The sequence below is a fragment of the Cataglyphis hispanica genome, chromosome 19, assembly GCF_021464435.1.
Source record: "Cataglyphis hispanica isolate Lineage 1 chromosome 19, ULB_Chis1_1.0, whole genome shotgun sequence".
NCBI classification, from domain to species: Eukaryota; Metazoa; Arthropoda; class Insecta; order Hymenoptera; family Formicidae; genus Cataglyphis; species Cataglyphis hispanica.
In genome coordinates, this window is record NC_065972.1 from 4,895,655 (window position 1) to 5,007,500 (window position 111,846).

Here is a 111,846-nt window from a genome sequence, read left to right on the forward strand (position 1 = left end):
AATTTCTTCAAAAAATAATTTCTCAAATAATTCTTATTTTTAGCCTGTCCAAATGTATATTTTTCCTTACTGGTCAAGTGATTACAGAGAATATTTTATTTTTTTACGTTTAAGATTTTAGGTTCTTGGAATTTAAGATTTGATACGTTTTCGTTCTGCTAGCTAAGAGCTAGTATTTCATGGGCAGAGAACGTGAGAGATGAAAATTAATACAACTCAGGCAATACAAAAATTTCAAAAACTTAATTTTTCAAACGTCTTAAATTTTTATATTGTTTGATAATAATTAATAAGAGAGGAATGATTATGCTTTTACGAAAGCATATTAATGTAGGGCATTATAACATATGCGTTAATTGTTATATTATTTAGAGTAAAATAGAAGATCAAATAGAAGATTTATATTTTAATTTGATGTTTTAATCATAACAGACTTGCATCAATGATTATCGCCTCACATTGAGCCGACCAACTTTTATTTCTTTGATTACATTTATGAAATCGCCTCGCTTTTTCATCGATTCTTATTTCCCAATTGGAAATAAATTTGTGAAGAGTTAAATTTTCCTACTCTTAGCACCTCTGTATTTTTAGCATTTTTAACCTTCATATTTATAGGATGATCTTTTTCAATGTTACTTATTTGACCATGCATATATAAAATAAAAATAGCATTATGATAATAACGACATTCTGTATATATGCTATTGAAATATAAATAAGACTGAGAGAAAGTGTTATGAATAAAAAATTTGTTTTTGATTGAGATGTGCTAAGAATATGCAGAAGTTCGAATATATTGTAATACTGTGATTATATAATAATTAACTCCCAAATCTGTTTGAACAAGTGCCTGCTATAAATTGTTATCAAGAAAAAAACTACAAATTTTATACAATTGTTATTATCAATTAAATCGGCAGATTAACGGGCGAAATCGAACAGGATCCTCATTCCTAGTCATTTAAATGGAATAGTGAGTTACTGCGACATACTTTCCCGTATTTAAATTTTATCTGTTAGAAATGGATATAAAGTGTGTACAAGATAGCTATTAATATAAGATCAAAAGTGTAGCAGCTGTTTCTATCAGTTTAATGTCTGATATCTAATACAAATCCAAGAGAGATTAAAAATATTATAAAATATAAATATTTTTTTATAATAGATTTATAAAATAAAAACTGATGTGGCAGGATAAATAAAAAATTCTTTTTATCTTTTTACTGTTTGATTGAAGCACAAAGTAGAGGTTTAATTCCAACATAAATTACATCTCGAGTTTAAAAATTAAATTTATTTCAGCAATATACATATATTATTATTATTATTATTATTATTATTATTATTATTATTATTATTATTATTATTATTATTATTATTATTATTATTATTATTATTATTATTTTATTATTAAAAACATAAACAAAAGACTCTTAAGAATAAAATAAAAAATGTTTAACTATATGGCAGTTAGAGCCAAGCGTCGTTGTTAGTAAGGCATAAAAGTTTATTAAAAAGCGAACTTTACAATAAAGAATCTAAAAAGGCCGATGTTTTGACCCTTTTTATTGGCCATTATCAGCGCATAATAAAATTATCTAATAAAAGCATAGAAAATGGTTCATATTAATTCCGCAAATGCAAAAATATTTAAAAACTCAATTTTATTATTATTATTATTATTTATTAATTAATTAATTTAATTGAGTTGAACCAATCGTTTGCTATATGGGCTATAATATACAGTATAATATTGTTGCATCTATGAGTCATCCCAAAAACTAGAGACGAAACATAAGGGACGCACGCAACACTATATTACATTTATGTTTATGAGGAAAATTACAACCTAATTTAATCATCGACGACACTTATGTAATATTCAGTTTTATTGCACTTATATAACTTTAATATAACTGTATTTACTAAAATATTGCGAATCAAATCGAATATTGTGAATAATCATAAATACTTCAAGACTCTATTGATAATAATATATGCGAAAATGAGAATGATTGGTGAGATATAACTTTTTTCGTAATAATTATTTAAAATAGCTAGGAGCTGTAGATCCTGCTCGATTTCTGCTGTCAATCTGCTATCAGATTCTATGAGCAAGCTCTGCTGACAGAGATCACTATACCGATAACGGACAGTTAATGTCAATTTGCAAACAATTTTTGAATAAATTTGTTCACAATCTGAGCGCATTTTGCTTACTAAATAATATACATCTAACGATATTTGATTTGTGAAAACAAAAAAATTATAATAGATGAGTTGTTAATTTTTATTTCATCTTACAAGATACATAATCTGTCATTTTTGTGTCATCTGTAGTTTATTTTGAGAAGAGACGAGACTTTAAAAATTCTAAATACTATTGTATATACAATAATATTATATATACAATAATAACAGCAATAGGTTTAGCTCAGGGTAAGAACAATTAGTGGGGAAAACGGGCAGATAAGAGCCAAGACGAGATGCGAACTTATTATTGTTAAATTTTATTAATTAATGTGCAAAATGTTTTGGATCTTTCTTCCGTCTTTAACATGGATTAAATATATAAAGATTAAATTGGAATTTTTAAACTTAACATATACAACATTTGTAGTTACAGTCAAATATAAAATTAAATTAATAAAGAAGGCTCGCTAAAACTCGCGTGTAATCTATATAAATAAATGAGCAACATTCAAACGCCACGCGTATATCGTTGTGACGATAAATAATAAATAATAAAATTTTACAATAACAGATTCGCGCACCAATACTCGCGCTTTGGTGCTTATCTGCCAATTTTTTATATACATATATACGCACACATACACGCATGTACCCGTCCAATTTTTATTGTGATAGAGTATAGTCTGGTCTAAGGATTTAAAACATTGTCATTGTTTGCATATCAGAGTGGAATAATTGGAAATAATATACAAAATATTCTAAAGAAAGTTACTGAAACTAATCAACTGTTTATATTTAAACGCATATAGGGAGCAGGGAAAGTAAAATATTTTCTAATAGAAAACATTTGGCAGTTTTATTGAAGACAATTGGATATTTTTATCATTTAATAAATATTTATTAAAAAATGGCAAATATCGACGAATTTAATTAAATAATATTTTCGAAATATGCACTGTCAGATTAAAAACAGAAATTAAAACCTTAACCTCTTTTGAAAACCGTAAAGAATTTTATGTAACATTTGTTTTAAGATGCCATTCATCACAAAATAAATTTTTGTTTATTTTCTGACGGTATACTTCAAAAATATATCTCAATAAGCAAAAAATCATATCATGTTATTACAATATTTTAGAACATGTGTAATATTTTTAAATATGTATTATACATATATTTTAATATTGTATACAACATCATATAGTGAATATAGTATTTGACAATCATCATATAGTGAGTATAGAATTTGAGTCACATCTAGAGATTTCGATAACATTGAAATAGAAGTAATATATCGTTGTAAATAATGATGCATTAACATTTTTCCAACAATCTATAGTGTTATAATGATAATTTTTAGTTTAATAATTTTTCTATGGTATAAATAACATTAATAATTGAGACAATAGAAGTATAGATTTTTTTGAAAATGAAAACATAAATATAATTAAATAGTAATTTAGCGTCAGCGCGAGAGTTAATGCGCATATATTATTGGAAATTTATTCAATTATTAATAATATTCGATTATCGACAATTTATATTTATGACAATACTTAATGAACGTTTTGGATCCTTTTTTTGAGCTTTCCTCAGCGTGACATACAAAAAATTGTTGAATTATAAAAAATTAAACACAATCATGATAAATACAGCGCAACGGTTGCAAATAATCGATGTCAAAAGCGCAATAATCATATTGGTCAAAAACTTCAAAAGAACTACATTAACAAAAATTTTAATCACTATTGGATAATACCGAAATTTTGTAGATATCCTCCATGTAGAAGCTCGAAGAGTCAGTATTCTCTCCCATCCTCAGTTGACAGGCCAAGAAGTATATGAGAATCTATATCCGGATTTTTTAGATATTTAAAATATGCTTTAGGGACATTTTTGAGTGTACTTTCTAAATTAGCAAGGATAGAGTGAATTCTCTAACATGGATCGCGAAAATGACTTATTAAATTAATAACGTCAATTGATTGAATTAATTAGATGTTATAATCATTAGAAATTCTCAATCACTAATCTTCAACAGATAAATCTTAAACAATGAGTTTGGACAATTAGAATTAAATAAATAGAAGTAAATAAAGTGGACATGGTTTAAAAAGCATATAATAAATAAAATTCAGATAAGCTAGATTCTCATATATTTCCTGGTCTATCGAGAATGGGGGAGAATAGTCAAATACTGGAAGAATATGACTTCTCGAACTTCTACATGGAGAACATGCCTACGGGTCCTCGTTATTATCCAGCAGCGAGTTTTTGTTAATGTATAGTTTTTTTTAAGTTCCCGACTATGACCATTGCGCTTTGACATCGACTATCTGTAATCGTATTTATCATGACTACGTTTAATTTTTTATAATTTTATAATTTTTTATATATCACGCTGAGAAAGGTAAAAAAAGGATCAAAATGTTCGTTACGTATTGTCGTAAATTGATATAGTTAAATAAATTTCCAATAATGTATCCACTAACTTCCGCGCTGACTCCAAATTGCCATTTAATTATATTATGATTTTTTTTTATAATTGATCTAAAGTATGTTTAAGTAAAAAATTATAAAATTATATTAAAAAAATTATAATAAAAAATAATTATTAATAAGTAAAAAATAAGTATAAAATATAATAAAATTAAAATTAAATTTTATTTACTATAAATAGCGATAAAAAATAAAAAAACTGTTTAAAGAATTCAAAAGAATTTTTTATTTTAAATGTTTTGGTTCTATTCAGGCCATTTTCAAATTATTAACATAAACATTGAAAAAACCAAGCATAATATGTATTATATATTACATATGTATGAAGTAGAAGATAAAATACATAGAAAAAAAATAAAAATTAAATAAAATACCTATTTTAAACAACTATAATTTCTATCTTAAGTTTCAATATGATAACTATGTTCAAGAATGCAAGGATGCAAGCACGGCGAGTAAAGTTTTCCCACATAGTCACATAGAAGACTCATATATATAAGATTTTAACGATATTGCATTGACGATTTCCTCCTCCCTTCCTCCATGTTTGAAACAGTATTAAATACATTTTAATGCCTTCCATCTGAGGTTGCAATTCACGATGTAGGGAGAAATTCCAACAATCAATTGAACTTTTTTGATGTTATTATTATTATTATTATCATTTATATTATATTATATCATTGGTTCTATTTATTTGTTAAATTTTATTTATATAGAAATTTTTTTGCCTCAAATAAGCAATAAACAAACGATTTTCTATTTATCAATTTAGTGTCAAACAATTAGTCTAATATTCTGAATTTTCGAGTTTGTATCAGAAATTAAGCTAATGAAAGCAATTACTAAATTTTTTTATTTTAATAGCTATGCTTTGCAGGCTTTATATTCGTTAACGATAAAAACTTGGAATATGTGAAAGCTTGAAAAATAATACACTACATAACGGTAAGTGAATTAATATATCCAATGTTAAAAAAATAATTATACTATATTACGCATAAATAATATTCGAAAATATTTGGAATAATATTTCTTATTATAAACTATAAAATTTTATAAGTAATGAATAGTTTCATGTTGTTAAGTAATATATTGACAACATTTATAAAACATTATGAATGCATTACGGTTATAAAATGCACATACAATCAGTATTTCAAATTTTATGTTTCTTATTAGAAGTCTTAGGTTTCTTATAGAGAAATTAACATTCAAAAAATATTTAGAATCATATTTCCCAAATGTTTTGTTAAATATTTGAAAGTATTATATTATTATTAGGTAACATTTTAAAAATATTTGTGAAACATTATATAAAAAAATGCACATAAAATCAATATTACAAAATATTCATTTTGTTTCTTGCTTACTAGGTTGTGATATATGAATAACGATTTTTTTCTTTTAGACCCTTGCCAAAACGTATTCCAAAAGTTAGCATGTACTTTAAATGGAAATCGTTTTGTGATCCACTTGTCGTTTGATAATCAGATCATGCAGTCATTCATTTTTCGACATTTAGTATGTGACAGCAACTTCTCATCCAAACTAAAATAGTGCAAACACTTGTAAAATCCACAATGATTTTTTCATTTTTGCTTAAAGATACAATATATTTTATTAAATATACGTATGTCGCAGATGTTTTCTATGATCTTTTTTGTTTAATTGCGAGTTTACAAGTCGGAATAACTTCTTTATCGAGATATTCTATTTTGTTGCCTTGTAGATTTGGCATAAGCAACTCGACATGCTTATTTTTCTTTTGTTAAGGAAGACGTATCTATCTTGTTTTCTTACACTATGTATATAGGATGATCCCAGATTATTTAAGACAATACTTGTATGCAGATAAAGCGGACCAAACTGACAAGGGATGTTTCACAACTGTCCGGAACCGATTTGGTTCTCCTTGAAATATGTTGTTAAACACAAAAATCTAAGAGACACGTTTTTTAATATGTGTTTTCACATTTAACCCATTTGCATCACACAGAAAAATGAAAAATTCGTTCTTATCACCAAAAATTTTTTTGATTGCATTTAAATGAAAATGTTTTTAAATGTTAAAAACAAAAGCAATATTACATAAATAAAGAATTTTTACTTCATATTATCACAAGATATAATCATATTCATACAACATATATACGTTTTCTAGATCTAATCACCTCTTCACTGCTGTCGGAAACATAACCATCCATTTTGTTTTTTATTTTTCTAAGTTATTTTACCCTGAAACTATTCGCGATCACCTCTTTTCATTGACTGAGAGCCAAATACGCATGGGTATAATATACGCTCTGTTGATAAATGCGCACGTGCAATGAGCGCATATATGCGCGCTCCGGTGATAGTGGCCAGGCAAAATGCGCGCATATATGCGCTTATGATGCAAATGGGTTAAGGAGTGAAACCCTCTTTTAAAGAAAAACGGTGTTTTCTTTTGAAATTAAATATTGACAAAACTATGAGGTAAAAAAAAAATTATTGAACTATTTAAAGTTTAACGATTTAAAGAATTCTTTAAAGTTATAAAAAAAAGAATTTTTATTTTTATTCAAAAAATTTTTACCACCCAAAATTTTTTTTCAAAATTTAATTTTTTTTTACTGAATTAATGGATTATATTTTCTAAATTCAACTATGTATAATAAAGTTATGTTACAAAATATCATTTCCGAGAATTAATTATAAAATCTTTCGTATATATGCTATCTGTACTCGTTTGTGCTATGTGCTCAAATAGGGATCATCCCGTTTGCGCACATTACAGATCGACAATATTTTCCGATCGGATACAGGCCCGATCGGACACAGGCCGATGATTAAATTCAAACCTATGTATCTAGTTTTCTGATAGTGGAGCCCCCCTCCCCCTCCTTGCAGGCAGAAACGGAACACACTGCCTCCACGCAAACACTTTAACGCGAAATGAGGTTTTAATATAGGTTTTACAACTTTCCACGCAATGTGATTTCACATGGGTTTACAATTTTCCATGCAAAGCGAGGTTCAAGGCAAACCTATGTGTCTAATTTTAATGGTAGTAAAGCCCCTCCGTAGGGAGGAAAGGAACATACTACCTCTACGGATATACTTTTCAATGCAAAATGAGGTTCCACAGGGGTTTACAACAAGGTTTTCATGCGAAGCAAAGTTTCACATGGGTTTACAACTTTTTACATGAGGTTTAACTCATATCTATGTATTGATAAGTGCTGTTTTATATGAACTTTTTTTTATTTCTCGAAATTGGGTTTACTTTAAATTTATTTCTCATCGAAAACAACTGGGCCAGTGTCTAATCGGGAGCGGCGCATTTGGACACACTACAACTGGACACGGTGCAAATGGACACGTTACAAATGGACACGAGATTTTGCACACCGTTCAATTGAACACAGTGCATTTGAACACAGTAATTTTGGACACAGTAGTTTTTGGACACCGTATGCATGCACGCGCGCGCGCACACACATACACACACGGAGGAGGGAGGGGGATTCAAGGGGGGCCTTTGACTCTTCTCCTGCACCCAACTCGCCGGTAGGCAAGGTGAATCCCTTAACAATTTACAAAGTACATGCTACATTGTGTGTGTCAAATGAACGATGTCCAAATGAACGGTGAGCAAATGAATGGTGTCCAAACGAACGGTGAGCAAATGAACAGTGTCCAAATGAACGATGGGCAAATGAACAATGTCCAAACGAACGGTGGGCAAATGAACGGTATCCAAATGAACGGTGGGCAATAACGGTGTCCAAACGAACGGTGAGCAAATGAACGGTGTTCAAATAAACAGTGCGCGTCTTTCTGTGTCCAAACAAACGATGTCCAAATGAACAGTGTCCAAGTGAGCGGTGTCCAAGTAAACGATGCGTATTTTCTTACGTGTCCAAAAGCTACTGTATTCAAAATTACTGTGTCCAAATGTACTTTGTCCAATTGAATAGTGTCCAAAATCTCGTGTCCATTTGAGACATATCCATTTGCACCGTGTCCAATTGTACTGTGTCCAAGTGAAGGCCACTCATCCGATCAAGCTTGTGTCCGACCGGGACTGTGTCCAATCGAGTCTGTGTCCGATCGGGTAATATTGTCGTGTTCGATCTGTAATGTGTGCAATCGAGGCTCAATCCTCAAATAATTACCGTCAAAATAATAAGATATTTAAAAAAAAAATATTTTCAGTAAAATTTTTATAATTATCTATACCCTTTATATATATATATATATATATATATATATATATATATATATATATGTATATATAATAGATATATATTTTTAAAGTATTTTCCGAGTTATATATATAAATATATATCAAAGTTGCAATATTTATACATAAAATACAAAATATCTTGTATGTTGTCATGTTATGGGGTCAAGTTGACCTTTTTAGAGATCATTCCAAGATCAAATCAACTTTTCATCCACATGTCTACCACATATATACAAAAATGTATATATACAAAATATATACAATAAATATATATATATATATATATATATATATATATACATATACATACATACATACATACATATAATATATATTCATATATATATATATATATATATATATATATATAATATGCATATATGTATGTATATATTTTTTTTATATTTATAATTAGATTTCCTAAAAATGTAATAATTTTAAAAATATTTCCAGCCATGTCATTATTTCTTTGGCATTTAATTTCTTCTATAAATAAAGGTTAAAATAATTTTATTTCAAATTTATCAACTTATAATAAAATTATTTCTTAAAATTGAATCTTTGAAAAATGAGCGCTGAAAAATCACTATATATGTTGCAGCGCTTGCGACTCTTTGCTCCACGTTTGCACCACAATTAATATTTCCAGCATTACAAATTATAAAAAATATTAAGAGTTATGATAGTTTTTATTATTTTTTTCATTTTAATGATTTTTCTTATTATTTCTTTAGTTATTACTTCTTAAGCTTATTATTTCTCCTTAAAATTTTTATTTTTTATTCATCTTTGTACAATATTTCTTGATAATATACTAAGATTAGTCTCTATTTCTTGTCTTACTTTTTTGTAGAGTCACCTCTTATATTCTTATGTTTATATCTTAATGCTCTAAAAATTTGCGATGGGTATATAAACTTATATTTTATTTTGTAATAATTTATTTTAAAAATATATACTATATTATCTCAAAAGTTCATTGGATTGCCCAATAATGCCACCTTTGAAAAATTTGTATTATGTCACAATTGTAATACGAAATACATGACTTTGATTTTAAAAGATGATATCTCATATCAGGATTGTGACAAATTTTAGAACAATTTAATGTTTTTTTTTTGAGATAAGTATAGTATTTTTAAAATATAACATAAAATAAAATATAAGTTTACGTATATATAAAATTTCAAAGAATTAAGACGTAAATATAAGAATATAAGAAGTGACTACAAAAAAGTAAGATGTAAAAACGAAAATAGTCGTAGAGAATAAATTTTATTAAAAGAATAAATTTTATAAAAAAAATTATTAAAATATTATAAAGAAATATTATAGAGATGAATAAAAAACAGAAGTTTTAAGAAATAATAAACTTAAGAAGTAATAATCAAAAAATAATAACTTTAAGAAGAAATAATAAAAATCATCATAATTTTTAATATTCTTTATAATCAATAATGTTAGAAATATTAATTAATCGCAAACTATAATGCAAAGTCACAAGCGCTGCGACATATATATAGTAATTGTTTTGCTCACGTCTTAAAGATTCAATTTTAAGAAATAATTTTATTATAAGTTGATAAATTTGAAATAAAATTATTTTTTATCTTTATTTAGAAGAAATTAAATGCCAAAGAAATAATAACATGGCTGGAAGTATTTTAAAAATTATTACATTTTTAGGAAATCTAATTATAAATATAAAAAAATATATACATACATTGTATATACATATAGAGGGTGTCCCAGAGCACCTGCGACAACGCTCGTGAGCAGGTAGAGCACAGTAAACTGAACAGAAAAGTCCTCTATCATTTTGTTCTATAACGCTTAATAAAAGAGTTATTATTGAATAAAGTCTGATCAATCGTCGCCGATTTTTAGCCAGGCACATGTCGGTGAACCACACGCCTGGTAGTGTGCGTGAGCGCTCAGTTGTTACATCGCCGCTCACCGATGTGTACCTGGCTAAAGATCGGCGATAATTGACCAAATTTTACTCAATAATAACTTTTTTATTAAGCGTTATAGGATAAAATGGTAAAGGACTTTACTGTTCAATTCCCCGTGGATTGAGCGCCTATTGGGCTCGTCTCCGGACGGCGGATAGAAGGACGCCCAGGAAACCTCCGGGTTTCTAACCATCCGAGTAGGCTGGGTAGTGATGGCTATAACTGGCCTCGTGGGCATAAAACCCAGTCGGAGGCTGGGAAGGCTACTGCCGCGGATTGATTCCCCAAGCCAAGCTGGAAGCCATCGTGATGAGGGCTGCATGGCACTGAAGATGTACTGTCATGAACGATGCCTCTGGGGCACTGGGCAAAACCTCAGAGTATCTAGCCTTACCCAGGCATGCGGGGCTCCGCCCCCGAACGGACTTCCGTTCCCTAGCTTCTCGTGGGACCAAGATATCTCAAATTTAAAAATCAATGATGGTCTTGGGGGATGCCGGACTGAGGGTGAGGGCTCGCAAGAGCTCCCACTCTCAGGAGTAGCGGTCTCGACTCCCGAACGGGCTCTTCAGGGCCCGGGAAGGACGGGGCCGCTGTCGGTGAAGCAGCGGCTTCTCGCAAGAGGAACCGCTGTAGAGCCGAAAAAAGGAGAGCGAAGAGAGACAGGAAGCTGGCTTTAGCAGGGTCAGATCCTTCTTCCTCCGAGACTCTCGGGGCGACATCTAAGGAAATGAAAAAGAGGTCCATCGGGCTCTGGAGATACTCCCCTTTCGAAGTAGAGGATAACTAAGAGGCCTAGGACTCAGACAACTGGGTACTATGTTTCTGCTCCCGATCTTCTGGCGAGGGCAATTATTCAGGAGGGCTACCCCGAACAGGCAGTGACTCCGAAGCAGTTGACCTTCCTACAGGGAATGATGGTCGCGGAGATGGCGGGGAGAGGGCTCGTTTCCGCGCTTCACGGAGATTGCGATGTTCGCAACGGTCGTTATCAGGGGGGAGAATGAGATGGTGTTCAATTGGCTCTCTGAACGAATTGGGCACATCTCTCCTTGGAAGGGCGCCAAGCTTAGGGTAATGGGCTTGGACGCGCTTCAAAGGCGGCACAGGGCGGCTGTTTGAGTTCCGAGTCCTCCGGTGCCTGCGGCGGTGGTCCTGGGGCTGCTGGAGAGGCAGAATTCGGGCATCGCCACGACCTGGCAGATTTTTGCCGAGAATGCAGGGACTTTCCCTGAGGGGAGGAACCTCATTCTCGGCATCCCGGAGTCCAGCGTCCTCAAGTTGAGGACGCGGGACTTTAGGCTTAGCTATGGGCTTGAGCAGATCACTGTGGATCTGCCCGGAGCTCGTAACGGGGCAGGGAGAATCCCAGCCAGCGTCGGGCCTTCAATAAAGTGGATATGGCAACGGTGGGATTCATCCAGATTAACTGCAGCAAGAGCGCCTCGGCTGTTCTGGCCAGAAGCATGACTGTGGTGCATACATGTTTCATAATACAGAATGTTTCCTAATACAGAAATCCTGGCTTTACAAAGACTGCATTAAGGGCCTGTGGTAGACTCTTCAAATCTCCCACAGAGCCCAATCCCAGGGCCGCAATTGCGGTCAAGAGATTGGAAGCGCAGCTCATGTCAGAGTTCTATTCCAGGGATGTTGCGACGATCGTGGTGGATCTTTGCAGATCCAACACAGATGTAGTTTCTCAACAGAGTTGAGAACATTCTTCGAGGAAGGGCTTCGCCAGCTGTATCAAAAAGGTAAGCAGATGAGAAGCCGGATTGGTGACTCGTATTCTCACGAGGCACGGCACTCTCAACTACCATTCGCATAAATTGGGCATGAGTATGAGACCCAACTGCAAGAAATGTGACGTACTGGAGGAAACCAGCTTCCGTGTGCTATGTGACTGCCTGGCTTATGCCAGGATTAAACGGGAACTGCTGGGGTCTGTTTTTCCAAGGCCTCAGCAGATAGGAGACCTCTCGGTTAAAGCTCTCCTTCTCTTCTGGAGAAGAATGGGCCTGAACTGAGGGGCCGCTTATTAGAGAGGCACAATGGACTTGGTCTGCATGCCGTAGATGGAGCTTCTCACTCCGAGGACCGCCCTCCGCACTTCACTTCTATTCTATTACTGTTCAGTTTACTGTGCTCAACCTACTCAAGCGCACAGATGCTCTAGGATACCCTGTATACGTATTATATGTATATATATGTATATGTACGTATATATATATATACATATATATATATATATATATATATATATATATATATATATCTGTTTGTTACAAAATGACATTATAAAAAAGCAACATCTGTCGATTAAATAAATTTTTCAAAAGTTTGTCAAAGAGTGTTGAAGAAAAAAAAAATTGTAGCACAATTTCGTTAACTGAGTTTTGAAGAGCGAAGTTTTATCTTTAATTTGCTTTTTTAATGAATGTTCCATGATTTTTTTCACCGAGTTATTTACTATTTAAGTAAAATTGGTCTATTGACTTTGAACGTTGATAAATTGAAAAAATGATTGCACAATAATCATTAAAAAAGCATTTTAAAGAGAAAAGTCGACAAATGCACTTAAAATGCACTTATTGCTTTTTCAATCAATATCCATCATTATTAGAATGTAATCGTTACGTTAAAATCAATCTTCAAAATTACATTTTTAAACTTTTACTTAAATTAATGTAACTTAATAAAAAAAAACGCTAACATTTTTATGAACTCTACAATATTTACAAGTAAAAAGTATCTCAATTACTTACGTAACCGGCCGAATCGTTCAGATTTTTTTTTTCTACATTTTTCTATATTTTGAAGACTTAAATCAAATCTTAAACAAAAAATTCAATTACCGCCGGCATTAGCGTTATCCAAAGCGGATCACGTGGAGGTTGCACAGTCGGATTTACGCTTCTTTGTGTGTGTTTGTGCGTGTAGTGTGTGAGTGATTAAATTGTTATTGTGTGCGTAATTAAATGTGTGTATGTATGCGCACATATAGAAACGAGATTCCGCGATTCGTCACTCTCGCAGTATTTTACGACTCCAAACTCTTTGATGCGCATATGTATGTGTATGTGTTTGTGTGAATAATTAAATTTTTAAGACATTAAAATCTTGTATTGCCACCTCTGTTTGGATTACTTCTTGTAAATGTTCTTGCATATGTTAATGCATCTTCGTATTTGTTCTTGCTGTAGATTACGCCATATTTGCTGGAGTGCGTGCACTAATTCTTGCAATGTTCTTAAATCTGGATATTAATTTAATCGATGATCAATCATATCCCAAACATGTTAAAAATGCTAATGATTTGTGATAACACTGTTAACATTTACGAATTTTTGTTGCAAAATATGCTACGTCTGTGATATTGGCATACTACGTACACATCCCATAATTTGGCAGTACTGCTGCCTCGGTACGCCAACTTCAGTACCGTTTTTCTTATTGCTCAAAGACATTTGAATGAGCAAGCTAAATATAAAAAAAAGACGCTAGTTTCTTTGATTTTTTTATCATTGTTAAAGCCCTTGATACGCAATTTTTTGATATTTTAATATTTTCTTAATTTCTTTGATGATTTATTCTTTTTTGCAATAAATTGCGATTTTTATTTTTAAGACTTCTGAATAATTTTTTTTTTAATTTTACGTACAATGACGCGACGACATTTAACGAAATTAGAAGTAGTGTGGTACCACGTTTAAAAAAAAATTACAATAAAAAACAGGTCGCAAATTTAATAGGAGTAAGCCATTCTGTTATTGGTCGTACTTATTCTCGCTACCAGGAAACTGGTCAATACCATCGACATGCAGGACAAGGACGAAGAAGTAGTACTACTTCCAGAGAAGATAGGGCTATTGCTCGACTAAATGCTCGTACAAATCCGTTTATTCACGCAAATGTAATTGCAAGCCGTTTCTACAATTGTAAACAATAAGTTCCGCATCCGATTACTGCACAAATTGTCAGAAAACGAATAAGAGAAACTCATCTACGTTCGTGTCGTCCTTTACGTGTGCCTATGCTTAACAATCATCATCGACGTACACGATTAGCATATGCACATTTTTACTAAAGATGGACTTACAGACAATGGAATAATGAGCTTTTTACGGATGAATCACGATTCTGTCTTTATGGAAACGATAGACGAGCACAAGTATGGCGTCGTAGAGGCGAACGAAATCATCGGAATTGCAATCTACCGGTTACGGCTTTTCACGGCGATTCTGTAATGGTTTGGGCAGGTATATCGCAACATTTACGTACAACATTAGTTGTCGTTTTATCATTTGACATCGAGACAATATATCGAAGAAATTTTGCGTCCAAATGTTTTGCCCATACATAATCGAATGGGAAATAATTTTATACTGATGCAGGATAATGCAAGTCCTCATACTGCAAATATCACGCAACGATTTTTAAGAGAAAATGATATTGCAGTATTAAATCATCCACTAATGAGCCCAGACTTAAATCCGCTAGAACATGTTTAGGATATAATTGATCGTCGATTATGAAATCAATATCCAGGTTTAAAAACACTGCAAGAATTAATGCACGCACTACAGCAAATATGGCGTAATCTACCGCAAGAACAAATACGAAGATGCATTAATATGCAAGAACATTTACAAGAAATAAACAGAGGTGGCAGTACAAAATTTTATGTCTTAAAAATCTAATTATACACACAAACACATACACATACATATATGCATCAGAGAGTTTGGAGGATTTCGTAAAATACTGCGAGAGTAACGAATCGTGGAATCACGTTTCTGTATGGGCGCGTACACACACACATTTAATTACACACACAATACAATTTAATCACTCACACACTATACGCACAAACCCACATAAAGAAGCGTAAATCCGACTGTGCAACCTCCACGTGGTACGCTTTGGATGCTAATGCCGGCGATAATTGAATTTTTTGTTTAAGATCTGATCTAAGTCTTCGAAATATAGAGAAATGTAGAAAAGAAAAATCTGAACGATTCGGCCGGTTACGTAAGTAATTGGGATACTTTTTACTTGTATATATTGTAGAGTTTATAAATATATATATATATATACATATTACGTCCAGACTCTTGGAAGGATGAGTCATAAGGAAGAGCGCAACTATTTTAAATATCCCGAAATCAAACGCCTTACGGGCGTAAGAATCGCGCGAACTCGAAGGTCTGAAAAATCGGGTAAACGACTGTACACGTCGCTGTTACGCTGTTTTCCGACATTCACTCGGTGATCCCTTTTTAGTCAAGGAATTTAATCCCTTTATTCCCTATTGATCCCCTGGATGGGACAAAGTGCGATTTTTTGTAAGGAACGAGAGAGGGGTCAAGAAATATTTAGATTAGTTAGACAAAAATATACATTTATTCATTAAATAAGTAGGAAAATTAATACATGGTTTTTATGATTTAATTAATAAAAAGAAACTTTGAGTAATAAAAAGAATCCTTGAGTATATGAATGTATGTGTGAGTGTATATGTATATGTTCATGCTTGTTGAAGTTTTGATTATTGTGTGTCTCCAGTCTTATGAGTCTCATTTTTATAGTTCTTTTCCGAAGATGTATTGTTCTAATTTTTAGAAGTAGGGATCCTCCAAAAATTTAACAAATTAGAAATTATCCCAGTGTTCTCGTTAGGCGGGGTGTTTATCCTACTTTTTATTCTTTTTATCGCGGTGATCGTCGATTGGTGAGTCTGATATTAGTTTAAAGTCCCTTGATCATTGCATTTCCTGGCGGACTCTTGCGCACGTGATTTGATTAGAAAAAATCTTAATTCTTCATGATTGCAAGAGATATTTATCAATTTTTATTCGAGAGAATCGGCGTTCATCACCAATCTTCTCGCGTCTTTCTCACGGTTTCTCATAGATATATGGTTATTGACAAGTGACTAATAGAGTTTACGAAACACGTAGCGTAAAATGCTTTATTTATTAAATGATTCATTTTTATCACCAATAGACGATTGCCGCAACTTCATGAAAGGAAGAAATCATGGAATCGCCAGGACGTAACATATATACAGGGTGTCCGATAATTCGCGGATTACCCTTTAAGGGAAGGTAGAGGGTGTTATTCTGAATAGAAAAGTCCTGTACCATTTTGTGATTTTCTCAATATTTAAGAAAATATTAATTTTAAAAGATCAGCCAACGAAGTGCCGCGAAAAGCTCGTGGCGCGAAGATGCCTCCCACTGTCAATTGATACTCGATCCGCGGCAAAGCAATGGGAGGAGCAGTTTGCGAGCATGTTTCGCTATGGCAACCGAAAGAATTATACACATAATGAAAAGATCACATACATAAAACGGAGCGCGCATTTTCTATTCAGAATAACACCCTCTACCTTCCCTTAAAGGATAATCCGCGAATTATCGGACACTCTGTATATATATATATATATATATATATATATATATATATATATATATATAATAAATAAATATATTAAATATATTTTTGTAAATATATTTTTCTATAAAAAATGCATATGTGTTACTGGTAATTTTCCTACAATTATCATGATAAATTATTTCTCATGTTGAATGTAATGATTTATTGTAATTGAAATATACTATCAAAGTACAGAAAAAACTTCACCTTTTGCTGGTCACTAATATCAATTATTCATTCCATGATTTATTTCATGCCTTGATTGTGGAAAAAGATGTGCTGATTTTTTTGTTGATAAATGGCGTTGATAAAAATAGAGATAACAATATAACATAATTTCATTTATATATTTATATATATCATTTAGAAAGTAATATTTCATTTAACATTTTACAAAAGTTTATCGTATTTTACGTGTTTGGCATCAATATTTTATTTGACATTTAAAAAAATTTATCGTATTTTACATATTTGGCATCAATTTGAGTATAGAAGAAAACAAAGCGCATTGGTTTATACCTATTTGTTTTGGGCCATGCAAATTTAGATGAAAACAAAATTCAATATTTTAGAGAATCAAATACTCTAAACCAATTCTTTGCTGATAAATCCCAGAAATTCTACGAGCGCGAAATCATGAACCACTTGAGAAAAATGGACTTATATGTATAATCATACATGTAATTAAATCTGAAAACAATTTAGTGCGATATATGATCTGATCATATATAATTAAATCTGAAATTTAGCGCAATATGATTTGTCTATATACATATAACTAATTCTTATGTTTAATTTTAAAATTTTGCCAGTAAATAAATTAATAGACAAGTGTTTATACGACCAAACTGGCAATTTATTGTTTGATTGTTCTATCACAACGTTTCGACCATATGGTTTTGGTCCTTATCAAGTGAAACTAAAATAACAATACTATAAATAATGATAGTCACGTTACAAATGAAATAAATAGAATTATGTACCTACGTTATAATTAAAAAGTAGAAAGAGAAAAATCGAAATATCAAACTGACATTGTGTCAACCACTATGTTTGGAATACTGAGAACGACTAAACGACCTTTATTAATTTATCGTATATGTTGTTTAAATTCTCTGTCTTTTTGGGAGTTAATAGTGTTATTAAATTTTTTAATAAAAAACATTTCAGCTATTTCTCTCTTTCTTACATGTTTTTCGTTATGCAGAATATCAGGCGCTGATCAATCGAAGTCATGATCAAATTCTAATTTATGTTTGCTAATTACGGATAGATTGCTTGCATTTTTATATTATTAAAATGTTCTTTGACCTGGGTGCTTAAGTGTCTTTTTGTCTGGCCAATATACGAAGCGCTACAGTTCTTACAATTTATTTTATAAACAACCTCCGTTCTGTTGCTAATAATCCATCTTTGCCACGTTTAATCAGTGAATTTAATTTTTTAGGTATATTGTAGACCACTGTAAATCCCATATTTTTAAGCAACCTACCAATATCGTCACTCAATCCTTCGACAAACGGTAGTGCAATGTAGGAGGGTTTGTCTGTACTACTTTCCCCATTATCCGGAATGCTATTATCCCGGTGTTTCAAAAAATTTAGTCTCTTATAAATATAACGATTTATAACGTGTGTCGGAAAACAAATATTAAGTAAGATCTGCTTCACGACATCAATGTTTTTCCCGTGAAACTGATCGTCAGATAGTAAAATAGCATGTCAACGAGATTAAAAATGGTGTTCAACTTATATTTAAAAGGATGGTTCAGATAAAAATTTTTATATCTATTTTTATATCTATTGGAACAAGTAGGTTTTCTAGTTTGTTAAAATTCTTCCATTGGAACGGATAACACCGGTGTTCAAAAAGTTGATATGAATCTGACTCTATTTCATGTGTGAATTTTAAACGTTGGTGATAACTATTGAAAATGAAATTAATCTCGTCAACCTTTGCACGTGGAACAATAGCAAAAATATCATCTATAATACACAGGAACCGCAAAATCAAATTCATGTATCAACTTTTTGAACACCAGTGTTATCCGTTCCAACGGAAAAATTTTAACAAACTGGTATAGAAAACCTACTTCCAATAGATATATAAATTTTTATTCAAACCTTCCTTTTAAATATAAGTTAAAAATATGGGATTTACAGTGGTCTACAATATACCTAAAAAATTAAATTCACTGATTAAACGTAGCAAAGATGGATTATTAGCAACAGAACGGAGGTTGTTTATAAAATAAATTATAAGAACTGTAGCGCTTCGTATATTGGCCAGACAAAAAGACACTTAAGCACCCAGATCAAGGAACATTTTAATAATATAAAAATGCATGCAAGCAATCTATCCGTAATTAGCAAACATAAATTAGAATTTGATCATGACTTCGATTGGTCAGCGCCTGATATTCTGCATAACGAAAAACATGTAAGAAAGAGAGAAATAGCTGAAATGTTTTTTATTAAAAAATTTGACAACACTATTAACTCCCAAAAAGATACAGAGAATTTAATCAACATATACGATAAATTAATAAAGATCGTTTAGTCGTTCTTAGTATTCCAAACATAGTGGTTGACACAATGTCAGTTTGACATTTCGATTTTTCTCTTTCTACTTTTTAATTATAACGTAGGTACAATTCTATTTATTTCATTTGTAACGTGACTATCATTATTTATAGTATTGTTATTTTAGTTTTACTTGATAAAGACCAAAACCATATGGTCGAAACGTTATGATAGAACAATCAAACAATAAATTGCCAGTTTGGTCGTATAAACACTTGTCTATTTACATATAATTAAATCTAAAATTTGGCGCAATATGGTCCTATCTTACATAATCGGTTAGATCTGATTATATGTATATCACAACAGGATGTAGCCGATAATTATATATAAAGATAAAATCATATTACACCAAATTTCGGATAATATTATATATGATTATATAAAATTTCAATATGTTATCAAATCTTTTCGTAACTAATTATTTAACTATTATTTAATCATATACCATTTTTTCTCTGCTGGAAAGATGACGAAAGATCAATAAATAAAAATTTTTTCTTTTTATTTAAAAACAGCGCAAACTTTTTCCATAACCAATAAATCGAATTATTTCGAATCTTAAAATATCTAATTTTTCATTTTCAAATTATTTTTATATAATATACAGAGTGTCCCATTTAAATTATGCACCTCAATTAACATCGCAGAAAATGGTCAGATGAAAAAATGTTTTAGACAAAAGTTAATGGGTTTTGAGGGAGATATCCGATGGTGACCTTGAGCTTATAGATGATTTTTTTCAAGATGATTTCAAGGTTAACTTTAGTTTTTCAAATGGAATAACTCATTTTTGATATCGAAAATCGATAAATGAGGAAATTTTACATTAAAAACATTTGGTAATATGTGGGCTCGAATTGACCCTTAAAGATCATATGAAAATCATCTTGTGTGTAAATCAGTTTGATGAGTAATGAACAAAAACTGACAGTTCTGATCAATCAAAATCAGAACATGATCTAGCCAGTCAAGACAAGATGTGAGCATGATCCAGTCAGTCAAGGAAAAATCCGGGCATGATCCAACTAGTCTAGGCAATATCTGAGCATGATCCAGCCAGTCAAGGCAAGATCTGAGCAAAATCCAGCCAGTCAAGTCAAGATTCAGACATGATCCAACTAGTTAAGGCCTAATCTTGCCTTGATTGATTGGATCACGTACTAATTTTGATTGACCAGAATTGTCAGTTTTTGTTCATCAAACTGATTTAAACACAAGATGACCTTCATATGACTTTTAGGGATCAATCTAATCCTACATATTATGTTTTTAATGTAAAATTTTTTCCTCTATCGATTTCCGGTCTCAAAAATGGGTCATTCCATTTGAAAAACTAAAGTTAACCTTGAAATTACCTTGAACAAGGTTATCCTTGATAAGCTCAAGATCAAATGTGCCCCTCAAAACCCAACAACTTTTGTTAAAAACATTTTTTCATTCGACCACTTTCTGCGATGTTAATCGGAGTGCACAATTAAAATGGGACATCCTGTATTTGTAACACGTAATTATATATATATATATATATATGTGTATATATATATATATATATATATATGTGTATATATATATATATACACACAGGATGTCCTAAATCACCCGTACATCCCTTTTTTTTAAAAAAACTAAGCATTTTAGAGAAAAACAAAAATTGTATAGTTTTGAGGGGAACATAAGATGGTGTCATTAGTTTGACTTTGGATGGCATCGTTAAGATCAGGATTAGATCAAGGATACCTTTAATTTCTTAAATGGAACCCCTATTTCTACTTCCCCTTACATATTCTTGTAGCTTATCTCGAGAGCTTTTCAAAACACTATAATAAAGTATTTTTTCATTAAGAATTTTTTGAATTATTTTGTATCTTAGTCTGACATATTTTAATATCAAATATAAAATATCTCGAAAATTATTTAGTTTTCGATAATTGTATCGTAATACTCTTAGCTACAGAATAGTAAGATAAATCAAATGGTATACAGAAAATAATTGTTTTTAAAAAAAGATATGCAATTATTTGCAATATATATTTTTAAAACAATTATTTATTTTTTCTTTACACGTTCTACAAGCATGTAGAACACTCTTCTCAACGCTTCACCGCGCGCCTAATATCGCATTACAGTAGGACGTCTCTTCTCGTCGGGCGCTTGTATAAGGTGCGGATTGGCCGATCTTTTTTAATGAATCTCTCAATAATTATTAGAAAAATCGTAAAATGGGAAAGGACTTTCCTATTCACTTTAACATCCTTTATATGCACACAACGGGTGATCCACGAATTATGGAACACTCTATAGTATATATATATATATATATATATATATATATATATATATATATACACATCTATTATATATTCTAAGTTTCAAATCTTGTATATTTTATAATTCAGAACTATAAAAACATAATATCGTGAATCGGAATTATTTTGTAAAGTTTATTATATAAAAGATTTATTAAATTCTCTTATTTTTATAGATTGCTCTTATAAATTTAAATTAAAAGAGATCGAAATCTGTACAACATAATTTATATAACATATATTAATTTAATAAAAAAAAAGCGAAAAAGAATAAAGAAAGCAAAATAATTTCGATTTGAGTTTTTAAAATTTATACAAAATTGGTAATTAAAAAAATCTGAAATTTCAAATTTTCATTAATTAATTTGAATTTTTACAAATGTTTGTAAAAAACGCTTTTTATGGATAATTAATATATTTATCATTAGCATCATAAGAAACAACTTAGTTTTTAATATTTCTAATAGTTTCCAGTTTTTTTTCTTGCAATGTACATACAATCAATAAAATTATTGGCATTAATTACATACTTCATATATTCAATAACATGCAGTATAATATAAAAATTATAGAATTTAAATTTTCATTAGAAGTTCGTTTTCTTTTTGCTTGAAAACCAGAAATGCGACTCCTTTGATTTTCAGGGTTGTCTTCGTTCGATTGGATCAGAGAATTCTTTCGTAGAATAAAAGATATGCTTGACTTTGTAACACTGAATTCTCATCCACTTCCGATACCCTGTAATAGAAAACTGAAAGTTAATATCGAAAAAAATTATGAAAAAATAAGCAAAATTGGGAAAATATTTTATGGTACTTTAAAAAAGTAATTTTATCGATACCTATTAAATTTTAAAAATAACTATTAATTTAAAAAAATAATTAGTCATTATTATTATAAAATATTTATATTTCTTAATATTAAAATATAACAAAAGCAATATAAATTTGATATTGTTATCGTAATATCAAAATTAATATCGTAATTATCGATATAAAGCATATAATAATTTTGTTAATAGTTTTAAATCTTAATATCTCTTAATCAGAGAAACTTTTCAAAAACATTGCATTAAACTTTTTTTCTTAAGATATTTAAATTCTGTAAATAAATAAAAGTAAATAAAAAAAAGAATTTCTTCTTTTAATATATAGTTTCTTTTTTTAATAGATTTAAAAATATAATCAAAATCGCCTTTTTTGTTGCACCCCTTTAACTTTATGCAATTTTAAAATCAAAACATGATGCGCTAATTTAAGAATTAAAATTTTAATTTGCAAAAGTTCATAGAAATGCATGATCTTAATAAAAGTTATCATAAAAGTCATTAAAGTTATTAAATGTTATCAAAATTGTTTATTAATTTTTGAAAAATTTTAATGTTGTTTATGTGTATTTGTTTACGTAAAAATCATGCGTAGATGCAAACAGTAATGTAAACGTAACTGTTAAATTCTTGTTATCGAAAAAATATAAAGGTTATTTTAATTAAAATCAATATTACTTTTTTCGTTGCAAATAAAGTTTGTAACGTTGTTATTGTTATAATTTCCGGAAAAAAGAAATTATAACAGCGTTATATGTAACGGGCATTATTTTCCAAAGTTGAATATTGTACTTATTTTCCAAAGTTGAAAATAAGTACAATATAAGTATATAATATAAGAAAAATTATACTATATATGTATATGATAAATTTGCAAAAAAAATTACACCTTATCGATTTTATTGCCACTTTATATTGTAGGGGAAGTTTTTCTGAGTAATTCTGGGCAAGAAAGAAGCCGAAGATGGCATTGATTTACGAGATACAACAAATTAAAGTTTCACAATTTTAATGCTTTCTAGGTATGTAAAGTAAGATCCCCCTGAGGTAGTGTAAATGCCAAGGGGGCCCATAATTCTGTCTGAGAGTAGGCCACCCGGAGGACTTTTAGTGGATAGTCCTCAGACTGTTTGTTTAAGCCTGAGGTGAGTTCCACATAACCCAGCTTCGAACTCCATCGAGGCGGGATATGCATTCCTCTCCGTAAAGAAAAAGTATATAAAATAACATTAAAAACAATGATGTTTGTATACGTTATATTTCCTGTAAAGTAACATGGAAAAAATTTTTGTTTATATTTACAAAATAAGTATATAATCATTTTGTCAATAATTGATTTCACCTATTTCTCGCAGTTCGCGCGCGCGTTGATAGTTTTCAACATATTATTTACTATATAAAAAAATATTATTTATTGAATGTAGGCGGAGGAGAGGTATCGTCTCTCCTCCTGCATCCCCAATTAAAAAAAATCGAATTTAACCAAATCCAACTTTATTATTAAAACTGAAAATAGGCTACGTTAGAATTTTTTCAGAGCGGAAGTGCAGGAAAGCCCTTTCTCGCCCACGCGAAAATCTCATCTTTTTTTAATCAAAAAATAACAAATTATTAATACACAATCTTTAATGTCAAACTTCAGTTTGTTATATTTTCTAAACTAATGCCGTCCTCCACTTCTTTCATGCGAAAAATTACTCAGAAAATTCTGCTCTGCAACATATTTAAATAGCAAAAATTGATGAGATGTAACCGTTTATACAGCTTTAGTTACAAAGCATTATTTATAAAGTGATCCAAATTGTCCAGAGTTTTTCGATCATGCTGAAATTTACACAAATTGTAGTCCTATTAAAAGTAGAGTCTTAAATTATCAGAGAAGCGTAAACTTGTTCCACTTTCTGATTGGTCGATTAAAATAATCGTCATGTTAGATCACAAACGTCACACGTACAGCTATTAATCAAATGTAGTTGTGTTAATTGTCATTATTATATTATTGCCAAATCTTTTGGCGACTAACGGGCTCTCTATTAACAAAAACTTGAATTTTTTCATTCGGGTCATGACGTTCAACTTCAAACGTCGGTAAGTTCCAGCAGATTACTCCAATTTTAAAAAACAAATAGCAACAAGTTACAAAAGGATTTTTACATTCTTTAACCTTATAATATTAGTTTTTTTTTTTTAATTCAGGATTTATTTCAAATTTTTGAAGAAAAAAATAAAAATTGTTTTTTCTCAAATTTAGACATTTTCGATTTTTTTGACAAAATTTTTAGAAAAAGTAAAAATTTCCTTCAAAATGAACTCAAAATCAAAATGGATAGATTTATAGTTTTCAAGATACAGTTTGTTTTAGGATCAAGTCACTCACGGTGCAGTTCGGGCGTTGTTGCAAATGCAAGATAGATGATCTGATCAGTCTTATATCTTATTGCTTATGACCCGTGATGACCTCTCTCATATATTAAATATATAAAATAAATGCTAAACAAATAAACAGAAAAATATAATTTTATCAACACAATTTAAAATCATCGACACAATTTATTTCCGACACAATTTAAAAAATTTAAAAAACAAATTTTATAACTGTAATCAGTTTTCTAGATATAGTTTCTCAATCATTCTATGATATAATAAGTTCCTACATAAATAGATGTGAGAAGATAGATTTTACGAGTAATAGGGGCAAAGTCTTTATTTTAATAAATAAGAGTACAACGAGAGTAATGTCGACCGCCCGGCGAATGAAGAAGAACTTGTCCTCTCGGACTCGTGAGACTTATTTGTGTTTTCGCAAACCGTCTCTCAAAACTTCGATTGTTTTCATACAAAGTCGAGTATAATCGTGTATCGGTTAATATTTCAAAAGACCTGTACCTCGCTCATTCCAACGGTCTCGTCTTAACCTCGCAATCATCAATAAATAAGTGCTATTTGTAAATATGTTTAAGATACGAAATCAGATATGACCAACAGCGATATAATATTGCCACATAGATGTTCCCACATAGATAAATAAAAAAATAATAAATTTATACCAAAAGATAATGCCCGGGGAATTTGCATTGCGATTTTCAGTGATTGTCGTTGTTTTAGTTACATATTTTGTTTATAAAATATAATTTACGCGATATTTTAGTTAACAACATATATGTTATGTGATACAAAAGAGATACATTTCATGTTCCTTATTTTTCTCTCCTTCTTTTTTTTATTCTGATATTTTTGTTCAACTAGAATATTGTATATAAATTATATTTTTGTAAATAAGATATATAACTAAGATAATAAAAATCAATTAAAATCACAATGTAAACTCCCCAGGCATTATTTTGGTATTATTATTATTTATTTATTTATTTATATAAAAACTTAATATGTGTACATCATAGAATGATTGAGAAACTATATCTAGAAAACTGGTTACAATTATAAAAATTGTAATTTAGATTTTTATTCCTTTGTCTGATTTGTATCGATCGGATATGACGTCGATAAAATTATATTTCTTTCAATCTTTGTATTTAGCAGTATTTTATATATTTAATAAAGAGAGATTACCACAAGCAATAGAACTGATCAAATCATCTGTTTACATTTGCAACAGCGCTCGAGCAGCGTTGCACCGTGAGTGACACATTCGGTTCTAAAGTGAACTGTATCTTGCAAACTAAAAATTTGCCCATCTTGATCTTGGACTCATTTCAAAGGGGAAAATTTATATTTTTTTAAGATTTTTTTCAAAGAAAATCAAATGTTTAAATTAAAAAAAAAAAAAAATTATTTTGTTCTTTAAAAATTTTAAATAAATTGACTTTCCTAAAAAACTGATATTATAAAATTAAAGGGCGTAAAAAGATCTTTCAAAATCACTATCTGTTTTTTAAACTCAAAATAATCTATTGGAACTTATCGACTTTTGAAATTAGACATGACGGTCCAAATGATGAAAATTCAAGTCTATGTTAATAAAAAGCTCTTTGGTCGCCGGTCAAAAAATTTAGGCAATTTTATCTTTGATAGGACTACATTTTGTGCAAATTTCAGCATGATCGGAAAACTCTAAAAATTTGGATACATCACTTCGTAAATAATGTACCTTATATAATAATTAAACACGCGTAATTATTCATATCATATAAAACATAAAAAAAAACTTAAAAACGTAAAAATTTTTTCTTATTAATTAATCTTAATTAATATTTCTTATAACGAGATATACCGAATAATTCATTTTAATCTTAATAAGCAAATATCTGAAAATCACGGAAATTAAAAAAAAATATTTCAAAAGCTTTATGACTTTGAAACGGACATACGATGGTGCCATTGATTTAGTCTTGGGTAGTTGTTTAAGATCGTTACCTTCAATTTCTTAAATGGAAACTCTTATTTTTCATTATATTTTTGTAGCTTATTTCGCTTATTAAACTTTTCACAATAATATAATGATATATTTTCAGAAAAATACTATTGCATATCTGACTTGTATTAGCACAACTTAACATTATTTTCGGATTCTTCAAAAACAATATAAGAAACGAAAAAACATAAACAATATAAAGAGCACTTTACTCTAAATGTGGCCATTCAAGTTCTATAATTCAAATTTATTTATATTTTTTAAAAAAAGATAAAAAAAGGCGCCAAGTACACGCGCTATGTAAAAAATATTAATTTAAATAAAAACATTTTAAATAAAAATATTTTTGTATAAAATAATTATTTAAATTTCCTACAAAAATAATGATATCAGAAAAGCGCCAAAAGAATAAAAATTTATGCTATAAAATTTATTTTTTTTTTATTATTATTTAAATAAAAACAATTTAATCAAACTTACACAAAAGCAAGATATAAAAACTTGGCGTGCCTGGGTCGCATAAAACGTGTACGTTTTATAAATATGTACATTATTTTGATTATTTTGATGTAATATATATAATAATAACACATGTAGATAATATATAAATGTAAATGTATTTATAAATCAAAGTTTTAGTATACTCGTAAATCATATATTTTTTGTCACATGCTTTATATAAAACTCAAAAATTTTATATAAAATATAAATAAATTAAATAAAATTTTATATATAATATTATATATATATGTATATGAGCCGTTTATTTTGAAAGTGGCCTAACTCCGTTTTTCAATTTTTTCCGGTTATCATGGTTACATGTACAACTTTGTGTTATTTATCAGTAAAGCATTTCAGGTTGCTTATAATCCGAGCAAATACGATAATTCTTGACACATAAGTTTTCAGAATTAATTCAATAATCGAACCGTGTAGTTTGAAAGTGGCCTAACTCCATTTATACTTAAATAATCAAGATATATTTACTATTGATAATGTCGGAAAGTAGTGATGAAGGTAATTTTAATTAATTAGTATTTACAAGTTAACCTCAGTTTTTGGACAATTGCGTTAATTGAATAACCAGTACGTTTAATTAATATAAAACTTAAAATTTAATATTAAATTTTAGAAATTATTTCACCCATGGGGAAGAACAGAACAAGACTATTATTTAGTTCAGATAGTGAAGAAGAAATAGTAAGTAATGATTTTAAGAAAAATCGAAAAAGAAACCGAATTATAGAACAATATTCGTCTTCAGGGGATGAAGATATGAATAACAATAGAGAAAAAATTGATGACTCATACATCCAAAAAGTGCGAAAGATTAAACGGAATTCAGGAAAAAGATATTGTACTCAAACCGGAAATATTGTACTGGAAAAAATTTTCGAAAACAAAGATTGCCGTTGTCGGAATGCATGCACAAAAAATTACGATGAAAAAGAAAGAAAGAATATTTTTGAGAAGTTTTGGGGTTTGGGAAATTTTAACAAACAAAATGTATTGCTTTACGAAGCTGTCGAGCGCAAAATTGTGGAACGAAGACGTCCAACAAACGGAGAAGGTTCGCCAAGAAATTGGAGTTTTAGATATTTGTTGCATTCTAAAAACGGAAAAGTTCCCGTCTGTAAAAAATTCTTTTTAGATACTTTTAAAATAAGTGAAGGTCGCTTAAAACGAGTATTAAACTCTGCAAATGTAGGCAATGATTTACGTGGGATGATGGTTGGATCATCAAGAAAATTATCTGAGGAAAGAAAAAAGCATGTTCAAAACCATATTAATAGTTTTCCTAAATTTGAATCCCATTATACTAGATCTCATAATCCTAATAGAAGATATCTACACCCTGATCTAACTCTTAGGAAAATGTTTAATTTATACGAGCTTTATTGCGAGGAAAATAAAATAAAAGCCGTTAATGAGTGGACTTACATAAAAATATTTAAAAAAGATTTTGATTTACATTTCCACCAACCGCGCAAAGATACATGTCAAAAATGCGACTTATTAAACATCAAAATTAAAGCATCGAATGATGATGAAGAAAAGAATAAACTTACAGAAGAACACGATGTCCATTTAAGACTAGCAGAATCAGCTAGGAATTCACTGAAACAAGATCAGGAGCAAGTATTACGTAATTCAGATTATTATTTTGCTTTCTCGTTCGACTTGCAAAAAGCATTACCGTATCCCAAGTTGACTACCTCAGTAGCATATTACAAACGCAATATGTATGTTCTAAATTTAGGCATTCACAATTTTCATAACGATAATGTTTACATGTACGTTTGGGATGAAACTATTGCATCCAGAGGTGCTCAAGAAATTGTTTCATGCATCCTAAAACATGTTAAAAATTTAAAAAGTGAAAGACACATTATAGCTTACAGTAACATGTGCACCGGGCAAAATAGAAACATTAAAATAGCTTTAATGTGGTTAAAAATTGTCCAATCTTTGGAAAATAATGTGGAAATCATAGATCACAAATTTTTAATATCAGGACATTCGTTTTTACCAAATGATAGAGATTTTGGCGTGGTAGAAATGTCATTAAAAAAAAATAATTTACTGTTCGTTCTCCAAGATTATTACAAGATTATGAAAAAGTGTCGGAAAGGTAATAATTTTATTGTAAATGAAATGAGACAAGAAGATTTTGTATCAACAAAATTATTAAAAGATGCAATTTTTAAAAGAGTAAAAAATTCTGATGGAGAATCAATAAACTGGCTAAAAATATGTTGGATGCGTTTTGTCAGAAATAAACCGTATAAAATTTTCTATAAGACATCAATGAATAAGAATGAAAATTTTAAAGTCCTGAATTTATTACCACGTCGGGGTAGACCAAGAAAGTTCGAAAATATTGTATTGACACCACTGTATAAAAATATCAGACAAATTACAACAGTAAAATTCAAGGACATAATGGACCTATTACGATATATACCACCGGAACATCATGATTACTTCAAATCCCTTTCACACGCACAAAATGTAGATGAGTAGTTAATTGTTTTGTAATAAATTTATGTTTGTAATTTTGCACGTTATGTAGTTAATTGAATCGCATAAATTATGTTCCTGAAGTGTTTTAAAGATATGTAAAATAAATTCAGTATTGTTTTTTTCAATTTGAAGCATCTTAAATTATGTTGAATGAACTTGGGCACCTTCAAATTTTATAATGAATCTGGTTGTTAATTTTGAAAGTGGCCTAACTCCATTCTTGATAAGAAAACGCATATTATTCGCTTAATAATTGCCACTATTTTAATAGGAACTATAAATTTAACACCCTTAGATACACTTAAGCAGTATGACTCATTAGTGTCCTATACGTATATTTTTAAATTCATTGAAACGCAAACCCTTAAATATCTCGATTTGAAGATAAATGGACTTAGGCCACTTTCAAAATAAACGGCTCATATATATATATATATATATATATATATATATATATATATATATATATATATATATATATATATATATATATATATATATATATATATATATATATATATATATATATATAATATTATATATAAAATTTTTATTTAATTTATTTATATTTTATATAAAATTTTTGAGTTTTATACAAAGCATGTGACAAAAAAATATATGATTTACGAGTCTACTAAAACTTTGATTTATAAATACATTTACATTTATATATTATCTACATGTGTTATTATTATATATATTACATCAAAATAATCAAAATAATGTACATATTTATAAAACGTACACGTTTTTATGCGACCCGGGCACGCCAAGTTTTTATATCTTGCTTTTGTGTAAGTTTGATTAAATTGTTTTTATTTAAATAATAATAAAAAAAAATAAATTTTATAGCATAAATAAATATTATATGTATTATATATATATATATATATATATATATATATATATATATATATATATAATAATATATATTAAAAATATATATAGTTTAAAATATTCTATGCAAATGATAATATATGTATGTAGATAATATATATGTATGTAGATAATATATATAATTAAAATTTTAGTAATTTGTATATATGCTACTTGTATAAAACTTACTAAAATTTAACATAATATATAAATATTTAATATACTAATATTTTTATTATATGATCGATGCAATTAATTTTCACATGATATGAGGTGTTGTATAACACACAAATAAATTTGAGACAATATGTTTTAATGCGATCTGGGCACGCCAAAGTTTTTATATCTTGCTTTGGTGTAAGTTTGATTAAATTGTTTTATTTAAATAATAATAAAAGAAATAAATTTTATAGCATAAATTTTTATTCTTTTGGCGCTTTTCTGATATCATTATTTTTGTAAGAAAAAGGGTAATTTTTTTAGGGATATCATTCTTTTTTTTTCATCAAAATACGACAGTTCTTTTTGCTTATCATAGATATCCAGATTTTTCAAATTTCTTATCTACTCTTAATGTAAGAATAACGGATAATTACAAATTAGTGTATCACAAATATACATTATTATTTACAATCTATATTTATAAATTTTTTGATGAATAATCGTTGTTATTCATGTAGTTTTATTAGTTATATAAATAAGGCAAAAAGATGTGAGTTCTATAATTCTATTTTGAATCGTAAGGGTATATTTTTACCGTTCACGAATAATGCAGATCGTGAAGCGTTGTTCATGAATTTGCTAATACATTACGAGACATTCTTTTATGTGGAACTGATAGAAATACAATTATTAAATGCAATTATTAAAAGTATTAATCACAAGTTTGATATTACAAAAATCTATTTCTAATAAAAATTCTTTTATATAACTATTTCTTTATTTCATAATATCCAATATATATTATATTTAAGACTTCCGTTTCCGGTGTCGAGTAGGGTGCTTCGAGGTGAATTGACGTGTGTGTTTTGGTAGCTATTGAGTAATAAAGTGAGGAGTGGAAAAGGAGTGAGTGTGATAGTGTGGCAACGTGGGTGTGAGAGAGTGTGGAGAGGTGAAAGGGGAAAGTGGAGGAAGGTGTAAGGGCAAATGTAGGGTCATAAAGGGAGGTATAGAATTGTGGCAGTTAGGCCATAGAGCATATAGATCAGAGAGCGTAGGGCCGGTTAGTGATAGAGATAGAAATTTGCATAGAGGGCGCGGAAGAACAAGATGGCACAGTTCACCATGAAGGAAGGGAAAGAAAGAAGAGGTAACTACGGAAATGTAGAGGAGCTTCTGAAAAGGAAGAGAGGACTGGAGTTGGGAAAGGAGAAGAGGAAGGATAAGAAGAGGAAAAATCTGGATAGGGAAGGATGGAGTGGACGGTGGAGGGAAGGAAGGAATATGATGAAGAGCTGGAAGGAAGTGGAAGATGGAAGGAGTGGAAGGAGAATGGAAGGAGATGGAAGGAAGGAATGGAAATGAAGGAAGGAGATGGAGGAAGAATGGAAGGAAAGAAAGATGGAATGATATGGAGGGAAAGGAATAGGGATTAGTAGGGGAAGGGAAGGAGGATAGGAATAGGTTAAAAGAGATGGAAATCAGAATGGAAAGGAGGCAAAGGAAGGAAAGAAGGAGAAACATAATGTTCAAAGGAGTGGAGGGAAGGAGGAGGAAGTGGTGGAAGAATGGAGAATGGAGATGGAAGTGGAAAGGATAGGTGGAGGAAAGGAATGGATGAAGGAAATGAAGGAAAGAAGAGGTCTGGAATGAAGAAACTTGAAAGGAAGGAAGGATGGATGGAAGGGAGGAATGGATGGAAGGATAGTGGAGGAAGAGAAGGAAGGATGGAAGGAATGGATAGGAATGGAAGGAAGAAGTGGAAGGATGGAATGGAAGGATGAGAAAGGATGGAGGAGGGATGGAATGGATAGGGATGGAATGGAAGGAAGAGAGTGGAATGGATAGTGGATGGATGGAATGGAAGGATGGATGGAAGGAAATGGATGGATGGAAGGAATGAAAGGAGGAGGGAGATGGAAGGGAATAAGTGGAAGGAATGAAGAAATGGAAGAGGAAGGAAGACGAAAAGATGGATGGATTAATAGGAAGTGGAGGAAATGGAAGTGGAATGGAAGGAAGAAGGAATGGAATGGAGGAAGGAAGAAATGGAATGATGGATGGAAGAACAGGGAGGGGGAGGAAAAGGACATGAAGAGGAGGAGGGAAGAAGGTCGAAGGACAAAAGAATTAACAAGGAGGGAAAGAAGCTGCTGAGATGGATAGAAAGGAGGTGGATAATATTCAATGGATGAATGAAGGAGATGGGGGGGAATGGACAAATGGATGGAATGGAATGGAATGGAGATGGAGGATGGATAGGATGGACAGGCATAGTCTGGAGATAAGGAAGGAGATGGAAGGATGGAAGGAATGGAAGGGGAAGGATAAGGATGGAGAGGTGGATGGAAGGATGGAGTAAGAAGGAAGAGATGGAGGATGGAAGGAATGGAAGGAGGAAAAGATATGAGAAGAGGTGGAGGATGGAGAAGGAAGGAGGAATGGAAGGAATGAAGGAAGGAATGAAAGAAGGATAGAGGGAAGGAAGGAAGAGAGGGAAGATGGAATGGAATGAAGGAATGAAGGAGGATAGGAATGGAGGAGTGGAATGGAATGAAGATCAATGGAGTGGATGGATGGAATGGAGGAGGTGGATGGATGGACAGGAATGGATGGAATGGATTGGAAGATAGAAGGATAATGAAGTGGTGGATGGAATCGGCGGAATGGAATACGGAGGGAGAATGGAAGGAATGGATGTGGAGAATATGTAACAGGGTCTGGAAGGGAGAGGATGGATAGATGAGTGGAGTGAGGGGGTGATTGTGCCAATATTAAAAAAGGGGGAGGGAGAGAGGGTAGAAGAGTATAGGGGGGTGTCGCTGACTCCGACGCTTTATAAGGTGTACGCCTCGGTGCTGGCAGGCAATTTGAGCGATGAGGTGGAGAAAAAAGGATTGGTACCGCAGAATCAGACGGGTTTCAGGAAGGGGTTAGGGACGATGGATAACATATTCGTGCTGAATTACTTAGTAAATAGGCAATTGAGCAAGAAGGATGGAAAATTAATGGCGTTTTTCAGAGATCTCAAAGCAGCTTTTGATTCGGTGGATAGGAGAAAATTGGTGGAAGTGATGAGAGGGGGGGAAAGGGCTGGTCAGGAGTGAGGATATTTTGAGGGAGTCTAGAAATAGGGTGAGAAGGGGAGAGAATTTGGGAACAGGATTTTGGACAGAAAGGGGAGTAAGGCAGGGATGTCCATTGAGCCTGCACTTGTTCAATTTGGTAACGGCGGAAATGGAAGAGGTAATGAATAGAGGAGGAAGGGGAGGAGTTAAGTTAGGGGGGATAAAGATTTATACTTTGGCATATGCGGATGATGTGGTTTTGATCGCGGAGGAGGAGGATGGAATGAGGAGTATGATTGAGAGGTTAGAGGGCTACCTGGAAAAGAAGGGGTTGGAGTTAAATGTAGGGAAGTCGAAAATATTAAGGTTTAGGAAAGGAGGAGGGAGAGAAAGGAAAGTAAGCTGGAGGTGGAAAGGGAAGGTGATAGAGGAGGTAAAAGAATTCTCTTATTTGGGTTATGTAATGCAGAGGAATGGAGGACAGGAGCACAGATAAGAGATAGGTTAAGGAAGGGTGCCGTTGTGGGTCAGGTTTGGGGATTGGGAAAAAGGAAATTTAAGAACGATTGGGGAAGAAGATTATGGCTCTTCGATAAACTGGTGTGGACGGTGATGGGGTATGGGGTGGAAATTTGGGGATGGAGAGAGAGGAAGGAGTTGGAGAAGCTACAGGAAAGGTATTTAAGATGGGTGTTAGGAGTGGAATGGGGAACACCGGGCTATATGATAAGGGAGGAATTTGCAGAGGGAGAAATTAAGAGAAAGGGCCGCGAGAAGGGCGTGGGGGTTCAAGAAAAGGTTGGAGAAAGGTAGGAAGAGTGGGATTGCGAGGAGGTGTTGGGAAGAGTTGAGGGAGAGGAGTAAGAGGAAGAAGGATCTATCGAAGTGGGAAGAAGAAATATGTGGGTTCTTTGAAGACAGGGGTATCGGTATGGTGGAGATAGAGGCGAAAAGATTGGAAGAAATGCTAGACTTCGGCTATTTCGTGAAAGAGGACATAGAGATGAATAAGAAAGAACGTTGAGAAAGGATAGTCAAAATACAACAGGTACATGGAAAAATCGGGGAAGTGGATGCCGAGAGAATGAAGAGGAATGGGGATAGTGGAAGGATAGTCGGCGGAAATGGAATGGGAACTGGCATGGAAGGATGAAGAGAGTAGAAAATGAGATTAGTGGAGTGGAGGAGGAAACATGAGAGCATGTAGGAAAGATGAAGGAACTGGAGGGATGGAGAGAGAGGAGGTAGGAGATGAGAGAAGAGTAGAGAGAATGAGAGAGAGAGAGTGGGCGAGAGAGAGAGGATTGATGTGGGAGTGTGATTGAGAGGTGTAAAAGGATTGGATACATGATATGAGCCGGAAGCGGAGATCCTAAGCTAGAATAGGGCAAATAGCGTGTGTGTGTGTGTGTGTATAGGTAGTTTAGAGATAGTTAGAGATTAAGTAATGTAAGTTAGAATTAAGTTAGTTGTAAGCTAGTGTTAAGATAGCTGTAAGTACTGTGTAAGAGTCTGTAACTCTAAGGGGATTCAGTAAATTTATATCTATCTATCTATTATATTATATTTATATATTTATTAGCTAATTTTTGTAAAAATATTATATAAACATCTTTAGCACCTCTAGGCCACTGCCTTTTTTCAATTTGTGCATCATCAGCTTTGAGCCAAATATTAGATGTTCCTTCTCTACATATACTTATATAATGACCTTCATCAATACATGAACCATAATAAAGTATAGCATTCAGCATCTTATAAAATTATCCAGCTAGTAATATTTTAGTTGTTGAAACAGATCATAAGTTAAACTTTTGTACTTTCATTAATTTATCATCCTGTGATGAAAATAGTATTAAATGAAGAATAACTTCTCTCTTGTTAACGTTATTTCATTTTTCAATATAAAATCATTTCCAGTACAATATTTACATTCATTGTGTGATTGATACCAATGTGAAAATATAACATTTAATAATTTATTAAGATTATAACTTTTGTTCTTCAAATTATTAATAGGAATAAAAATAACAATATTATTATTAATAGTAGTTTTTGTATTACCACAAGTTTTGCAGCGCCGAATAAATCGTCTCATAATTTTCAAATCTGAAATCTTGGTGACATGAATTTTTAATGAGACTTACGTAAAAAATAGTTTTTTATACAACGCAATTATAATTGCTTTGCCTTACACTCGTTACACTCTGGCCACTTAATTAATTTTGGAAAAACATAGTAACAGTGTATACATGAACGAGTGTAATGCAAAGCAATTACAATTGTGTTGTGTAAAAAAATATTTCTTATGTAAGTTATTAACAATTGTCACTAATCAGGTTTAAAAATTATGAGACAATTTATTTCATATAGAATAAAAATTGCCTATTCCAAAAGCCAAATAATCAAACCAATATACAATAGCAAAATAATGGCCATGCATTCTATGAAATCGTTCCGTTTGCGCACATTACGGATCGGACACGACAAAATTTCCCGATCGGAAACAGATTCGATCGGATACAAACTCAATCGGACACATTTTCGATCGGACACATATGATTGCAAATTAGACACCGATCTGATTGGACACAGGCCCGATCGGACACCGGTCCGATAGGACACGAGTCTTTTTTTTTAGAAAAATTCAAAATTTTATAAAAAATCACTCTTTCATCAATTTTCATTAAAATCAATACCAACCATTCTTTAATGCTGGTCTATTAATGTAAAAATATAATAATTATATAATAGTTTGATATCTAAAAATTTGTGGAACTTACAGCATGTACATACATTTATTGAAAAATTCAAAATTTCATAAAAAATAAACCCTTTTACCAATTCTCATCAAATTTAATACCAATCATCCTTTAATGATATTCTATTAATATAAAAAAATTTAAGCAAATATCTCAAAATTTGCGGAAGTTAGAACACCTTTTCTTGAAGAATTTAAAATTTTATAAAAAATAAACTCCTTTATCGATTCTAGCCAAGTACAATACCAACCAATCTTGAATGATACTTTATTTATATAAAAAAATTTAGCTCATTATCTTAAAATTTACGGCAGATAATTGAATCACGTCCTTTGGTGCACATACAAACATATATACACACATACTCGACATTTTGTAAAAATATGTTTTTTCGACGTTTTAGAATATTTTAAACACATTGGCATCAAAATTAGAAAAAAAATTTTTCCACAAAAACAAAGCTTTCTCTATAAGGAAGCAAAAAAACTAATAAACTAAATAACTATTTGTTTTGGGTGATTGTATCTATAGTAAAGAAAAATGAGAGGATGAAGGTGAAGGAATATAGATGCGGGAGAGAGGGGAGATAATAATGATTCCAACGAGTATATGTCAGCGTTGGCAAACAGCTTAAGGGAGGAGATAGAGAGGAAGAAAGTTAATTCCATAGAATCAAACGCGGAGTTTAAAAAGCGGTTAAGGGAAAAAGGTTATGAACAATAGATAGTATATACAATATATACAGGGTATTCGAAAAGAATTAGACCCCCCCCTGATCTCCAGAATTACGCACTTTCACTGAAAATGATCCAAACAAAAGTTGGGATCATAAAGAACTATCTTTTGGTGACCTTGAACATGACCTTGAGGGTCAATTGAAGATCAACTTTAATTTTTCAAATGGAAACCTTTTTTGACCCCAAATTTAAAAAGAGCGGGAAATTTTACGTTCAGATATGTTGTATCAGTGGTCAAAGTGATCCCTAAGTGTCGTTTGGAGATCAAATTATTGACAGATTATCACACAATATGCAACAGAGGCTGATATCGAGTGAAATGATTCGAACAAATCGACCTCAAAGTTAAGTTCAAGATTACCAAAAGATAGTCCTTCATGATTTCTACAACTTTTGTTCGAATCATTTCACTCGATACTATCCTCTGTTGCATATTGTGTGATAATCTGTCAATAATTTGACCTCCAAATGACACCTAAGGGTCACTTTGACCACTGATATAACAACGTATCTTAACGTAAAATTTCCTGCTCTTTTTAAATCCGGAATTAAAAAGGGCTTTCCATTAAAAAAATCAAAGTTGACCTTCAATTGACTCTCAAGGCCAAGTTCAAGGACAAGTTCAAGGTCTCCAAAAGATAGTTCTTCATGATCTCTACAACTTTTCGGGTCATTTTCAGTGAAAGTGCGTACTTCTGGAGAGGGAGGGGGGTCTAATTCTTTTCAAATAGTATAGTAAATAATATATATAATATGAATAGTACAGTAAATAATATATACATATAATATGAATATGCAATAAAGTACGATTGTGTGCTGCAGTTTAAAAAACGCATAAAATATTTCAGTGAAGCAACTATTTCAACAGCAAAATTAATTTCCAAAAATGATAACTGTCTTGAGATATTTTTGTTAATTCCAAAATCTTTTTTTTTGTACGAACTATTGATTTTAGAATTTTAAGTTTTCAGAAAACTATTCTTATATTAATGACTCTTTTTGAAAAAATATCTATTGATACTTTTTTAAACTATGTATTATAGTTCAAATTTGATGTACACGATAAGCATACAATTTGGCATCTTTCTTTGATATAACAGTAAGAACTTACCGAGAATCTGATACATAATACCACCTTCCAGGAGGTGGTTCTACAACAGATTCGGTTTTCGCCGATGCTTCCTCTTCCGAATCCAAACTAATACTATTTGATTTGTCATCTAGCTTAAGATCCTTATCCTTAGGAAGAAAATTCCATCGATGATCATCTGGTGATAATGGCAGTCTTGTCTATTCACAAAAACAATTCAAATAATTCCGAATTTAACAGCTTTCAAAAAGTTTTTAGTAAATTATACATTTAAAACTATATTTTTAATATCTTTATTCTTAACTTAAATATCTTGAGTTCCTTATTCTTTATCCTATTCCTATCATTTTTATTCTAAGTATCTTGTGTTTAACATACATGTTTTCTAACTTTTTATCAATCTATTTGTCATAGTTTTTTTTATTCATAGTTTTATTTTTGTAATTGTGAATTAGATTTTACTAAATGCCTTCTATACATACATTCAAAAAATACAACAGCAATTATATATAACTTTTTTCTAAAAGAAAATAAGAGAAAACGTAAAAAAATTTTTCGTGATCTGCCATTATACTAAATTGTATGATTTTTGTACAATCAGAACATAAATGACAGCTAAAATGTTCTCTATCCAAAATTAATGTTTTAATTCTAAGAAATTATTTTTCCGTTAAGTGCTCAAAAATTTTCTTTTTTAGCGAGCTTTTTATGAAATAAATTATCATGATTGAACAGAATATTTGCTAATCTCTAGGAAAATCAAATGCTTAGGTATCTATTATACTATCTATTTGCTGGCAAAAAAAGTATCATGTAAAATGTTTTAGTATTAGATTAAATTAATGTTAATTTTATTATACTTTAAATTCCGTATATCTTATTATTTAATATAAATAAAATCTTATTATTTAATATAAAAAATTTCCTTCTATTTTAAAGTCTATTCTAAGTTCTAAGTTTTTTTCTAAATTAAGCCAAATATTATCTACCTTGACATAAGCAACGTAATGACCACCATGAACGGTCCCACTATGCTCGACAACCCCATAAAGCGCATAGAGTCGAGGTTTTTTATGATCTGTGCAAACCGGTGCTAAATTTAATAACATCGGAAATGATACGTGTTTGAGAACTTTCCGAAAACCAACTCTCTGCGTTTGAAACCTCTTCAGATGTAATATCAATACTGGAGGTACTTGAGAGATTAGATATTGCTTGGTACTCGATGTGCATACCATTTTCGATAAGTTCTCCTGATTCTAAAACAAGAAAAAAAACAAACCAAAAAGTGAAAAATTATTGACTCTTGCTCATAAAACAAAGTATGATTACTTTGTTTTAAATTTCATTAAATTTTTTGAAAACATTACTTCTTGTTTTTTTAAGGTACCTTTTTCTCGCGAGCTGTGCATGCTTCACACACTACTTTGTTGCTCCCCGTCATTAGTTCCAGTGCAGTAAATTGATTTAAACATGATTCCACAGAACATTCGCCTTCTTTAGTTGTGTACCTGCCAGATTGATGTTCAGAAATTCCCACTCTAGACATTCCCACCATTATATCGCCAAGTTCATTACATAAATCTTGTTTTTCGGGATCATCTCTATTAGGAGTTCCGTTATTATATTTTTTTCTATTGCACTTTGATGGAGTAGTTGCCATCTTTGTCTCAATACCAACCAATCTAAAGAAATATCATGCTCATCAGTATCATACTTATGCAGTTCATTATTTAGAAATCTCAAAATTTTTGAATATATAATGTAATATATAAAAAATTAGAATCTCTTGCAAATTTGTTATGTTTCTATAATATAAAATTTTTTAATTAGAGAAATATTCAAACATTCATATTAAACGTGATAATTTACTAAGAGTTAAAATTTACAAAATTTAAATTTCACCTGTTTAAATTTGACAATAATAAATTTTCAGAATTTAAATTATATACAGGGTATCCGGCAACTTTGACACACCCAAAGGTAATCCTGTTTCCTCTACAACGCTTCATAAAGGAATTATTATTGAATAAAGTATGGCCAATCAGCACTGATTTTTAGCCAGACGATGTCAGTGAGTCGCGCGCTTGGTAAGTTTCTCGCACATTACCTCTCTCTCTCTCTCTCATATATATATATATATATATAGATATATATATATATATATATATATATATATATATATATATAGACCAGATTTCAACCAATAATAACTTCTTTATTAAGCGTTATAGAATAAAAAAAAACTTTTCTTTTCAGTTTGACTCAATCTACCTTCACATTTCGGGTGTGTCAACAGTTATCAGACACCCTCTATATATATATGTGTATATATCTGCGTGTAAAATTTTTGAAACATTTAAACATCTGAATATACAACCTTTCTGAATCATTAACGGGACTAATGGGGCTTTCTTTAGAAGCAACCGAGCTACTTAAACTTGCAGTGGGCACTTCAGGGCTCGTGACATCAGAATTAGGAATCATGGAGGTAGATAACGTCATAGCCGACGCTTCATTCTCGGAGCTAACTGAGCCGACATTCCTGTCACTTTTTTCTGACAGCATTCTGATTTGAGTTGAGTCTGTCATCGATACATCGGTTGGACTAGGACTAGTTAACATGTTAATGTTCACCAGATGTCTAATTTGTGTTATGTCCGCATTGTTACCCAGATTACCATCTTCCAGACTGGTCAGATTGTTGATATCGTTATTGAAGTCATTGCTTGGATAATGATGGTGAGGATCAGTAAGAGATATAGGACTTGTAACGGCGGATGCTTTCTCTGAACTGTATCCGGACTCTCCAATTTCTAGATGAGAATGATCCCCTTCGATGTTGTCCTCTATGTCAGCGTCACTCTCTTCTGGAAATATAATTTGTCTTCTATAAGATTTTGTTCACAAAAAAATAAGTTTTAAAGATTAAAAAATTAATGTTTTTTTTAAACATTTTATATCATGTAAAAAAAATAATTTTTTTTCATAAGTAGCTAGCTTTTTTTACAGAGTATGGTAAAACAGAAAAATTTAATTGCAACTTTCAAATTGATTTTTGTACTGTGCAAGCATTTTTGAGATTTGAGAAACGCGTCTGGCAGCTTGCTAATACGCGAATAGAATGAGAGCAGTAAGTGAGAGAATACGAAAATTGGCTTGAAAATTGCAACCTTCAGCATTGGTTTATGATATGAAAAACAACTAACCTGACTTCGGAATGTTGTCATTATTTGTTTCCGTGGGTTTGCTCGAATCTTTTAATGCATAATTGTTATGATTCTCATGTCTTTTAATCTTTCGATTTTTTCTAGCTGCCTTCTTTTCTTTTTTTAACTGCTTCCAAGACATGTCGAGAGCTTGATAATCGCGTTGCTGAGTGTTCATCACATCAGAGGTTTCGATTTCACTATTCTTCCTTCTATATACATAAATATATATAGAGCAGTGCTCAGAGTTAATTGCCCTTTTCGGGCCGATATCGGAAGCGACGCCTCTCCCTACTACCGATCGGAGGTTCGGCGGCCGAACCGCCGATCGCGGATAACGCTATGCCTCAGGAGCGTCACGACCTAAAAAAATATGCTGAGACCGCACCTTATATACAGGGTGTCCCCCAGGGTGGTTAGCCAGATCTTTAGTGTGCATGAGCGCTCAGCTGTTACAGCACGGCTCACCGACGGCGCCCGGCTAAAGATCAGCGATGATTAGCCAGACTTTACTCAATAATAATTCTCTTATTGAGCGTTATACAAAAAAATGACAAAGAACTTTTCAGTTTGGTCCGCTCTATCAGCACACGAGTTTTGACCTCATTATTCTGGGACACCCTGTATGTGTGTGTGTGTGTATAGTGTCTTAGACTACCAGTACCCCTTTTCTTTCAAAAACTAAGCATTTTACAGAAAAACGTTTTGAACAAAAATTATATGTTTTTGAGGGGAACATAAGATGATGTTATTGGTTTGACCTTAGATGGCATCGTTAAGATCAAGTCAAGGATACCTTTAATTTGTTAAACGGAAACCCTTACTTTTTATTGCATATTCTTGTAACTTATCTCGAGAGCTTTTCAAAACATTATAATAAAGTATTTTTTCATTAAGAATTTTTTGAGTTATTTTGCATCTTAGTCTGACATATTTTAATATAAAATATCTTGAAAATTATTTAGTTTTCGATAATTGTATCGTAATACTTTTATATAAGAATATGCAATACAAAATAGGGGATTCCATTTAAGAAATTAAAGATGTCCTTGACTTGACCTTAACGATGCCATCCAAGGTCAAACCAATGACACCATCTTATGTTCCCCTAAAAGCCATACAATTTTTGTTCAAAACGTTTTTCTCTAAAAATGCTTAGTTTTTGAAAGAAAAGGGGTGTACAGATGGTCTAGGACATCTTGTATATATGTATATGTATATGTATGTATGTATATATATATATATATATATATATATATATATATATATATATATATATATATATATATATATATATATATATATATATATATAGGGTGTCCGATAATTCGTGGATTACCCTTTAAGGGAAGGTAGAGGTATTATTCTGAATAGAAAGTCCTGTACCATTTTGTGATTTTCTCAATATTTAAGAAATATTAATTTTAAAGATCAGTCAACGAAGTGCCGCGAAAGCTCGCGGCGCGAAGATGCCTCCACTGTCAATTGATACTAGGTCCGCGGCGAAGCAATGGGAGGAGCGGTTTGCGAGCGTGCTTCGCTATGGCAACCAAAAATTACACACATAATGAAAAGATCACATACATAAAACGGAGCGCGCATTATGTGTGTATTTTTCGGTTGCCATAGCGAAGCATGCTCGCAAACTGCTCCTCCCATTGCTTCGCCGCGATCGAGTATCAATTGACAGTGGAGGCACCTTCGCGCCGCGAGCTTTCGCGGCACTTCGTTGGCTGATCTTTAAAATTAATATTTTCTTAAATATTGAGAAAATCACAAAATGGTACAGGACTTTTCTATTCAGAATAACACCCTCTACCTTCCCTTAAAGAGTAATCCGCGAATTATCGGACACCCTGTATGTATATATATATATATATATATATATATATATATATATATATATATATATATGTATATATAAGGTTTCAGCATATTTTTTAGATCGAGACGCTCCTGACGCATAGCGTTATGCACGCGATTGGCGGCTTGGCCGCCAAGCCTCAAACGGTAGTGGAGGGACCGTAGGCGTCGCTTCCAATATCGGTCCGAAAAGGGCAACTAACTCCGAGCACTGATATAGAATATCAGAATTATAATATATCCTATTTTATAAGTTCTATATCAATTTAAAAAACTAATTATTGTATTACAGAAAAGATAAGAAATTTTCTTCTTACTTCAAGAGCGGAGGCTGTGGTTTGTCTGCTGTGACAGGCAGGCTCAGATCTAGAAATGGCTCAGTGCGTTGCGACGAATGATGACAATCCAGACACTGTAGGGTAGACACCAACACGCCACGAAATACAGCTTCTGGTCCCAATAATCGTGTGCTAGCCTGGTTGCCATAGAATTTTATCCGAGATTTCAGATTCTTTTCCACACAATCCGGTTTTGTTTTTTCACTCAAGCCTACTTCCTTCAGAATTATGATCTGGTATCTCTACAGTATATATAAAATTAATTTATATAATATATAAGATATTTATTTATCTTTGTAGAATAACGGTATTATCTCAAAATATTTAGAGGCCATTTCCTATTTCCAAAAAAAAAAAAGAATTAACTTTGTTGCAAATTAAATTGAAATAAATTAAGATCAATAATATAAAGTTATAAAGTTTGATATACTTCGCATTTACAGAATTTCTTAATTAATTTTAATAAATTTTATTTTTTACAAAATTACATAATAGAAAACATACAATGATTCAATTAATCTTTTTAGTTATTTAATAAATGCCAAATAAAAAAAGATTTACAATTTAAAGAGATTGTAAAAAGCAGATCTTTCTCTTTAATTCATTTTTTTATGATTCTATGACTTTTTTCATTGATTTATTTTCGATTAAGGTGAAATCGACTTATTGATTTTATACTCTTGTAATTAATGAATAAATTAGAATAATTAGAATAAATTATTGTGCAACCATTAGTAAAAAAGCACATTTAAAAGTCTTTTTAAAATACATTTAATGAAATTGTATTATATTTTTTTCATTTAGTATTCATTAACTAACTTTAAAAAAGTTTGTCGAGTTGAATGTCGTTTCTCCATTATGAAACTTTGTAAAAAAAAAGAGATAATTAAAATCAATTGAAAGTCTCTGAAAGTAGAAATATCAAGCATTACAATTCTTTGCTGATCTTAACTCAATTTGACAAAATTAAAGCCATTTAAAAATTGTCTTTAAAAAAAAAGGTTTTTTAACTTTCTTGCAACAGTATAACAGACTAGATATTTATTAAATTAGCTATCACACATGATCTAACATTATTTTAAATATAAAATATTCCAAAAAGTAAAAAATCAATTCTAGTAGCATTACTAGAATTTTTCAATAAGGAAAAATTATTTAAATTAAAAGATATAATTAATAAGAAAACTTTGCGAACTCCAATTTTGATGAAATTTTATGCACATATAGAGAAGGAGAAAGAAATGAATTTAAAAATTTTTTGTTGCTGTTTAAAAACTAAGCTAATCAAATTCTAAAGGTGAAATCATCCTTCATATATACAATGGCTTCTTCGCTTTTCTCAATATATCTAAAAAGTTATTTTATATAAAAAATGTTTTGTACAAAAATTTCATGGTAAAAATACCTCTATTTAATCACATTAATAAAATATCAATTTTTTTTTATAAAGAAAATTTTTTTCGGAATTTAAAAAATTTTATTAATGTGGTCAAATAGAATATAGTCAATATTCTTGTAATAAAACTTATGCAGAAAATATTTTTTGATACCTCTAATTATTTTCAAAATATATCGAAAAAAACTAAGAACCAATCTACATATGATAGATCTCCTAAAATAGTCAAAAATAAATCATTTTTGAGTGGCAACTAAAAATTTCTAAATTTATTTATTTTTCCCTTTTAACAACATTAATATAATTTTAAAAAAAATTTTCAGAAGTTTATTTTTTGTTTCTTATATAAAAAAATTAAAGACTTCAAAAAATAAAAAAATCAAAGGTTTCCAAAAAAAAAATTTGTTTTAAATTTTATTAATATGATTAAATAGAACTGTTTTTACCATAAAACTTTTATATAAAATATTTTTTAATATCTCAAATAATTTTCGAGATGATGATCGAATGATCGAGAAAAGCGAAAAGCCATTCTATCTATTTTGATGAAATCATCCCTTGTAATATAATAGTTTTTAGGTAGCAACTGAAAATTTCTAATTTCATTTACTTACTAAATTTCATCAAAATCAGAATTTTCGGCTTCACAGTTTCTTTATAAGACAGTTTTCTTGCTTACCCGAAGATCCTCATTCCGCACTATTTCCAATAAATGTCGAAGTAATTCGTGAGAGTCATGTTGCCCTCCATCAACGCATTGCGTAGTTTTTTTCCTAAGTTTACACAAGAGATTCAGAGGCGTATATATTTGATAGCCATTAGTGTTTTGCATTTTCGATAGAGTTTCGCAAAGGACTGATGTAAAACTGCCCCATCGTTCTAAGGTCCCCTCAATCGGTGGCTATAAGTCAAATAAAATAGAAAAGAGCAATTACTCATAAAAAATAAGATAAACAAAAACGAAAATATAAATATAAATTATTTTATTGATCAAATCTGTTAATACTAGATTTTCTTCTTTTTCCTTGAGATAAAAAAAATTTCAAAACTAAACTTACAAGTTCCTCTTCTTCTTCTGCATCAAAAAGTTTGTGCTTTCCACCTGGTAAGATAAATTTTTGTCCAGGTAAACGCAGATCATCCAGTACTTTCATTAGATAAGGAGTCTGTGCTAGACACTGAAGCACAGCATTGAAGAAGCAGGTGTTTCCTAGATTTACTAAACCCTATTATTTAAGAAAATTTTTCCATTATAAATATTTTAACTATTATTGTATATTCTCTCCCTTTTTCTTTTTCTTTCTCTTGTTATTTATATATCATTGTGTATATGTATATATAAATGCGTATAATTTAGTTTTGTTTATTGTTAAATATTATTATATGTACTTTGTACACACACATTATATTATTAAATATTATATTTTATATTTTTAAAAAATTAGAAAAATTCCTTTAAAAAGATTATTTTCTCAAGAAGTAATGTGGAATTAAATGAAAATCATGTTACACATAATTTACATACCCCAACTTTAGGAAGATTGTTTAATATTTTATGCTTCTCTTTCTCCTGCTCATCGGCTATTATCTCTGTTTGACATTGAATTACTGGTGTTTTCAACTGTTGTATTTGGAATGTAGTGCCACATTTCTTGATGAACTCAATGGTTTCCAATAACTTTTTACTCCAAAAAAGAAAAAAAATGCATATTTATAAAAAAGTAAAAATATTTTTTTATATTAAGAAGCTCTCATATTACACACAGGTGCATCATTTTTCTATGAAGCTTCAATGATTTTCATTATTTATTAAATAAAAAAAACTATATAAATAGTATATAAAAGAAAATTTCATTGTAAATCAGAAAATTGAAAAATTAACAAATATTAGAATAATATATTACAAATTCGAATAATATATTATAATTCGAAATTTTTGATATATTTTGCAGTTTTCAGAATTAAATTTTAGAAGACTAGCCAATAACTTCATCAATAGCTGTTATCAATATTTCAATAACCTTTAGTTAAATGTTATCAATATTTCAATAATCTTTAGTTAAATAATATTTAGAAATAATGCAATTTTTAGTAATTTCTGCAAATTTCTGCAAATTTCAAAATTACAATATTTTGTATTAGTTTTCAAAGTCGAACTTCATTAATTTTCTCCATACTCATAGTATTTAATTATATTTTGTAAAAGAATTATTATTTATATTAAAATAAATTCAATAATTATTCAGTTTTCTTCTGTATTTTCAATAAATTTATTAGATATTCAATATTAGAGCCTTTTCTCAACTTTTGTTTAAATATATTATAATTTCAACATAATATTTCCATCAAAATATCCTCTGAATATAGCAAATGTAAAACATCTTTAAGATATTCAAAAGACATTCATATACTGTTTGGGTACGCTTCTTTTGCAATTTTTTTAAAGTTTTTTTTTAATTAAAATTAATTATTATTATCTAAATCATTACATAATTTATATCATTATCACTATCAAAATTATATCATTTTATTCTAAAATAATTTTGACATAAAATATGTCTTTTAATAACTTTACTTTAATATTTCTTATATATAATATTAAATAATAACAATCAATTTAGGCAAAAAGAAACAATAATTTTATTCTTAAAAAAAAGTTGCAGATTTAAATACTAAATATTTTTTTTGTACTTGTACCACACAAAAATTTGAATTATTAATAAATTATTCCTGTCATTATCTTATATCATATATCTTATGCATGTATACACATATACATGCATGTGTATATGTGTGTCCATATACATATTTACCTGCTATTAGGACGAACTTCAATTTCACACTGATAGCACCAAACACTCCAATGATGAGTATCCATCACTATGCAATGACAATCACTGTGGGGCTTCTTATAGTGTTCTATAGCATGCTGTTTTTGCTCTTTGCCACAACTTTGTTCTCCACACTGTAGACAAATCCACAATGGCTTCGAGATATACTACAAGTTCAAACAATTTGAAATTAGACTTTAATATTTTTTATATGTTTTAATTGCAAATAATATATCATTTACAATTTCCTCTGTCTTTTTAAATTCCACTTCTATTTTCTTACAAGTGACGCATTCGCTCATTATTCCAGTCTTCTTTATGTTTTTCTTCACTTTATTCAGATTGACAGCCTTTGCTATATGCAAACATTTTGCACCTATCGACACACAATTAATATCATTGATATTAAAATATTCACATGCATATTTGATTAAAAAGTTATTTTATGGCTTTTATAAACAAAGAAAAATGTCCAGATTGATTTTTTGAAATTTAATAAATATTTCTCTCTCTTTGGATATCACAAAATATATATAAATATTTTTGAAATTTCAAATTTCTTGAAGAATTCTTACATTTCTAAATTCATGATTTTATATATATATGTATATATATATATATATATATATATATATATATATATAAATTCCGAGTATATATATATATAAAATAACTCGAAAAATTTTGAGTGTGTGTATATATATATATTCAAAATTTTTCGAGTCGTTTTATTAATCTGAGAATTCGAAGATATATAGAATATAAAGATAAGAATCCAAATATCTAAGAAGCCAAGAGTAAAGAAAAAAATAAGATTTAAAAATCCTTGGATCTAGAAACATTGATCTATAAAATCAGGATAAATTTAGGTTAGATTACAGTGATCTATAAAAACCAGTACTATTTGTGCATATGAATATATGTGCATTTTTAACCTGCACTCGCTTCCTCGCAAGACTCGGTGGAAGCTTCGCTGTTATCAGGATCTGCATCTGGCTGTCTGTTCCGTTTTTTACTCATTTCGTTGTCTAACTAACAATAATAAGTGGACGTGAGGGAATCTTGTATGCACGTGCGCGCTCGTCGCACCAACAATTCTCCTGGCCTGCCTGGTTGATCAGCCAAATCCTTGATTCTGACCTGACTTCTGACGATCGCGTAAAAAAAACGTGAAAACTCATCAAGGCGCGCGCACATTTTCCATGGAGGTAGAATGCCATACCGGATACCGGGTGTCACAGAATTCAATATGCTGTACAGGATGTTTCAAAAGTGGAAATCAAAGGCAAGGAGATGATTGAAGATCCAAAAACAAAAAAAAAGTTGATGAACATATAGATCCGGAAATATGTTGTTTCCAAATTATCACCATTTTTTTGTTGAAATTTTAAATTGCTTTGTTTTTTATCAAAAATTTTTTATCAAAATTGAAAGAAGAAATGATTTTTATGAATTTTATAACATAATTAGGGTATATTTCCAAATGACCCCTGCTCCCGATTGATGTGTAATTTTACACATAAATTCTATTTAATGCAAGAAATAAATTGCACGTGGTCCCAACTTCGGGAAATAAAAAAAAATTATGTAAAACAGGACTTATCAACTAAATTCAACTCCATATGATATATACAACATATATATTCTCCATTTCCGGAAAATATAACCAAACCCAAACCAAATTTTAGTTTTAAATCAGAAATAGATTAACGTGGAAAGTTATAGTAACCTACATGTGAAACCTCGCTTTGCGTGGAAAATTGTAAACCTATATGGAACCTCACTTCGCATTAAAAAGTATATGCGTGATGCAGTGGGTTTTGCTCCTCCCCCTATGGTGGAACCTTACTTCCGGAAAATATAACCTAACCCAAATCAAATTTTAGTTTTAAATTAAAAATAGATTTGCGTAGAAAGTTGTAAACCCATGTGAAACCTTGCTTTGCATTAAAAAGTATATGCGTGGATGCAGTGAATTTTGTCCCCCTCCCCCCCCCTTCCGGAAAACATAACCTAACTCAAACCAAATTTTAGTTTTAAATTAGAAATAGGTGTACGTGGAAAGTTGTAAATCTACGTGAAACCTCGCTTTGCATTAAAAAATATATGCATGGATGCAATGGGTTTCGTCCCCTACTCCTATGGGGCAAGCGACAGGAGATAGACCTTATATGTCTACCCTCATCGTCCAATGCTTCAGATTTCCCACATCGAATAGAGAATTACCACATATATTATATATATTATATATGTTATATGTTGTTTATATCATATAGAATCGATTTTAGTCGATAAGTGCTCATAATTTTTTTTTTTTTTATTTCCCGAAGTTGGGTGTACGCGCGATTTATTTCTCGCATTGAATAGAATTTATGTGTAAAATTTCAGGTCAATCGGGAGCAGGGGTCATTCGGAAGTACACCCCATAATTAAAATCAAGTAAAAGTTGCAGACTGCTTTAATTGCAGTGCGAAATTTTATTTTTACGTCAAATACAGATTTTGATATCAAACATCGCTAAAAAATAAGAATAGCCTATATCTCGTTCAGTTTCAGAAATGTTAGCCTGAACCTTGAGTAATTCATCTTGTATAGTATATAAAAATACATATATAAAATACATATATAAAAATAAAAAATATCCCAAATAGAACACAAAATCATAATCACACTAAAATAAACTCACAAAGGTAAGAAAAGTACGCCAAGTACATAAAAAATATTCCTTGTACGCAACAAAAAGTTAAAAAGATGTGAAAGTTGAAAAAATATTTGCTTCTAAAAAATAACTTATAAAAAAATTGTTCCCTAAAAAATAAAAACCTCTAGAAAATAAAAACTAAATGGAAAATCAATAATTAAGCCAAGTAGAAAGAATTTAATTTGTGAAGATTTATAATTTGAAATAATATTTGTCATAAAATCAATCGCATTTATAGAAATATTATGGATTTTCTCAAAAAAATTAAAACACATTTTATTTTTATTAAAAAATTACATTTATGTTTCAAATAAATATTTTGGATAATATAGAAAATAGCATTATTATATTACGGTTTTTATTAAAGATAGTAAATCATAATATTACTTAACTCTTACTGCAATAATGTTGATCACATCGATCACCACAATTTTGAATTTAAAAGTCCATGCCAAATATAGATCGATTTGTTTTAAAATTAATCATAATTTTAGCAGAAGCCCGGAACGAGAGGATTAATATTAAAGTGACATATAAAAACTTGGCGTGCCCGAGTCGTCTTGTAAGTCATACATTTTTATTAATATTGATAATGATTTTTAATAATCTTTTGCAAATTTATATTTCAGCTACGCCAAGTCACCACTTCCAAGATCTTAATCACGTTTTCTTTCACTGTTCAATTACATACAACACTCAAATGCACTCATCACTGCGTTGCAAAAAATTACTCCCAACATCCCACTGGATATTCCGGAATTGGCTTTTACTAACAATATCAAAATATACCGACTTTTATTTAACTTCGCCAAAGAAAACAATCTACCTATATAAATCCATAATCATTTATAGCATATGAAGCTAATGGTTGTAACGTCCTGCCAATTTTAAAAACTATATTTTAGCTAGTAATCAAGTACCGCTTTTATCCCTACAAAATACCTATAGAATAATTATGTAATCCATTTGCTTTTATTTTAATTGTTAACTAATTTCATTAACCGCTTATTATTTTAGTTCCATATGGTTATTTAGCCTAAAACCTGAATATATTTTAATCCTTTTAGTAATAATAATCGATGGCGCAAGGAATTGAGAATTCCTTGGATTGACGAATCAGGAAGCATTATTTAGAACTAGCTAGTTGTACAGCAGTGACTTTCTAGAACTAACCTGCTGATTACTTTAAGAACGAACTTGCGAGCGAGTTTCATACTCGATAATATCGATACTAATATCTAACTTTTAAGATTTTAATACTTAATCATACAGACAAATATATATAATAATTACTCACTCTTAAATTGAGGAATAAATGCGCCGTACTTTATGGAATCATAAAACGTATATAATAATAATTTGTTGACTATAATTTGTTGAATATTTATAATTATTTTATCCAAAACATCACATATAAAACTTTCAATACTATATCCAATACAATTATACTTTATAAATAATTAAAATCATATTAATTAAAACAAGTTATTATATAATGCGTGAATGCTTCCATAAAGAAATGATTTTAATAAAATTAATATGCTTTATTGTAGTATCGATCAAGCGACCATAAATATAAATTTAAGAGGCTTATATTCTATGGAATCATAAATTATATATATATTACATATAATACATATAAGTTATCTAAAATATCTATATTTTTAATAAACTATAGAATGCCATAACTTTATTTAAATTGCCAAAACTGAAATAAATAGAACAAATGATTCCATAAATTAATAAGCATAAATATTAACCATATTATTAAGGATTTTATATTATAAAATATTAACTAAGCTTAAGAAGAGAATGCGCATAAGAGGCCTCATGTTAGTGAAACCTGATATTGCGAGCGATAAGTCGAACGGACATGCGACGGCTACGACCACGAGCGCCGAAACTCAATAGTCAGATAAACATATCGATCGACAATTCTCAGAAGAATTGTTGTTAAAAATCTTTCTTCTCAGAAGTCCTTCACTGAATCATTCTAAGAATCTTCCAGAGCGCGACGCGTGTGCTGCGCACGGCCCGAAGACCCTTTGTTTCGACAGTATATAAGCCGGCGATTTCGAACCTTCGGAGCAGTCAAATCGGAGCAGTCAAATCGGGCAGTAAAATCGGAACAGTCAGTTCGAGCATTCAGTTCGGGGCATTACATTCAGATCATTCAGCATTACGTTCATGGCAGTCAAATCGGGGCAGTCAAATCGGAGCAGTCAAATCGGGCAGTAAAATCGGAGCAGTCAATTCAGCATTACGTTCATTGCAGTCAATTCAGAGCTCTTCAAGCATTCGAATCATTTATTCTTAGCTAACATTATTCATTATTAATTCCTTACTATTTCGTATAAGTATTCGTTCCGTATTATTCGTTCATTGTTCGCGTACTATTCATTATTCCATTTCGATTAATATAACTGTCGATTTAGTGTTAAGCTGTGTAAAACTAAAGAAATAATAAAAAACTTTGTGCATACATCTGTGTACTTTTATCCGGCCTACTTCATCCACGACCGAGGTCTTAAAGGACGAGAGAAGGGCTTAACAAAGTACGACCAGAACTTGAACAGAAGGAAAGATTTTTCTGCCACACCACGGTAAGTACTTGCAATTACTATAAATCCCATCTTTCCATAATTATTAGAAACTTTATTTGAATTAACTGATAACCCCTAATATCAATTAATTATCTTTTCATCCTCTAAATAATAAGAAATCCTCTGTCAAGCATTAGCATGTGGCTGACAGTTTCCAGTCAATCAACTTTAATCTATTATTCTACTATTATTTAAAACACACTCTTAATATCAATACTAAGTAAGATTTATAAATTCCATGCAAAATATATACTACTGTTGTCATTTGAACTAGACTTAATCTTGCAACACCTTGCTCTTTTTCCCGAAAATCCATCGTTGCCGAGCGCTTATGGTGCCCCTGGCGACTCCCTCCTTTCTTCCTAAATTCTGAATATAATCCTTAAACCTCGTTGCCGAGCGCTTATGGTGCCCCTGGCGACTCCCCTTTTCCTAAATTTTGACCTCGTTGCCGAGCGCTGATCGAGGTGCCCTGGCGACGTTTCCTATCAATTTAAAAATCTTCCACAAGAAATGACAACAGGAGATTAAATTAAAATCAAATTTATTATCTAATTTTCTGAACACAACCCAATCCTTGAACCTAGTTGCCGAGCGCTATTACGGTGCCCTGGCGACATTCGACCTCTTTTCTAAACCTTCCCTTTCTATCAGAAATTTAGAGTCACAATATAATCAAGTATTGATATTAAATAAAAGACCTTATCCTTTAGACAATTCTCATAATAAATTAATTCGATCTAACTAACTCTTTATTATTTAATGTCCACGATTTATTAATTACTCTTAATTTCTATTATAATATTCTTTTCCGAATCTTAATTCTATAACTCTTGTACTGTTTCTAATTATTATTATATCTTAAGTAATAAGCCCCTTGCATATGGTGCACCCGCAATACAAGCGGACTTGCCGTAAAAAACGGAATCATAGATCCGGCATAAAGAAACGCGTCAAAAGCATTTCTAATCTATTTCAGTTTAAATGTTCTACTAATAAATCAAAACCTCGTATAATTTTTTGTAAAAGAGTTTTTTCCTCTCTAGCTCTTATAAATCACCCGAAATTCTCACATAGACTTCATAAAGACATTCAAAAACATTCACGAACGAAACTTCATAATGAAATCAACTTAATTAATAACGGTCTCTATTTAATAAGTGACCATACTGGCCTACTTATGTATACGCCAGAATTTATATTACTAAACCAACTATATCAAAATATAACACATGTTAAGAACAGTTATCAACATAATTTAACAATTCCTTCTCGTGATCTAAGCTCTCAATTAAAATATCAATTAACTGAAAATCATTTGAACATAGATGAATATATTAAGTATTTAGATACATAATCGATATATTTCTTTTATTATAATATTAAATTTTTATTCTTTAAACTTGATTAACCTTCGAATTACATATACCTAGTTGCATTCATATCCCTAAAATACCTAGTGAAACTTCCTAGTAACCAACTAGTTCCGCGCCTACATCATTCCCCTAGATCCACTAGATTAGTCCTAGCTCTCGGCGTCCCTGGGGTATAGCCGGTGGAAGCAGGTTGCCCTATAAAAGTAGAGAGCAATCTTTTTCTCACTAACTGAGGTATAGAGAGAGAAAGAGCGTCGCTGAGACGTAACATGGTGTATAGACTCTTTCTTTCTGGAATCTCTCTCTCAGCTAAATCAAGAAGAAGAAGAAGAAGAAAGATAAACTCTGGGAAGCTATTACGGTTCTTGAAACAAAGTAAAAAATACAAAAGTGATGAAATTAACTAGAATATCTACAATTTCATTTGTTGTAATCTAGTAACTCTGTTCATTTTTGTAATTTTCATCTCGTTTCAAGAACCGTAATAGCTCCCCTGAACTAGTGCAGTCAATTCAGCTGTAAAAAATAGACTCCTGTAACAGGATTCTCTAACGTCTTAACGACAATTATCGTTGTCGTTAGCGAGCGATAGCCTATGAGAATTGCGCTTTTCATTAGGATTGTCCTTGCCATTGGTTGTCGCTAGTTAACGATATCGAAAACAGTTGATAGTAAGTTACTGAATCCTGTCCCTATGGTATCTAGTAAGCCAAGCCTTGTCATCATTTATGACATTTGTCATCTGCTTGATTAACGAAGAGGTTATAGTGTCAAGGAATTTGGTTATTACACATATATCAAAGTATGTTAGATTGATCTTAATTATGTATGCATGTTTTTGACATTTAAAATAAAATAAATATAAGTTGAGAATTTTTTTTATAACAGAAAAAAGAAATAAAAATATAGAGAGCAAAAGAGCAACTGACAAAGGACATTGCCGAAGATGTTCTCGAGTGGGCCGAACTATACAAAGTTAAAGACGCATTTACGTCTAGCGATTAACCGATTAAAATTACTGGAGAAAAAAAAGACCGAGCTGGCACAGAAGGCACGTCGAGAGATCGCCGATTATATTGCCGCTGGCAAAACAGAGCGAGCTAAAATCCGCGTGGAGTACATCATCCGCGAGGATTACATGGTGGAAGCGATGGAACTGCTCGAGATGTATTGTGATTTGCTGCTTGCACGTTTCGGCCTCATTCAGCAAATGAAGTGAGTCACAATTATGTACAGATCATGTCATATCATTGCAAGTACATATTCTTGTAATATGACATATACAGGGTGTTAAAAAAAAGAATATCACATATTTTGAAAGCGGGAAATATTGATTATAACAAGAAAAAACATTTAATCAACATGGGTTCTGCAACTAATATCTTCAAAGATACAGGCTATCTTTCTCTTAGTCTTCTTTTTGTTCTTTTCTTATTGGTTGTGTCTAACTCTACAATGCGGTAAATAAAAAAATACTTATTAATTTTGCAGTCAGCATTATAGGAGATGCTTTATGTGATTCCCATTCATTGTTACGCATTTTTCAGTTCTATATCTTAGAAAATCTCACATTCTTTCAATCACAGCAAGCTGTTCTCGATATTGCTATGCATTGAAAACACAATCCTACAGTTTGTGTATCATTGACAGGTGTTGAATACATTAAGGTCTTTAAGTGTCCCTATAGCCAAAAAACTAAGGGATTAAGAGCCTGAAAAATACATGACAATGAATGGGAAACATATAGAGCACTTTCTATAATGCTGATTGCAAATCTAATAAGTACTTTTTTGTTTACTGCATTATAGAGATAACACAATCAATAAGAAAAAAACAAAGACTTCAAAGAAAAAGAGAGCTTGTATCTTCAAAGATATTAATTGTAGGACCTACGTTAATTAGACTTCTTTTTTTCTTGTTTTCAATACTACTTATTAAAATATGTGACCCTTTTTTTTAACACTTTATTTGTAGGGTAACAATTAACCATTCTAACAATTATTAACTATTATTAAATAATTTATTATATTTAACCATATGAAATAATTAACTACATTTAAACAATTTTAACTGAAATTATATGTAAAATTATGTAAAATTATTTTTTTTTAGGATATTATACAGGGTGTCCTGCAAAGATTGTGCCAACGCTCGTGAGCAGGTAGAGGACAGTAAACTGAACAGAAAAGTCCTTTACCATTTTGCAATTTTCGTAATAATTATTGAAATATTAATTAAAAAATATTGGCGAATGAGCACGCGCTTCGCGCGGCTATTGCACGGCTAAACCATGGAACATACGCTCTAGGCGTGCTAGCGGCGAGCTTCGGCGAGCTAGTGTCGGCAACGAAGTGTTTGGTCTCACGTGTATCCCTCTCGCGGCGAGGCCAAACTTTTCGTTGTCGTGCGATACTATGAAACCCATCGCTGTCACGCCTAAAGCGTACGTCCCATGGTTTAGCCGCGCGAAACGCGTGCTCATTCGCCAATACTTTTTAATTAATATTTCAATAATTATTAAAAATTGCAAAATAGTAAAGGACTTTTCTGTTCAGTTTACTGTCCTCTACCCGCTCGCGAGCGTTGGCACAATCTTTGCAGGACATCCTGTATACATACAAATATATATGTATTAATTTATGTGTATATACATATGTGTATACATAATTCTTCATAATATAATGTACAAACCTGAAGAACATATTTATATGAGGTCATTTAAAGTAGAAAAAATGTAATATGATTATTGGTCGAATTTCCAATTAGTATTCTTGTCAAAAAACAATATGAAAAATTTATGCTATTTTTATGTTTTTTTTTTGTTTATATATGTAGGTTTAGATTATTCAAAAAAATTTTTTTTAAATAAAAGCACCAAGTCTACACACCTATATATTTTCTATACATCTCTCTAAGAATTGTACAAAGAAATCTGTTTCAATGTATATGTTATTGCTTAAGGTAGTTGTCTTGCAAATGGCAATTAACAAGAAAAATTTGAAAATTTACTATACTTTAATAAATATGGTATCTACATGTTTGTACAACTTAAAAGCAATTGACCATCCCGAACGCGAGATAATCGCTATCAAAAATTGCATTTCTTATACGTGTATATATGCTAAACGTACGAAAATCTCGTATTTTGTATTTTAATAATTAAAAAAACATAACAAGAAAATGATGAAAAACTAATACAAAGTAGGACACTTTAGGAATTTTATAAAAAAAAACCGAAATTATTAATCATTTAGTTTTAGAAATATAAAAGGATGGTATCATTTCATCCTTGTTATTTGTCGAAAGTTAAACAAAGACAAATACTCGCGAACGTTGTGAGCAATTTACAGTTGATTTGGCATTAGCGTACAAAATGTCCAAAAGTTTTTAATCGGTAACCGTAAGTAGTCGGATGTTTTAACGTTCAGAGATAATATGCAATAAAATTTTGAATGTCGCGAGACGACTACCTTAAGTCTGTGTTTTCTACAAATGATATGGAAAAAATGCATCAATTAGAGTTGAAATTATTAATTATTAAAATTATTATTACAATATAAAATTTAATTTTGTTATTATATTCTATATTTTAATATTAAATTTATATCTGATAACACATAGTACTTGATGGTATATTTTATTAAGACATTTGTATAGTCTATATTGTTTAATAAACATGTAACTCCATGATATTTTCAGATAAAGGATTTCTCGAAGCATAATGTATGTCAATAAAAATAATTAAAGTAATTAAGAGAGAACGAGAGGGAATAAATAAAAAATTTTATGTAATAAAACTAATGCTCTATACATGTATATTACAATATAATAAAATATAAAATTTATTAGAAAAAAATATTTGAAGTGAAAGATGTTTGGTTGTTAGTTTTACAATTTAACTATATTATTTTTTTCATACAGTTTTCATACAGTTATCTCTCTCTCTCTCTCTCTCTCTCTCTCTCTCTCTCTCTCTCTCTGAAATTTTAGTTGTCTCCTTTCTATCTTTTTCGTTTCGGCGAGATTTTTGAAATTTAATTGTGACTTTAAAAAGGTTCTTTATGACAAAAAAAGATTCTTTATTGTCTGAATTATTTATTTTTTATCTTGAGATATCAGTCTGTAACACTTGAAGAGACTATACCACTTATATATAATTTATAAAAACAATTTTAATTTATTATTATTTTATTATATTCAGAAATCTTGACGATGGTCTGGCAGAAGCAATATCCACTATTCTGTGGGCAGCACCTCGTATTCAAACAGATGTTCAGGAAATCAAAGTGATAGCAGATATCTTGACATCCAAATATGGCAGACAATATACTGAAGCATGCCGGGAGGAGGCAATTCAGACAATATCAGAAAAATTAAAGCACAAGATGAGTGTACAGTCACCTTCGAAACTACTCGTGGAGAAATATCTGATAGAAATTGCTAAAAATTACAATGTGGATTATGAGCCAGATCCACAAGTCATGACAGAAGCCCAGGATGCAATGTTAATTGATATAGGAGCTAATGGAGGGGAATCGAGAAACAATCTAGCTACTGCCAGTGGAGGAATGCCTCATCCACCTGGCTTTATAGGTTTTCCACAGGCACCTTTGTTACCTGATCCTGGATCTCTCTCAAATGTGGTAATTTAAATAATTTTTTTAATATAAAATCATACATATATTATATCAATTTTTATGAATAACGAAATTTGATTTAATTTATAAAAAAATAATCTTTAATCTATCTTTTCCACATTTATTATATATATCACTATGTTAATATTATATCATATTGTATGCCATAATATTCTAGGATTCAGAAAAAGGTGCTTCATCTATAGGATTTGTATCTCCAACGTCTCCGATTGAGAAGGATCAGAATACTGCTTTTAATCCTACTTCATTTTCATATAACATACCTTTGGATAATGCTAATTCGAATAAACATGTGAGTAACTTGTCTTTTTTATTATTAAGAATTTTATATAAAAAATATCAATAAATTTATTACTAGTATATACAGGGTGTTCTTAAACTGGCGACAAATATTTTAATCACAAATTCTTTGTAACATTTTAAGACGAAAATTCTAATACGAAAATGTCGAGGCTACAGTAGTTACTATTTTAAATGGGAAAAGTTTAAAAATCACGAATGACAGGGTTAGAATTTCGCGCGCTCAGGGATGACAAAAAGGGCCAATGGTAAAGATGTTGCCATGAACCGAATGCCCTAACAATAGTAAAAAATTATTGTAAAAATGTTCAAGATTTTCATTATGAATTTATTTCTGTTTATTCGTAATGAATCATAAGAACAGTTTAAAATATTTTTATTCAATAGTTTAATATACTGATATTGATATATGTCAACTGTCTCTACATTGAAATTAGTCAAGACAGCTAAATATGACAGTTGACACATATCAGTATATTGGTCATCCCTGAGAACGCGAAATTCTGGTCCTGTCATTTGTGATCTTAAAATTTTTCCCATTTGAAAACTATTGTAGCCTCGACATTTTCGTATTAGAATTTTCGTCTTAAAATGTTACAAAGAATTTATGATTAAAATATTTGTCACCAGTTTAGAAACACCCTCTATATGTAAATATTTTGATAATAAAATAATTTATTTAATTTCAATAACATATAAAATATTATTAATTAGGAAGATTTACCACCACCATACCAATCTGATTTTCCACCTGACTTAAACAAACAGGTAAAATAATAATTTTTTTTTTAATTTTGTTACAGAATAATTATTAGAATTATTAAAACAAGGATAATATTTATTTAAAGGATAATATTTATTATATAAATGATTATATCTTTATATAAATTAGAATAACTTGTAGAGAATTCTATTCTTCTATAAATAATTTATATACATGTCTTTCTTTAGTCGGATGAAAAACCGAAACCTCAACCAAGATCTAAAATGCCAATGAATAACTATGAATTGCCGGATCTACCGGCAGTGCCAACAGAGAACAATGATCCATCTGCAAATCCTCCCGATAACGATGATATTGATTTTGATGATTTGATGAAACGATTTGAAGATTTAAAGAAAAGGAAGTAACGCTCATTGTATATAAAAATAATATTTGAAAGATTTTTCTATTTTATCATCGCGAAACGATAATGATGTATTTAGTAGTGCCTTTTATAAAAAGGTATATTATACATATATATATATATATATATATATATATATATATATATATATATATATATATATGTGTAAGACTATATGCTTTTATGATGAGAAAAATGAAAATAATATAGTTATATAAGAATCCAATATATATGGTATATATACATGTTATAATATTAATGAGAACATATTAATAATATATTAATTTATTATATATCTTTTTACAATCATTATATGTCCTATAGTGTTTCTCATAATAATTGTAGTATTTTTCCTTAAATCACATTTTTATAAGAATAATTAATTTCCTCTACTTCTTGTCCTTTTATTTAGAGTTTATTAGCTAATTGACTATTAAAATACTTGTACAATATTAATAATTATGCCAATCCTCGCATCTCTGAAAAACAAACAATTTTATTAATTTTAATGTTAATTTTGAAGAATATTAGGATTTTTTTGAATTCTTGAAATTTATTCTTATATATACAATTCTTTAAAAAATCAAATATTTATAGTTTTTTTTTATTTATAATAACTTATAATAAGCTTTATAATAACTAGAGAGACTATTGATTTTTAAAATTATAGTCTTATATTTATTTTTAAATTTATTTTGTGATCTTGATTTTGTTGTGTGCATTCATCAAGTTTAAATAAATCTATGAATTGTACAAACATACTTCCTTTCCTTTTTCGTTCAGGCAAGTTAGAAGATTTTGTGAATAATAACACTTGTCTTGCTTCATATCAAAACCCAAATAATGAAAACATTCTACAATGGCTTCAACTATAAAGTCTTGCAACTCCGAATTACGTAAATTATGTGTCATAAGCTGAATAATTGAGTCTTGATTGGGAAATCCCCTTTGATCCACCTGTAAAAAAAAACTGTGATTAAAAAACAATGTACACTTCAATTGCTGTTATTTCTCTGTAACATTTTATATACTTACTATATTTAATTCATTGAAGAAACATTGGATAAGGCACTATACAAAATATAATTCATATAATTAATATTATATAATATTTATATATTTTATTATTATAATATTATTATAATATATATTTTATTATATATATTATTATAATTAATATATAAATTATATAATACACACACACACACACGCATTATATATATAATATATAATATATATTATATCGTGTATAATATAATATGACGATAAAATACAATTGTAAATTAATGAATATCTTACGGCTTGTTCTCGCTCCTTGTTATTTTCAGAATTGGTATTATACATTTGATTATAACTTGATCTGGTAACTGCATCGGAGTAATCAAAATTGTGATTATTATTGTTACCAGAGAGAAGCTTTTCTCTGTTGCTACTACGATTAGGGGAACGTGCATTTCTACTGTTTCCGTTTGTATAATTAAAGGAATAGCGTTGACTATTACCATTTCTCTGATCATTCCATCGATTCCTTAGTACATATATTACATTAATAATTTTATTGATATTAATATAGGATATATTTTTTTATATATTATTCCATCGTACGTTTTCAACCATGTTTTCAACGGTATAATGATGTCATAAAGTCATTAGTACAGAAAATGTCAGAAATGTTTTCATTTCTAGTTTAGATATTTTAATATAAAAAAGATTTTATATATACAGGGTGTCCTGCAAAGATTGTGCCAACGCTCGTGAGCCGATAGAGTACAGTAAACTGAATAGAAAAGTCCTTTACTATTTTTTTGCACAACACTTAATAAAAGAATTATTGAGTAAAATTTGGTCAATCATCGATTTTTAGCCGGACGTACATCAGTGAGCCGCGTGCCTGATAGTGTGCGAGAACCAGGCGCGCGGCTCACGTGCGTCCGGCTAAAGGTCGGCGTTGATTAGCCAGATTTTATTCAATAATAACTCCTTTATAAAGTTTTTTAGAGGAAAATGGTACACTTTTCTTTTCAATTTGACCCAATCAACCTTCACATTTCGGTTGTGTCAAAAATTACCGGACCCTGTATATGTATATTATTTTCCTGAAATATGTATATAGAAATAAAATTCTTATATAAGTTCTAATAAATTCTATAAATAATTATATATGATTGCTCTTTAGTCATTTGATTTTAACACTTGAGTGATTATTTTTGTATTTGGAAAAATCAAATAATGATGATATCTTGGTCACTGCAAGATATCATATTATATTATATCTTTTAAAACGAATTATAGATCAATATAATGAAAAAGTATCTAAATGATGATTTATTTTTATTATTAATTATATTATTATCATTATTATTTATTATTTAATCATATTAAAATTATTCTTGGTCATGATTAAGTTCAATTACCGATTGCTATTTGAGTCGTCCCAAGATTGTACGTTATAAAATTTGTTGCCACCGCTTAAGAAGAACTTTGTGTCAAATGTATTTATATCCGAAAAATCATCATTATCGTCATCTTCATTCGACGAGGACTCGAGGTTATAATTATTATCACCCATGGATCGTTTCTTGCAAACTTGCACGATCTTTCGGAATGGATCTGTCTGTTGGACACCTGTTCTACATTTTAACGACTGCAAGAATAGAATTTGTGAGCTTAAAATAATTACATAGTTCAACAAAAAGTAATGTTTCTCGAATACAAGAACAAGATTAATCATTCTTTATAGTTTTTCAACCGCTGAATAGAATTCCGGAATTGTTTTGTCATGTTACATTTTTAAAATATATATTCCATTATTCACCATAAATATCTTATTAACCATAGCCGACATAAAAAGCTTAGAATTATTTCTCAGGATTGAAAGTTCTAACAACATACTTAATTTTAATTGCAACAAAATTTTTTTAATCTGTCATATTCTGTAGTAATATAACATAAAAAATAACCCTTTTTGCAACATTAATTATAAATATATAATGGCAAAATTGTGAATTAGATTATTGACACTTCATCAAATAGATTTTGGTTATTTAAATTTATTTAATTTAAGAGTTTTTTAAATCGCTGAACACAAACATCCGATGTCAAAATTAGAATATACAGGGTGTCCCAAAAATTTTGACACACCCGAAGTGTGAAGGTAGATTGGGCCAAACTGAGTCTAAAAGTCCTGTACCATTTTCCTTTATAACGTTTCAGAAAGAAGTTATTATTGAGTAGTCTGACTAATCAGCGCCGATTTTTAGCCGGATACACATCAGTGAGCCGCTCGCCTGGTACTGGTGCGCCGCTGTAAACGCTCACGCACATTATCAAGCGCGTGGTTCAGCAACATGCGCTTGATTAAAGATCGGCGATGATTGGCCAGACTTTATACTCAATAATAACGTCTTTTTGAAGCGTTATAGAGGAAAATGGTACAGGACTTTTCGACTCAGTTTGGCTGAATCTATCTTCATACTTCGGGTGTGTCAAAATTTTTGGGACAGCCTGTATATCTAAATTTTTGTATATATATATAGAATGTCTATAAAGTCTGTCCCTAACCCATATATTTCAGAAATAGCTCAAAATAAAAATCGCAAAATACATGTTCGATCATTTCGAGAGGCTATTCTTTTAAGGATGTTTACCTAAAAATATTAGGAATTTAACTAAAATTGCACAGAATGTTCTTACATATGTTCAGAAACTTGTTAAGAAATCCTGAGTCTGACTTCGCTGAAGCAATCAAAAGTTATGAGGATTTTAAATTGTAGAAAAATATTTTCTGTCTCTTTCTCTTTCTGCAAATCGTTTTTTATTGTTTCTTGCAATTGATTTCAGGGGATATTCACAAACAAAAGTTTTTGCTATAAATTAGAAAAAATATTAATTACAACTATTTTCTTTTCGAGTCAAAATCTATATTATTTTGTGGTATTTTAATTTTTTTCATAATCCGGATTTATTTTTTTGATTTTTTAAACAGTATAAATGTAAGAAATATGTTATTTTTTTAATTTTGACAGTTTTTTTGCTACTATTGTACATGCAAAACATCCAGGGGATTTGGAAGAGTTATCTCCCAAAGGGGATGTCCAAGAGCAACCGTGTAACTCAAAAATTTCAAATGGAAACCCCCATATTGCAGTATATCATTTGAAAGGTCATAAAAAAAATTTTGGCGCAAATTGGAAGAAGACCCGTTCTGGAGTTATTTAGAATCAAAGATCGAAAAACTCAATCTTCAAAAAATTGTTACTTTCATTTCGAAAATTTTAAACATTCGAGGTGTGAAAATGTTCGTCTTTTTAAGTTCTTTCCATAAAAAAATTCAAATTTGACCTTAGTTTTTTAAAAATAATACACAAAAAGCTATTAAATTCAAGATGAGGCCCAATTTTTTTTTTTTTTTTTTTAAACTAGTTTTTACACTTTGAACGTTTTTTAGAATTTTCTAAATAGGAATAACAATTTTTTAGAAATTGATTTTTTCAAACTTTGAAATAACCCTAAATAATTTCCTAATGTGTCAACCTTTGGTTTCTGCCAAAACTTTTTTTTTGTTTTTTCAAACAATATACTACAATATGGGGGATCTTATTTTAAATTTTTGAGTTATTTTCCTGGGGCACCCTCTTGGGGAGACAACTTCCCTCACCTTAAAAGAGTAGCCTCTCAAAATGATCGAACATGTATTTCGCGGTTTTTTATATTTTTGAGCCATTTCCAAAATATAGAAAATGGAGACAAACTTTGTAGACTTCTTTATATGTATACATACAAAGTTTTTATATGTATACATATAAATTTCTGCAAAAATTTTTTTTTAATTTTAACATTCAGATTTATAATTTTAGATTTGCAATTTTAAATTTGTTAATTTTAATATCGTATTTGTATACAGTAATTTAAAAAACCTTCTACTGATGTAAATAAATATAATTTAAAGATATTTGGAGTAGATCTTCAATGATTTAATTCGCAAATTTCCGCAATAGATTCCATATTTAATCATAAATATTTTATTAACCATAGCTGACACGAAAAATTCCTTTTAAGAGCTGAAAGTTTGAACACTTTTGCAACATAAAATTTTTCAAAATTGTAATGAAGCAATTTAAAATCCTATTCGCTGTCCAAAAAAGTTATACGAACATGACTAATCATATTCTTATGTTTTTTTTTTATTAAACAATGTTATTAGTCACGTGCGCGCAATACATACATATACATTCTTTGATGAGCAGTATATTATACCTTAAATGCAATAAATATCATAGATTCTTATAAGAGTTAATTATCAATTATAATTATATTTTTAAAATTTATTATAGCAAATCTTACAAAAATATATTAAATTTTCATTATAATTGCCTTGTTTTTCATATTTGATATATTAATATACAAATTTCTTTATGCTTTCAAAAAAGGCGTTTTTGGCTGAGAGATGTACCATTTTTATGCATTGCTTTTTTCAGTGCAAATTATGTATTTTTAAAAATGATCAAATTTTCATTAAACGACTCATGCATGTGTGTGATAGCCTCGAATAAATAAATAAATATATAAAAATATACAGAAAATGCTTTAATATATCAACATATGTGTATATGAACAATATGAGCATAAAGCTTATTAGATATTTCATCTCTGAGCTAGAAATAAAAAAACGTTCCTTACTGACAGTATGTAAACTCGTAGATATTTTATGTTGCAATAGATTTTACTTTTTTATAGAGAAAGTTTAGTTTTTATCACAAATTTTTTTTTCACTTTTCTATGCTAATATGTTTAGAATATTCCAAAACGTCGAAAAATTAAATTTTTTAAAAATGTCCGTATGTATGTATGTATGTATGTATGCATGTACGGAAAGTACATTATACAACCTCTATCTTCCTCAATTTTTGAGATATTGGGCTAAATTTTTTAAAATAAATAAAGTATCATTAAATGATAGTTGGTATTGAATTTGATGAAAATTGATAAAAGGTTTCATTTTTTTATAAAATTTTAAATTTTTTAAGAAATACATCCGTATACACGTTGTAACTTTCGCAAATTTTGAGATATCTCCCTCTATAAGGAAGCCAAAAATTGAAAAACCCACTACCATTAAGGATCTTAAACTTTATGAGCGAAATAAAGTGATGCGAAAGCAATATACAAGTTTCTAATTTGCACAATTTTCATCTTATTTTATATTGTGATATCTCTTTTTCGTGCAATAACTTACGATCGTTGGTCTCAACAAAAAGAAGCAAATGCTGCACAGAACAATAAAAATTATTTTAACCATTTCGTACTAGACTCTATCCTTCTAAATAAAATTCTTTATTTTTTAACTACGAAAATGCTTATATATATAGTATCACTATATCACCAATTAACTTATATCACCGGTAGGATAAGTTGACGGATGAATAATTGAGCGAAACAAAATATTGTTCCATGTTTCCGGACGGAGACACGCTCGACTGCTCTTTTTATGCAATTTTTATAATTACTGATCGGATTTCCGTGATCATTGTTATGATGGAGTAAATCCTTTGTAAAAGAAAACTATTGAATTGATACAAAAAACAGAATCCAATCATGGGGAAAGTGAGAGCTTTGTAGAATACATCACACAAATTTTGAATGTATTCGAGCGATCAGTATCTCTAAGAATTGTCCGCGTGTGTAAATAATGTATATCAAATGCCTCGTAAGTAGAGGAAAAGGTGGTAATATGGCCCCTGCAGATAATTGGCGTCCCAGCGTATTTCATATATTAGTTAAGTGTCATGTAACTATACGTGTCATGCCGGCTATATATTAAAAAGATTACTAATCATGGAACACTTTATGTAATAAATAGACGCTACTGCACACTGTTAACTTGTGTTATAAAATCTTTAAGTGCACAATGAGAAATGAAATTTTTTGTTAACCTGTTTCTGTTGTTTTTTGTTTCTTTTTTAACAGAGTTAAAACTGAATCTTTTATGATAAATAAAAGCAGTAAGTAGTGTACTTCGATTTGTAATGCTAAATACATCTTTTCACTTTTGTTTTTTTTTCTCAATATATTGTTAGAAATATGCTAATGTTTTAAAATGGCCTTCTGTAACTGCAGGTATTATGGACCTTGGGAATCATATTAAATGCAGAAATTGTAATAATCTTTTTTATTTTTAAAAAGTTGTTTTAAATTTCAATTTTGTATTATTAACTCTTTTCATTTTAAAGATGCTTTAAACATTTTACCAAAGTCACAAAGAAAGTAAAAAGCATAGAATACAGAGCAAATAAAAAAGGCTGTGAAAGCATTACGCAATAAGATAAGGGTTTAAAAAGGCAATTGCAAGATATTTTCTATCCCACGAAAGACATTAAGAAGGCTTGTCCTTCTGAATTTCCATCAAATTTAGTTGTACAAAAATCATTGGGTGAAAAACCTGTGTTACCACTATTTTTAAAAGAAAAATTAGTTGAATATTTGTTGTTTATGGAACACAGTTACCATGGCTTAAAATGTATGAATGTTAGACGAATGGCTTATCAATTTATTATAAAGTATAGTTCTTTAACGACCGAAAAGGCGAGATTTACGATGCCTAAGTTGTGATATATGGGCACATAATGAATGTGCTGATGCAAAAAATGATTGAAAGATGCGATTTTTGTCGCTAAGTGTTCTTTTATTTCAATTTTTTCTTTAGTTTTTATACATAAATTAAATACGCTCCTGGGGGGCCGTTATCCACACATTTTTTATAATTAATATTTTTAAAGTGCTTCAAATAAGATTTTTTTTTATCATAATTGTAGAATTTTATTTCTTTTTAAATACAAAATCTTGACAACAATAGAAAGTTTGTAACAGTATGTTTAAATTATTCAAATAATTAATAATAATAAATTTTTTACTTAAATAAAATAAATTTTTTACTGATTTATAGTCTAAAAACAAATGGAGGGAGAAGAGCGGCATATTAACATCTTTCCCTATATCATTTTTATGCAGAACTTTTATCATTGTAAATATATTAAAAAAAAATATATTTAAAAAAACCCATTTTTGTAAACGAAAAATAATTTAAATGTATATTTTCTTTTTATAAAAATCTAGTATATATATATATATATATATATATATATATATATATATATATATACTAGATTTTATAAAAAGAAAAAAATATATATATATATATGTGTGTGTGTGTGTGTGTACACGCACGCACGCACGCACGCGCACGCACACACGCACACACGCACACACACACACACACGCACCACGCACACACACACACACACACGCACACACGCGCGCGCGCGCGCACACACACACACACACACACACACACACACCATGTATAATTGTATATGTATAAAAAAATTTAGATTTTATTATATAAATATTATATAAATTTTATTACATAAATATTATATTTTATTATATAAACATATGTTCCCTATTTGATCTTGTTTCCAAGTTATAGTAAATTTCTAAGTATCCTGTATTTATTTACTTTTATAAGAAGTGTTTAAGATAATCACTTTTCTGAACATATGCCTATACAAATGTTTTAACATTTTACTTGTTCTACCATTAATTTATCTATCTATTCTTTTAAATCTTCCAGATGTTTCTCAGATTACTGAAAACCTTGTTCAATTCGCTGACAAAGTATTTCAATATTGTTGTTGGACATTCTGTGTAGATGAAGACAATAGATTAATATTGAATGTTTACAGAAAAATGTTCATTTGGATGGAAAGTGATCAATTCGAACATTTCTTATGAATATAAGCAAATGGAGTTTTTTTCAAATAAGAAACTTGCTACAACTCAAAAACAAGATTAAATCGGATATATATTAATATATATTTAAATAGTTTTAAGTGCTTTACTCTGTATATATACATACAGAGATACGCGTGCATGCGTATGTATATATGTACACACAAAACATCAAGCAAAATAATGGATCACAAAAAAGTAAAAGTGATCAATGCTACATATAGTAGATTTCTGAATTCATTTTCTTTAAATAGGCATATTAAATTGATATTCAAATGTATCGAGAAATACTTTATATATCAAGAAATGTTATGTTTCGTATATACGTGAAATATATACATATTTATCGATATTTTCTTATACAGGGTGTCTCATAAGATCTCGTATCAACTCTCGTATGCAGGTAAAGCAAGTGAAACCGAGAAAAAAAGTCCTTTATCATTTTATAATTTTTGTAATAATTATTGAGAAATTAAATATGAAAAAGATCGACCAATTCACATGACTATACAGGTGTCCTATAATTCGCGGATCACTTCTCGTGTGCATATAAAGCATGTTAAACTGGATAAGAAAAAGATAGGCCAATCCGCACCTTGTACAAGCGCGCGACGAGAAGAGACGTCCTACTGTAATGTGATACTAGGCGCGCGGTGAAGTGATGAGAGGAGTATTCTACATGCTCGTACATAGCCTTCGCAAACGTCGATTGGCCTAATTTTTAAATTAATTTCTTATTAATTATCGTGAAAATCACAAAACTGTAGAGAACTTTCCTATTCAGTTTAACATGCTTTATATGCACACAAAAGATCCGCAAATTATGGGACACTCTGTATAAGTGCGTAGTAAAACCCTATTAATGTGTGATTGCTAGGATGCGAAAATTCATCGTTATGTATCGCTCATAGGTAATTGTTGTCATTTGCAGAGTGCTCCTCCCAAAACTTCGTCGCGCGCCTAGCGACTGCAAACTTTTGAAGTTGTTTCTGGATGGTTCTTTCTTCGCCGTGCGCTTATACTCATTCGAATTGGTCGATCTTTTTTAATTAATTTCTTAATATCTATTACAAAAATCGCAAAATGGTATAGGACTTTTCTTCTCGATTTTATCTGCTTTATCTGTACATGAAAGGTGACATAGTTATTATAGGATACCCTATACATATCTATATTTCTCAATACATTGGAGTATCAATTTAATATGCCTTTAAAAAAAAATGAAACAAGAATCAGCAAGATCTACTATGTAGCATAACTTCATTTTTTTTACTTCTTTGCAATTCATTGTTATGTATAAGGTGTTCGATAAAGATTGTGCTAATGTTCAAGAGCGGATAGAGCACAGTAAACTGAATAGAAAAATCCTTTACTATTTTATAATTTTTGCAATAATTATTGAAATATTAATTAAAAGTATTGGCAAATGAGCACATGTTTTGCATGGCTATCGTCTGCTAAACCATGGGACATATACTCTGCATGTCCAGTGAAAGAACAACCACGTTTACGTATAGGCGGACAAAGTGAGGAGAATGTGGCGTGCTACTCGGTACCGTATATGCAAATACGGCACGTTCGGGTGCTTTCTAGACCTGCGCGAAACGAGTTTTCGTCTGATTAGTTGTTCTTTCGTTGAGTGGAGTATATGTTCTAAGCATGCCAGCGGCGAACTTCGCAATGTTGCACAGTAGCGAAAAGTTTAGCGTATTCTGCGCGTCAATGATTCGTTTCCTGAGGTAAAGGAAGTACATAGAAGTATACAGGAAGCGGATAAACAAATATATAAATAAATAAATAAATAAATATATATATATATATATATATATATATATATATATACAGAGTGTCCGGCGTGAATCGCATCACCCGTCGTGTGCAGATAGAACTGATAAAATTGAGGAGAAAAGACCTGTACGATTTTTTTGTACAACGCTTAATGAAGAAGTTATTATTGAGTAAAGTTTGGCCAGTCATCGTCGATTTTTAGCTGAACGCATATCAGTGAGCTGCGCGCCTGGTAGTGGTGCGCCACTGTAAAAGCCGTATTACACTACAGGCTCGGTTGGGATTATGGTTGGCGATTGCAGATTAACCAATCAGCCGTCAAGCTACTTTGCTCTGATTGGTCAATCCGCAACTATCAACCGTAATTTCAATCGCAATCAAGCCTGCAACTCGTAATGTTAAGATCGATTCAGCCTATACGACACGGATCGTAACGTATCGGCAACGATATGCAATCGACAAATTAGTGTGTGTTCAGACTGCGTCGACAATCGTCTGACAGTTTACGGTTGACATTTCAACGTAAAATAATATAATAATTTCTAATATAATAATAGAATAATATAATAATTTAATTAAATGTCAATAATAATAAATAATAAATATTAATAATTAAATAATTATTAAAAAATAATTATTTAATAGTAAAATTTAATTTATTTGATTTAATTAATTAAAACTTATTAATTTAATTTAATTTATTTATTTTTTATTTAATAATTAAATATTAATAATTTATTCAATTTTTATATAACTAAATTTCTAATATAATAATATAATAATTTTTCTTTTTAAACATTCTGTTTAAATACAGTATCATTGTATTTTGAATGGTTCATTACATATAAAAGTTCACAGAACTTAATATTTTTAATTAACTTTTCCTGGTCCATCTTCTACTGCATCCGTTTTTTGCTGTTTATTGATTCACATTGACAGATAAGCATCAATACGTACCGACATGCACCGTCAAAATATTCTTTGCCAGAATGTCGGCTAGTGTCGGAACGTCTCGTTGACGGAACGTTCAGGTCGGTGCCGATTAGTGTAGTCTTATTTAAAATGCATTGTTCAATATTTTGTCGTGCCGGTGCTTGTCCGTGCCGTTACCGATACGTTACGATTCGTGCCGTATAATTTGAGTCGACTTTACGGCCGTAACAACTGAGTGCTCTTGCATACTATCAGGCGCGCAGATAAAGATCGGCGATAGCCAGACTTCACTCAATAATAACTTTCTTATTAAGCGTTATAGAAAAAAATGATACAGTATTTTTGTCAGTTTTACTTGCTCTATCTGGACACGACGAGTGATGCGATTAATGCCGGATACCCTGTATATTTTATATAAAAATATATATTAATAAATATATTAATATATATTTATGTATATAGGTATAGAAAAGTATTCAAATAAAAAATAGCTTATATATATTTTAAAAACTGCTGACAAATTGAAGTATAATACACAGTGTATATTGTATTAATCCAACTTATATATAAGGGTATCTCAGATCATTTGGGACAATATTTGTGTACAGATAGAGCGGACTAAACTGAATCGAAAAATCCTCTATCATTTTTTTGTATAACGCTTAATAAAAGAATTATTATTGAATAAAGTCTGGACAATCATCGCTGATCTTTAGCCAGGCGCACGTCTGTGAGCCGCATGCCTGGTAGTGTGCGTGAGCGCTCAGCTGTTACAACGAAAAACCTTTCATCGATTCTCACTAAATTCAATATCAATCATCTTTTAATAATATTCGGTTTCTGAAAAAAAATTTAACCCGATATCTTAAAATTTGCAAAAGTTAGAGCGTGTACAGATATATTTTCCAAAAAATTTAAAATTTTATAAAAAATAATTTCTTTTACGATCCTTATTAAATTCAAACCAACCATCTTTTAATGATACTCTATTTCATCTTTTTATAAAATTTTGAATTTTTTTAAGAAATATATCTCTATGCGCTGTTTTCGCAAATTTTGAGATATCTTTCTCTATGAGAAAGCCAAAATTGAAAAACCCATTAGCATTAAAAAGCTTAAGTTTTCTGAGCAAAATAAAATGATGAGAAAGCAATGCAATGCAAGTTTCTAATTTGCACAATTTTCATCTTGTTTTATATTTCTTCGATTTTGTTTAATATTTCTTTTTCGTGATTATAATAACTTACGATCATTTCGTGATTACAATAATTTACGATCGTTGGGTTCAACAAAAACAAGCAAACGCTGCATAGAGCAATAAAAATCTTTAACCATTTTATAGTAGACTCTATTCTCCTAAATAAAATTCTTTATTTTTTAACAAAAATGCTTATATATATAGTATTACTAGCACCAGTTAACTTATATCATTGGTAACATAAATAGACAGATTAATTGTAGTGAACAAAAATATTGTTTCATTTCGGACGGAGACACGCTCGATTGCTCTTTTTATGCAATTTTTATAATTACTGATCAGATTTCCGTGATCATTGTTACGATGGAATAAGTCCTTTGTAAAAGAAAACTATTGAATTGATACAAAAAAAACAGAATCCAATCATGGGGAAAGTGAGAGCTTTGTAGAGTACATCACACGAGAGTTTAAACGCGTCGAGCGATCAGTTCTCTAAGAATTGTCCGCGTGTGTAAACGATATAATGTACATCAAATGCTTCGTAAGTATCTTTTTTAAAGACCTTTTATCACTGTAAGTATATTTAAAAAAAAATCATTTTTGTAAAAGAGAAATAATTATATATTTTTTTTATAAAAATCTGGTATACACACACACACACACACACACACACACATGTATATGTATAGATGTGTATGTGTAAAGAAAATTATATAAACATATGTTCTCCATTTTCTTGTTTCTAAGTTATAGTAAATTTTTAAATATCCTGGATTTATTTACTTTTATAAGAAGTTTAAGATAATCACTTTGCATCTAAATATATGCCTATATAAATGTTTTAACATTTTGTTACTTGTTCTAACATTAATTTCTATTCTTTTAAATCTTCCAGATTTAAATCTTTCTCAGATTTGCTGAAAACCTTGTTTAATTCGCTGACAAAGTATTTTAATATTGTTAGTGGGCATTCTGTGTAGATGAAGACAATAGATTAATGTTGAAATGTTTACAGAAAAATGTTTATTTGGATGCAAAGTTATTGAATATTTCTTGTAAAGGTAAGCAAATGGAGTTTCTTCAAATAAAAAATTTGCTATAACTCAGAAACAAGATCAAATATATGTTAATATATATTTGAATAGTTTTAAGTGCTTCACTCTGTATATATATATATATATATATATACATACAGATGCGTGCGGATGTATGTGTATGTATATACAAGGAGATCAAGCAAAACAATGGAACGCAAAGAAGTGAAAGTGATGAAATTATGGTATATATAGTAGATTTCGCTGAGTCCATTTTCCTTAAATAGGCATATTAAATTGATACTCAAATGTATCGAGAAATGTATACATTTCGTATATCAAGAAATATGTATATGTTTCAAACATTGAGAAATATGTACGTATTTCTCGATATGTTTATACAGGGTGTTCCATAATAACTGTATCACTTTTCGTATGCAGGTGAAGTGCAGAACAAGTGAAACTGAGAAGAAAAAACATTTATTATTTTACGATTTTTGTAATAATTGTTGAGAAATTAATTTAAAAAAATCGACCAATTTGCGTGAGTATACATATAAGCGCATAGTAAAAATTCATTTATGTGTGATTGCTAAGATGCGAGAATTCGTTACGTGTATCGCTTGTATGTAACGTTGTCATTTGCAGAGTTCTTCCCAAAACTTCACACACCTAGCGACCACAAACTTTTAGGTTGTCTCTGAGCCGTTCTTTCTCGCCGCGCTTTTACTCGAATTGGTCGATCATTTTTAATTAATTTCTTAAAATTTATTGCGAAAATCGCAAAATGGTATAAAACTTTTTTTTTCGGCTTTATTTGTTCTATTTGCACACAAGAGGTGATATGGTTATTATGAGACATTCTGTATATACATATTGCTCGATACATTCAAGTATCAATTTAATATATGTCTTTTTAAAGAAAATAGAGCGAGAGACAGTGAGATCTATTATGTAGCATAATTTTGCCTTCTTTGCGGTTCATTTTTTCACTTCTGTCATTGTTATATACAGGGTGTCCGATAAAGATTGTGTTAACGTTTGAATGAGCGAATAGAGCACAGTAAACTATATAGAAAAGTCCTTGAACATTTTATAATTTTTGCAATAATTATTGAAATATTAATTGAAAAGAATTGGCAAATGAGCACGCGTTTCGCGCGGCTATTGCGTGGCTAAACCATGGAATATATATGACTTCGTCCAGCGAGAGAACAACCACGATTTACACAAAGACGGACAAAGTGAGAAGATGGCATGTTACTTGGTATTTATAAATACGCACGTTCGGGAGCTTTCTGTGCGGAGACCTGCGTGAAACGAATGAGTTTTCGTCCGATCCATAGTTGTTCTCTCGCTGGACAGAGTGTACGCTTTATATAGGCCAGCGATGAGTTCGCAGAGTTGTACAGTACCGAAAAGTTTTGCGTATACTGCACTTCAATTCGTTGCTTGAGAGGGATACATAGTATATTAATGGTCCATGGATATAAAAATATATCCATGACCCATTGGTATACTTCTATGTGACTCCGATTCTCGTCGCGAGACCAAACTTTTCGTTGCCGTATTATACGACATTGCGCTGCTTGTCACTGGCACGTCTCGAGCGTATGTTCTTATATTTAGTCACGCAATAGCCGTGCGAAACATGATAGCGTGCTCATTCACCAATTTTTATTAATATTTCAATAATTATTGCAAAGATTGCAAAATAATAAAAACTTTTCTGTTCAATTTACTATGCTCTACCCCGCTCACGAGTATTGTCTAAAATGCTTCGGGATACCCTGTACACGTATATATAAATATAAAATAACAAAATTTTCTCTTAATGATCAGTTTTTGTAAAAACTACATTAAAATCTTGAATAAAAATATACATATATACAAAAAGTTTTTATACTTTTAATTGTACAGCTATTTCTGAAATTCTTTTCGTTCGCAATCATGTTGCCAATGCATGACAATAATATGAACAGAGAAGTTACATCGCTCGATAGAAGTCATATGTCAACAACTTATTATGATACAATATCTAAAAGAGCAACGGAAGAATCATCAGATGACAGTCGAATAGATTTTCAAATAAGAAATCATCGGGGATTAGGAACGTACATATTTGGTTTCGATACAGGAAGCGGGTAAATAAATAAATAAATAAATAAATAAATAAATAAATATATATATATATATATATATATATATATATATATATATATATACAGGGTGTCCTGCAAAGATTGTGCCAACGCTCATGAGCGGGTAGAGCACAGTAAACTGAGTAGAAAAGTCCTTTATCATTTTATCCTATAACGTTCGATAAAAAAGTTATTATTGAATAAAGTCTGGTCAATCATCGCCAATCTTTAGCTTGGCGCACGTCGGTGAGCAGCGCGCCTGGTAGTAAGCGTTCAGTTGTCACAGCGCGGTTCACCGATGTGCGCCCGGCTAAAGATCGGCAATGATTGGCAAGACTTTATTCAATAATAACTTTTTTATCGAGCGTTATAGGATAAAATGGTAAAGGACTTTTCTGCTCAGTTTACTGTGCTCTACCCGCTCATGAGCGTTGGCACAATCTTTGCAGAATACCCTGTGTGTGCGTGTGCGTATGTGTGCGTGCGTGCGTGTGTGTGTGCGTGTGTGTGTGTGTGTGTGTGTGTGTGTATCCCAGTCAGCACACAATATTTATGATAAATATTCATAAATATTTTTTACTATATATTTTTGAAATATTATATAAATATTTTATACATATTTTGTGTACGTTAAAAGAAGAAATCATAAAAACTTTATTCGATGTATTATTAAAATATTGGCTAAATATTTTACATATATATAGTAATATTTTGTAATAAATAAAAACAATAAGTAAAAAACAAATATTATAGTAATATTTTGCAAATATTTCTTAATATTTTTACAAATATTTTTAAGATATTGATTATGATGATTATGATAAATTTTAATGATCTGTTAAATTTAAAACCACAAAAATATAAAATATTTTGAAAAATATTTCAAATAGTCAATATAAATATTTTTTGTACATATAAATTATAAATATTGTGTAAATATACATGGTGTCCCATAATTTGCGGATCATCTCTTGTGTACATGCAAAGCATGTTAAATTAGATAGGAAAATCCTCTACCGTTTTGCAATTTTCACGACAATTAATAAGAAATTAATTAGAAAAAATAGGCCAATTTTCATAACAATTAATAAGAAATTAATTAGAAAGCTAGACCAATCCGCGTCTTGGACAACTGCGCGCCGAAAAGAAACACCTTACTGTAACACAATACTAGGTACGTGGTGAAAAAGTGAGAGGGATGCTCTACACTCGTACATAGTCTTTGCAGAGCATTCCTATATATATAGGGTGTTTCCAAATTCGCAAATCACCTTTCGTGTGCATATAAAGCATGTTAAACTGGATAGGAAAGTCCTGTACCGTTTTGCAAATTTTCACGATAATTAATAAGAAATTAATTTAAAAAAATAGGCCAATCTGCGCTTTGTACAAGCGCGCGACGAGAAGAGATGTCCTACTGGCACTGATACTAGGCACGCGGCGGGAAGGATGCTGTACGAAAGCTACATATGAGCATGTAGAACACTCCGCAAAACGGCAGAGGACTTTCTTATTCAGTTAATTTATTATATATGATTTATTGATTCCCCTTGGGGTTACAAACTCTACAATTTAAATACTTACATCTATCTTAACTCTAGCTTACAATTACCTTAATTCTAATTTATTTTAACTTAACCTCTATCTATTTCTTACCTTCACACACACACACCGCTACTTGTCTTACCCTAATTTGGGACCTCCGTTTCCGGCTCATATCATGTTTCCATCCTTTCACACACCTTCATTCACACATCCCACATCAAACTTCTCTCTCTCTCTCTCTCTCTCTCTCTCTCTCTCTCTCTCTCTCTCTGCCTTCCCCTCTCTTTTTCTCTTGAATCTTATCCTTTACCTAGTTCCCAATCCAACCATTTTTCCTCTCTCCCTCTCTCCCTCACGTCTTAATCTCTCTAATTTTCTCAACCATCCCTCTTCTTCACCCTTTTTCCCCAATACCTTTCCCTTCTTATTCAGTTTAACATGCTTTATATGCACACAAGAAGTGATCCTCGAATTATGGGACATCCTTGGGTATGCAAGATGGGGAAAAGACATTGGGATCTTAAAATATCTTGAAAAGAATAGGTTTGGAGGAAAATGCGGCTATAGTTCCGATAACATAAACCTCCGATTGCGCTGAAATTTTAACCAAAGCTAGTCCTTGACTTGAGTATAAAGCACTTTAAAAGACTTTTGTCGACAAAAAATCTCGTTTGTTCTTCACTCGCCCCTTCCGTCCAAATATTTTTATTGTATTTTTTTAAAAATATTGATTTTAGAGAAAAGTTCAAATAAAAAATAAAGATCTTAAAAAACTTTACATAAAAGATTATATACATTTTTTATTTAAACTCATTATTTTGGGTGTAATGTGATGAAATAATAATTTTAACACTATCATGTTAATACAATGAGATCTGATTCAACCCATGGGTTTCTAAATTTTCACGAAGCGAGGTTCAATCCAAATCTATTATCTGTCTAGTTTTTGGGATTGTCCCGTTTGCGCACATTACAGATCAGACACGACAATATTTCTCGATCAGACATAGACCCGATCGGACACAGACCCGATCGGACACAGACCCGATTGGACACAGATTCGACCGGATACAAGCCGATGGTAAAACTCAAATCTATGTGTCTAGTTTTCTGTGGAATAGTGGAACTCCCCCTGCAGGCAGGAGCAGAACACACTGTTTCCACGGAAACACTTTAATGCGAAATGAGGTTTTAATATATTTTACAACTTTCCATACGAAGTGAGATTTCACATGGGTTTACAATTTTCCACGCAAAGCGAGATTCAACGCATACCTATGTCTAATTTTCTGATAGTGGAGCTCTGCAGGGGGGCCAAACATACTGCCTCTATGCATACTTTTCAATGGAAAATGAAGTTCCACATGGGTTTACAACTTTTTATGCGAAGCGTAGTTTCACATGGGTTTACAATTTTTTACGCCAAGTTCAACTCAAATCTATGTATTGCTAAGTGCTGTTTTATAAATGCTAAACTTTTTTTTATTTCCCAAAGTTGGATACACGCTCAATTTATTTCTCATATCAAAAACAACTGGGCTTGTGTCCGATCGAGCCTGTGTCCGATTAGGACTGTGTCTGATCGAGTCTGTGTCCGATCGAGAAATATTGTCGTGTCCGATCTGTAATGTATGCAATCAGGACTCACTTAAGAATATAAGAGGTGACTCTACAAAAAAGTAAGACATAAGAATTAAAATAGTTGTAAAAGAATAATCTTAAGACATTATAAAGAAATATTGTACAAAGATAAATAAAAAATTTTAAGGAGATATAATAAGCTTAAAAAGTAATAATAAGGAAATAATAAGGAAAAATATTTTTTAAAAATAATAACAATTATCTTAATATTCTTTATAATTTGTGATGCTAGAAATATTAATTGTGTCGCGTGGTGCAAAGAGTTGCAAGCGCTGCGATATACAGGGTCCCTAAATTGGCGACAAATATTTTAATCACAAATTCTGTGTAACATTTTAAGACGAAAATTCTAATACAAAAATGTCGACACTACAGTAGTTTTCAAATGGGAAAAGTTTAAAGATCACAAATGAGATCAGAATTTCGCGCCCTCAGGGATGGCCAATATATTGATATATGTATCAACTGTTATATTCAGCTATGTTGACTAATTTCATTGTGAAGACAGTTAACATATATTAATATCAGTGTATTTAACTATTGAATAAAAACATTTTAAAGCTCCTGAATAGTCGCCGCGGAACCCTGAGTTGACGGTGGCGACATAGTAATAAGAATGCTGCGGAGGAATAAGAACTCTGTCCAACGACTTATTATATAAGTGAAGTGGTCAGGAGGTTACTAACACAGACATAACGCTACGTCGTCGCGTGTATGTGTAGTCAAAATTCGTGCGTGGAGATAGAGAATAGAGATAGACACTGAGCGATCACGAAAATGCTCGCCACTCGCAAATGTTTAGTCGTCAAATTTTCCTATTCGCTTACAATATATGCATTTTCACGCAATAAATCCAAATAATAAAACAAATTAGAATAAAAATATATATATTATATACAATAAAATAAATAAAATTTATCTTCCATTTTTTATGTTAGAGAAATAACTTATTAATAATAAAATAAGAAAAATATAAAATTTAACAATAATTATAATTTTAAATAAAAAAAAACGGGGATCATAATTTTTATTATTTAGATATATTTAATACGCATTATACACGATATAATTGAACATGCATGGAGCACATCAGGTACAAGACAACAATCCAAATCGAAAAATTCTAAACTATTTTGTGATCTGAGTTTTCTTTTTAGTTGTTATATGATATTAAAGTTAATAACTCAGTCTCTACAGCAGAAAACAAGAAAAGTATATCGAAGTATCAAGACGGCTTTCTGCTGTATATATCTGCTGATTAGTTAACTTCAACATCGTATAACAACGAAAAGAAAATTGATTGTGAGATTAAAAAATAGTTCAGGACTTTTCGATTTGGATTATTGTCTTGCATTTGATGGTGTGCTCCATGTATATTTGTTTAGTTACTCCCCGTATATAACTGACATGTTAAATAATAATTATTCAGCTTCTAAAGAATATATAAATTAATAAAACAATAAATTTAGACAAACGTAGTTTATAGCTAAATAAAAAAATTATTAAAAATTGATACAAAAAGATTTAAGGAGCGAATTGCGGATTTACGTGCATATATTTAAATTATAATACAAATCTCAAAAATTCTTAAGATTAGAATGAAAAAAATAATAAACAAATTTCGAGAAATTCTTAACATTAAATGTTTTGATCTGGACTGTCTTCAATAAGAAATTAAAAAAATAGAAAAGATTCTTGTTAAGATTATTGTTAAAACGTATTTTAAATGTCAGCGTAAATAAAAAATAAAGATAAAAAACTATATTAATCATCGATTGATGTAATAATTTTATATGATATATTATTGTGATAATATTGTTGTTGCATTTCTTCTTCATCGTCGTGCGAATGCAATGTTAAGTTGCTTTTTCACTCAAGTAATGACTTTTCATATTCTATCGTCATGAAAGTTAGAAGTTCACATGTCATTGCTATAGTGCGAAAAATTATAAAATTTATCATCAGCTTCCAAAGTGTATTTTATAACATAAATTAAATTTAATGTCTCAATAGACATATATTATTTCTTTTTCTTGTTTTCGCAATTATTGAAAAAGTACGTTCAGTTTCAGTTTGAAAAATTTTTACAACTCTTAAAAATGATCGCAAATATGGAAGAATTTTTTCGCCAGAATATAAACTGATTTACATCTATATGTTATCGAAGGACAATTTTGAACAATCAAATTTTCGATCTGTAGATAGATTGACTTCAGATAAAGATTTCCATTCATGAATCATTTGTAAAAATTCACATCTGACATAACATTTTCAATAATTTTAAATGCGAAAACGAAAAAAGAAAAGTAATATATATCTATTGAGACATTAAATTCAATTTGCGTTATAAAATACGCTTTGAGAATTAATACTATAATGCTATACTGCTCATACTATGACAGTGACATGGAAATTTCTAACTCTTATGATGACAAAAATCACTACCTCAGCAAAAAAACAATTATCCATTTCATTTACGCGATGATGAAGAAGAGATGCAAAAATAATATTAACATATAATATTATCACATCAATCGATGGTTAATATATGAGTTTTTATCTTTATTTTTAATTTACGCTAACTGTTAAAATGCGTTTCTACAATAATCTTAAGAAGAATCTTTTCTCTTTCTTTCAATTTGTTTTTATTGAAGAGAGTCCAGACCGAAGCATTTAATATTTAGAATTTAAGAATTTCTCGAAATCTTTTTTTACTTTTTATTTTAGTCTTAAGAACTTTCGAGATTTGTATTATAATTTAAATATATGCACGCACATCCGCACATCCAATTTGCTCCTTTAATCTTTTTTGTATCATTTTTTAATATAATTTTTTTATTTAGCTATAAACTTTGTTTATCCAAATTTATTGTACTATTAATTATACAGTGTGTCCCAGATTAATGGGGACAAAACTTGTGTGCAGATAGAGCGGACCAAATCAAGTCGAAAAGTCCTTTATCATTTTTTTTTGTATAACGCTTAATAAAAGAATTATTATTGAGTAAAGTCTGGCCAATCATTGCTGATCTTTAGCCGGGCGAACATTGGTGAGCCGCGCACCTGGTAGTATGCGTGAGCGCTCAATATACATGGCTCACCGATGTGCGCCCGGCTAAAGATCGGCGATGATTGACTAGACTTTATTCAATAATAATTCTTTTATTAAGCGTTATACAAAAAAATGATAAAGAACTTTTTGACTCAGTTTGGTCTATCTATACACGAGTTTTGTCCCCATTAATCAGACATCCTGTATATTCCTTAAAAGCTGATTAATTATTGAATCTAGCATGTCAGTAATAATGCGTAATAAATAATAAAAGTTATGATCCCCGTTTTTTATTTAACACGTAATTATTATATAATTATATAAAAATACAATTATTGTTAAATTTTATTTTCTTATTTTATTATTAAGTTATTTCTCTAATATAAAAAAATAAAAGTTAAATTTTATTTATTTTCTTGTATGTAATATAAATATTTTTATTTTAATTATATATATTCTACTATTTGCATTTATTCTATTATATTGCGCAGAAATGCATATATTGTAAGCGAATAGAAAAATTCGACAGCCGAACATGTGCGAGCGATTTCGTGATCGCTCTGTTCGTTGATGAACCTCCATACATGAACTTAGGTTATACATACATGCGATGAAGTAGCTGCGTTTGTGTTAGTAAGTATTGTGATGTTACATGTTACCCACAAATTACTCACATGTTAGACATTCTTATGCAGCGCCTCACGTAGCAAATCGATGAACTATGAGGTGTGAAAAATGACATTTGACAACCTAAATTATTTTTGCGTGCCATTTTATAATTATTCGCTCTATGCTAGTGCTATGATGTGTAATGTACTTGTGAAACCTATAAAATTGTCTGAAAACTAAGTTTAGCGAGGAAAGTATTATGTAGAAGGGACATTTTCCACTTCTTTGGACAGTTGTCAAACCACACGTTTTCCCGTATAACTAGGTTTACTTTGACACTCATTTTACGGCTATTTATTAACTGTCAAAAGAAAAGCTTAGTTTTCGGATAATTTCACAAGTGTACTAAAACGATGTGTAGTCTTATTTTGTTAAAATATGCTTTTATTTAGAAATGGCACGCAAGAATTCTCAATGTATCATTTCTCGCTTCTGACGTCATCATTTCAACATGGCCGCCGCCACTACTCAGGAGACTTAAATTGTTCTTATGATTCATTACAGATAAACAGCAATAAATTCTTAAAGAAAATCTTGAATATTTTTACAATAATTTTTTACTTTTGTCAAAGCCATTCGGTTCATGGCAGCATCTTTACCATTAGCCATTTTACTATCCCTGAGCGCGCGAAATTCTAGTTCTATTCGTGATCTTTAAACTTTTTCAATTTAAAAACTGTAACGTCGATATTTTCGTATTAGAATTTTCTTAAAATGGATAATTATTTACATTAACGGACATCTCGCCGATGACCTTGATCTTGACATATGTTATCAAGTACATAATCCTGAGCAACTTTTATAACTTAATCGGCGGTCTTTTACAGTTTTTCAAATATTTAATGTTAAAGTTTGATTTGAAATAAAAATAGGTAAATGTTTGGATTAAATTACACTTCAAGGACCGTTTTCATTTTTACATATATTATAGAAGGTACATTCCTAAGTAACACTTTGAATTTTGTAGCGCTCTCTTCTTATTTCAGAGATATACGATTTAAAAATTTCACAGTTTTAATGTATTTTCTGTTACAAAATAAGGAAAAATAAAGTTTGTTTACATTGTATTTGTGTAGAGCAGACGTGGAAAAAATATCTGTTTACATTTTCAGGAACAAAGCTTTGGGTTTTTCCATTTTCCACGCAAAGCAAGGTTCAACGCACACCTATTCTGCATCATCTATTCTAACGTGCGCGTGCTTCCTGTCCATGCATGTACTTTGCTATAGCATCTGTGTTCAATCGAGCCTGTGTCCGATCGAGTCTGTGTCCGATCGGGCCGGTGTCCGATCGGGCCTGTGTTCGATCGGACCGATGTCCGATCAAACCTGTGTCCGATCGGAAAATTTTGTCGTGTCCGATCCGTAATGTGCGCAAACGGGACGATCCCTAAAAAATACGTTTCTCTTAGACTTTTGTGTTTAACAACATATTTCAAGGAGAACTAAATCCGTTCCGAATAGTTGTGAAACATCCCTTGTAAGTACTCTTATTCTACTTTCTTCCTGTCTCTCTTGCCTATGTAACTGTCTACTATTTTGCGCCTATCACTTCTTGTTTGCTTAGCTTCTTCCTTTATTTTATCCTATAATTCTTACTTAATTCTTATCCAATACTTTTTCCATCTTAATTATTAATCATTATTTTTTCTCTCTTTTTTTTCCTTCACTTATTCATCCCCTTTCTCCGTTACTTACAATTCTTCCATAAATTGCTCGTTTTTTACATATCTAATCCCACACGCTTCCTCATTTTTTTCATTTCACTTGTTATAAAGTTCTCGCATTGGGATAATAATCAAGCATGTATGCCTACTAACCATGTAATAGTGGACTGTCTTTTCTCACTTCTATATACTTGCACGGCTTAGCTGGTTTATTTTTAAAATTAATTTCTCATTAATTATTGTAAAAATCGCAAGACGATAGGGCATTTTTCTATTCGATTTAATTCATTTTGTATACAAGAGGTGATACGATTATTATCGGACATTCTGTATATAATTTATCATCATATTATTAGTTATTTATTATTGTATACACAAAGAATCAGTAAAATGCTTGTGAATTAAAAATTTTATAAATAAAAAACAGTTACTAAAAAAATTAATATAATTTATTGTAGAAAAAATCGGCAATTCAAAATGGAGGAGCGTCTTCAAGATGGAAGCGTCAAGGGCCGATATGGTTTTTACGATGCAAAGGGACAACTCAAAATTATCAGTTATATCGCAGGACTTATCAATGGTTATCAAGAACGCCACCACGAAACGATTACCTACAAATCTGAAATTTAATATATACTTTACAAATAATTCCATTAAGACTTTTTTTCTTTTTCTATACTTATATGGTGAAATCAGAAGCAAAACATTTTCAACATAAAATTCTTTTTTATGAATATCGAAATAAATTAAATATTAGATTTTTTATTTTTCTTATAATTTTGCATTTAAATCTATTTTTTTCTAGCGATTGGCTAGATGTGTATGATTTTTCTTCACTTGGCTCCATGACTTATCTAACTCACAATAATAATGGGTCATGGATGTTTTGATAGTTATCTATTCAGAATCTGCAGCTTCTGCGCTCATTGTGGAGCGGAGGTAGATAACGCTAAATATACCATAAAATGCTACACAACATTAAATGTGGAAAGGGCCCCTTTCAGATAAAATTTTGGATAGGACCTTAGCTAGACTATAATGTCTCGTTTTGCAGAATCTGTTATTTTAGCTAAAAAAATCGCAGAAAGAGAGAGAGAGAGAGAGAGACAGACAGACTGCAAGAGCAGTGCAATCTCTCTCCCAATTATCGATGATTCTTCGGGCATTTGGAATCCAAATGGGATCCAGTAGTCTTTTAGTAAGACAACGTAGTATGATCAATAAGATTATTAGATTAGTTTAATTAGTCATTTTTATTGTCGTAACTCGAAATTCCATATCGTATTAACAACCTAAAAAAGTCAAAAGAGCACAGCGCAAAATCAGCATTTTATAAGCTGATTGTGCGCGCTTTCAAAATCGTGATTAAATGCAAGACATGCATTTTGTTGCAATTAAATTAAGACACCGCGACCTTATACCAAAAGATCACTTATTTTCGAACCATAAAAAGAGAAACATCGAATACCTTGGGGCCGTAATTCGAAAAAGTAGTGACGCGTATACACAAAGTAAGTGTGAGATTCCGCAAAGCGCCAAAATTATACGTCACGGAAGCATTATCCAGCCGATCTGTAATAACAAGTAAATTGTTCAAATACATCTTTTTTTACGGAATCTCTGTCTTGAGTTTCTCCGAACCCTTGGATCAGTCCCAAATTTCTGTTGTACCCGGAGAGGTACAACAAAATTGGTGGCAGCGGTGAGATTGGTCCAGCTAAAGAATTGTCAAAGTAAGCAAATTAGCACCAAGTGCGAGCCGAACAATCATCAGTGCCTGAGAGATCTGGAAAAAGAACCGTGACAAGAAGTTACAGTGTGCAGAGAGAAGAACGCAACGCCAAGCAGCTAGCCGATCGCAGAGGACCAAGGACGCCGCCCGTACAACGTAAAATTCTTTGTCGCTGATTTACAGCAACGAATACTGCCGAGCGATCCAACCGCTCATCGTGCAGAAGCTATGAGTAAGCGAGGAGAATGCGAATCATCATTTTACTATAAGTTACAAAAAATTGTAAAATAATTTAGCGTGAATATTGGCACAACCGAAAAGGGTTACGTTCCATCGATCACAATTTTTAAGCGTACCAGCGCGACTAGCAAATAGATTCGGCCTTGCAACACCCGTACAAGTAATTGAAGGAGCGACCGGCGATATTCGCGATAACGTACGGAGAAATTTAAACTATTTAGGCGCGGGCTCACCCGAATTAGAATCTCGCGAACTAGAAAATAATCAAATAATAGGAAACACACTTCTTCCTAACAATAATAAGAACGTAGAAGTAAACGGATTTGGTGTAGATCGTACACCCGTCCGAGTTACCGTTCAGAAAAATTACTCTCCCGTGCTATACAATAGTAGCATCTTCGAAACAAATAACGAAGAAAATATGTTACGTAATCCGTTACTGTCAACTCTCCCTCCCGAAGACGTTGACAGAGAAATTGAACGCCGGCGAGCCTAGGCTAGGCGCAACGATCATCCCGTTTGCGCACATTACGGATCGGACGACAAAATTTTCCGATCGAACACAGGCCCAATCGGACACATATGGTTGTAAATTGGACACCGACCTGATTGAACACAGGCCCGATCGGACACCCGTCCGATCGGACACGGGCCCGATCAGACATTGTAGCATTTTATAAGTTGTATAAGCGAGCGGAGCCCACCTTACCTACCAGGGGGTGGGGGGTGGGGTGGGGACCGAAAGCCTCTCTTGCATCCTCCTCTCCGTGTGTGTGTGTGCGCGCACGCGCGCGTGCTTCTGTCCATGTACTTTAGTATAGTGTCTGTGTCCGATTGGGTGTTCGATCGAGCCTGTATCCAATCAGGTCAGTGTCCAATTTGCAACCATATGTATCCGATCGAGCTTGTGTCTAATTGGGACTGTGTCCGTTAGCAACAATATGTGTCCAATCGGGTCTGTGTCCGATCGGAAAATCTTGTCCTGTTCGATCTGTAATGTGCGCAATCGAGACTCATTCGTTTTGGGACACCTTGTATGTATGTATATATATATATATATATATATATATATATATATATATATATATATATATACATACATACATACATACATACATAATATGCAACGGATATGACAGTTTTAAGAAATATGTTTTAGAAATGTTTTAGAAAAACTGCTTTTTTACCCCCGTCTGCTGCCAACCATAGATTGGCGAAAACGAGGAAGTATGCGTTTTACCGAGTTCGGATCTTTTGTTAGAGAAGTTTTCGATAACTACAGCGTAGTTTGACAGCATCTTTTAAACATAAGTTTGTTAATAATTATTTATTTTAATAATTAATTATTATTAATTATTTACAATTTAATAATAAACAAATATAATATAATATACATTAAAAATAAATAATCTCGTATAGATCTACTACAAATTTTACTTTGAAGTCTACAGGAATTCGAACTATTATGTTTCCGAATATAGTGTTTCACAACGGGAGCGGCGCACTTGGACACAGTACAATTGGACACGGTGCAAATGAACAAGTTACAAATGGACACGAGATTTTGCACACGGTTCAATTGGACACAGTGCATTTGGACATAGTAATTTTGGACATAGTAGTTTTTGGACACATAGGAAAATACGCATCGTTTACTTAGACACCGTTTACTTAGACACTGTTCATTTGGATATCGTTCGTTTGGACACCGTTCATTTGCCCACCGTTTGTTTGGACACCGTTTATTTGACACACACAATGTAGCATGTACTTTGTAAGTTGTTAAGGGATTCATCTTTTTTACCGGCGGGGCGGGTGCGGGAGGGGAGCCGAAGGTCCCCCTTGCACCCTCCCGTGTGTGTGTGTGTTGTGTGTGTGTGTGTGTGTGTGTGTGTGTGTGTGTGTGTGTGTGTGTTATGTGTGCGCGCGTACGTGCATACGAACGGTGTCAAAATGAACGGTAGGCAAATCAATGGTGTTCAAACGAACGGTGGGCAAATAAACGGTGTCCAAATGAACGATGGGCAAATGAATGGTGTCTAAGTGAACGGTGCGCGTCTTTCTGTGTCCAAACGAACGGTGTCCAAATGAACAGTGTTCAAGTAAGCGGTATCCAAGTAAAGGATGCGTATTTTCTTACGTATCCAAAAGCTGCTGTGTCCAAAATTACTGTGTCCAAATGCACTGTGTCTAATTGAACCGTGTGCAAAATCTCGTGTCCATTTGAGACGTGTCCATTTGCACCGTATCCAATTGTACTGTATCCACTCTTCACAACTATTAATATTCATCCGCTAATATATTGTGAAATTTTAAAATAATGAAAGATTTTAGCGATTAAGTATATACATATTTAAGTTGCGTTGACATTTAGGATCTTTAGAGAACGCTCAACATATTAGGGTTCCTACAAAAAAAAAAAGGACATGATTTGAAAGATATTTGTCCACAAAGATTTATATGCAAAATCTATTCCTTATTATATATACAGTGTGTCTAATAATAATCACCCCATCCGTAATGTACAAGTAAAGCGGATTAAGCCAAGCAAGAAAGTTTTTTACCATTTTTTTGCATAAGGCTTAATAAAAGAATTATTATTGAGTAAAGTTTGGCCAAACATCGCCGATCTTTAGCCGAGCGCACGTCGGTGAGCCGATGTGCCTCGATAGGACAGTGAACGCTCACACACACTACCAGGCGTGATTCACCGACTCACCGACATGCGTCTGGCTAAAGATCAGCGATGATTAACTAGACTTTACTCAATAATAATTCTTTTATTAAGCCTTATGCAAAAAAATGGTTAGCTTGTATATACAGTTAGCCCTGTATATATACATGGTGTCCCATAATTGGCGGATCACCTCTCGTGTGCATATAAAGCATATTAAACTGGATAGGAAAGTCCTTTACCATTTAAAGGTGTATATACAGAGTGTCCTACACCACTCGTACACCCCTTTTCTTTCAAAAACTAAGCATTTTAGAGAAAAACGTTTTGGACAAAAATTGTATGGTTTTGAGGGGAACATAAGATGGTGTCATTGGTTTGACCTTGAATAGTATCGTTAAGATCAAATCAAGAACACCTTTAATTTCTTAACTAGAAACTCACATTTTTTATTGCATATTCTTGTAGCTTATCTCGAGAACTTTTTAAAACATTATAATAAAGTATATTTTCATTAAGAATTTTTTGAGTTATTTTGTATCTTAATCTGACATATTTTAATATAAAATATAAAATTATTATTATTTAGTTTTCGATAATTGTATCGTAATACTTTTATGTACAGAATAATAAGATGAATCAAATGGTGTACAGAAAATAATTGTTTTTAAAAAAAAGTATGCAATTATTTGCAATATATTTTTTTATAACAATTATTTATTTTTTCTTTACACCATTTAATGCCCTCCAAGGTCAAACCAATGATACCATCTTATGTTCCCTTCAAAATCATACAATTTTTATTGAAAACGTTTTTCTCTAAAATGCTTAGTTTTTGAAAGAAAAGAGATGTACGGGTCTGTGACACCCTGCATATGTATGTATGTATATATATGTGTATACATATATATATATATATATATATATATATATATATATATATAAATTGATATTAATTTTTACTTTTTTGTGTAAAATAAACTTTAAAAAATATTATATCAAATAAAAATTAATATCTGTTTATGGAACAGATTTTGTACGATATCCACACGGAACATGACATTCATTGGACTTCCATATAGTCTCCATAGCTCCAAGTGACATCTATTTTCACAGTAAATATTGTATAGATTTCTAATAGAAATTCATATTATCTCCACGGTAGATGTCGTCTATAAATCCATCATAGATGTCCATTAGACATGTGTTAAGGATGTATGATTTATTATAGGTTTATATACATATATTTCTAACAAAATAAAATTTAATTTTTATTTAAGCGTTATTTAAAATTCTCAGCTAATATTTTGAGAAAATATTTAAAATTTAATATTATATATATATATATATATATATATATATATATATATTAATTTATAGACAATTCAAATTTATTTAAAAATTTTATTAAACTTTAATAATCAGTAAAATTTTTATATTAAGATAAAAAATTTTTGATATTAAAATGTTTTACAAAATCCATATAATATATATCATCAATTTAACAAAGAAAATTCTTAATTTATAGATTAAAATTACATACTTCTGAATTATATAATTGGTTTATATTTTATAAAATCAAAAATATATTTTTTAATTGTTTTTTAAGCACAAAAATAGATAAATAGATAAATAAAATGTTTTCAATTGCCTAAATAATTATATTAAAAACAAATAATATATTTTTGATTTTATAAAATAGATTTCTTGATACAATTAGTACGCACACAGAAAAAAAAGAAAATAGTATTAATTTAATGAATTTATAAATGATAGTTTAGTTTTTAATTTTTGTAAAAAAAACATCTATAATAAATCTATGTAATTAGTTATAAAATTGATGCAGTCACTTCAAATTGTACATAAAATGATAAACATTCCACGGAGATTAACAAACCTATAATCTCCCAACGACATGAAATTATTCGTCCAAACTCATTTCATTAATATATTCTTATTAGAAATGTTGCACGTAATGTTATATTAATATTCATATAACATGCTACAAACCTCCTAATATTTTTTTTATTAAGAAACTTTTACAAAAAATATTAGCAAAAATCGATTAATCACTATTTTCAATCGTTCTTTCACCAATAATTGAATAGTTCAAACTTTTTTTTTAATGTATATAAAATCTCACAAAAAATCCATAAAATTAAATAAAACGAGATCTTTATTAGCGTATTTTTGAAAATATAAGATCTATATACTGTATATATTGTATATTTTTTTTTTTTTTAGTAGACTACGGATGATTTTAACTTTTTTGAACATTTACATCTGAGGAATATGTCCTTCACAGCACTGAACATTGCAATAAAATTTGTTTTAATAGACACATTTTTATGCAGGGTATTTGATAATAATTGCTCTACCCGTAATGTGCTGATAGAGCGGATTAAACCAAGCAGGAAAATCCTTTTTTTTGTATAATGCTTAATAAAAGAATTATTATTGAGTAAAGTCTGGTCAATCATCGCCGATCTTTAGCCGGGCGCACGTCGGTGAGCCCTATGCCTGATAATGAGCGCTCTGCCGTTACGGCGACACATACTACCAGGCGCGCGGCTCACTGACGTACGTTCAGCTAAAGGTCGGCGCTTAGCCAGATTTTATTCAATAACTCTTATATTAAGCGTTAAAAAAAATGGTAAAGGATTTTTCTTTTCAGTTTGACCCAATCTACTTCCTTATTTCATTTGGTCAATATATCGTAAAATATAATAATGGGAAAAAATAATTTTTTTTTATTTTTATATTAAAAATCCGGATTTAAATTTAATCTTTTGAGATATTGATGAGATATTTTGTAATTAAATATTTCATAATACAATTAATTTATTACTTCTTTTTTTTAATTTTTTTTTATTCATAATCTTGATTTTTATATTTGTTTCTCGTCTATAAAAAATTATATAATATATATTTTATAGATTATTATATATATAACAAAAACAATTTTTATTTATAATAAAATTTTTTTATATATATGAAATTTGTGTGTAATATGTAATTACAATTTATGAAAAAATAAATATTTTAAAGAAATTTTTTTAAATATAATCATATTTAATAAATAAATGTATGTAATGATGCATTATAAATTTTATAAAAAAATAGTAAAGAAATAAAGAATCTAGGATTTGAACTCAGATCTGCGTCGTGAGAGACTGACAATGAGTGTTTCCCAAAACTCCACTGCATACCATTAAAAAAGATATCAATGCTATCGGTATTTGTAGTATATTTACATAAAATTATGTGAATTTCTTTTTAAATAAAAATTATCATTTAACATTGCTCTTTATGATTTATATTCTTTGTTTTAAGAATAGGAAAGGAAAAAATAATTTTTAATGCGGATGTCTTGTACGATGTATATAAAAAAATGTATATTTTATTGTACGTCACGTTTAATAATAAAAATTATACAAACATACACAAAAAGTAATTAAATTTGAAAAATTGTCTTTTTTCTAGAATCGTTTTATAACAAACAGAATTCAGTTTATTTAAGTATTAATCTTTTTTTCTACTCTATCGCGAGAATAACATTCTAGGCATGTATATTACGTAAAATTATTTCATTAAAACAAACAGTATTATTTCTCTATTCCGCTGATAAAATACATTATTGTCGAAGTATCAATAGTAATAAAGCAACAAATCATCAAATCTCACAGGCACTCATATCTTACATATCATTTATTTGTTCACTCTGTTACTTCTATTATATTCTACTATTATTATCGATTATCATACAATATTTAATTGCATGTATAATTTTAACTATAATTTAAACAATATATATGCACATATAATATATGCAAATATAAAATCTCAAAAAATGAGCGCCCGTTAGGCTTGTTGCGTTTTGCTACGAAAGGCCAGAAAGCTTTTCAGGCCATATTTCTGCCGTAAAGATACATTAAAAGAACAAGTATAGCGCGCGATTGTCGTTCCTTGTCTGACATTATCTTCTACAATCGCATCTCGCATCAGTGTACTCAACACATCGATGTGCGCCTTCATGGACGCTACACACAAACGCGATGAAAGAGAGAAGAAGACGGCGCAATTATCTCTCTTTGTCTAGCAATCAGTGTACTACCACTATCGACAATATCGAAAAGTGGATGTAAAATAGACATAAACCATATTGAAAGTAGATGTAGCACGGACATGAACCAATCGACTGTTTTATCGTAGCTCCGGAAAGTGGATGTGGCCATGTAGTTCCAGGCGGCGTAAAATGGATTTACGCGACGCTAGTGGACTAGAAAAAGCGTCTTATGAAAAATAGCAGCGTGGCGACTCTCAGGCTTCTCTCTGCTAATTTCAACATCTTCGGTTAAGTTAACCGCTGGATAAAATCAGCAAGGTGGCAACTGAAATGATAAAAATGCTTGGTTTTCCTTCACCTCTATTTTTTGTTGCCACCCTGCTGATTTTAACCGTCGGTTAACTTAACCAAAGGTGATGAAATTGGCCCATAGTCTGATGCCCGATACTGATTTAATAAACTAGACTTACTAGACTTACTTTTCAATATTGCCCGCATATTGCGCCACCACCGGCTCCACGAGCCGGGTGGCTTTTACACTTTCCCGGATAGGTAGAGTGACAATTTGAACGTCTCACTTTGAGAGTCCGGCGGGAGCATTTGGAAGGAATCTGAACGCTTTCTGGGTGCTAAGTGTACCCGGGTGGGAAATCGGAACACATCCTTTGGTTGCACCCAAATATATTCTTAAGCGGGGAGCACACACTTTTGCATAAACGCATAACAATAAACATAAGGAAATTGATTGGTTCATTTTCTTATGCATACATTTGTGGACCAATCAATTTCTTTATGTTTATGGTTATGCGCTTATGCAAAAGTGTGTGCTCCCCGCTTTAAGCGGGGAACATACACTTTTGCATAAGCGCATAGCTATAAGCATAAAGAAATTGATTGGTCCACAAACATATGCCTAATGAAATGAACCAATCAATTTCTTTATACTTATGGTTATGCACTTATGGAAAAGTGTGTGTTCCCCGCTTTAATCGTAACTTCTCTAGTAAGTAATTAATTCCGTGCTTTACATCATTCCCCTAGATCCATTAGTTTAGTTAGCTCCATAAAGTTAGCCGATCAGCATTCACTTTTATAATTTTTTTTTTTACGAATCGTTTGTTGGTAAGTGTTGGCCTAATTACAATGTTTGTTGGTTAATATTTTTTTTTGAAAATACAAAAATAAAATTTTATGTGAAGTTACCCGGAAAGATATTATTTTTATTTCAATCTTAATTTACTTGATGCACAATCGTTTGCTGGTCATGGAAAAACTAATTAAAACATTTGTTGGTTCATATTTGCCTTAAAAAACGAAAAAATTAATGCAATAATAATGGTGGCGTGAGAGGATTGATAAAACTTAAAATTAAGGGCGACCTCACCGATTTCAATGATCTCAATCTATATTGTCAAGGACATAATTATGAATAACTTTTTCTCCTAATTTAATCGTTGCTCGTTGCTTGTTAAAAAGTTATTAACAAAAAAGATTTGAAATATACCAAAGTACATGCATGGACAGGAAGCGCACGCGCGCGCGCGCGCGTACATACACGGGAGGGTACAAGGGGGGGGCACAATGTAGCATGTACTTTGTAAGTTGTAAAGCGAGGTTCATCCAGCCTGGCGGGGTGGCTGCGGGAAAGGGGCCGAAGGCCCACCTTGCAACCTCCCGTGTATGTGTGTGTGTGCGTGTGCGCGTGTATATCTTAAAGTCAATCTTAAGTTTTACCCAACCTCTCCCGCCACCATTATTGCATTAGTTTTTTTCATTTTTCAAGATAAATATGAACCAACAAACGTTTTAATTAGTTTTTCCGTGATCAACAAACGATTGTGCATCGATTGAACTAAGATTGAAACAAAAATAATATCTTTCCGGCTAACTTCACACAAAATTTTATTTTCGTATTTTCAAAAAAAATATTAACCAACAAACGTTGTAATTAGACCAACAATCACCAACAAATGATTTATAAAAAAAAAATTTATAAAAGTGAATGTTGACCGGCTAACTTTATGGAGCCAGTTTAGTTTTACTTCTCGACGTCCCTGGAGTGCAGGCAGGGGTGAAGATAGATTGCTCTATAAAATAGAGAGCTATCTTTTTCTCAATAACTGAGATATAGTGAGAGAAAAAACGTCGTTGAGACGTAACACTTGTATGTATTTAATTTGTATTTTTCTTTTCTTTATCTCTCCAGAGAAGAGGCGTTATTATAAATCTCGAATTGAGATCAATTATTTTATATATTTGATATAGAACTACAAGTAAATTTTTGTATCAAAATTTTTGTTTTATAAAAAATATTTTTCTATGGAACTGACGCGCATTATATCATTCTGGCTCTTAATTGATCGCGAAATTTTAAAATTGCGAATTCATATTTAATAATTTTTAATTCATTAAATAGTTAATTTTGGAGAGCAGCACATTGCGTCAGCAAAAAATTTTGTTGAATGGGCCGATGCTAATTTGAACATTTTACTACGTGCCAATTTTTTCCAAATGCATCTTGCATCTTGCATCATTTAATATTTTTCTATTGCAATTTTATCATATTTAAAACAAAACTTAATCACGTTTCCATTTTGAAAATCATCCATCATTTTGACAATGTAAAAATTTTTTAAAATTTTAAACGCACATAAACTAAACTATCAATTTAATGGTGGCAAAAAATATAATAAATTTAAAAGGCATCATAGTAGACCCAATGTAGGCTAAGAGATAGCGCAATTAGTATATCCAGAAAAAAATCAGTCCCCAAACTTTTTATATGCTCTTTTTGAATACTCTGTGTATGTTTATATGACAATATCTCTGTGTCTCCTAAAAAGCTCTCAATAAGGAAGGCACTCCCTCCAGTATATTATAGAATTCACTGGGCAAAATACCATCTCGTTAGGTTGTGAACAATTTATAATAAAAAATTTTCTAAATATTAAATGGAATAAAAAATACTGTGAAATATCCATGTTTTTCATTAAACTTTATTTCATTAAACTTTTTCTTATCGTGAAAACTAAAAAGTAATTTTGATCAAGTTTACAATATTGAAAGATATGAAGCAATGTATTATTACTGCATATCCCACAATATAATATATTGCTCCATATTTTCATTTATGACACCATGTATATGTTGAAAAATATATCATTAATGTTAAAATTTTAATATATCATATTAAAAATTATCACTTTAAACAATTATCAAAGAAAGAAGAATAATAATATCATTATATGTATTATTATAATCTATTGAATTTATGGTTTGCAGAGGCATATATGTAGGAAAAATCAGAATATAGAAAAAAAATATATAATTTTATTTTAAAAAATGTCAATGACAAACATATATAACAAAACTTATAACTTGATGTGCTTCTGTTTCCTCGCAGATTGGATCTATTTGCTTTTATTATTAATGTGTTTGATGTTAAATCATCGATTCTTCTATGATAATTCTCAGACATTATCTTGATCTTAAAATCTTGAAGAAATAAGCAATTTTTTTTCTTATTATCGTATTTATCCCACTAAAAGAAGCAACTTTGTACTGAACAATGTTTTCTTATTTCGTATTTAAAAGAAAAACAAAAATATTTAAATGCATTATTTTATAGATGTTTCGGTATATATAATGAAAACACCACTTATAATGTCGGGATTAAATTATTGCATAAAAGTGGACGCAAACTCTTAACAAGAAGAATATTGCAGTCAATATTAAATCAATAAATTGATACATATCAAAAAATCCAGACTAATAATTATCAAATAACATTTGTTGACATAATTTTTGAGTTATACAAAATGTGAGATACAAAATATCTGATAAATATATATATATATATATATAATTCAAAATTGGAAGAAAATAGTATTCCGAAATTCAATTATTGCTAATGGCGCATTAGAGGAGTGAATCGTTTATTCAACAATAATCATATTTGAAAAAATGCCAATGCAGGATAAGGTACAAACATGATATAACAATACAAGCGTATACGCACGTGCGCGCGTACATATATACACACACAATATTATCTCGTTTCAAGAATGATTTTTTCCTTCACTTTGTGAAATTGACTTGTAATATATTCTCTCTGTTATTTCTGGAGTAAATACACTTTTTTAATTAAATAAGCTTTATTTGAATATAGTTCATATATGACAGTAATAAATAAAAAAGTTATCAAATAAAATTTTTGCATTCTTTATTTTATCTTTATGAAAGTGATTTTATGGATTTTTAAGGTATTTTTCTTAAAAAATTAAAATAACATCAAACATCTTAGATAATTTAAAAAAAAAATACTTCATTTAAAATTATTTTTAACAATTTTTTAATAAATTATTTTTAACGAGATAAAGTAAAAGAATGTCTCAAGTTTATAGTAATTATACATAAAGTGGGCATTTTCACGGATGACTTTGGTATGTTATCAAGGTCATGATCCCGAGTAACATCCAAAAGACCATCGGTCGTTATTTATTAAAAAATTAATAATAATTAAATTGCATAATAAAAGCAAGTAATAAATACAATAATCTGAACCGTTCAGATTTAAAAAATCATAAATTTTATATTAATATATTGTATATTAAAATATTTATGTGAATGTGTGGGCGGGAGAGAAGCTCCGCCATTCCCCCCGTAGCCCCATCCCTCAGAAACCGATTTAAAAAAATTCAAACCTAATTTTTATTCAAGAAATAAAAATTGATTAGGTTTTTTGGGAGGCGAGGAGCTGCAGAGAAAGAAGAGGAGCTCCGCCTCTCTTCCGCCCACGCATTTACTTTGCAATAATTTTTAATAATATTAAATGTAAAAACTCATGAAATCGTATATTAGCGTATTGAAGATACTAGATACGACTAAAAAGGATTACCAGAGAAATTTTGAAAGCAAGCGAAGACATTGTGTCTACATCTACATAAGTGTATATCGTATATGTATCTGTGTATCTATATGTGCAAATGGAGAATTATGTATGAAATTCACGTAGTACATTTATAAATTGTACAATTATAATCATACTATTGTATTTGTTTTTTAGATATATAAGAAGTCTCACAACCTCCGTACAATATTTGAAGAGCCCATTCTAGAGGCAAAATGGACATGTAAATTTATACGATGATCATAATATCATACAAAGGGCATCCCATTTATAAAGCACTTTTTTTCACTTGTTATTTCGCCGTATCTGAGCACGCGAAATCTCAGCCCTCTCGTTAAAATAAAAGTAAAATATAATCGCTTCCTGTTTAAAAACTATTATAACCTCGATATTTTTGTATTAGGATTTTTGTCTTAAAATATTCTAAGGAATTTGCCATTAAGAGAAAGTCCGGTAGTTTTAGGACATCCTGTATGTGCAGTTACGGATCTGAGTGCGAGTTCTATGTTATTATTGGCAAATTTTGATTCAAAAATTATTGCAACTTCGATATTTTTGCATTAAGATTTTTTACTCTATTTTGTTTCTAGAATACGTTATTAAAATATTGTGCGGATATTATTGTGAGACATCCTGTATATTTGTCATATTTAATTATAATCAATAACACATACATTCGATAATCATTATTATTAAATTGTCTATATAATCATTGCAAAAATTGAATGCATAGCAGGAGAAAAATTTCGTCCCTCTTCCTGCATCCCACTCCTCAAAAAACTAACCTAACACAAATCAAATTTTATTTTTTGAGTAAAAATTAGATTTGAATTAGGTTAACCTTTTAGATGTGACAGTGCAGAGGGAGGAGTGGAACCGCTTCCTCACCATTTAAATATTTAAATACATAAATTTACAATATAAAATTTATACTCGAAAAAATTCAGATTACCGCATTTAATACTTGTTCTTTGTACTTGTACATGTTCTTGAACATCGTATAATACTGTTAATATCTTTTTAATAAACAACGACCAATAAACTTCTTGGACATTACTTAAGATCATGACGTTGACGTTAAGATCAAGGTTATCTTGAGTTGCCTACTTTATATATAATTACCCAAGTAAGAATACTCCGTTGCTATAGAGATGAGTGACTCAAAATCATAAAGTAAAAATTGCTTGCTTATGTGCGTGTGCAGATGCACACACGCATGTATGCAATGCATGCATGCATACACGACGCACGCACGCACGCACGCGCGCACGCGCGCACGCACGCACGCACGCACGCATCGCACGCACGCATCGCACGCACGCACGCACGCACGCACGCACGCACGCACGCACGCGCGCACAGTGCACACACCTATACAAGGTCCTATTATAAATGAATATACCTTTTTATTATTTAAACTAAAGGGAATAAAGCATTATATATATATATATATATATATATATATATATATATAATATGTGTGTGTGTGTGTGTGTATGTATGTATGTGTGTGAGTGTGTGTGTATATATATGATGTATGTATGTGTATGTATGTATATGTATGTATGTATATATATATATATATATATATATGTGTGTGTGTGTGTGTGTGTGTGTGTAAGTGTGTGTGTATATATATGATGTATGTATGTGTATGTATGTATGTATATATATATATATGTGTGTGTGTGTGTGTGTGTACATATATACAGAATGTCCCAGAGCACCTGTGACAACGCTCGTGAGCGGGTAGAGCACAGAACAGAAAAGTTCTTTACCATTTTTTGATCTGAGATTTCTTTTCGTTGTTATACGATGTTAAAGTTAGCTAATCAGCTCCTGTCTATACAGCAGAAAACCGTCTTATTACTCTAACCTCCGACGTCCCTCCTTTGTTTTCTATTGTAGACAGGCGCTAACTTTAACATCGTATAACAAAGAAAAAAAAATTCAGATCAAAAATGGTAAAGGACTTTTCTATTCTGTCATAGGTGCTCTGGGACATCCTGTATATATATATATATATATATATATATATATATATATATATATGTATGCATATATGTATATATGTATATGTACATATGTATATATGTATATATATATATATATATATATATATATATATATATGTATGCATATATGTATATATGTATATGTATGTATATGTACATATGTATATATGTATATATGTATATATGTATATATATATATATATATTGTATATTATATATTTTTTGAGTTTCTCAATAATTATTACGAAAATTATAAAATGGTAAAAGACTTATCGCCTCAATTTTACCTAATCTGCCTGCACACGACGGGTAATGCGATTGAGCCCTATATAAATCAAATATGTATATGAAATTAAATAGTTCAAACTAAACGCTTTTCTAAGTATAGTGGTTACTTACAAAATTTATTTATATTAAAGAACAGAGATATGCATAATGTTTTTACAACAATGTAAAAATTTCGATATAATAAAAATTGTATTGCTCTTCAAGTACAATGATGTTTGATTCAACGTAATTATTTTACATATTATACCAATTTTCATCGTCTTGAAATATCAGAAGTAACATCTATCTTTTAGTTTCGGCTTTTTGATATAAATAACTTGCAACATTAGAAAGAGATTGACATGTGTCATTCTATCATTTGATTGATCATAATACTCAGTGCTTAAAGTTATCGCCATATCGTAAAGCTGATATTAAAAAGATAGACATCATTCACGATATTTTAAGCCAGTAAAACTCTTGTAATATGTAAAATAATTATATTAAATCATATATCGTTGTATTTGCTTCAAATAATGCTACAACTTTTATTATATTGTAAAAATATGCATATCTCTTTGTTTTTTAATATTGATAGTTTTTATAAACAATCACTATCACATATAATAAAGTTCTGTTGGAAACATTTACTTTGATGTACGTAGGCAGCCCGATATAATAAGGTACGGGTACATTGATTATACGTAATCTGTGCGCACAATCTCAAAGTCATGAATATCTATTATTATTTCATGGAAAGGAGTATAACATCCGTGCAAATGTTATTGTCTTCCATCCATTGATCAAAGTTTCCAGCGAATAAAATGGCCAGTAGTCGGTGATCGAAAATTATTCCAAGTTCGAGATGCATGCAGATATCAAATTTTTGCAAGCAGATGTGAATCAGGATGAGATTCATGATAGGTTTATGATGAATGTTTTAAGCTAAAAAGAAGTGTATATGTGCTGCAATAAATTCAGAGATGTATATATATATATATATATATATGTGTGTGTATATGTATATGTTATGGTCTCCCTTATAATTAGTTTAAAAAATAAAAAGGAATGTTCAATTATAGTAGGATACTCTCGTATACATATATACAGAATGTTCGGTAATAACTCGTGCGGATAGACCAATTTTTTAGAATTAATTTCTTATTAATTATTGTAAAAATCACAAAACGGTAGAAGACTGTCCTATACAATTTATTAACTTATTCTACCTATAAGAGATATATGCGGTTATTACCGAACACCTTCTATATAGACGCATGTACATCCGCACATATACGTACACACATATATCCCACACACTTGTACATATACATACACACACGTATATATATACACTTAATGTATATGTAAATCTGTGTATATGTATTATATATTAAATCTATACAAAGAATTTGTCACTGACTGAATTACATGGAAGTATAAATCAAATGTATACATATCTGCCTTCTATAATTTCTTTCTTTTTCCTCTAAACCATCTGAAAATCTTCTTGATTCTTGCTTTGATCCTTCTTTTCAGGAATCATCCCTTGTTAGCAATTACATCCAAATTATTTATCTTTTTTCGCATCCGCCGCACCATATGATGAGCCCTTACTTATTTCTGACATTCCGAGTGTTTTGTACATTAGTAGATAAACTGTAATTCAATTTGTTTCACATAAACACATAATTTTTATCAAAATTTAGTGATTTAAGATCATATAAAAATATACAGAAAAAAAACAAACTGTAGAGTTTCTTAAATAAACAAATCGAATAATCGCAGTTTAACTTCTTAAATACAAATTTAATTAATTATGTGTTACATCAAAAAAATTATAAATTAAATTAATTTTTTTAAATGTAATGATTTTTTTTTTTAGATTAACATACAAAATAATAATGTAACAGTAATGATTATAATTAAAAGTTAATATGAGAATACTTACATAAAAATATAATTGCAATTCCGATGAGAAAGTAGATAATCGATCCAGATAGAAGAAGCCTTAGAAGATAATACAACATTGGTACAAGGACAATTATCGCCCAGAATATAGTATTAATGAGGGAATAATATCTCCTTTTCAGCTTGAATGAGTCTGTCCTAGGTACTCCGCTTGTAGCAAAAAAATCGCCAGTCTTATAAAAACTCTCTGTCATACGATCCTGCAAAGCAAAGTTTATCTAATGTTATTGTTTCATATTAAAATTGATGTAAACTCATTTAATAAAAATCGATTTTTGACATTATTTCATCTATAAACTTGTAAAGCCTTATTATTATACTCATTAATATTTAAAGAAACAATCCCTTTATTTGTAATGTGTCTTTCTTTTATGTTAAAATGCTTCAGTTAGATATGCTCAATTTAAATTGTTCATTGACAATGATAATATGTGATTATCCTTTTGGGAAATATATAATTACTCGGAACTATTCAATTAGATATCTCTTAAAATTCAAGAACTATATATTAATATATAGGGTGTTCCATGGTTATCATATCACAAATTTATGAGAGCATTTTAAAATGATCTTTTTCTCAGCAAAAATATCAAGGCATCAATAATTTCTAAGTAATTAAAAAAGAAAGGCTTTTTGCAAATTAAACTTTATAAAGAGTTAAAATTACATTCTTTAGTTAATTTCAGAGTTACTTTAATAGAAAGTTTATTTTAATAGAGAAAGAATTTTAATTTAAGACTTAGTTACAAAGATATAGAAAAAATTGGAAACTTGTAAAAAATAATAACCTTGTCTCTAAATGATCTCAAGAATCTGCCATTAGCAAATAGTGCAATAATTCTGGGACATCCTGTATATTGAACAAAACAGATTTTTGATTGTATAATCAGTGTCATATATGGGATTGTATATCTTTACCAAAATAGTATTTTTCTACTCAATATAATGAAAAATGTACATATGATACACCTTTTGCTGATAAAGTTTGTGCAGCCATTCGGCAGCAGCTTCTTCTCCCTCTGGCACTTCTTCAATAGGAATTCTTTTGGCATACATATGTCCCTCTAGTGATTTTCCTAAAAGGAGGTTCTTCATGGTTGGTTTTATTGAATCAGATGGTTTGAATGCTATTTGAATGTCATAGATGGCCGTTGCTTTGCCTCTCATATGCGGAATGCTGGCAGTAAAGCCTTTTGTGCGTGGTGTTAAGTGATATTTTAATACTGGTAGACCTTTTTCAATGGCGAATTTTTGACTGGCTTCCAATTTTTTTGATGTAAAGCGCGTACCCTCAGGATAGAGTAAAAGCTATAATCAATCCATAGCTATTTTTAGATATTAGCAACAAATTATTTATTATTATTACTTATGTTTATTATCTTTTAAACATTTAAAATAACTTATCAAACATATATACATTTCACTTACAATTATATGAAAGAAACAAAAAAACATACCCACATCGTGTCAGGATATTCAACCAATTCCTTAATTTGATTCTTAATATTCTCCTTATCTTTCTCCCAACTCCTCTCAAGAAAAATGCTCTCAGCAAATTTCCATGCCCATCCCAGCGTTGGAATATATTGTATTGATTTCTTAGCATATGCTTTGCAATTCTAAAGAATAAAAATTAAGAAATAAATATCTTTTTTGAAAAAATGTGGTGTGTAAATTAAGATCTTTTTTGTACGAAAATACTTACGCCTAGCAACCTCACGCGATCACACAATAGCCAACCTATCAACCAATCAGTTTCATAACTGTGATTCATTAAAAGGTAGCCATGTTCATTGCCGAAATATTTATCAAAATCCTTCTTATCTATGTACAATATCAGGTCTGATCCTGCCCACCATTCTGCCATAAATACTAACTCTAAAAGTAAAATTCAAAATATTAATATGTTGGAAATAAATGAAAGGCAGTAATAAATAAAGTAATTCAAGAGATAAAATAAACTTACGACAATAGAAGGAATAACAGAGATAATAATTAATCTTGCGATATAGATACTTGGAAAAGGGCCTTAGTCCAAAATATAAAATGCATTGGAAGAAATTTATTATCAAGCCAGATGTAAAAAATGTAATAGCAAACATAAGATGTACCACTGATGATTGTTTCAAGGAAGTGAGCACTCCCATGGCAATAAGCAAATAGTATTAAACTGTACACTTTATAGAAAACATAAATGTTCACTTTTTCTACCTGCAACAAAAGTGCAGACCAGTTTTTTAATTAATAGAATAAAATTACATTAACACACTCGCACATAAAAAAACCCTTAATTGTTGCAATTATCATCGTACTCATAATTATTATGGTAGAAAGAAAACTTATTTCAAAATGGTATCTTATGATAATAAATAACTATATGTGCAAATATTTATACAAGTGAATATAAGAACTTGTCTGAGTATGAAAAAAATTATTATAGCATTGTTGTGTACAATTTTTTGATGTCTAGATGCTGTCATACAAATTGGCAATATATTAAATTGCTCTAATATCTCAATTGGCTCATCATTTAAATTAATTTGATATAAGTGTGATAAATTATATACAGTAAAGAAAAATTAGAGTTTATATATTATATATATATAACATAATCTGCCATATAAAAAAATAAAATTTTCTTGAAAAGATATATATGTATGTATATCAAATGTAGAGATATAAGTTTTGTATGCGATAACATTTGTTAGAAAGTTTGTTTCTCAGATATAAGCAAGTAGAATATATTTTCTGCTTTTTAATACACTCTCAAGAGTGTAATGAGTGTACACTCTTAAGAGTAAAAAAGCTATAAGTCATTCATGTCAATAATTTGGATGCAAATAAATATTAATTTTTAATCAACTTTAAAGTTTTAATTAACTTCAATTTTATAGTCAAAGCTTAAATTAATTTTTTAAATAAATAGACTAGATTAAATTTATTAATATTACTAGGAAATCAAGCTAAATGAAAGCAAGATGTAATAAATAAAGCATAAAATCTTTCTTTTCAGTGTGACTTTATTAACAATTCAATTTCATATGTTTTGACTCCTGATTTGGACCATCATGAACAAGTGTATCCACAACAATCAACAATATTATATAGAATATAACAGTTGCAAATGTTGGAGACTAATATGATTATCATTTAGTTCAATTTTCTACAAATAATATTACTCATCAAAGTCCTAATTTTGCTTTTAAATTTATTATTGGCCTAAATCCTTAAGATATTAATAATTATAACTACTAATTATATAACAGCTTTTAGAAATAGCATGCTTTTTATCTTAGAACTGTTTTAATTTAAAAAATTGGGAATTAAACTTGTGTTATCAACTTTTATTTTTACAAATTGAATTACTATAATTATATAATATAAATATATTATAAAATATATTATAAATTAAATTACTATAATTATGTAAAATAGCATTGTAAGAAATAAAACTGATAGTGACTAAAACAAATTATATCATTAAAGATTTTGAGGAAATATATTGGAGATGTCTATAATATTTGGGGCCAATATAAAAGTGATAAAAAATTAGAAACATGTACTTTGTCTACTTATAAAATATGCAATGAATTGCAAGCAACAAACAAATATTTGTATCTATATTTTATCTAAATTTACAAAATATATATTGTCATAAACTCTCTAAGTTTTTGTTTCTGCAAAGTGTATATTTCAGTAAAAAAAGAAAAAATATATATATATATATATATATATATATATATATATATATATATACACTTTAAATTGTTAATCTCTCCTACTATATATAAACCTGGCCACATATACAATATACACTTGATTGTATAATTTTTTTCAAGCTATCCGCAAGAACGTAGATTATAGCTCACTTAATTTAGCGTTCCTTGAAGAAAGATGTGTGAAGAAAAAGTGTGCGTGTCAAGATGCGTTGAACGTACAAAAGATCAAAGTGCGAAATTCCAAAGTTCACACTGACAATACGTCAACAATGTGCTTCAATGCGTGCGCCTTGATGTTTGATTGCTGTCTCATACCCCCCCTAAAAAAATGAAATCACGTCTCCATGCCGTGCGCGCGAGTGCAAATTACAGTGCGATAAAACGAGTGACTTGCCGTTCGCGCGCGACCTGATTAGAATATTACAAAATAAAAAAAACAATATCAATGACTTTACCGGAAAATCGGACGGTAAAATTAAGGACAATTAATTAACACCTAATATGCATGTTTACAACATTTGTTATATTTTGAGCCAATAGAATCATTACTATATGCGATGATAATCTGGATCTCGGAAAATTATGTATGTGTACACACATACGTATACAAAATCTATATTTACTTACCCCCCTGCTACTACTACTCTACTATCGAACTCCAATTGTAAAACATACTGAAACGATATCCGTTCAACTCTAACTTCAGCGTTCCAATGCTAGCTAATAAACTGCTAAAAGTGTTAAAGCATAGTCAAACTGTCAAACACCGTATATGTAGGGTGTGTTCCTTTTTTGCTGGCAGTGCGATCATCATGACGTCGTATTAAGGTCGTTCTATATTAGTCGCAAGCATCTAATCGCAATGAACGCAAGCGGCACTACTTTCAATATGATTGGAAGTTAGCGCTGTTGCGTTTATACGATTAGCTGCTTGCGACTAAGGCTCTTGCACAATGCGAGGCGATAGCAATAGGAATAAGGAAATAGTAATAGAATAGAAATAGTTGTGGCGCGGATTTAGTAAATAACTAGACTTCTTAGGGCCAATTCCACCACCTTCGGTTAAGTTAACCGACAGTTAAAATCAGCAGGGTGGCAACAGAAAATAGAGATGAATGAAAACCAAGCATTCTTATAATTTCAGTTGCCACCTTGCCGTCGGTTAACTTAACCGAAGATGGTGGAATTGGCCCTTAATATTTAGGGCCAATTTCGACACCTCCGGTTAAGTTAACCGACGGTTAAAATCAGCAGGGTGGCAACAGAAAATAGAGATGAATGAAAACCAAGCATTCTTATAATTTTAGTTGCCACCCTGCCGTCGGTTAACTTAACCGAAGGTGGTGGAATTGGCCCTTAAGCGGGGAACACACACTTTTCCATAAGCGCATAACCATAAGTATAAGGAAATTGATTGGTTCATTTTCTTATGCATACATTTGTGGACCAATCAATTTCTTTATGTTTATGGTTATGCGCTTATGCAAAAGTGTGTGCTTCCCGCTTTAATGTTACAGCAGAGAGAAGTCTGAAAGCGGCCATCCCAGTGTTTTTCGTACGATAGCTCTCGGTCGCGTACAACAGTACTCTACGTCCATTTTACGGCCGCTTGGAACTACATGGCCACGTCCATTTTCAGGCAGGATAAAACAACCGAATGATTCATTTCTATGCTACGTCCACTTTTCAATTTTGGTTCATGTCTGTGCTATATCTACTTTTCAATATTGTTGATAATGGTAGTACACTGATCGCTAGACAAAGATGATTGCGCCGTCTTCGTCTCTTTTTCATCGTGTATAGCGGGGAGCACACACTTTTGCATAAGCGCATAACCATAAACATAAAGAAATTGATTGGTCCACAAATGTATGCATAAGAAAATGAACCAATCAATTTCCTTATGCTTATAGTTATGCGCTTATGTAAAAGTGTGTGCTCCCCGCTTATGTGTGCAGCGTCCATGAAGGCACAAGCCCGACATGTGAATACACGGATGCGATTGTTGGGAGTTGGAATGAGATAATATCAAGGAGCGACAATCGCATGCTGTCCTTGTTTCTCTAGCGTATCGCTTTACGGTCGAGATACGGGCTGAAAATGCTTTTTGGCCTTTTGAAGTAGAAAGCAGTAACGCAACAAATATAATAAGCGCCCACTTTTTGCAAATTTTATACTGCGTATATACACATGAGAATATATATGTTTAAATTATAATTCAAATTAATTAATTAATATAATATAATTAATTATACAATGCAATTAAATATTGTATGATTATCAATATCAAGTCGAATGATAGGTAACAGAATGAACAAATACAAAATATGTAAGACATGGATGCTCACAAGTCCGTTCTTAAAGTAATCAGCAGGTTAGTTCTAAAAAGTCACTGCTGTATATACAGTAGCTAGTTCTAAATAATGCTTCCTGATTCGTCGCTCTAAGGAATTCTCAATTCCTTGCGCCATCGATTATTATTACTAAAAGAATTAAAATATATTCGGTTTTTAAGTTAAATAATCATATGGAACTAGAATGATAAGCGATGAAGTTAGTTAACAATTAAAATAAAAGCAAATGGATTAAATAATTGTTCTATATTCCATAGGTATTTTGCAAGGATAAAGCGATACTTAATTACTAGCTAAAATATAATTTTTAAAATTGGCCGTACGTTACACCAATATCTCAGAGTGGATTGTACATCTTGAAACAAAGTGAAAATTAGAGTAATGAACAAATTTACTAGATTTTAACAAATGAAATCATAGATGCTCCAATGAATTTCCTTACTTTTGTAATTTTCACATTGTTTTAAAATATTATACAATCAACCCACTCATTTATCATCTGTTTACAGACAGTCCAAGCGCGGATGAATCTGTTCCGTTTCTCTATGCACAAAAGTGTGATAGGCAAAAGGGTACGAGCCAATGCGCGCATGCAATGCGTTGCATTTCATGCGGTTCATACGTGAAACGGAACGCACTCATGATCTCTGGTAGCGGAGAAAAATATTATTCTTAGGGTGCTGTATCACGCTCGCAATACGGCCGTAAGATATAATACGCGCATAAATATTATTTATCAATCACTAATTGCACTTATGGTTAGCATTTTATTCGACTATAAAAGTTGTTGCTTTACACAAAAAAGCATACGTGCGATATTGACACTGCACCCTAACATGCGCCATGTTACTTAAGCCCTGCCCATTTAACAGATCTCAATACATAGAGGATGCGTTCCGTTTCACGCATTGAGCGCATAGATCGCCTGAATCTTTAGTTCGTGTTACATATATTATAGATTTCTAAATGATATATGCGCTCTATGCATGAAACGGAACGCAACCAGACTTTGGCCATGATGCGTGTTCTTTTTTATTGGTCGAAATAATGTTTGCGGAACCAGTAGAAAGTGTTCGGGGAAGTATAATAATTTCAAAAAAAGTAAAATTAGAAAATTACAAACAATTTATATTTATTTAAATATGAAACAAACATTGCACAATATATAAACATTTTATACTTTTTTATACATTTTTAAATTAAAAAATAAAGTAAAATTAATTTAAACATAACAAAAATATAATAATTCTGAATAATAATATAATAATACTTCATAATAATATAATATATCTTAATCAATAATATAACAATATTATTATAAAAAAAATAAACTTTTAAACTTTGTAACATTACTTAATCATAGAATTCATGACCATTGTTTTATTGTTATATAATTTATATTGGTTTGATTAGTCGGCCTTTGGAACATGTAATTTTTAAAATAAATCGTTCCTTAATTTTTAAACTTAATTGATGACAATTAATAGGATTTGCACATAAAATACTTTTTACTTTTTTCATGAAAAAACTAATTAAATTACATTTAATATTATTTAAATGAGGCAAATAATAAATTCCATAGGAATAAAATATTCGAAAACATCTGTGATAACAAAAAATAATGTATTATTTCAAAAACATTTTAAATGCATAAATTTTGCATATTTAATATTTACACATACAGATAATTTTATTTACTTTTATTATCAATTTATAGTATGAAAAAATTTTATTTCATAAACTCAATTATTGTACACTACATTTAACTACACTACACTTTGTATATACATTGTCGCCATGTTTTTTCAAAATTTATCTGGCGTTTTCGGATGGACGGGTTAACCAATTCGGATCATGAATCCATGTCTTTTGGCAGAGACAATGCAATGACGGCATTACTTGCATGTCTCTGC

The 111,846-nt window shown here is 30.5% G+C and overlaps 5 protein-coding genes across 9 annotated transcripts; 2 read left to right on the forward strand and 3 right to left on the reverse strand.

Moving 5' to 3' along the window:
- Positions 1–22,609: 22,609 nt before the first annotated feature.
- Positions 22,610–50,286, reverse strand: LOC126856624 (ubiquitin carboxyl-terminal hydrolase 16). Its single transcript, XM_050605307.1, has 13 exons — positions 49,703–50,286; positions 49,010–49,143; positions 48,750–48,934; positions 47,462–47,621; positions 46,995–47,162; positions 46,616–46,837; positions 44,520–44,782; positions 42,340–42,551; positions 41,511–42,000; positions 40,521–40,815; positions 40,120–40,389; positions 39,152–39,330; positions 22,610–22,951 (listed from the first exon to the last, which is right to left on the reverse strand). Exons 1-13 carry the CDS (start codon positions 49,785–49,787, stop codon positions 22,879–22,881), a joined length of 2,736 nt encoding a protein of 911 aa, XP_050461264.1. The 5' UTR covers positions 49,788–50,286; the 3' UTR covers positions 22,610–22,878.
- A 5,846-nt stretch (positions 50,287–56,132) lies between these two features.
- On the forward strand, positions 56,133–61,602 carry LOC126856658 (IST1 homolog). The gene is made up of 6 exons (XM_050605380.1): positions 56,133–56,249; positions 56,336–56,662; positions 59,649–60,090; positions 60,263–60,397; positions 61,120–61,173; positions 61,357–61,602. The coding sequence occupies exons 2-6, from the start codon at positions 56,394–56,396 to the stop codon at positions 61,534–61,536; spliced, it is 1,080 nt and encodes a 359-aa protein (XP_050461337.1). The 5' UTR covers positions 56,133–56,249; positions 56,336–56,393; the 3' UTR covers positions 61,537–61,602.
- Positions 61,603–61,801: 199 nt separating this feature from the next.
- LOC126856664 (general odorant-binding protein 71) lies at positions 61,802–76,866 on the reverse strand. Of its 3 annotated transcripts, none has more exons than XM_050605389.1 (6): positions 76,688–76,866; positions 63,947–64,176; positions 62,832–63,060; positions 62,568–62,603; positions 62,295–62,489; positions 61,802–62,011 (listed from the first exon to the last, which is right to left on the reverse strand). In XM_050605389.1, the coding sequence occupies exons 1-6, from the start codon at positions 76,775–76,777 to the stop codon at positions 61,985–61,987; spliced, it is 807 nt and encodes a 268-aa protein (XP_050461346.1). In that variant the 5' UTR covers positions 76,778–76,866; the 3' UTR covers positions 61,802–61,984. The 3 variants fall into 3 exon arrangements, with proteins under 3 accessions (XP_050461346.1, XP_050461347.1, XP_050461348.1); XM_050605390.1 differs by lacking the exon at positions 76,688–76,866 and adding an exon at positions 67,768–67,850; XM_050605391.1 differs by lacking the exon at positions 76,688–76,866 and adding an exon at positions 64,723–64,816.
- On the forward strand, positions 74,644–88,099 carry LOC126856673 (uncharacterized). The gene is made up of 3 exons (XM_050605405.1): positions 74,644–74,779; positions 77,193–77,416; positions 86,445–88,099. Exons 1-3 carry the CDS (start codon positions 74,762–74,764, stop codon positions 86,614–86,616), a joined length of 414 nt encoding a protein of 137 aa, XP_050461362.1. The 5' UTR covers positions 74,644–74,761; the 3' UTR covers positions 86,617–88,099.
- Positions 88,100–102,612: 14,513 nt separating this feature from the next.
- On the reverse strand, positions 102,613–108,400 carry LOC126856653 (1-acyl-sn-glycerol-3-phosphate acyltransferase gamma-like). 3 transcript variants are annotated; one of them, XM_050605367.1, is made up of 8 exons: positions 108,207–108,399; positions 107,730–107,899; positions 105,827–106,071; positions 105,566–105,738; positions 105,318–105,479; positions 104,830–105,168; positions 103,841–104,060; positions 102,613–103,548 (listed from the first exon to the last, which is right to left on the reverse strand). In XM_050605367.1, exons 3-8 carry the CDS (start codon positions 106,005–106,007, stop codon positions 103,460–103,462), a joined length of 1,164 nt encoding a protein of 387 aa, XP_050461324.1. In that variant the 5' UTR covers positions 106,008–106,071; positions 107,730–107,899; positions 108,207–108,399; the 3' UTR covers positions 102,613–103,459. The 3 variants fall into 3 exon arrangements, with proteins under 3 accessions (XP_050461324.1, XP_050461323.1, XP_050461325.1); XM_050605366.1 differs by having other exon boundaries at positions 107,730–107,987; XM_050605368.1 differs by lacking the exon at positions 107,730–107,899 and having other exon boundaries at positions 108,207–108,400.
- Between the last annotated feature and the right edge of the window lie 3,446 nt (positions 108,401–111,846).

Coding starts and splice junctions, on each gene's coding strand:
- LOC126856673 (XM_050605405.1), top strand. Junction 77,417..86,444: donor GGTTTCGATACAGGAAGCGG/GTAAATAAATAA, acceptor AATTTATTGTAG/AAAAAATCGGCAATTCAAAA.
- LOC126856664 (XM_050605389.1), bottom strand. CDS start 76,777: ATGGATATATTTTTATATCCATGGACCATTAATATACTATGTATCCCT. Junction 64,177..76,687: donor AGTATACGCAAAACTTTTCG/GTACTGTACAAC, acceptor CTATTCTTGCAG/TCGTTAAAATGTAGAACAGG. Junction 62,604..62,831: donor ACAAGGAGCGAGAACAAGCC/GTAAGATATTCA, acceptor TATTTTGTATAG/TGCCTTATCCAATGTTTCTT.
- LOC126856653 (XM_050605368.1), bottom strand. CDS start 106,007: ATGGGAGTGCTCACTTCCTTGAAACAATCATCAGTGGTACATCTTATG. Junction 105,739..105,826: donor CTGTTATTCCTTCTATTGTC/GTAAGTTTATTT, acceptor TTTTACTTTTAG/AGTTAGTATTTATGGCAGAA. Junction 103,549..103,840: donor AATTGCAATTATATTTTTAT/GTAAGTATTCTC, acceptor ATTGAATTACAG/TTTATCTACTAATGTACAAA.
- LOC126856658 (XM_050605380.1), top strand. CDS start 56,394: ATGTTCTCGAGTGGGCCGAACTATACAAAGTTAAAGACGCATTTACGT. Junction 60,091..60,262: donor CTGGATCTCTCTCAAATGTG/GTAATTTAAATA, acceptor ATAATATTCTAG/GATTCAGAAAAAGGTGCTTC. Junction 61,174..61,356: donor CACCTGACTTAAACAAACAG/GTAAAATAATAA, acceptor GTCTTTCTTTAG/TCGGATGAAAAACCGAAACC.
- LOC126856624 (XM_050605307.1), bottom strand. CDS start 49,787: ATGAGTAAAAAACGGAACAGACAGCCAGATGCAGATCCTGATAACAGC. Junction 44,783..46,615: donor TGCGGAATGAGGATCTTCGG/GTAAGCAAGAAA, acceptor TATATACTGTAG/AGATACCAGATCATAATTCT. Junction 40,390..40,520: donor GCACAGCTCGCGAGAAAAAG/GTACCTTAAAAA, acceptor TTCTTGTTTTAG/AATCAGGAGAACTTATCGAA.